At 59.1% G+C, this 130752-nt stretch overlaps 14 protein-coding genes across 25 annotated transcripts; 8 read left to right on the top strand and 6 right to left on the bottom strand.

Annotated features, from left to right (window-relative positions):
* The first annotated feature begins 809 nt into the window (after nucleotides 1–809).
* Nucleotides 810–14059, top strand: PITPNM1 (phosphatidylinositol transfer protein membrane associated 1). 2 transcript variants are annotated; one of them, XM_058526249.1, is made up of 24 exons: nucleotides 810–964; nucleotides 1925–2043; nucleotides 3521–3735; nucleotides 3820–3941; nucleotides 4146–4370; nucleotides 5844–6170; nucleotides 6246–6341; nucleotides 6428–6535; nucleotides 7241–7302; nucleotides 7392–7642; nucleotides 7958–8147; nucleotides 8243–8350; nucleotides 8589–8746; nucleotides 8831–9036; nucleotides 9486–9656; nucleotides 10333–10497; nucleotides 10733–10881; nucleotides 11028–11138; nucleotides 11533–11649; nucleotides 11865–12013; nucleotides 12097–12246; nucleotides 12324–12507; nucleotides 12785–12913; nucleotides 13551–14059. In XM_058526249.1, the coding sequence occupies exons 2-24, from the start codon at nucleotides 1966–1968 to the stop codon at nucleotides 13812–13814; spliced, it is 3735 nt and encodes a 1244-aa protein (XP_058382232.1). In that variant the 5' UTR covers nucleotides 810–964; nucleotides 1925–1965; the 3' UTR covers nucleotides 13815–14059. The 2 variants fall into 2 exon arrangements, with proteins under 2 accessions (XP_058382232.1, XP_058382233.1); XM_058526250.1 differs by lacking the exon at nucleotides 10333–10497.
* Nucleotides 14060–14698: 639 nt separating this feature from the next.
* AIP (aryl hydrocarbon receptor interacting protein) lies at nucleotides 14699–20507 on the bottom strand. Of its 2 annotated transcripts, none has more exons than XM_058526251.1 (6): nucleotides 20293–20506; nucleotides 17630–17809; nucleotides 16197–16385; nucleotides 15597–15773; nucleotides 15354–15495; nucleotides 14699–15011 (listed from the first exon to the last, which is right to left on the bottom strand). In XM_058526251.1, the coding sequence occupies exons 1-6, from the start codon at nucleotides 20389–20391 to the stop codon at nucleotides 14806–14808; spliced, it is 993 nt and encodes a 330-aa protein (XP_058382234.1). In that variant the 5' UTR covers nucleotides 20392–20506; the 3' UTR covers nucleotides 14699–14805. The 2 variants fall into 2 exon arrangements, with proteins under 2 accessions (XP_058382234.1, XP_058382235.1); XM_058526252.1 differs by having other exon boundaries at nucleotides 14939–15011; nucleotides 15362–15495; nucleotides 20293–20507.
* A 5277-nt stretch (nucleotides 20508–25784) lies between these two features.
* On the top strand, nucleotides 25785–30704 carry TMEM134 (transmembrane protein 134). Of its 2 annotated transcripts, XM_058526253.1 has the most exons (7): nucleotides 25785–26008; nucleotides 26964–27028; nucleotides 27497–27586; nucleotides 27692–27768; nucleotides 30197–30241; nucleotides 30453–30506; nucleotides 30616–30704. In XM_058526253.1, exons 1-7 carry the CDS (start codon nucleotides 25835–25837, stop codon nucleotides 30696–30698), a joined length of 588 nt encoding a protein of 195 aa, XP_058382236.1. In that variant the 5' UTR covers nucleotides 25785–25834; the 3' UTR covers nucleotides 30699–30704. The 2 variants fall into 2 exon arrangements, with proteins under 2 accessions (XP_058382236.1, XP_058382237.1); XM_058526254.1 differs by lacking the exon at nucleotides 26964–27028 and having other exon boundaries at nucleotides 25786–26008.
* Nucleotides 30705–36037: 5333 nt separating this feature from the next.
* On the bottom strand, nucleotides 36038–39273 carry LOC131395496 (calcium-binding protein 4-like). The gene is made up of 6 exons (XM_058527358.1): nucleotides 38911–39273; nucleotides 38651–38681; nucleotides 38427–38570; nucleotides 36666–36775; nucleotides 36178–36325; nucleotides 36038–36066 (listed from the first exon to the last, which is right to left on the bottom strand). The coding sequence occupies exons 1-6, from the start codon at nucleotides 39271–39273 to the stop codon at nucleotides 36038–36040; spliced, it is 825 nt and encodes a 274-aa protein (XP_058383341.1).
* Nucleotides 39274–41237: 1964 nt separating this feature from the next.
* Nucleotides 41238–42876, top strand: GPR152 (G protein-coupled receptor 152). The gene has a single exon (XM_058527359.1). The coding sequence runs from the start codon at nucleotides 41274–41276 to the stop codon at nucleotides 42615–42617; it is 1344 nt and encodes a 447-aa protein (XP_058383342.1). The 5' UTR covers nucleotides 41238–41273; the 3' UTR covers nucleotides 42618–42876.
* A 4496-nt stretch (nucleotides 42877–47372) lies between these two features.
* Nucleotides 47373–52897, top strand: CORO1B (coronin 1B). The gene is made up of 11 exons (XM_058526258.1): nucleotides 47373–47471; nucleotides 48259–48461; nucleotides 48906–49028; nucleotides 49134–49263; nucleotides 49412–49593; nucleotides 49681–49800; nucleotides 50440–50544; nucleotides 50622–50767; nucleotides 51083–51140; nucleotides 51979–52257; nucleotides 52428–52897. Exons 2-11 carry the CDS (start codon nucleotides 48261–48263, stop codon nucleotides 52551–52553), a joined length of 1470 nt encoding a protein of 489 aa, XP_058382241.1. The 5' UTR covers nucleotides 47373–47471; nucleotides 48259–48260; the 3' UTR covers nucleotides 52554–52897.
* A 97-nt stretch (nucleotides 52898–52994) lies between these two features.
* On the top strand, nucleotides 52995–55511 carry PTPRCAP (protein tyrosine phosphatase receptor type C associated protein). Its single transcript, XM_058526262.1, has 2 exons — nucleotides 52995–53376; nucleotides 54628–55511. The coding sequence occupies exons 1-2, from the start codon at nucleotides 53374–53376 to the stop codon at nucleotides 55276–55278; spliced, it is 654 nt and encodes a 217-aa protein (XP_058382245.1). The 5' UTR covers nucleotides 52995–53373; the 3' UTR covers nucleotides 55279–55511.
* Nucleotides 55512–55619: 108 nt separating this feature from the next.
* RPS6KB2 (ribosomal protein S6 kinase B2) lies at nucleotides 55620–61193 on the bottom strand. Of its 3 annotated transcripts, none has more exons than XM_058526260.1 (15): nucleotides 61069–61193; nucleotides 60716–60756; nucleotides 60509–60629; nucleotides 60153–60221; nucleotides 59497–59644; nucleotides 58366–58423; nucleotides 58167–58267; nucleotides 57972–58062; nucleotides 57797–57887; nucleotides 57571–57678; nucleotides 56943–57005; nucleotides 56746–56823; nucleotides 56551–56655; nucleotides 56343–56455; nucleotides 55620–56079 (listed from the first exon to the last, which is right to left on the bottom strand). In XM_058526260.1, exons 1-15 carry the CDS (start codon nucleotides 61144–61146, stop codon nucleotides 55890–55892), a joined length of 1455 nt encoding a protein of 484 aa, XP_058382243.1. In that variant the 5' UTR covers nucleotides 61147–61193; the 3' UTR covers nucleotides 55620–55889. The 3 variants fall into 3 exon arrangements, with proteins under 3 accessions (XP_058382243.1, XP_058382242.1, XP_058382244.1); XM_058526259.1 differs by having other exon boundaries at nucleotides 56551–56658; XM_058526261.1 differs by lacking the exon at nucleotides 60716–60756 and having other exon boundaries at nucleotides 56551–56658; nucleotides 61069–61158.
* Nucleotides 61194–63092: 1899 nt separating this feature from the next.
* On the bottom strand, nucleotides 63093–69788 carry CARNS1 (carnosine synthase 1). 2 transcript variants are annotated; one of them, XM_058526256.1, is made up of 8 exons: nucleotides 69437–69788; nucleotides 68577–68666; nucleotides 67841–68328; nucleotides 67451–67625; nucleotides 67274–67359; nucleotides 66325–66556; nucleotides 65948–66228; nucleotides 63093–64604 (listed from the first exon to the last, which is right to left on the bottom strand). In XM_058526256.1, the coding sequence occupies exons 3-8, from the start codon at nucleotides 68321–68323 to the stop codon at nucleotides 63378–63380; spliced, it is 2484 nt and encodes an 827-aa protein (XP_058382239.1). In that variant the 5' UTR covers nucleotides 68324–68328; nucleotides 68577–68666; nucleotides 69437–69788; the 3' UTR covers nucleotides 63093–63377. The 2 variants fall into 2 exon arrangements, with proteins under 2 accessions (XP_058382239.1, XP_058382238.1); XM_058526255.1 differs by lacking the exons at nucleotides 68577–68666; nucleotides 69437–69788 and having other exon boundaries at nucleotides 67841–68426.
* Nucleotides 69789–76587: 6799 nt separating this feature from the next.
* On the bottom strand, nucleotides 76588–83120 carry TBC1D10C (TBC1 domain family member 10C). 3 transcript variants are annotated; one of them, XM_058526265.1, is made up of 10 exons: nucleotides 82848–83120; nucleotides 82405–82577; nucleotides 81544–81643; nucleotides 81211–81318; nucleotides 81016–81122; nucleotides 80708–80822; nucleotides 79939–80004; nucleotides 79628–79817; nucleotides 77552–77706; nucleotides 76588–77250 (listed from the first exon to the last, which is right to left on the bottom strand). In XM_058526265.1, exons 2-10 carry the CDS (start codon nucleotides 82554–82556, stop codon nucleotides 76903–76905), a joined length of 1341 nt encoding a protein of 446 aa, XP_058382248.1. In that variant the 5' UTR covers nucleotides 82557–82577; nucleotides 82848–83120; the 3' UTR covers nucleotides 76588–76902. The 3 variants fall into 3 exon arrangements, with proteins under 3 accessions (XP_058382248.1, XP_058382247.1, XP_058382246.1); XM_058526264.1 differs by having other exon boundaries at nucleotides 82830–83119; XM_058526263.1 differs by lacking the exon at nucleotides 82848–83120 and having other exon boundaries at nucleotides 82405–82794.
* A 1014-nt stretch (nucleotides 83121–84134) lies between these two features.
* On the top strand, nucleotides 84135–87356 carry PPP1CA (protein phosphatase 1 catalytic subunit alpha). The gene is made up of 7 exons (XM_058526268.1): nucleotides 84135–84258; nucleotides 84758–84889; nucleotides 85036–85266; nucleotides 85875–85979; nucleotides 86395–86618; nucleotides 86701–86835; nucleotides 86908–87356. The coding sequence occupies exons 1-7, from the start codon at nucleotides 84204–84206 to the stop codon at nucleotides 87016–87018; spliced, it is 993 nt and encodes a 330-aa protein (XP_058382251.1). The 5' UTR covers nucleotides 84135–84203; the 3' UTR covers nucleotides 87019–87356.
* A 76-nt stretch (nucleotides 87357–87432) lies between these two features.
* On the bottom strand, nucleotides 87433–93362 carry RAD9A (RAD9 checkpoint clamp component A). Its single transcript, XM_058526267.1, has 11 exons — nucleotides 93209–93362; nucleotides 93045–93115; nucleotides 92461–92589; nucleotides 91918–92032; nucleotides 91731–91830; nucleotides 89731–89840; nucleotides 89524–89633; nucleotides 89380–89444; nucleotides 89151–89288; nucleotides 88173–88380; nucleotides 87433–88088 (listed from the first exon to the last, which is right to left on the bottom strand). Exons 1-11 carry the CDS (start codon nucleotides 93240–93242, stop codon nucleotides 87993–87995), a joined length of 1176 nt encoding a protein of 391 aa, XP_058382250.1. The 5' UTR covers nucleotides 93243–93362; the 3' UTR covers nucleotides 87433–87992.
* Nucleotides 93363–106012: 12650 nt separating this feature from the next.
* Nucleotides 106013–115602, top strand: CLCF1 (cardiotrophin like cytokine factor 1). The gene is made up of 3 exons (XM_058526269.1): nucleotides 106013–106134; nucleotides 112191–112357; nucleotides 114170–115602. Exons 1-3 carry the CDS (start codon nucleotides 106119–106121, stop codon nucleotides 114662–114664), a joined length of 678 nt encoding a protein of 225 aa, XP_058382252.1. The 5' UTR covers nucleotides 106013–106118; the 3' UTR covers nucleotides 114665–115602.
* A 7951-nt stretch (nucleotides 115603–123553) lies between these two features.
* On the top strand, nucleotides 123554–127091 carry POLD4 (DNA polymerase delta 4, accessory subunit). 4 transcript variants are annotated; one of them, XM_058526273.1, is made up of 4 exons: nucleotides 123554–123860; nucleotides 124110–124211; nucleotides 124434–124545; nucleotides 124928–127088. In XM_058526273.1, the coding sequence occupies exons 1-4, from the start codon at nucleotides 123764–123766 to the stop codon at nucleotides 124950–124952; spliced, it is 336 nt and encodes a 111-aa protein (XP_058382256.1). In that variant the 5' UTR covers nucleotides 123554–123763; the 3' UTR covers nucleotides 124953–127088. The 4 variants fall into 4 exon arrangements, with proteins under 4 accessions (XP_058382256.1, XP_058382255.1, XP_058382254.1 ...); XM_058526272.1 differs by lacking the exon at nucleotides 124928–127088 and having other exon boundaries at nucleotides 124434–124911; XM_058526271.1 differs by lacking the exon at nucleotides 123554–123860 and having other exon boundaries at nucleotides 123876–124211; nucleotides 124928–127091.
* The last annotated feature ends 3661 nt before the right edge of the window (nucleotides 127092–130752 follow it).

Here is a 130752-nt window from a genome sequence, read left to right on the forward strand (position 1 = left end):
CCTAAATTTGGAATCAGCCCTGGGAGGCTCTGAATACACACGGTCTCTGACTCCTTAGAGAGGGGAGGGGGCGCTGGTGCTGCCCTCCCACCAGCACCTGGGAAGCAGAGCCAAAGGGAGAGGACTGGCTTCCAACATGGGTGAGACCCAGCTGGGTGCTGCCATCCTCTGTCCCAGCGCCTTCTAGCCGACTGGGTGTGGTCGCATGAGCCCAGCCCTCAGGTATCTCAGCCTTTGCCCAGGGTCTGGTGGCTGGTTGGTTAGACTTGTGGACCCGGAAGGTATAGGTGGGGCCCCATACAGGGGGTAGCCCACGGATTCGGAGTGCCTGCAGCCTTCTGCCTGGCTCTGTAGCTGAATGACCCCAGAGGCCTGGGGCGCTGGACCCCCACCCCCTAGGTAGAGGCAAGTCAGAGACCAGCTTCTGGCCAGACTTTGGAGGGTGGGGGTGGGGCACTTCCCCTACCCTGGGTCCCAGGTTGGAGGCTTGGGGCTGGGGAGGATGGGGATGGGAGCCTGCCGTATTTCCACAGCACTCAGGAGGGCTGAGCCAGGGTGGAGATAGGAACCTGGAGGGCTTCGGGGATCCCCAAGAGCACAGGGAGAGTAAAAAGCGCCCGCATTTGGAGAACGGCCTCTTCCCCGCTGCCTTGGGGAAGGAAGGCAGGGGCCGCCCTGCTCCGCCGCGGGCGGGGCTGCCTGGACCCCGCAGGGGTGGGGAGGGCCAGCCGGGCCCAGGAAGGGGGCGGGGCGGCCGCAGTGACGCGCGGGCGGCGGGGAGGGACGGCGGGGGCGCCGGCGGGCGGACTGGGAGGAAGGTCGGGGCCATGGGCCCGCGCTGCGCCTCCAGAGGGTCCGGCTACTGCTGGAACCCGAGGCCGAGGCTGGGGGCGCTCCGGGCTCCGATCCACGGCCCGTGCGCCTTCGCCCGCACCGGGTGAGGGGCGACCGCCCTAAACTAGAGGTGAGCCGGGACGTCGGCAGGCGGGCCAAGAGCACGGGGGGACGGGGACGCTGGGGAGCACAGGGAAGTGGGGACAACGCGGCCTCTCGCCTGCGCGCTGGGCGCGAGGTGGGGGGTGGGTGGGAGGGGTGCCCGCAGCGGAACCGGGGCGCAGGTGGGCGGAGCGGGGCTCCCAGGGCAGGGGCCTGTGGGATACCAAGTGGAGCCACTCTTGCCTCAGCCCGAAGGAGTCAGCCCTCGGGAAGGATGATGGGGTGGCTGCATAGACGAGTGCCGGAGGTCCACGGAGGATGCTGGGGAGGGGGCAGTTGAGGACTAGGCTGCCGGCCGGGAAGAGGAAGGCAGGTCTGGGGGGCGGAGGGATTACTTATCTAGTCCTGGAAGGTCAGTTCGGATGCGGGGGGTGGGGAACACTGACAGAGATGCTAAGAGGAGGGGCGCATGGGGCTGCTTCGCGCAGAGACACCCCGGAGGGACGAGGTTCTAAGTGGACGTCTAGAGTCGGGGACACGGGACCCCACCGACTCGGGTAAAGGAATGCAGGGGATGGCCCCGAGGGGCCGGGTGTGGAAGGCGGGCCCGGAAGGAGGGGCCCCGGGGCTCCTGGGGGCGGGTCCCCGAGGGATGCCGTTTCCAGGAGGCTTAGGACGCGGCCGTGGCCGGAGAGGCGAGGAGGGCCCGCCGGCCCGCGCCCGCCGCTCCGGGGGGCCCGCGTCAGCGCGCGGTTGCCATGGTGACGAGCGGGAGGGGGGCGGGGGCTGCGCGGAAAAGAGGTCAGCGCTCAGCCGCGCTGCGGCTCCCAGCCCCCGGCGGCGCTGGCGGCAGCGCTGGACTCCCTCTGCCTCCCCCTTGGCGGGCTCAGGCATGGGGTCCCGCGGCCCGAGCCCCTCGGCCCGCGCGCAGGGCTCGGGGCCGCGCGCCGCCGCCCCGCACTGACAGCCGCGCGGTGCCCTGCGCCAGGCGGAGCGGAGGCCGCGCGCGGCCGGCCGAGCGCCTTCAGGATGCTCATCAAGGAGTACCACATTCTGCTGCCCATGAGCCTGGACGAGTACCAGGTGGCCCAGCTCTACATGATCCAGGTGAGGGCGGCGGGAAACAGGAGACCAGGGGGGGCGATACTTCATGATGGGGTAACCCCACCTGGGACAAGGGGCCGGGCCCAGCCCAACACCCACCAGCCCTGCTCCGGGGCTTGGAAGGGCTCAGAGGCTAGAGGAGGAGAGAGAGGGCCCCCTTTGGATGCGGGGGGAAGGGTAAATGCTGTGGGGAAAGGGACAGGAGGGCCTGATGGTGCCTCCCTACCCCCAAGTGCCCAGCCGGTGGTGGACGCTCAGCCTACGTCTGATCTCCTTTAATCCTCCTTAGGATCTAATCCCATGGGGGTAAGGAAAGGAGAGCATGAGGAGAAGTGTGAGGAGGGGTCCTAGGTGGTAGAGAAGCCTGGGAGGGAGTCCCCAGAGGGTAGGATCCTGGCAACCCCAGGAGGTCAGAGAGTGGGATGAGGATCAGGCCCCAAAACTGTGACAGAGAGAGGCAGGCAGGGACCCCAGAGGGTGAGGGAGGGGGCTAGGCTAAGAAGGGGCTAGAGTTCTGGGCTTGGGCTGTGAGCAGAATGAGCCAGGGCAGGCTCTCAGGGAGGGGAGAGGGTGGGTGCAGGCCCTCAGGGAGGCCTGTTCCAGATGTGTTCCCCAGAAACATAGGATCAGAGTCTGCGGAGGCAAGAGGGCCATGATCCAGCCTCATGGGGTTGAGTGGGCCGAGTTCAGCTTCCAGGGCTATAAAAGGGCAGGATCTGGTGCTCTCAAACTATGAGAGTTGTGGCAGGAGCTGGTATTGGGGTCCCAGTGAGAGAGGGGACCAGGTCGGGTCCTCAGAGAGGTGGGCGCTCCTTTTACTCTCCTCGATCCTTCCAGCCCACCCACCCTGGCTTCCTCACTGCCCTTGGAGCACATGCAGCATGCTCCCACCTCAGGAGAGCTTGCACTGGCTTCCCCTCTGCCTTGAGTACTTCCCCCGACCCCACATCGGCTTGGCACCCTCCCCTCGCTTTGTCACGTTCAAATCGTGGTCATGTTATCTTCTCGGTGAGGCCTTCCGTGACCATCCCATCAAAATTGCAATCCCCAACTCGATCCCCCTTACCCTATTCTATGCTTTCTTCCATAGCCCTGCGCACCTTCTGATACCAGATAATTTGCCTTTTTCTGTTATCTGTCTCCCTTTACTAGAAGGTATGTTCTGTGAGGGCAGGCAGGGGTCTTTGTTCTGTTCATCAACAGATCCCAATTAATACAATCCAAACAATGCCCGGAATAGAGCAGACACTCAATAAATACTTGAATGACTGAATGAGTGACAGGTTGCTGAACCCTGGGGGCGACTGGACAGTGGCTGTGATCCTGAGCCCAGGAGCTGCGGAGGGCCAGGGTCAGGTTTCAGGGAATTGGAAAGGCTGGGACTAGGGCCCCAGAGCTGTACAGGGGGCCAGGCCGAGCTGGGGACCCCAGGAGCTGAGGTGGAGCTGAGCAGCCTGTTCTGCTCTGCCCTGGGCTACAGAAAAAGAGCCGGGAGGAGTCGAGTGGTGAGGGCAGCGGTGTGGAGATCTTAGCCAACCAACCCTACACGGATGGGCCCGGCGGCAGCGGGCAGTACACACACAAGGTGTACCACGTGGGCTCCCACATCCCAGGCTGGTTCCGGGCGCTGCTGCCCAAGGCCGCCCTGCAGGTGGAGGAGGAATCCTGGAACGCTTATCCCTACACCCGAACCCGGTGAGTGGGTGGGGCAGGCCTGGGGACAAGAGGGGAACAGCCCTGGTGGCACAGTAGTGACCTTCACCCCTGCCCTCTGCCCAGGTACACCTGTCCCTTTGTGGAGAAATTCTCCATTGAAATAGAGACCTATTACCTGCCTGATGGGGGGCAGCAGCCGAACGTCTTCAACCTGAGCGGGGCCGAGAGGAGACAGCGCATCCTGGGTGAGGCCTGGAGCCAGTGGGGGGACCCTGGAGACCCTCTTACGCCACCTCCCGCCTCGACAGGCAGCCTCTGACAAGTCCCAGGCTCTCCCCCTGCCTCGGCTTCCTGCCCGTGAAAGGCAGCCCTCCCAATCCCGAGGTGGGGAAGGGGCGGCAGGGGCTGGAGGGTGCCGGTGTTGCTCAGTGCTGCTGGAACCCCCTCAGACACCATCGACATCGTGCGGGATGCCGTGGCCCCAGGCGAGTACAAAGCAGAAGAGGACCCCCGGCTGTACCACTCGGCCAAGACGGGCCGAGGACCACTGGCTGATGACTGGGCGCGCACGGCGGCACAGACGGGGCCCCTCATGTGCGCCTACAAGCTGTGCAAGGTCGAGTTCCGCTACTGGGGCATGCAGGCCAAGATTGAGCAGTTCATCCACGATGTCGGTGAGCGCCCAGCCTCGGGAGGTTCCGTCTACCCAGCATGCCCCGGGCCCCTGCTTTGAGCCATGGATGAGCCATAGATGTCTACTGGGGACACAGAAGCCTAAAGCCATCATTTCCATTTGATGTGTGAGCGCTGAGGCAGAGGGGAGCAGCAGAGCCTGGCCAGGGTTCGGGGGAGCCTAGCCTTGAAATTCGGGTAAGAGTCCGGAGGCCAAGAATCTGATGACGTGGTCTCTGAGCTCCCTGCCGGCTCTGACGTCCAGAGCTGCTGCTTCTAATCATTAAGATTCTAAGATTCTCCAGTGTTCTGTGAGTTGAGTGAGACTTAGGGACTCTCAGGAGGCAGCATGCTAAGGAGCACAGGCTAAGGCTGTGACTCTGATGTCATTCTCTTGAGGTCCCTCCCACCCTCAGCTCCCAGAGTCCCATCCTCTGGCCCTGGTCTCCAGGAGCCCCTGTTTGACACTCCTCTAAACCTAACCCCTTGGCCCCTGTGGCTCAGCCCTGCCCCACCTGCCAGGTCTGAGGACGGGCCACCTGCAGGTAGGGAGATCCCTGGTTGAGGGCGTCCAGGGGCCTGGGTTCCACTCCACTACATACTTGTATGGGACCTCCAGCAAGCCACTTCCCTCCTCTGCTCCTTAATTTCCCTCCTGTCAACGAGGCGGAGGTTGGGCCAGACATTAAGAGCTAGTATTGACTGAGTGATCACACATGCCAGATCCTCTGCTAATCACTTTTTATGCAAGATCTCCTTTAATACCCACAACACCCCTCAAGGTAAGGACTATTATTATTCCCATTTCACAGATGAGGAAATTTAGCTTGGAGAATAATACAGGCTCCTGGTTCTTACCTTTGGAAAAATACGAAAAAGCACAAATAAGAAAATGAAAATCCTCCACATATAACCACTATTAAGATTCTGATATATTTCCTTCCAGAAGTTTATAATTCAACCATTATTACTTTATTTCCAAGATATGGACGTTTCTAACTTTATTCCTCTGCTTAAGATGAAAATATCCCAGAATGGGTATCATCTTTCACTACACTCTTCATTAAGTGCCAACACTTCCATTAACTGTTAACACCTTCATTAACCATCAACAATTTCATTAACTGTTAACGCCTTAATTGTTAACTCCTCTCAGGAAGTCAGCAGCAAGCCAGCTGAAAGAGAGCAAGAATAAGCATTGGTCCCAGCTTCCTGGGGTGTGGGGGTGGGGTCAGTGCTCAGAGTTGGGGTGTCAGAGGGATAGAAGAGGCAGGGAGGGAGGTGGGGCAGGAAGACAAATGCCCCAGTTCCCACTCCCATCTCGTGGATAGCTCTTGCCCTGCCCGACTTTGTGGCTCTGGGTGGGTGGTGTGCCCAGGGGAGCCATTCTCGGACCTCAAGGGCTGGGTATGCGGCTGCAGCAGCAGAGAAACTGGGAGCAGGGGGGCACAGTTCTGATGCCTGGGCACCTCCAGGTCTGCGTCGGGTGATGCTGCGGGCCCACCGCCAGGCCTGGTGCTGGCAGGATGAGTGGACAGAGCTGAGCATGGCCGACATCCGGGCACTAGAGGAAGAGACTGCTCGCATGCTGGCACAGCGCATGGCCAAGTGCAACATGGGCAGTGAGGGGCCCGAGGCCCAGCCCCCTGGGAAGGCAAGCGCCGAGACCCGGGCTGGGGCCAGCCATGCTGGCACCCCCGATGGGCCCGAGGCCCCCCCTGGCCCCGATGCCTCACCGGATGCCAGCTTCGGCAAGCAGTGGTCCTCATCCTCCCGCTCCTCCTACTCGTCCCAGCATGGAGGTAAGACTGGGGCACAGGGACGGGAGGAAGGGACCCTCAGGCTGGACTCAGGCTGAGGTTGATGTGGCCCGGCAGGGGGCGTGTCTCCCCAGAGCTTGTCCGAGTGGCGCATGCAGAACATCGCCCGAGACTCTGAGAACAGCTCCGAGGAGGAGTTCTTTGATGCCCACGGTCAGCACCGCAGCCCGGTTGGGGGGCAGGGGGGATGTCCCTGAGCAGCTCCTGCCACACCGTGACACAGCCCCTTCTCCCTGCAGAAGGCTTCTCTGACAGTGATGAGGTCTTCCCCAAGGAGATGACCAAGTGGAACTCCAATGACTTCATCGACGCCTTCGCCTCCCCTATGGAGGCTGAGGGGGCACCAGGTAAAGATCTCCCATCAGGTTGCCAGCCATTGGCACCCTGTATGCAGTGGGGACTCGGAGAACAACACGGTCCTAAGTTTAATGGGCTCCTAAGATGAATGTTAGTCCGGAGAGGGGTGTTGTTAATTACACAGGTGAATAAGGAATGGGTAATGGGTGGATGGATGGACACATGGCTGGCGTGTATTCACGGTTCGGACATAGTACAAAGAGGAATTAATCTGCAGTCCAGGAAGGCTTCATGTGGGAGATGACATCTAAGCTGGATTTTGAAGGATTGGACCAGCTCTGTCCAACAGAACTTTCTGTGATGATGGAAATCTTCTAGCCACTAGCCACATGTGGCTATCAAACACTTGAAATGTGGCTAGTGTGACTGAGTTTTGTACTGTATTGTATTTTAATTCATTTCAATTTAACTGGGCACGTGTGACTAGTGGCTACTATATGGGATAGGGCAGGATGAGAAGGAATTTCCCAGGCAAACAAGCATTGTGGGGAGAGGCAGCACTGCCAGCAGCAGGACTGGCATGTGCCAAAGCCCGGGAATGTGAAATGACCTGGGAGAGTCAGGTGAGAGGTCAGAGGAGATGGGGGCTGGGGGGCCACTCAGGCAGACAGCAGAGCAGGGATACCTGAAATGCCAGATGTGGGGATCCCCACAGACCCCTCAGTCTCCTTCAATGGCTTTCCCCCATCCTACAGACCTTGGAGCCGAGACCACCAAGGACATCGGGGAAGGGGCCCGAGCACCCAGGGACTCAGAGGTGAGTGGTCGGCCACCCCACATCACAGTTCTGCCCCCTCTGGCTGGGCCACTACTCTGACACCCCTGGCACCCCACTGTGCCCCGCAGGGCCCAGACGGAGCTGGGGAGCTGGGGGCCGAGGCCTGCGCAGTCCATGCCCTCTTCCTCATCCTGCACAGCGGCAACATCCTGGACTCGGGCCCTGGAGACGCCGACTCCAAGCAGGCGGACGTGCAGACGCTGAGCCTGGCCTTCGAGGCTGTCACCCGCATCCACTTTCCCGAGGCCCTGGGCCACGTGGCGCTGCGCCTGGTGCCCTGCCCACCCATCTGTGCTGCCGCCTATGCGCTTGTCTCCAAGTACTGGTCAGGGATGGAAGGGCGGGGGACACACGGGGTCCCCACGGTGCAGTCAGCCACCCAGGGGCTCTCAGGACAAGAGAAGCCCCATGGTGGGAGGGGGAGGAGGCAGGGAAGCCAGACACCTGGGCCAGACACCCACCAGCTGGACCTCAGTTTCTAGTCAGTGGCTCCATCACAAAGGCCTCTTGGGTGCTGACGCTCCCCACAAAGGCCCACGGTGCTAGGACCTGCCAGCAGGCCAAGGGGACTTGGAGGGGGCAGTGGTGGGGCTAGAAGCCCCCGACCCACCCACCACACTCCCTCCTCCTGCAGCCTGAGCCCCTACAGCCATGACGGCGACAGCCTGTCCCGCTCCCAGGACCACATTCCACTGGCTGCCCTGCCGCTGCTGGCCACCTCGTCCTCCCGCTACCAGGGCGCTGTGGCCACAGTCATCGCTCGCACCAACCAGGCCTATGCTGCCTTCCTGCGCTCGTCGGAGGGCGCCGGCTTCTGCGGGCAGGTCAGGGGCCAGGGATGTTCCCGGGAGCTTACCATCCAAGCCCTCCATCTGCTGGCCTCTGCTGCAGCCCCTGATGGCACCACCTTCTCACCCAGGTGGTGCTGATCGGAGACGGCGTTGGTGGAATCCTTGGCTTTGACGCGCTCTGCCACAGTGCCAGCGTGGGCACAGGGAGCCGGGGCAGCAGCCGCAGAGGGAGCATGGTCAGTGTGGCCCGACCCCATCTCTTCAGGGGATATTCTCTGGCTCCAGGTCTCTGCCCCCTGGAATATGACCTCTCTGCTGGCCGGGTCGCCTGCTGCCTTGTTCTGTCCCCTCTGGGGCTCTGCCCACCTTTCTTTGAGTCCTTGCCCAACCCCCAAGCCTCTCTCCTCACTTCCAAATAAGTAGAAATTGAATCATGTCCAGGCCTAAGGTATTTCTGTCCCCTGTTCCGTCTAGAACAATGAACTGCTCTCCCCAGAGGTTGGCCCAGTGCGGGACCCCCTGGCAGATGGAGCTGAGGGGCTGGGCCGAGCCAGCCCAGAACCATCGGCACTGCCCTCCCAGCGCCCCCCGAGTGACATGGCCAGTCCAGAGCCCGAGGGCTCTCAGAACAGGTGACACTCCCGCCTATCACCCCCGCCCTGGGCTTGCACTGGGCTGCAGAGGCAGCAGCACTGAGCGCCCCTCCTCCCCCATAGCTTGCAGGCGGCCCCCCCAGCTGCCTCCTCCGGGGAGCCCCGGCGGGTAAGCACAGCCTCCTGCCCACTTGCTGCCACCTCTGAGGCTCCCGACGGCCCCACCAGCGCCGCCCGCCTCGACTTCAAGGTCTCTGGCTTCTTCCTCTTTGGCTCCCCACTGGGCCTGGTGCTGGCTCTGCGCAAAACTGTGATGCCTGCCTTGGAGGGTGAGCCCTTGGGGTGGGGGTCACGCCTCATCCTTCATCTGCCCCTCCTCCATCCCCTTCCATCTTTCATCTCACCTGAGATGCTGGCATTCTTGCCATCCCTCACTGTACGAATTAAATGGCCTGGCTAGAGGAGGGGAACCTGAGGCCCAGAAAGAAGGGACTTGCCAAGGCTGAGTTTCCCACAGTACACCGGGAGGAACTCACGCCCACAGATGCTCTGCATGAGAAGGGGTCCAATGGCCATGGGAAACGCTGTATCCTGAACCACATCAGCAAATCGAAGGCTCTGATCCCTTCTAAGCCGAGACCTCTCACTTTAAGCAGGACCCCCGGTGACCTCAGGGAGTGTAGTTTGGGAAGTACTGTCTCGGGGTGCTGCTTCCCACACCCCCTACCTCCCAGAATGCCAGCTGAGCCTCCTCCCCCTGTTATCTTCTGGGTACCAGTGGCCCAGATGCGCCCGGCCTGTGAGCAGATCTACAACCTCTTCCACGCGGCTGACCCCTGTGCCTCCCGCCTTGAGCCCCTACTGGCCCCCAAGTTCCAGGCCATCGCCCCACTGGCCGTCCCCCGCTACCAGAAGTTCCCCCTGGGAGACAGCTCATCCCTGCTGCTGGGTACGCCCCCAACCAAGATAAAGGGAGGAAGAAGGAGGGCACCAACACGGAGGGATGGGGGTGGGAGCCCTCATCTAAGAACACATGAGGTAGTTCCTACATCATTGGCAAACTCTCAAATCACCACTTCCAGGACCAGGAAGCCCTACCCTGGCCCCTTGTGGGATCTGGATCCCCAAGGCCCTCTAACATTCTCTGCCTGGGAGTGGGGGCAGTGGTGATGACTGGGCTAGAGAAAGGAGGCAGGGTGATACTGGTGTGCCAGTGTCTGAGCACAGCCACCAGTGTAGGGGGCTGCTGTGTCTGTGTGTAGGGGTGCATTGTGTCTCTGCATGCACTTGTGTTCATGTTTTGGTGTGGGGCGTGTGCACGTATGCATGCAAGGGGGTGCCCATTTAGTCCCATAAGACAAGCGTGCCTGTGTTGAGGTAGTGGTGGCAGGCATTCTGGCAGGAGTGCAGCTGGCTGTTAGGGTGAGCTAAGAGGAGATAATGCCCCCACCTCTTCACTTTCACCCAGATAGGGGGCAGTTCAGCCTCAGCCAAGACCTGACCAGGGAGGGCCGGCAGGGCAGATGGTAGAGGTGTGGGGGCCGAGCTGTCCTGGAACCCCTGGGTGGGAAGACAGGAGGGCAGCCTGGTGCAGCCTGCTGCTGAGGTTGGCCCTCCTCCCCCAGCCGACACTTTGCAGACCCACTCAGGCCTCTTTCTGGAGGAGCTGGAGATGTTGGTGCCCTCAACACCCACCTCTGCCAGCGGTGCCTTCTGGAAGGGCAGTGAGTTAGGCACCGAGCAGCCCGCCCAGCCAGCTGCCCCCAGCACCACCAGTGAGGTGGTTAAGAGTAAGTCAGCCAGCCACCACACCTGGGGAGGGGACACTTATTCCACCTCCCAAGCCCAGCTGAAACACCCCTGCCCCCAGCATTTGCTCTGGGACCCCCCCTCCCCCAGCACCCAGCCGGGACTCGGCAAAGATCAGGGTTGGCAGAAAGGACAGAGGAAAGAGCACCCAGGGGCCAGACAGGTGGGCATGGGGTGGGAGGCCACCCCTGACCCACTGCCCACGTGGCCATGCAGTCCTGGAGCGCTGGTGGGGGACCAAGCGGATTGACTACTCGCTCTACTGCCCCGAGGCACTCACCGCCTTCCCCACCGTCACGCTGCCCCACCTCTTCCACGCCAGCTACTGGGAGTCGGCCGATGTGGTGGCCTTCATCCTGCGCCAGGTGGGTCCGGGGGTACCGGGCGAGAGATGGGAACCGGACAAGGATGGGAAGCCGCGGGCCAGGGGAGGGGAAGCTCCAGCAGCCCGCCGGCCTCTGCTGGCCCCCGTCACGCCCCAGTTCACGCGGCCTCGCCGGGTTCTGAGCAGGTGATCGAGAAGGAGCGGCCACAGCTGACGGAGTGCGAGGAGCCGTCTATCTACAGCCCAGCCTTCCCCAGGGAGAAGTGGCAGCGCAAACGCACCCAAGTCAAGATCCGCGTACGTACCCTGCCCCTCGCCCCCCAGGAGCGAAGCCCTGCTCGCTCTCCTCGGCATCCCCGCCCCTACGGTCTTCCCGGGTCCCGCCCCGCCCCCTGTGGTCCTGGCCCCACCTCCTCATGCCTCGGCCCCGCCCCTGGGAACCACTGGTTTCCTCCCCTCCCAGAGATGCGCCCTCACCCCACCCCGCCTCGTCCTCTGCATTCCAACGTGTCTCGGCTCCGCCCCCTCGGAACTGCAATCCACACAGGCACTCACGGCCTCGGGTCGGGGTCCGCAAAAGCGCCCACCCCTTGGGCCTCGCCCCTCTCCCGCAGCAGCCGTCTGGGCGCGGGTCCCCCTCAGCAGCCCCGCCATCCCCTGGCTGCGGCCTCACGCTGTCTCCTCCCGCCAGAACGTCACTTCCAACCACCGGGCGAGCGACACGGTGGTGTCTGAGGGCCGCCCCCAGGTGCTGAACGGGCGCTTCATGTACGGGCCCCTGGACGTGGTCACGCTCACTGGAGAGAAGGTCAGGATGCACGGCCTCACCCCGGGAAGACTCGCCCCAATCGGGCCTACCTGGCTGCAACCGGGAGCTCATGTCCAGTCCCGCTTCATATCCCCGGGACAGCTCCCGGTCCTGCCAGGTTCAGCCCCCATCCCCATCCACCCCCGACGACAGGCCCGCCTCGGCCCTCCTCCACTCAGGGTCAGGGGGACCTTCTCGCCCCCTCTCCCCACCAGGTGGACGTCTACATCATGACGCAGCCGCTGTCCGGCAAGTGGATCCACTTCGGCACCGAGGTCACCAACAGCTCGGGCCGCCTCACCTTCCCGGTGCCCGCCGAGCGTGCGCTGGGCATCGGCGTCTACCCGGTGCGCATGGTCGTCAGGTGAGCGCGGGGCGGCCGGGCCTCTGCGGCGCGGGGGTCCCTGGGCCTCGGCCCAACGCCGCTCACGCCGCCTTGGGCCACAGGGGCGACCACACATACGCCGAGTGCTGCCTGACGGTGGTGGCCCGCGGCACTGAGGCCGTGGTCTTCAGCATCGATGGCTCCTTCACCGCCAGCGTCTCCATCATGGGCAGCGACCCCAAGGTGCGCGCCGGTGCCGTGGACGTGGTCAGGTAAGAGGCCGCCGCCCAGTTCGCCGCGGTGACCGGCCCCACCCCAGCGTGGAGCTGACCGCCACGCCACCCCGCAGGCACTGGCAGGACGCGGGCTACCTGATCGTGTATGTAACGGGCCGGCCCGATATGCAGAAGCACCGCGTGGTCGCCTGGCTGTCGCAGCACAACTTCCCCCATGGCGTTGTCTCCTTCTGCGACGGCCTCACCCACGACCCGCTGCGCCAGAAGGCCATGTTTCTGCAGAGCCTGGTGCAGGAGGTGCGCGGCTGGGGAGGGTCCCGCCAGACACCCCCCCCATCGGGCCCGGACCCTAATTGACTGGAGAGACCCTTAGAATTCTGCCTCCTCGGTGTGCGAGGGGCCCCTAGTCCTTGGGGCCTACTAGGGAGATCCTGTTGGTCCCGCCCCCGTGGGGGCCTGGTGACGTAGGACTGTGGGGCCCCGCCCCCGAAAGTCTGACCCGGAAGCCCAACAGACCCCACCCGCAGCCTGACGGCTCCTCCCCCGGGCGGATGACTGGGCTCTGTGGTCACAGGTGGAACTGAACATCGTCGCCGGCTACGGGTCCCCTAAAGACGTGGCCGTATACGCGGCGCTGGGCCTGTCCCCGAGCCAGACCTACATCGTGGGCCGCGCTGTGCGCAAGCTGCAGGCGCAGTGCCAGGTGAGGGCCAAGGGAAGGCGGAGACTGGGAGCCAGCCAGGGAGCAGGGGCCTGGATCTGAGGCCATAAGGACCGCCTGTGTTAAGAAGCAACTGAAGGAGGCGGCTATGAGAAGGCTGGCCAGCCTCAGGGGACCTGGGCTGCTCCTAGGACAGAGGTCATGAGCAGCTGGGAGCTGCGGGGCAGACCAGGATTGGTAATTCAGGCTGGAGCGTGCTCAAGACCTCCAGTGCTGGCTCCACTCTGGCGTGGCCTTGGGCATGGGCCTTGACCTTTCTGAGCCTATTTCTTGTCTGTAAAATGGAAATGATAACATGGCACTGCACTCGACAGCTATTGTGAAGATCACATGATTTACTGCACACCAACGTGCACAGGCCTGGGCACAGAGCAAGTGCCTGCTGAATGTTAGCTGCCGTTATTCCTCCCATGATCCCATTTTACAGTTGAGGAAACTGAGGCCCAGAAAGGGGCAGAGCTAGGAGTAAAGCCAGGGTGCCCCAGCTCCCAGCCTGGGGTTCCTATCTGCCAAGGGAAGACTCTGGCCAGCACTGCCCAGGAGCCGAGGGAGGGCAGGTGAGGGCAGCGTGTGGGCCTGAGACCACCATCCCCTCATCCCTGCCCACCTCTGCCCACAGTTCCTGTCAGATGGCTATGTGGCCCATCTGGGCCAGCTGGAGGCCGGCTCCCATCCTCACGCCCCCACGGCACCCTCGAGGGCCACCCTGGCCAAGAACAGCTATGGTGGCGCTGCCCCTGTGGACTTCCTCCGCAAACAGAGCCAGCTGCTCCGCTCAAGGGGCCCCAGCCAGGCGGAGCGCGAGGGCCCAGGGACGCCGCCCACCACCCTGGCCCGGGGCAAGGCCCGGAGCATCAGCCTCAAGTTAGACAGCGAAGAGTGAGGCCCAAACTCTGGCTGGACCTGGGTTATTTATTCACACCCTCGAGGGGCCCAAGCACACGTGTGGGAGGCTGGGGCCCCAGCCGTGGCCCCCAGCCCCACACCCTGCATCTTTGCCTGCCCCTCAGTGTTATTTCCCTTCCATGTGGGGGGACCCAGCCCCAGGGGGAGGAAGGAGGGAGCAGCAGGGGCCCAGAGGCTTCTTCAGTGTGTAAATCCGTGAAAATAAACACCACCTGCATCCCACCTGATTGTCCACCCATCTGGCATCACAGGGCAGCCGAGCTCCCAGTTTCCAGTGTGATGGGGACACTGAAGAGCAGAGAGAGGCCGGGATGTCCCCAGGGCCCTGCAGCAGGTCAGACGCAGGGCCAGGATGGGGGCCTGGGCCTTGAAGGTCTCGTGGAGGGCTCTGTCCTCCCCTCTACCCATGGCCTCCCCCTGGATAGAGTCAGCCCACCTGCCCGGCCCGCCCCACCTGGGCCAGCCTTTCAGTTCACAGGGGCCCAGACTGGGCTTCTCACTGGACCTTCTGCCTCCAGAAGCTGAGGCCAGGGGCCCATGGGATCCGAGGCTCGGGGGAGAGGTGCGCTAGGAGACCATCTCACTCAGACCAGGCCTCTGGGCTTGTGTCTGCTTGTCTCCCCCTTAAGACTGAAGGCTCCCGGGCACCCCAGCCCTGGCCAGCAAGGGCCACTTCCTTCGTGACAGGGATCAGCCTCCTCATTTCTCTGTCAGGGACACTGAGGCCCAGAGAGGTCTCAGAGCTGGCTATGGGGAGCTGGAATTAGAATCCTGAACCTTTGCCTCCCAAGACCACCCAAGTACCAGGAAATGCCAGGGGGTGACCCCGACTCTCCCGATGCACAGCTCAGCAGACCCGGAGAGAGATAAATAAGGCCTTTATACACAGAGAAGCATGACGGAGCAGGGCGGGTGGGCTGGCAGCGGCAGCAGTGGGCTGGGCAGGGTGGGCGGGGCGGCTGGCCCTGTCAGTGAGAGAAGATGCCCCGGAAGCGGGCCTTGTCCTCCTCGTCCTTCTGCCGGATCCGTGCCTCCAGGGCCCGCAGCTCACGGCTCACAATGGGCGCCAGGGCGGGGTCCAGCTCCAGCACCTTGGCAAAGTCAGCCTGGGCCTCCTGGGCATTCCACACGGCCGCATGCGCCTTGCCCCGCTTGAAGTAGGCCTTGACGTTGTCTGCAGGGGGTACCGGCAGGCAGAGGCACGCGAGGGCATGAGCAGGGACCAGCCAGCTGCCCGGCCTGACTCCTCCTGACACCATGGGCCCTAATGGGACAGAGCCCTCCCAACCTGAGGATGCCAACCCCACCCCCAACCTCCGTGACACCATTTATAGCTCATTGGCACAATGGGGCCCATCCCTGCCCGGGTGGGGGCAGTTGGTTGGGCTCCTGTGGGAGCTCAGAATGGGGGTGATGTCAAAAGCTCGGTCTTGCGCCCCCATGCCCAGTGGTGACAGGGAGAAGGAGGCCGCTGGCCTGTCTGCCCGCCGGCTCGCCCTGGCAGCCCAGCGCTCACCGTCATACTTGTTGAGGATGGAGGAGCAGTGGTCCAGCACTTCGTAATACTCCTCGGCCACCAGCTTGCACTGACAGTAGTTGAGCAGCAGCGGCGTGATCTGCATGTCCAGCTGGATCCAGTCAGGGGACCCAGGCTGTTCCTGGGGGTACGGGGGCAGCGAGAGGGGGAAAGATGCTGAGACCTAGGCCCCATCGCTCCACCTCGCCCCTCCTCCCACCGACCGCAGCCCCCGGGCAGCACCTTCATCTGCAGGTTCTTGAGGCAGGCGATGGCGTCGTAGTACTTGGCGGCAGCCTCCTTCACGTGGCCCTCGCGGTACAAGCGGTTGCCCTCCTGGTGGATGACCGGCACCGCCTTTGCCTTCTCCTCATCTGTCATGGCCCATGGGTCCTGCTGGTACGTGCCAGGGTTCTCTACCTGCCAGGGCACGAGCCAAGTCAGCATGAGGCCCTGGGGGCACCACAGCTCCTCCAGCCGCAGACCTGCCCAGCCTCTGGAATCCAGCCTCTGGACACTGGATTCCAGAAGCAGAATCACTTGCCCATTCACTGACACTCAGCAAATGTTGATGAAGCATCTACGTGCCCAGCACTGTGTCACGTTCTAGGAAGAGAACCCTGAACAAGACAGTGAAAATCCCTGCCCTCGCGGACACCTGGAGGAGGAAGAGGGGACCCCTGGGGACTGCCAGGGGTCCTGCACAGGCGTTCTTGTACCTGCCCTGCCCCAACCCCCAACAGTCCATCCATTGAGCCCACCAACCCTGGGCAGGTAGGCAGGGCTGGCGCCTACTGTGACACTATCAGTGATGGTTTGGCGAGGCGCCTGGGGGCCCCTCACCTTAAGCATCTCGATGTCGAAGATGAGAGGCTGGGGGTTCTGCTGCAGGGCGTCCAGGTCGGCGTGGCCCAGGGAGCTGTGCTCGTGCATCTGGGCGATGCCACAGCAGTGCCGCTGGCCCTCCAGGGGGTCCTTGCCGGCTGCGATGTTGCGTAGACTCTTGGCCACCAGCGGATACAGGACCACATGCTACAGGAGGGCGAGTGGGCACCAGCGGCTCTGTCGGCGTGGGCTGGCTGGTCACCGGGCCCAGCCCCCCACCCCACCATCTGAGGAAAAACACGGAGGCCCAGAGAGGGGCAGGCAGCAACTGGCTCAGGGCCCCACTCTGCCGAAAGGCAGGAGGGCTTTTCCCTTGGGACTCCTCTGGCCTCCCAGCCCTCTCTCCCGGTGAAGCCCCCAGCTCCTGCCACACTATTCGGCCACCAAACCAAGCCAAGCACCTACTCCTCCAAGCCCCACACAAACACACACTCCCACCATCAACCTGTCTCTCCTGTCCTTACAAGCCCAGTGGAATTCTTACCTCCTCCTCCTCCTCCTCTCAGGGGTGCCACCCACAGGCTGGACTTCTTGCCATTACTGGGGTCCCTCCACCTTCTGTTCCCAGCGTCTCTTCCTTCTCTCCTGCCCCATCCCCACCCCATTCAGGGCCTATCTCAGAGCTGGGCCCAGGGCAGCAACTTCAAAACCTTTGGGAGTAGGGGACCTAGCCTTTGACCTTTTACTAGGAACAGCTGCTGGGACGGTGGGAGCCAGACTTCCCCCACCCTAGTCTAACCAGCTCCTCTCACTGCCCCTGTTGTCTGCACGGGGGTGGACTGCTGGGCTAACGTCCATCCAGCCAGCAGACACGTCCTGAATCTTGGCTCTGGGCTGGCGCATGGTGGGCATCTTGAAGCAAGAGGTAAACAGGCCCAATCCCTGCCCTGCAGGAGCTTAGACCCAGGCAGAGGACCAGATCCTGGCCATGCAAGTCACGAGGGGTTGGAGGACTCACAGGTGGGGTTCAAGCTAACCACCAGCAGTCAAGGAGGGCTTCCTGGGGGCGGTAACCCAAGAATTCGCATTGAATGAGGGAGGATCTTGGCCAAGAAGGGGATGGAAAGGCAGGGAGGTGAGTGGGAGGGGGAAACCGGCAGCGCCACACCCTACAGGGCTGTGTGAGCAGCTACAGCTTACACTCAACCCTGACGGCCACCAGGAGCCAGAAAGGTCTGAAGCAAGGAGCTGTACGGGTCATCTGCATTTGAGAAGCAGTCCTCTGGCTGCAGTCTGGCTAATGGAGAGGAGAAGGCGGAACAGAGGCCAGGACAAGAGGCTGGAGGCTGGTGTGGTGCCCTGGATGGAGGTGGTGGTGGCCTAGCCAGGCGGGGACTCTGGGATGGGGAACAGAGCACAGCTGGACAGTCACCGCAGGAGGCGTCAGGTACCTTGACGTCGCAGCAGAACTGGGCGATCTCCCCCTCGCGCATGGTGCACACGATGGTCTCCCACACGGGCAGCTTGAACTTCTTCCCGATGATGAGCTCCATGGGCTTGCCGCGCACCCGGCTGTCATCCAGCACGGCGCCCTCCTTGTCGCTGTGCAGGGTCCGGTAGTGGAACGTGGCCTGCGGGCCACATGCAGATGAGGCAAGGTGCAAACCCTCACCCAGCCCCCGAGGACAAGCCCAGCCCCCAGCCTGCAGACGGCACAAGGGACAGGGGTCACCACCCCACCTTACACCTGCCCTCACTGCACCACCCAGCTGGGGAAACTAAGTCACAGAGAGAGAAGTAAGGCACCCAAGTCACATGGCTACTGGGTGCACAGGCTGGGGTGAGAGGCGAAGCATTCTGGCTCCCATCATTCTTCAACAAATCTTTACTGAGCTCCTACTGTGTGCCTGAGCTCTGGGCTAGACACCAGGACACAGGAGTGAGCAAAGCAGACCAAAGGGCCCCGTGGGGCTCACATGGAACTTCTAGAAGAAAGAGGCCTCAAACAAAACAGTGTGCTAAGTAAGGTGGAGCTAAGTGCTATGGATCGGAAAACAAGATGCAGCGGGTACGGCAGGGCGGGTTTGGGGGGGTGGGCTCTCTGAGGAGGCAGCATTTAAGCAGAGATCTGAAGGGAGTAAGGGAAAAGCAAGCCAGGCAGGGGCTGGGGTGGGAAGGGGGTGGGAACTTTCTAGGCCCAAAAGAACAGCAGGGGCAAAAGCTTCGCAGTGGGACAGTGTGCTGTGTGTTCAAGCAGCAGCAAGGCCACTGCGGCAGAAGCAGAAGGACGAGGGGGCAAGCTGCACCATGGGGTCACTGGGCTCAGCAGGGCCTGTAGGCTGCGGTGAGGAAGTTGGTTTTTCACTCTGAGATGGAAGCCACTGGGTGGTTCCAAGCAGAGTGGGGACAGGACCTGACGTGGGTTCTGCTGCTGCTGGCATAAGAACAGGCTGTAGAGGGGGCGAGGCAGAAGGAGGAGGGCGAGGTAGGAAGGAGGTTACTGCAGGGACCCAGGGGACAGACGATGGCGGCTGGAGGTGCCCCTAATTGAGACTGGGAAGGTTTGGGGGGAGCAAGTTAAGGCTGAGTTGCCAACCAGACATCCAGGTGGAAATGGTGAGTGGGGAGCCGGATATCAAGTTTACGGGAGAGGTCAAGGCTAGGGATGTACATTTGGGAGTAGTCCAGGCATGGAGAGGTTTTTTTTAAAGAGATGAGACTGGATGAGATCATCTGCCAGTGCGTGCAGAGTGAAGACGGCTGAAGACGGAACCCTCGACAGGATATGGTTAGAGGAGCCCACGCTTCACCACCACACGGCGCCGCTTCTCTGAACTCGGTTTCCACATCAGTAAAATGGAATCAACAAGAGTACCTACCCCACGCTGTGGGAACGAAAGGATATAACATGTGAAGCATTTAGCATGGCGCTCACGTAGCGAGCAATCACTCAACACTGGTGATTGGTTATTTAATCTTACCTAGCCCCATTCTTTCAGTACCATTGTTCACCATCTTTACAATGTTCTTTCTTTCTGGTGTCTGTTTCGTCCAGGATCTCCCTTCCAGGACCTTCTTCAATGCCACCGACCCCTCAGCCCATGGGGGCATACACCCACACCCCTTCTCTTGATCCGGAAAGGATCCCTCTTAATATAATGAACACTAGAGCCATGCAGTTGCCCTCTGCTCTCAGAGCACTCACACAGGGCCAGGCTAGGATCTCTACCTGCCCCACCTGGGCACAGGGCTGGTAGGGGAGCATGCGCTCATTCACAGCAGCTCTTACTTCTGGGGTCCCTAGTATCGGCCAGGATCTTTATACATTTGTTCAATATGCATGTTCTGCATGACTGCTCTGTTGGGCACAGCGGCTGCCCCTGGGAAGTTCCTTACTCTACAGACAAGTGGCATCTGGGAAAGGTTCCAGGAGGAGGGAACTGCATGAGCAGAAACAGGGAAGCCTGGAGATGTAGGTTGTGGGGGTTGGAGAGGCTGGAGCTGGGGGCCTGGATGTACAAAGCAAGAAGATGAGAGGCTCTTTACTTCTCAGCTCTTATCTGTCCCGAGCGAAGCCATCTAGAGCCGTCGGTAAGCTGACAAAGGTCACAGTCTGGCAGATTTGACCTCTGGGCCCGTTCTCGGGGGTTGCGCGTCCCGGGGCCTCAGTTTTCCCACTTAAACAATGAGGGCTGATCTAAGTTTTCAGAAGGCCCCTTCCACCTATAAAAGGTCTTAAACCTTGCAACCCAGAGGTCCCAGGGTCCCTCCCTAGTCCGGGGACCCCTCCCAGGCGCCAGGTTTCGGGCTCCAGGTCTTCTCCAGCGGCGGGTCTGCGCCAGCACTCAGGTCTAACACCCCCGGAACCCGCTAGAGATGACTGACGGCCTCCCCGACCAATGCGGCCACATGGCCAAGCCAGAGGGCGGGGCGGACGCATTGGAATTCACCCCTTACTTAAATTCAGACTAATCAGCGTCGAGCTCCGCGTGTGAGTGGTAGGGTCACCGGCCGCTGCTATCTGGGCATGCGCAACCTCTCGCCTAAGGCCTCCTCCCGCCTCGCATGCGCACCGCGCTGCAGAGAGGTGAAGGGGAGGGGGTTAGACACGAACCTTGGTTCCATCCTTAAAGTCGGGGAGCTCTCCTCGGCCTTCCTGTATGACCCGCTTTTGGATCCCGTCCTCCCGGAGCCTTGCGATGATATCCGCCATCCTCCTTCCCCGCTGCTCTCTTTCGGTAACTTCCGGACCCGCTCGGCAGCTTCCGGACCTGCTTCGGCAGCTTCTAGAGCTTCGGCAACTTCCGAAATGGCGCCATTTTGACTGAGGGCAGACGCCAAAAAGGGACGCAACGTGGAAACGGACGGTGATTGGTTCTCTGCGCTGCGGCTGAGCGCGGGGTCCCCGGGGCGGGGCCTGAGACTGTCTAGGGGAGGGACCGGGGTCTGTCAGGGGGCGGGGCGGGGCGGGGCGGGGCGTCGCGCCCCTAGCGGTTGCGTCGTGGAATTGGTTGCCCCCGCGGCCCGCCCACGTGGCCGTGTGCCACTCCATTTAAAGTTGTGGAAGTAGTGTAACGGCGTTCCAGGGCTAGAAGGGGGCAGCCCGCGTTACGCCGCCCTCTAAAACTATTTTTGTGTATCCCTTCTGGCCTTTTCTTTTTGCTGTATCTAGCACCGTAGTTGTGACTTTTGCATCCTGGAGTTTTGTCTTTCAAAAAAATAAAACCAGGAGTTAGAGAGAGGGGGGAGGAGGAGTCAGCATCCCTGTGGGAACCGTGAGCTCCCCAAGAGACTGAGAGAGCCCCTTGTAGGGGCGAGGGTGGGTGTGTCGTCACCACTGAATCCACAGTGTCCCGCAGACAGTGGTGCCCAGTAACTATTAGAGAATACATGAATGATAGAAGAGAGGTACTTTGGGGGCTAAAGCAACGTTTCTCTCCGCCCCTGGAAGTAGCTGTGAACAATCGCTGTAAGAGTCTTCTGCTCCCGCTTCCGAGGTCTAGGTACCGAGTAAGGGGAGTGTCGTGGGGCCTGTGCACTGTCTTTATCCCGTACTCATACTTCGAAGGACTTTCGTCCGTCTCCTGTGACCCAGGTGCGAAGAGCATCAGATGTTCACACTGGTTCATTTCCCACAAGAAGTCCCCTGGGAGGGGCGCGACCTCCAAGGTGAAAGGGGAACATGGTTTGTTTGCTTGTTTTTCGCTTTTGTTTTTCACCAACACAGGAAGTTTTACAGGCAGGTTCTGCCAAATTTTGAAGTAACAGGTAGTCTGTATTTTACACAGACTGTTCCAGAAAATGGGAAAGACGACCAACATATTTTATGAGGCTAGTTTAATCTTGATTCCTGAACCAGATAAGTGTACCATAAGGCAAGAAAAGGAAACACCCATTTTATTAATATAGATATGAAAAATCCTAAATGAAATATTAAGCTAATATTAAGCTAGTCCACTAGTGTATATAAAAATGCATCAATATGCTAATAAGTGTCATTCACAAAAAGCCAAATACTAAATGATTCCATTTATATATATGAGGTCCCTAGAGTAGTCAGGTTCATAGAGACAAAGTTGAATGGTGCTTGGCTGGGGAGAAGGAGAAATGAAGAGTTGTTGTTTAATGAGTATAGAGTTTCAGTATTGCAAGATAAGTCCTGGAGATTGGTTGTACAACAATGTAAATATACTTAACACTACTGAACTGTGCACCTAAATATGTTTAAGATGGTAAGTTTTATGTTTTGTGTATTTTACCACAATTAAAAATTTTTCAAAAAAAAAAAGCATCAAGATCAAATAGGGCTCATTCCAAGAATGTAAGGATGGTTTAACATTAGAAACATCTATTACGGTAATTCGTCACATCAGTGAACTAAAGGAGACATCTCATAAGGTTATCTCAAAATGTGCAGAAAAACATTTGATGACATTCTATGACTATTTTTGGTAAAGACTCACAGTTAGGGGAAAAAAGGAACTTTCTCAGGTTGATAAAAGCCATATGTAATTAAGTATGATGGAATAAGTATTCACATTCCCTTCAAGACCAGGAACAAGGCCAGGAATGCTCTCTATCAATGATGCTGTTTAGCTTTGTATTAGAAGTCCTGGCCAAAGCAATAAACCAAGAAAAAGAAATGAGAGTGAGTCTGTCTACATAGACAAATCCAACAGAATCTACAGACAGACAATTTTAACAAATTAGAGAGTTCAGCAATGTTACAGGGATATAAAATAAGCTACTAAAAATTAACAACACTCTTCACACCATCAATAACCCATTCAGAAATATAATAGAAAATAAGGTACCAATCACAACAGCAATAAAACCCAGAATGTATTTAGGAAATAAAAACACAGCCCTGAACTTTTTGGAGAAAAAAAATTTTAAGGAAGAAGATGTGAATAGCTGAAGTGACACACCTAGTTAATGAACAGAACAGCTTAACATTTAAAGCTGTGATTTCTCCTGAAATTAATCTAGAAATTCAATGAAATTCCAGTGAAAATTGGGAGGATTTTTGAAGAACTTGGAAAACATTTTTGTAATATTTCTATAGAAGAATAAAGATCCACGAAAAGCGAGGTCAAGTTTAAAAAAGATGACCAAAGGGGGGCGACTTGCCCTGCCATATTAAAGCACACTGCAAACCATAGTCATGAAACGCATATGGAATATGGCTGAGAATTAGTCAAGCAGACCAAAGGAACCAAAAAGAGATCTTAAAACAGATGTATATGTTAACACCTGTGTACTTGATATATGATACAAGCAGCACCAGAGTTCAGAGGGGAGAGAACTGATTGCTTGGCAGGTGGTACGGAGGAAACTGGCTCACTCTACATTGAAATAAATCTGGATCCCTCCTCGCACCTCATTCAAAGGTAGAGTCCTATCCTTGTAATAACACCTAACATTGGTGGAGTGTTTATATGTGCCAGGCACTGTGCACTGCTCCTTACTGTGTATTAACTCACTGAATCCTAAACTAATGCTATGAAGGAAACACTATTATTACCTCCATCTAACAAATGACAAAGGAGGAAACTGAGGCACAGAGAGGTTATGTAACTTGCTCGAGGCAAGGCCGGAACTAGGGCAAGTGACGGGAGTCATGCAAGATCGAATCCTGTCTTTACTTAAAATTTTGATATTTTGTTCATCATGGATTTTTGCTTTGAATTTGATTTTTTAAAATAACACATTAAAATATTATTTATCTTACCTACTGAGTTTTTTTGGTGTCCCCTTACATTTTTCACCCAAGCGGAGTCCCAGAGCTGGTAAGAAGAGGGGAGAGTCCAGTGCAGGTAGCTTGGCTTCAGAGGCAGTGAACTATCTTGTTGCAACACTTTTCTAGAAAGTAAAGTATCAGGTCAATAGAATGTTGGAGAATATCTTTGTGACCTTGAGGTGAGGAAACACTTCCAGCAAGATTCAGAGCACAAATCTGTTGGATCTGACTGTAGAAAAATGAGGATTGTTCTTTAACTAAGGGCACCTTAGACAAAGTAAGGAGACAAAGACAGACAGAGAGGAGATATGGGCAACATCAAAAACCAGCAAGGGATGAATACTTAGATACGTACAGACATGCAAATCAGCAGAAAAAGGACTAGAAACCCAAGAGAAAAAGTGGACAAAGGATATGAACAGACAATTCCCAGAAGGGGGAACCGTCCTGACTGACAAGTGCATGAAGAGCTGCTCAAAGTCTCCAGTGGTCAGAGAACCTGGATAAAAGTGAGGCAGCACTTTAGATTAATCAGATCGACAAAGCATTAGAAATCTGGAATACCAAGTGCTCAGAGAAAACCGGAGCCTTTGTGGTGCATGTATAAATTCATTCAGCCACTCAGGAGAGCATCTGTGGTACTTTGTGAAGTCAAGGGTGCATGTACCCTATGGCCTGGAAGTCTCGCTCCAAGAATTCTCCCACAGTCCATAAGGCGACAGTGTGAAGATGTTCACGGCCATGATGTATGCGATGGGGCACAGAGGCCGAGGTAAGTGTGCATCACTGAGGGAGGGTGGTGGATAGTAAAAATGCTGGATGCTCAACATGGTACAGTGCATACAGCTGGTAGAAGCAACAAATGAAATGCATGTGGAAAACATTAGTGTTGAGTAGAAAGATGTAAAAATATAAACAACAGAGTTTTATACATGACACCATGTTTGTAAATTGCAAACATCCACATTGAGCCAATGCCACGTGCAGTGGAGGGCCAGGCAGGATTCGAGTACGCCGACTGAGCACACCAATGAGAGGTCCTATAGAAGAGAAGGGAGAGCGGGGCAGATGGGGAGAGAGGGAGGGAAAAGCAATGAATATAACTCGAGAGGGGTCTTGTTCATTGTGTTACAAACTGAGAGGTAGGATTGACTCAAATCTGTACACGAGGTCATACAATGAAGTGGGGGCGGGTGGGTGGAGGAGGATGAGCACCCAGGGAGCTAGGCGCACCTGGGCTCACATCCCATTTCTACCACTGTCACGCATTTGGGATTTTGGCAAAGCACTCGTTCACTTCTTCCACAAATTTATCGAGCGTGTACTTAATGCCAAACACTGTTCTGGGCCCTGTAGAAGAGACCGGGGTGAATAAAACGGTGTAAAATAAGATAGTTTCAGGTGAAGTGCTATGTGATGTGAAACTGACTTTAGATTGCATAGTCAGGGCCGGCTTCTCTAAGAGGTGACATGCGAGCAGGGACTCGGATGATGAAAGGATCCAGCCGTGAAAGAACAAGGTTAAGTGCTTTCCAGGCATAGGGAAAGGCCTTTCCAGCACATGCAAAGGCCCCGAAGTGGGAATGAACTTGGCCCGCGTGGCTGAATGGAGTGAAACAGGGGCAGAGGGGGCTTGAGATTAGGAGAGATGGGCAGGGACCAGAGCATTCAGAGCTTTGTGGGCCTTAGTCAAGAGTTCAGATTTTATTCTAACCACAATGGAAAACCAAGGGATAGTTTTAAGCAGAAGAGTGACTTAGTAGGGTACTGAAAGAAAAAAGTTTTATTTAAGAATAACACACAAAGGATCAGACATGTTTTTAAAGATCACTTTGGCTGCTGCGTGGAGACCGGATGGGGTGGAGTGGAAGCCACCCATAAGCTCTCTGAACCTCAGTTTCCACATCTGCAAGGTGGCGAGAATATCCCTCACGTGCAGGGCAGCGGTGAGTAAGGGTGGGGAACAGTCAGTTCCCTGGAGTCTACTTGGTACTCGAGGAGCGAGCTGGGACGCAGAAGCCCATGCCGGGTCTGGGAGGCTGGCGCGGGCAGCCCCTCCAAGCCCGCGGTACAGACCTAGGAATTGCGTCCGAACGTGGCACTCGTTGTTGTTTGGAGAAGCGGCCGCTAGGCGGCGCCGCGGGCCCGGCGCGGTCCGGAAGAGGAGGCCCCGCCCACAAATCCGCTCGGCGCTCGGCAGCTCTGGCCTGCTGAGGGAGGGGGCGTGGCCGCTGTGTGTGGGCGGGGCCTCGGCCGGGACGCCGGACCGTCGAGATCCCTAGACGACGGCGCGGGGCGGGGCTTGCGCGCGGGGGCGGGGCCGCGGCGACGCGGGGGCCGGCGGGCGAGAGGCCGGAGGCGCGGATGGCGGTGGCGCGGACGGCGGCCGCGCAGGGCGCCTGAGCGGGCCCGGGCCATGAGCGCCGCCCGGCCCCAGTTCAGCATCGATGACGCCTTCGAGCTGTCCCTGGAGGACGCGGGCCCTGTGCCCGAGTCCAACGGCATCACCCGCTTCGGGCCGCTGCACTTCGAGCGCCGGGCCCGGTTCGAGGTGGCCGACGAGGACAAGCAGTCCCGGCTGCGCTACCAGGTGAACGGCCCGGCCCACTTCACCCCCTGGGCGGGACCCCAGGCGGGCCCTGGAGAGCCCCAACTCGGAGACCGCCTCGAGACCCCAGCCGGAGCGGGAGACCGCCCCGCGGACGTGGTCCCTGATCCAGAGCCCTGCCCAGACCCTCAGCTCTGATTTCGGTCCCCAGCCACCATTGGAGAGCCCAGAGCCCGGATTGGGAACTTGTCCCCCACCCCCAGCTGGAGATCCCACCTGGAGTCTCCAACTAGAGTCCCCGCCCATCCTGGGTACTGACCCTCCCCCGTTCCCACCGCTGGGTTGCGGAGCTCTTCTATACCTGAACCAGACCTTGCCCACACTCAGGGGCAGCCCCCTGAACCCCGGGCCAGATGATCTAATGGGAACCCGCACCCCTCTTCTGTTCTGAAAGTCCTCACCCTACCCTTTCCCCCAAAGCTGGAGGCCCCCACTGACATGAAACCTTGCCTACCCTTGACTCCCACTAAACTGGAAACCCCCATTTCCCCAGAGGACCACCACCAGCTCTAGGATCACTTTCTTGGAGACCTAGACCAGATTTCTGTGCTCCAAACCTGGAAATCCTGGGCCTGCCCTTCCCTGGCACCCCAAATCCAGAGCCTCCACACTGGGCCCCTGAAATACTATGCTGAGAGCTCTACCCAGACTCTCAAACTTGAGAGATCTCCTGGCTCTGTGACCCAAGCTGGGAGCCCCAACCAGCCCCTGCTGGCCCCTGCCCCCCAGAGCCCCCAGCACCCAACTCCTACCTGGGTTTCGGTTTCTGTGAATCATCAAACCCGTTCTGCGGGGAGGGCGGAGGGCCAGGTGAGCAGCTGTCAAGAGGCCAGGCCAACAGCTGTGTGGGCCTACCTTCCTCCTCCCTCCTGGCCCAAGAGAGGAGTGAGGAAGGGCCTGAGCCCACGACCCCTCTGAGCCCTGTGTTCTGAAACAGAACCTGGAGAATGATGAGGATGGAGCCCAGCCCTCTCCGGAGCCAGATGGGGGAGTCAGCACCAGGTCAGGGCCAGGTGGGGACCCGCCCAGTACCCCAGCCCCATGCCTCTGGCTCCTGTCCCCAGGCCCTGCCCAGTCCTCCACCTCACCTCACTCAGCTTTCTCACATGCTGTCCTACAAGGATTCCTAACCTGACCCCTCAGTGTCCTCATGGGGTCCCTTGCCCTGCAGGGTCACCCCACTCTAGTGCCAGCCTCACCCACCCATCCCCACCAGGCTCTTTATCCTGCAGAAACCCCCAGCCTGGCCCCTACCTTCCCACAGGTTGCCTGTGTTGCAGGAATCCCTAGCTTGAATCCCCAGCCTTCCTCCACCCTCAGTCCTGCAGAAACCCCCAGCCCTTGAATTCATCTTCACCCCTGTCCCTTCAGTGTCCCCTATCCTACAGGAACACCCAACCCTAGTCCCTGCAGCAACCCCTGCCACATTGTCATGACTCCTGCCCCCTCACTGGGCCCTCTGTCCTGCAGGGATTCTGGCCAGACATCCGTCCGCAGCTCCCAGTGGTCCTTTAGCACCATCAGCAACAGTACCCAGCGCTCCTACAATGCCTGCTGCAGGTGAGACCCTGCCCCAGTGCAGGCGGCCCTGGCTGTTCCCCCTCAGCCCTCCTCCACCCCCTCCCGTCACCTCCTTCACACCCATCCTGCTCTCCCGCCACCCAGCTGGACTCAACACCCTTTGATCCAGAAGAACCGCCGGGTGGTGTTGGCCTCCTTCCTGCTCCTGCTGCTGGGGCTGGGTGAGTGCCCCTGAGGGCCCCTGCCTCCCCCTGTGAGGGGGTCCACCCTCCCATCCCCCTGGGCACACCAAGCGTCCTGAGGGGACAGCTGCCTGCCATCACTCCGCCCCCATTTTACAGGTGAGGAAACTGAGGCCTTGAGATGGGCAGGCCCAGCCTCCTGGTCATACAGCCAGGAAATCACACATGGTTGAAAATGGAACTGGGTTCAGTGCTCCAAACTTTTCCTATTTTTTTTTTTTTTAACTTAGCCTGTTTAATCCATCAAGGAACAGAAGAGTAACAGCTACCATTTATTCTAGTTCTACTTCGAGCCAGGTGCAGGGCAGGCTTATGTTCCCCGCCTTACAGAGGTCACACACCAAGTGAGAGGTGGCACCCTGACCCAGAACCTGTGTGTAGGGGCAGCTGCTCAGAGATAGGCCCTGCCAGCCTGATCCCCAGGGCACCTGTCACTTCCCCTTCTCTGGAGTCTGAGAGCTGACGGGGACCTCTCTCCCATCCCCATTGTTCAAATGGGGAAACTGAGGCCCAGAGCAAGCAGCTCTCACAGCCAGGTGTTTTCTGACTTCCGCACTCCTCATTCCATGGGGCTGAGGAGTCAGGGTCCCCAGAAGGGATCTAGAGTTGAGATCAAGAGGGGCCCATAGGGAGGGTCCAGCTGTGGCCACTGCCCTCCCTCCTCCAGGAAGGTCAAAGTTCCCTGGCCAGAGAGCTGAGCAGGGTCCTCACCTGAGCTCTGGGTGTCTGTGTGCAGGGGAGGGAGTTACCACTTCCCCCCGACCCACTGCGCACTGGCCATCTGCCTTGTCTCATTTTATCCTCTCTCCCAACACCCAGCAGAGCAAGCATCATTACCATCCCAGTTTCAGAAATCAGGACACAGACTCAGCCAGGTGAAGGGACTTGCTCAGGGCACAGCTGGGAAGTAGATAAGCTGGGATTTAAACCCACATTAGAGGGCCGGCCCCGTGGCTTAGCGGTTAAGTGTGCGCGCTCCACTGCTGGCGGCCCGGGTTCGGATCCCGGGCGCGCACCAACACACCACTTCTCCGGCCATGCTGGGGCCGCGACCCACATACAGCAACTGGAAGGATGTGCAGCTATGACACACAACTATCTACTGGGGCTTTGGGGGGAAAAATAAATAAATAAAATTATAAAATGGTTAATTTAAAAAAATAAAAAAATAAACCCACATTAGAGACATCGCCAGGCCTGGGGACCACCATAGGCCCATAAAGCGCCTTTGTAAGAATTAGAAAAAGATGCCACCTGAGAGTGGGCCCAGCTCACAGCCCTAAGCCAGGCAGGCGCAGGGAGTGAGTTTCAGCCCCCATCGTACCCTTTTTGGAGTGCTCTCTGCAGGGCACAAACCACACAGCTGTACCACCCCCCTCACTGCAGAGCCCAGCTCCCACCTCCCCATCCCATCCTCTAACTGGGGACCCAGAACTCTCTCTGCGTCTGAAAAGTTGATCCCGCCATGACCTCCCCACCTTTCCCAAGGCCCCCTGTCCTCAGCCAAAGTCAGCATCCCTCCCTGGGGCCTACAGTCCTTGCCAGATTCCTCAAGCCTGGGCTCTTGCCTCTCCAGACTTGCCAAAAGCTGGAGGCTCCTAGAAAGCCCTAGGTTCCCTCCAGATTCTGGGCCTTTGCCAGGCTGTTCCCTCTGTCTGGAATACTCCTGTGCCTCTTTGCCTGTGCGATGCCCATGGCAAAGCCTTTGGAGTTGCCTCCACCTTCCAAATGCAGCCCTGGGCAAGTTACTTCCCCTCCGTGCCTCACTTTCATCTGTGAAATGGGGATGTTAATACTTGTCTCATTCGATCAAGGTGACAGTTAAATAAAGCAATGCATGTAACATGCTTAGCCCAGGCCTGGCAGCACCTGGTAAGTGGTCACTAAATGTCAACCGCTCTTGCTGCTGCTGCCCCTGCTCAGCTTAGATGCCACAGCCTCCAAGAAGCCCCTCCCTGACCCCCCAGGCTCCCACACTGCCTGATCTTCCCCCACCATGCCCTGATCCCCCGGGGTTGTAGCTGGGAGGTTCTTGTTGGTTGCTCCACCAGGGAAGGGCCATGAGGGCAGGGACCTCATCTGCCTTTCCCCGCGGGATTCCCAGGACCAGGCACACAGCAGGCGCTCCATAAATGTTTGTTGACTGACTGAAAAGCCACACCAAAGAGCAGACGCAAATCTCTCCCTTCACAGACATTTCCCAGGGCCTGCCAGGTACCCCGCTCTAAAACACAGAGCTTGGTGAGCTCCCCGGGGAGGGTCTCCATCCAGGGGACTTTCAGCTCAGGTGGGGGACCCATTCCTCAGGCCTAAGTCATGCTGGGGGTTCGGGTAGAGGGCCCCGCCCTTGCCCCCAGCTCCGGCCCCCTGCTCTCGCCCTTACCCTCGCGGCTCCATCTGTGTGCAGTGCTCATCCTGATCGGCGTGGGACTGGAGGTGGCTCCTTCGCCAGGTGAGCGCCCCTTCCTACCTCGGCAGTCAGCGCTCACTCCCCTCTGTGCCCAGGGGTCCTTGGCAAATCCTTCCACTTCCCAGCGCGCACACCCTCACGGCAGCACCCGGCCCCTTCCACAGCGGAGAGAGAGGCTTGCGAGGGCTGTGACCCCCTCAGCCCCGCCCCGATGTCTCCCTGCCCTGACTCGGCCCCTCCTCTCCTCCCGCAGGTGTCTCCAGCGCCATCTTCTTCGTGCCTGGCTTCCTGTTGTTGGTGCCGGGAGGTGCGAGCGGGCAGCGGGCGGGGGCGGGGCTGGGGCGGTCCGCAGGCGGGGTTGGGGCGGGGCCGGCCCAGGGGGCGGGGCCTCGGCGCTGACAGGCCCCGCCCCGCAGTCTACCACGTGGTCTTCATCTACTGCGCCGTCAAGGGCCACAGGGGCTTCCAGTTCTTCTACCTGCCCTACTTCGAGAAGTGAGCCGCCGGCCTCGATCTGGATCCAGCATCGTCTCCAGGGGGAGCTCCTCGGGCCGTGCCCGGCTCCGTTTCCCTCATCTCAAGGGAAAAGCCCCTCCAGGACCCTCGAGCCCCCAGCCCCCGTCGAAGTTTGCTCAGGAAGTTTGGGGCGCGTGGGCCTGGGAAAGTCGCCCCTTGCCTGCTGTGTGCCTTAACTTATTCTCGGGCTTTGGGGCTGCTGGGTTGGTGGTGTTTTGTGCTAATAAAAGGGGTACTTAATTCCAGCAGAGACAATTGCTCTTTCTTTCCCACCAGCCCTGCCCAGTCCACCAGCCTGGCCACAGCCCCCTCCCACAAAGGCTGAGAAAAGGACTGACCCTAGGGCTGAAGGGCCTCCAGGACCACCCGTCTCGCCACTGTACATGTGACAGTCCTGCTGCACCGCAACTTGCCTGGTGTCACACGGCAGGCAGGCTGTGGGTAGAGCTGAGCCTGGAACTCTTCTGCCTTTCCATCTTGGAGGAGGCTCTTCCAGCCCTGAGCAGTCAGCCCTGTCCCTCTCTCCACCTGGAGGGGCAGCGTTGGCGCCTGCTCTGGTGGCCCTGGCCAAGGGCACTCAGAGATGACGCAGGGCTGGGGCCTGGAGGCTGGTATTTTGGTTCCAGCCTGGCTCTGGGGCCCTGGGCTGCCACAGCCGGCTCCGAATGTGGGCCATGACAAGGGAGCAGCCCAGCCTCCTCCTCCCACTGCCCTACTTCCGAGGCCCAGGGTGGGGAGAGGGAGGGGCAAAGGACATGGGTGGCAGGCCCATATGACAGAGAACCTCAGCGATCAAAGACTCAGAACCACGGAACACTGGAAACAGATCATCTCAGAATTTTGGAAAATCTGAGCATCTCAGAATCTTAGGAATCCGGAAACAGAATCTTTGAGAACCCTGAAATCCAAGCTCATGATAGCTACCATTTATCAGACTCTTAGAAGGCACCAGGCCCTGTGCTAAGCACTTAACACAGGTTATTTTTGGTAATGCTCACCACCTCCACCCCATTTCACAGATAAGAAAGTGGAGGCCCCGAGAGACTGACTCACCCAAGGTCAGAGTTAGGAACATAACCCAGGGCTCCAGCTTCCTGGCTCCTGGTCACTTCCGGCCAACTGAGGGGCTGGCTGAAGGAGTGGGGGCTGACAAGACCCTGTTCACATACTTCCGTGTTTATGTCTGTCTTCCCCGGTAGAACCTGAGTGCCATTAAGAAGGGACTTGGCCTGGCCTGGCCTCCACTGTGTCTGCAGCAGCCAGGACCGTGCCTTTAGGTTTCTGTGACTTCGTTGAAGGACTGAACACCCAGACTTCCTACCCTCAGCCTCCAGTCATGGCATTTTTGGGGGCACCAGTTGCGAGCAGGAACTCCTAAATCAGTGGTTCTCAAACCAGCTGTGGTAAAGGACCAGTTTTCATTTCTAACCCGTCATGGACCAGTACTTTTGTAAGATAAATAAAATCTAGAAAAGTGAAATAAAAAAGACATACAGAATAAAGCCCACAGTTTGTCTTACCAGATTAATTCGACATAAAATTACATTTGAATAAATATAGTCAGAACCAACATAGAAAAAAAAATACAAAACCATTCATTGAAAGTGAGCAAATAGACTGTTCATACAGGGAGTTGCTACTATGCTCATAACTTTTTATCATTCCACAATCTTAACTAAACAGAAAGGTATTCCAGAAGTGGTCATTCTCCACATTCTGAGACTATATCAGGAGTCAGCAAGCTAGAGCCCACAGGCCCAAAACAGCCCCTAAGCTAAGAAGAGATTTTACATTTTAGTAATGGTTGGGAAAAAGTCAAAGAATAATAAGATAATAAGACTTCGTGACACATAAAAGCGTATAAAATTCAAATTTTAGTGTCAACAAGTCAAATTTAATTAGTTACTATTTATTAAATTTCCAGCACAGCCACACCCACTCATTGGTATATTGACTTTGGTTGCTTGGTGACAGAAATTACAACAGCCGAGTTGAGCACTTGCAACAGAAACCACATGGTCCTCGAAGCCTAAAATCTTTACTATCTGGCCCTTTCCAGAAAAGCCTGCCAACTCTTGGTCTATATGAACACTTTGGCAGAACACTGTGAATCACGACGTCTAAAGTTTTAAGGTGACCAGCATGCTTGCTTTTTGCTGGTTAATTTCTGTCATCTAAGTTGAATTGACAGCAACACTATCCTCAGAGAGTAATGACTATATAAACTCTAAATAGGCTTTCTTTTTAGTTGGAAAACACATTAATGGTTGCATCCAGATTAGGAACATATAGATTTCCTTAGTGAATTGAGACTCAATTTGTGCCTAATGCTCTTTGCCAAGTAGCCCACCTTTGTCTGATATGCTTCTGGTTCTACTAGCTTTCTTCTGGTTAATTTCCTCCTAGCAAATCTTTTTTCAAGCTATCACTTCCAGCTTTTCAGTCCTCATTATGTTTTGAGTGTGTCTCTTAGATCCTGCACTCAGCCGAGGGAAGACCCTGAGAGCTGCCCTTTGGTATCTACTCCCTGCCCTTGTAGAAGAAGAACCCCTGGTTTCTAGCTGGGCACATGGCCACCCAAAATAAAGACTGCATTTCCCAGCATCCTTTGCAGCTAGGTGTACCAGGTGAAGAGCCTGCCTAAGGGGGTGTAAGTGGTTCATGTTCTTTGCCCCCTTTCTTCTTTGTTCCTGCCCCTGTCCTGCCACTTGGAAAGCAAACTAACATGGGCACACCCTAGGTATGGCAGAACAGCTAGCAGAAGGAGCCGGGGTCCCTGAAGACCACACAGCTGGATTTCACCTGAGGTCTTTCCTGTGGGGGAAATAAACTTCTATCTAGTTTAAAGCATTGTTATTTTGAGTCTCTGTCACTCCCAGGGAACCCAGTCCAATACTGACACTTTCTTCTGAGACTGAGACTCTCTGACTTCTAACTGAAAAACTTAATCTGCTTATATTTATTGTAATTTTTGACTTTTTAAGGATTATTTCTACCTTCTGTTTTAATGTTTTCTATGTATCATGGTTTTCTTTGCTTTTTTCTCCCTCTTTCCCAGGCTTCTATTGGCTTAATCAAGATTTCTTCACTTCCTCGTTTTCCTCCTCTATTGATTTGACTATGGAATGGAACTTCTGTCTCTATTTCTGTTATGTTAATGGTTACCCTTAATTTTTTTTTAATTTTTTTTTTTTGTTTATTTATTTTTCCCCCAAAGCCTCAGTAGATAGTTGTAGGTCATAGCTGCACATCCTTCTAGTTGCTGTATGTGGGACGCGGCCCCAGCACGGCTGGAGAAGCGGTGCGTCGGTGAGAGCCTGGGATCCGAACCTGGGCTGCCAGCAGCGGAGCGTGCACACCCAACCGCTAAGCCACAGGGCCGGCCCAATGGTTACCCTTAAATCATTAACAAAGTCTAAAGTTAATCAATAAATCTATTCTTCTCTAGGAAAAAAAGAAAATGATGTCAGCATGTCTAAAGCATCTCCTCCCATCTTCCATTTTATTTTCCCTCCTTGTTTTTAAAATCCCCCAAATTAATTTTTTTACAGCTAATGCTGCTTTAGATCTACCAATATGTTTACTGATTTTTTTTCCTGGCTGTTATTTAGTACATATTCTGCCTTCATTCGGGATTGAATTTCCTTCTTACTGAAGCCATCCCTTCAACAAGAGTATGTGGGCGGGAAACCCTTTCAGCCTTTCTTTGTTGAAAAAGTTTATATTTCACCTTCATTCTTGACTAATGATTGAGCTAGGTATAGGCTTCTTGGCTGGCAATCATTTTTCCTCTGCACATTGAATGATTTATTCCATTATGTTCCGGCATCTGCTGTTGCCAATGAAAAGTCTTTGGAGAGTCTAATTACTGTTCCTCGGTAAGTAATCTGAGTTTTCTCTCGAGTTCTTTATACGATTTTCCTTTAGTATTCTGCAGTTTCACTGGGATGCATCTAGATATACATGTGTTTTCTTTATCCTTCTCTCGCTCCCATGTGCTCCTGGGCACATTTTCAGCCATCATCTCTTTGCATATTGCCTCATGCCCATTCTCTGTATTTTCTCCTCCTGAGACTCCGAATGACAAATTTTAACTACCCTTTAATATTTTCCATCTTTTCATCCCTCAATGCTACCTTATGAGTGATTTCTCAGATATAGCTTCCAGTTCAATCTTCTCTTAAATTATGTCTCATCTGCTGTTGAACTTATCCATTGGTTTTTTTAATTCCAATGGCTATATCCTTTATTTTTAGAAGTTCCACTGGGTTATTTTTTTTAAATCTTCCTGTTCTACTTTCATATTATCCTGTAACTGCATCTTGGTCTCTCTTCCTCCTTTTATCTCGATTTTTTTGCATTTACTTTATGGTCTCTTTTGGATTCTTCTATTATTGACACATTTGGGTGCCAATTTTCCCATTTGTCACATCTGCCTAGTCTCCCTCATGGTGATTTGTAATTTTCATCTTCAGAAGTGACAGGGTGGTTTTTTTTTAAGTCCCATGTGCCTTGGGTTGAAGGAATGCCCTTCTCAGAGGTTTTTTCCTGTTTCTTCAGCTTTTCATACCATGGAGACAGACCACACTCCTGCTCGATGTGCAGACCTGAGTTTCAGGTTCTCTAGGGTAACTTTTTCCACTCAAGGCCTTGAACATCTGTACCCTTGCCACCTCCTCAGGCTGGGAGGTCGAGGTATATTTTGGTCCCTTTTCAAGAACAAGGTAGCCCCCTGAGACCCTAGAATGTACTCAGGGTCGTGTCTTGCTCCCCAGCCTCTTACATGTCTCTCATCTCTCCTGGGTGTCAGAGCCCAGGCTCCCGAGCCTCTTTCCATGTCTGAAGCCCCCACGGTATCTTTCCCTCCTTCCACCCAGCTTTGGTCCCCGGGGTCATCCCTTTCTTTCTTTCAAGTTCACTTTGGGTTTTTTTTTTAACATTTCTATGCATAAGTATTGGGAAGCCTCCAGCCACCCTCTCAGTTCACTATGTTACCAGAATTCCCTCCCAACGCTGCCCCGTCTTTGAATGCTCCCAGTGCCAGGGAGCGCCCTACCTCCCAAGGGGCTGGAGAGATCCAAATCTTGCTCACACTGGGGAATGATGGGCACTTGGGGGCAGGTTTCCTCCAGGCACCTTGCGTGAGGATACGGGTGGGTTGGTGACATCACAAGCCAACTCTCGGCCAGGTGTTGTCAGGGGCAGAAGAAGCCTGGGGGCTGCTGGGTCTCTTCCATCCTGGAGCCTCGTGGGGAGGGTGTGCGGCTTGAACCCTGCTGGTGTCTGGGGCCAGAGGGGTGACGCAGTCTCCCTCCTGGAGCCTCAGTGGGTGGAAAGCATCATCACAAACTCTGTGGAAGAGAAGGGGTGGGGCTTGGACTGATCCAGGTCAGGGATCCCAGGAGGCGGTGGGCTCAGCCTCGGAGCTGGAGGGATAGGGGTTGTCTGGAACGGAGCCTCACCATCAAAGTCTACGGTGCCGTCTCCATTGAGATCCACATCTCGGAGCATCTCATCCAGCTCAGGACCCAGCAGTGGCTCCCCCAGCAGAGCCGGTGCTGCCTGCCGCAGCTCCGCCACCGTGATTCGTCCATCCCTGTCCCTGTCAAACTAAGATCCCAGCAGGGCTCAGCCCCTCCCACCCAAAGCTGCCTCTGCCTGCGCCCATAACCTTGCCACATCCTGTGCCTGATGCCCTCATCTTCTCCCGTCCAACCTCCTCCTCCTCCAGGCCAAGACAGGGGCCCCCTCTCCAAGACGTTGCCTTGGGTGAATTCCCCAGTGCGGAGTGAGCCAAACCCTTTCTGACCCCTCCCTGATCCTAGTCCCACCACCTGCAGGGCTCTGGGCCTCCAGAGGCTGAGGCCTCCATCTTCCCCGGCCTGGGTGGGAGGCCAGCAAGGATGCCACCCAGCCAGCCACCACCACCCGCCCCAACCATGCTCCACACCTCTCGGAAGGCGATGCGCAGCTCCCGCACCCCCAACATGTGCGCCGTCTCCTCCCTCAGCTTTGGGCCCATCATTTCCACAAATTCCTCAAAGTCCACGCGGCCACCCACTGCAAACCCAGACAGCGTGTCACAACGGTGAGGGCTGGGGCCCAAGGAGGGCCATCACGAGGGCCAGCCCTTCCCCAGTTCTGCTTCCAGGAAGGAGCACGGTGTCCACGCCCTCAAGGGTGTAGGAGGCTGGACCCCTGCTCTCTGCTGGGGGGTGAAGAGCTTGGTTGCACTCAGCGAAGCACCCAAGTGTGGGGGAAAGAACCAGGCTCTGGAACCAAACAGCCCCGGTTCAAACCCTGGCTCTGCTGCCAGTCGTGCATGGCCTTGGGTGACTTACTAAACCTCTGTCCTCATCCTGGGACGGGATAAGAGAAGCTACTCCGTGGGTTCCTATTGGGGTTGGGGTTCATGTTATAAAGTGCTGGAACACCACAGGCAGCAATAAACGCCCCTTAAGAAGCATACCCAGGGGACCAGCTCGGTGGCGCAAGTGGGTAAGTGCGCGCACTCCGCTGCGGCGGCCCGAGGTTCGCAGATTCAGATCCCGGGCGCGCACCGACACACTGCTTGTCAAGCCATGCTATGGCGGCGTGCCATATAAAGTGGAGGAAGATGAGCATGGAAGATGAGCACGGATGTTAGCCCAGGGCCAGTCTTCCTCAGCAAAAAGAGGAGGATTGGCAGATGTTAGCTCAGGGCTGATCTTCCTCACAGAAAAAAAAAAAAAAAAAGAAGCATACCCAGGGGCCGGCCCTGTGGCATAGCGGTTAAGTGCACGCACTCCGCTGCTGGCGGCCCTGGTTCGGATCCCGGGCGAGCACGGATGCACCACTTGTCAAGCCATGCTGTGGCAGCGTCCCATATAAAATAGAGGAAGATGGGCACGGATGTTAGCCCAAGGCCAGTCTTCCTCAGCAAAAAAGAGGACGATTGGCATGGATGTTAGCTCAGGGCTGATCTTCCTCAGAAAAAAAAAAAAAAAAGAAGAAGCATACCCATTTGGTCCCTCGGTTCTAAGACACCATCAATTATAAAAAACTCCGATGGTCAATTAACAGCTTGGGGGAAAGAAAAGAAGGATGACACTAAAGGTTCACATCGATTGTAAATCACATCCCACTTTGGAAACTGTCAAGAATAAAATAATGCAGGTGTCCTGGAACGAAGGGAATCTGATATCGGTCTGAGGACAAATCAGCTAATGATAATCACACAAGTACCGCCCATCTGACATATAATCGCAAGGAATGGCCAGACTTCTGTCACACCAGGCCTCACAGAACCCCTCAAGGCTCTTGTCAGGGGAGAGAGAGAGAGAGAGGGAGAGGGAGGGAGGGAGGGAGGGAGGGAGAGAGAGGGGAGAGAGAAAGAGAGAGAAAGATGGCTAGTACCAGCAGGGAACATTTTATCACAGAGGTGGGGACACCCTCGGAGCCTGTCTTGGATGGTCAGGTGACTTCCTCAATCCGTGGTGTCCCTGCATCTGACAGGGTCAACGTCAAACCGTTAAATTGCCCTGGAAACTGCCACCCCCTCACTCTCACCATCCCCCCTGCCAGACACTCTCAGAGCCACCTCCCACCACGCCCTCATCGTCCCCATGAACCATGAGGCTCAGAGAGGACTGAGCTGCCCAGCCTCCAGGAAAAGCCAGGCAGCTCCGGCCCGGCCCTGCCCCACCCTAGGCCGGCGGGGTCGGGTACCGACTTCGCATCTTGACGTGCTGCGAGACCTCGATGAGTTCCATCTCAGTGGGCATGTAGCCCAGTGTCCGCATGCAGGCGCCCAGCTCCCGGTAGCCAACGTAGCCATCATGGTCAGTGTCAAACTCCTCGAAGGCGGCCTGAAGTTCTGCAGGGGAGGGAGGTCAGGCCCAGGCAGCCAGGCTCAGGGAGACCTGCCACCCACCGTCGCCAGCAAAGGCCACTCACCATCCAGCTCCTCGGGGCCCAGCTCGCGGTCCTGTAGGGGCATAGTCCAGCGTGTTCCCCGGGCCAGCCAGGGCTCTGGCCAGCCCAAGACCTACCCTTCCCCAAACTGCAGAAACCCTGCCCCACCGCCCAGGCTCCCCAAGTCTGGAGCAGAAGCAACAGGAGGCCTGAGCACTAGGGGCAAGGCGGGCTGAGCCTGCGGAGGACTGAGTCCCCACCCCCACCCCCAAACCCCCAACCCTGCCCAGGCCCCACCTGACCTTCCCAAAGATGCGGTTGAGCAGGGGCCCGTATGTCCTCTGAGCAGCATCGTGCTGCGGGGCAGAACGGTGCCGGTGGGACTGCCGACGAGAGCCCGACACAGGGGCTGCAGGGGTTGGCCCCTCCCGCCCTTCTCCCGTCCTAGAGGGGTTCTTGATGCTCCCTGGGGCCTCACGGCCCTGGATGGGGGTCTGCTCCCCAGAGCTGCCCTTCTGGGACCCTCGAAGCCCCCTTTTGCTCTTCCTCCTAGTCAAAGGATGCCCCTCAGCACCATTCTTGGGAGCCATGACCCCCTCAGGGGGCTTCTGAGGGCTGAGGGCCAGGTCTGGGCCCTGCTGCCCCCTTGCCTGCCCTGTGGCCATGTGGAGAGCAGCACCACGGGGCACCCTTGGCTCTTGGGACCCACAAAGCTGCTTATGCACCCCCACTCTGAGAGCTGCTGGCCTGGGATCAGGTCCTGAGAGGGATTAGGGTAAGTGAGGCAGGCAGCCCAGGCCCTAATCCTGGCCCGTGGCTCGGGCGGTGGCCAGACAGAGCCAGATGGGTCAAGAGAACTGTCCTCAGCAAGAAGGGGTGCCAAGACATGGTGGCTGCAAAGAGCTTCGACTCCAGCTTTGCCACCGATGAGCTGGGAGACCCAGCAAATTCACCTCTCTGAGCCTCAGCTGCCTCATCTATAAAATGGGGGCAATATTGCTGCAGAGTCAAGGCCTCAGCCCGGTCGTGTGACATGGGCAGGACTTGGCTGAGATAGGACACGGGAAGGCATCTCAGGCAGGAGAGAGAGTGTGGGCAAAGGCTGGGAGGTGGGGAAACATAGGACAAGCTGCCCACTGCAGTCCCCCCATGGGAGACATCCTGGCTGGAGCAGAGGGTGTGTGAAATTGAGGAAGAGAGGCCAGATCACAGAGGCTTTGAATGCCAACTGAGGGGCATGGGGGTGACGTCAGAGGAGGTGGACCCCGGGGGGAAACAGGGCCTGCCCTGAGCTGGAAGGACCCAGGGTGAGGGAGTTTCAGCCATCTGGCCCTGCAGGGGGTGGGGGGACCTGGCTGGTCACTTGGCCCTTCTGGGCGGGGTGGGGGTTAGGGTTTCCCTGCGAGCAGCCCCATGAATGATTGATATCCTCCCAGCTTGGGTTTCACGCTGGCGGTCTCAGCACCGCCAGGCGCCATGCAGCAGGCCAGCGTGGGGCCATGCGGACAACTGACCGCTGAGCAGGCAGGCACGCCCTGCTCCTCCCAGCCAGCAGCCTGCGCCTCACAGGTAAGCCGGGCCTCACCAGTCGGGGCGGGGGGAACCCAGGGCTCTGATCCAGCAGCAGCTGGACCTTGCAGAGTGGGGTCTGCTGAGGAAGAGCCCTGGCGGAAGGCCACAGCAAGATCCAGTCTTTCTGGGGCATCTGCTTTCTCCCCTGACTCTGTGCTGCCACCAGGGCCTTTTCCACCCTCGGAGGGAAACTCTCTTGGCCAGCGAGGGAAGGGGGTGGGGACAGCAGGCCTCTTGGGTGCCAGCCACCCTCATCCTGATCACACAGCTGAGCCGCCTCCTCTGTTGAGTTGTTCCAGGGGACAAATGGGGGCCACCTTCTGCCTGAGCTGTGAGAAGAGGGAGAGGGTCCCAAGTGGGGCAGAGGATGATAAAGAGGCTCCAGCTCCTCCCAGGATAGCCCTCCTGGCCCCAGGCTGCCTGGGCCCTGAGCCTCAGACCTCCCCTGAGTGCACTGGCTGGGGGGAGGGGCCTCTTCTGCCCCAGATTCCCTTCTGCCCTCAGACTCCTATGGGCCCACGGGACCCTGGCCCCTCCCTTCTTGGAATCTTAAACACTTGAACCCCAGGATACCAGACAAAAAGGAGCCTGTGGTGATCTGACCAAGTGGTTTTCAAACTGTGTTCCCTGGATCCCTGGGGGCACTCTTGCCTCCTTTAATCTGAGCACCCCCTTTTAGTTCATATAGGAGTTCCGCTATAATATTTCATTTAAAGAAAATATTCACCAGCTTAAGAAATATCTTTGAAAGCCTCTGATCTAGTCTACTTGGACACGGGCATTCTGTGGGGCAGAATGGTTAGGTCTGCGTTTGAGTCCTGGGCCCTCCCTGCCTACCTCTGACCTCAGGCAAGTCTCTGATCCTCTGAACCTTCCTGTACTCACCTGTAAAATGGGTTGTATGAGGACTAGGTGAGGTAATCTATTTAAAGTCCCTAGCACAGAATAACTACCCGAAAGGTGATTATGATGGCCCAGAGGGGGACAGTGACTTTCCTGGAGATGCACAATACCCTCTCTGTCATAATCATTCGTGCCTTCATTGATTCACCAGGCGCCCACTCCATGTCCAGCGGTACACCGGGGACCTCAGATGGATGTTGCTATGGAAGCCAATGTGGGTGCTGCTGGCCGCAGGCCCCGCACAGAGCTGGACAACGAGGACTACTACCCCCAGGGTGGCTGGGACACAGTCTTCCTGGTGGTCCTGCTGCTCCTGGGGCTGCCAGCCAATGGGCTCATGGCGTGGCTGGCCGGCTCGCAGGCCCGGCAAGGAGCAGGCACACGGCTGGCTCTGCTTCTGCTCAGCCTGGCCCTCTCTGACTTTTTGTTCTTGGCGGCAGCGGCCTTCCAGATCCTGGAGATCCAGCACGGAGGGCGCTGGCCACTGGGGACGGCTGCCTGCCGCTTCTACTACTTCCTGTGGGGTGTGTCCTACTCCTCCGGCCTCTTCTTGCTGGCAGCCCTCAGCCTGGACCGATGCCTGTTGGCACTGAGCCCACGCTGGTACCCTGCGCGTCGCCCAGCCCGCCTGCCCCTCTGGGTCTGTGCCGGGGTCTGGGTGCTGGCCACACTCTTCAGTGTGCCTTGGCTGGTCTTCCCCGAGGCTGCCGTCTGGTGGTATGACCTGGTCATCTGCCTGGACTTCTGGGACAGCGAGGAGCTGCCGCTGAGGATGCTCGAGATCCTGGGGGGCTCCCTGCCTTTCTTCCTGCTGCTCATCTGCCACGTGCTCACCCAGGCCGCCGCCTGCAAGACCTGCCGCCGCCACCAGCCTAGGCCCACGACCTGCCGTGGCTTTGCCCGTGTGGCCAAGACCATTTTGTCAGCCTACGTGGTCCTGCGGCTGCCCTACCAGCTGGCTCAGCTGCTGTACCTGGCCTTCTTGTGGGACATCTACCCCGGCTACCTGCTTTGGGAGGCCCTGGTCTACTCCGACTACTTGATCCTGCTCAACAGCTGCCTCAGTCCCCTCCTCTGCTTCCTGGCCAGCGCTGACCTCCGGGCCCTGCTGCACTCGATGATCTCCTCCTTCGCGGCAGCTCTCCGCGAGGAACGCCCAGGCAGCTTCGCACCCGCTGAGCCACAGACCCACATGGACTCTGAGGGTCACACTCTGCCAGGGCCAACAGCTGAGGCCCAGCCACAGGCGAACCCCACGGCCCAGCCACAGGCAGATCCCACGGCCCAACCGCAGTCAGATTCTGTGGTCCAGTCTCAGCTGAACTCCACGGCCCAGCCCCAGGTGAACTGCGAGGCCCAGACCCCCAGAACTGCTGCCAGCTCAGCCTCCAGCCCCTGCGATGAAGCCTCCTCTGCCCCACCCACAGATCCCACCCCAGAGGCCCCTGAGAACCTGACCACACCTGCTGCCTCCGAGGGAGAAAGCCCTGGCATTGCCCCCCGAGAGGAGGCCCCCAGCACAGGCCCAACGTGAGGGTCCAGGAGAGCCTAGGCCCGCCAGGGCAGAGGAAGAGCCAGAGGGAGATGGAGGACCCAGGCAGTCAGAGAGGAGGGGAGCCGTGGAGGAAATCACTGTGGAAAACCCCACCAAGACCCCTGGGCCTGGCAGGAGGACTTGGGGGAAGTGAAAATGAAGCAGACAAAAGTCCCACATGGTTTGTTGTGAGCATCGCGTCCTTGCCTGAGTCCCACCAAGCTCTTCCTTGCTTGTCCCCCCACACGGCGGCCCAACAGCCCCCTGAGCAGTCACAGCTAATGGTGTCCTGCTGGCCTCTGCCCCCAACACCCCAGACCCCACTGACAGTTTCCTCCTTAGCCTTGGTCCTGCAGGAGAAGACGGCAGAGAGGACTTCTCCAGGCTTGATCTGACCTCTCTTGATCCTTCCCTCCCTCCCCTCCTCCCTGTCCCATCCTCTAACCTGGGCACTGGGAGGCCAATGGAGGAAGTCCTTGCAGAGGAGGGAGGCATTCAGGGGCCAGCAGAAGCCAGCAGGAGCCCGGGGCCCTAGGAGCCCCCAAGCTGGCCTGGCATGGCCAAGACCTCTCCACCAGCCCCCCCCCAGCCTCCAGCAGGCAGTGAGGCTGGGGCAGGACCCCCATCAGCAAGACAGCTGGAGCCGGGCGAGAGCTAACAAGCCTGGATTCAAGTCTGGCTCTGGGTGACTCTGGACAAGCAGCTTCACCCTCTGAGCTCCTGTTCCATCTGCCATTGTGAGGATTAAATGAGAAAGTGTGTGAGGGGCCCAGCAAGAGCCTGGCACACAGTAGGGGCTCAGGGAACAGATGCCCTTCCCTCACTGGCATCCAGGGATGTCCCTCCAGGGGCTGGGGATGGAGAGGAGGAGGCACCTAGCTGAGCATCTGGGATCCTGTGAGCTTCGGGGCAGATCAGCTGTGCCCATGACCAGTTCTGGGCTGCAGACACCCAGGTGGCCTGGAAGAGTATGGGGCCACCTCTGTGCCTTGGGTGGCTCCAGGGGACTCCAAGTTCTGCTCCATTGAAGCGTTCAACTAGTGTCCACCTGCCCCCCCTCACTGCCCACCACGGTGGGGGCAGCAGGTACAGAGTGCCCTGGTCCCTTCTCCATCTGAGCCCCTTCTGTGCCCTCAGCCCAGGGGCAGGGATGGGAATATGTCCAAGCAGAGAGCCCTGGGGACCAGTGGCCCCAGAAAAGGCACAGGGCCCCCAGAGGTCACCCAGCGTCTCTTCCCTCTCGAGCTGCAGACACTGCAAGAAATACTAGGAAGTGCTGAAGGTCTGTTTTCCCACCCCCATCCCACTTCCCATTTATACCCATCTGTCTCATCTGGCACCCATCCCACCCAGCTTTTTCTCAGCCCCTGGTGTTCCAAAATCATGAACCTTTTCCCCTTCCCCTCCCCCAATCCTTTCCCACCAGCTCAGCGCGTGACCTTTAGCAGCTAAGAGATGCCCTTACCGGAAGGTGTAAATGGCAATGACATTTTATGTGCTACCCCTCCCAGGGGTGCTTGCACTTTAAAAGGGCAGCAGGCTGTGCAGGCAGATCTGGGTTCTGGTTTCTCACTCTCTCTTTGCCTCAGTTTTCTCCCCTGCAAGGTTGGCTGTTGTGCTCATTAACTGAGCCCAGGGATAGAGGCACTCTGGGGAGGAGGTGGGGGTAAGGTGTAGCAGCATTTCCTGGTGATGGAATTGTGGGCACTGAGGCCAGTGGGAGAGAGATTTCTAGACAGGCACGAATTTGTTGAATTCATTCCTTCAACAAATATTTATGGAGCACTTGCTAGGTGCCTTTCCAGCCGACCTTCTGTTTTGGAGACACACAGGTGGGGTTAGGGGCGTGGCCTCTGGTGCTCCTCAGGGTTGTGTGAATCCTGGCTCCACTACTCACCAGCTGTGTGACCTTCAGCAAGGCTCTTGGCCTCTTTGGGCCTCAGTTTCCTCATCTGTAAAATGGGGATCATAATAATGGCTCCCACTTCCTAGGAGTGTTACTCCCTGTGACATGCTTGGATCCTTGCCTGGCACAGAGTAAGTGCTTAATAACTGACAGCCATTAATTTGATTATACCAGTGGGCACCCCCAGGCCACACGCAGGCCTGGGACCAGCACTGACCCAGCCCCTGCGGCAGCATCCTGCCCACCAGGCATTGTCCCCTCCCCCACACCACCTCCTCCTCCACAGAAACACTTTCACACCTCCCACTCCGTTGGAGCGCCCACGCCCTGAGGGCAGGGTCTGGACTCTGCAGTGTCCCTCTCCCTCCTCCCAGGTCGGGGTCCCAAAACCTTGTCAACAAGGCAAGCAGATCACAAACTAAAACCTCAGTGCCAGGGACCTGCCTTCAACTCGGGTCCACACTCCAAACTCCGCCTCTTGGAGAACCGGCCAGCCCCACTTCCAGGGTCCCCCAGGGGAGTCCCACTCGTAATGGGTAATTGCTTGTCCAGGAGAAAGAGTGGTGCCATGAAGGGTTTTGTGGGATAAAGAGGAGTCCTCCTGGTGGTCCACAGAGGTGGGTTTTGTGTCGGAGGAAGCAGGCACACCCAAGGCCAAAGGGGATGAAAGGAGGGCTCACCCCCGACATTCCACAGCCCCTCCACCCCAGCCCTAACACAGCCCATGGGGCTGGGCTCCTGCTGCCCTAGGGAGACTCACCCCTTCTCCAGGTGAGAGACACCACCCCCTCCCCGACAGGGACCAGACATTGATTCTGAGAGTTGTGAATATGAACACTTTTCAATTCTACATTCAGGGCCGCTGTTCATTCATTTATTCATCCGACGTCCATGAACTGAACACAGGCTGTGTGTGAGGTCTTCTTCCAGGTGCTGCGGACACAGTGGGAACGAGACCAAGTGCTGCCCTCAATTTGCTGACCGCCTAGCGGGCCAGGCAGACCAAGACCAAGAGCAAACAGACATGTCATATAACATCAGGTCGTGATTAAGAACCATACAGGGGTGGGCCGGCCCCCTGGCGTAGTGGCTAAGTGCGCGCTCTCTGCTGCTGGCGGCCCGGGTTCGGATCCCGGGCGCACACTGACACACCGCTTGTCAGGCCATGCTGTGGCGGCGGCCCATATCAAGTGGAGGAAGGTGGGCAAGGATGGTAGCCCAGGGCCGGTCTTCCTCAGCAAAGAGGAAGATTGGCATCAGATGTTAGCTCAAGGCTGATCTTCCTCACACACAAAAAAACAAGAACCATACAGGGGGACAAGTAAAGGCAAGAGAGTGACCGGCCAGGGGCATCGTGGGGGAGGGCCCTCAGGGGAGGAGGAGGAGGTGATGTCTGAGCAGAAACCTGGAGGGAGGGAGGGATGGAGACTTTTCAACATCTGGAGGAAGAGTTTCCAGATGGAGGGAACAGGATGTGCCAAGGCCCTGGGGTGGGAAAGGAGGTGGTGGTATGTTTCATGGACAGGAGGGGCAGCGTCATTGGGCCACATGCAAGGAGAGGACCGTGGTAGTCAATGAGGGGCAGGTGGGGGTGCACAGTGACGGTGGATGTTATTTCAGGTGTGGCGATGACCAGCAAAGGGAGGGTTTAGGGTAGGGGATCTGGTTTGGGCTCTAGACAGACCCCTGCTGTTTTCGGGGGACACAATGGAGAGGCAGGCTTTGTGGCTGCGTTCCCTCTTCTAAGCACCCACATTCCTGTCCCAGGCTGGAAGGATCAGCCTGCCCCAGGGTCGTGGAGCAATGGGAAAAGCAAGGACTTTGGAGCCAAACAGACGGGGATTGAACCCCGGTGGGGTGACCTGAGGCAAGCACCTCTCCTCTCTCAGCTGTTCCCTCAGCACCATGTGGCGAGGGGAATGAGATGGGTACAAGCCCCAGCTAACGGGGACACACAGTAGGATACGCAATGGGGCCTCATGCAGCCCAAGACCAGATTCCTTTTGACTTCTGCTCTTCCCCGCTTCCCCTCCACTCCTCTCTTTCTGGGAAAGGGACCCTGCCCATCACCCCTTTGTCACCCGGGGCAGTAGATGCTCAAGGAAGGGACGAGGGAGGTGGCTAGCTCCAGGGACATCAGCCCCAGGCAGAGGGGGCAGATTCTGCCTGTGGGACCTACAGGGACACCTAAGTCCCCAAGGGTGGGACAGGCAGGTGGATCTGGGGAGGCCAGTCTGGGCTCCTGTCACAGGAGCGAGCTAGAAGGAGGGAAAGGTCTGTGACCTAACCTCCAGACCTCCATGGGAGATGGGCGAGGAAATAAAGGAAGGTGCGAGGGATCTGGGGGGCCATAGCCCCATTTCTCTTTTTAGGGAGGACCCAGGGGTGTTCCTGGGGAGAAATGGAATGGTCGGGGCTTTCCACCCGCCTCTTAAAACACCTGTTTTATTTACACTGTTAACCGGGAGCGTGTACTTTTGTAACTTAAAGAGAGGCACGTGAATATCTCGACTGTCTGAGTAGAAATATTTTGGAGTGAGGGGTGCACTGGGGAACCCTGGAGCTTTGCACCGGGGTCGGGAATTGGGAGGACGGGGCTCTACCCAATCCTGGCGACTTCGGAGGACGCCGCTACGAGGAGAAGGACGGGGAACGGGCCGAGTTTGCGGCCAGGATGCACCCCGCACCTGCAGCCCCTGCAGCCCCAACCCCACCCCTGTCCCTGCTCCTTTGACCTGGAGCCCCCGCGCTCCGGGCCTCCAGGCTCCGCCCGCAGCCTCCCGTCCTCCCCGCCGCACGTGACCTCGGCCCCGCCCCCGCCAGCCCCCGCCCCGCCCCCCTCCCCGCGCCCCCGGCTCCTCTGTCACTTCCTGATTCCCGCTTCCTGCTTCCCAGAGGCCGGGATCCGGAGCCGCCCGAGGCCGGTGCCGCAGCCCCTGGTGACCCCGGTGAGCACGGGGGGCCGGGGCTGGGGGCGCTGGCGGGGGCGGGGCGGCGCTGCGGGGGCGGGGCCGCGGGGGGCTGGCGTGGGGGGTCCCAGGAGCCCTTCCACTCCGCGGCGCCCCACCTTCAGTCCCCGCTCCCCTTGGCCGCCCAGCCTGCCACCTCCTGTGCCGGGGTCCCTGGAAATCGGGCTCCTAGTTCCTTTTGGACGCGGCTCCGAGGCTGCTCTGGGATGCTCTGCGGGTGGGAGCGCTGTCCCGACCCCCGCCCAGTCCTGCCAGGCCTCCTGGGCCGGCCTGGGGCTCCCTGCAGCTCCCCGCGCATTCCTGCAGGCGCTGCACATTCCCTGGGACTCAGAACTGGGGCCTAGCACGGCCTGCCTTCTCTGTCCGTCCTCCCCATCACCCAGCCTCCAAATCCTGGGCAGGAAGGAGTCTGCTCGGCACTGACCAGGACCCACAGAGGAGCTAAGCTTGCTCTGGTTTTGGCGCCTCCTTCCTCCCCCACACATACCAGAGGCAGGGAGGGGCCTGGAGTAGTGTCTGCAAAGCCCCTCAGGACTCAGCAATGTGGGCGGGGGGTCAGTGCATTTCCCCCTTCAGATCCGGCCCGGGGGGAGGCAGCCAGCGTTTGCACCTGTGACCCCTTTGTGTAACTGGGGAAGCTGAGAGCCAGGTGGGCTGTGATGACCAGGCCTCCAGTTGCATCCTCCCCACCTCCCTTCATGCAGCCCTGGGAGAGCTGGGGGCTGTTGGGATGGGCAGGGCTGACCCGGGCTTCTGCGCCCTGCAGACATGTCCTTCCGCAAAGTGGTTCGGCAGAGCAAATTCCGGCATGTGTTCGGGCAGCCGGTCAAGAATGACCAGTGCTATGAGGACATTCGAGTATCCCGTGTCACCTGGGACAGCACCTTCTGCGCAGTCAACCCCAAGTTCCTCGCAGTGATTGTGGAGGCCAGCGGTGGGGGCGCCTTCCTGGTGCTCCCCCTAAGCAAGGTGGGCCCCATCAGGGCTGGGGACTGACCAGGACCCACAGAGGAGCTAAGCTTGCTCTGGTCTTGCTGTGGTGCTGGGGCCGGTCTGAGGCAGCTGGGCCACACCTGCCAGGCCTTTCTGCTCACTTCACATCCCATATCTTGCCCAGCCCAGCTGGGTAGGTGTCATAATCCAGATTTACTGCCCAAGAGGTGTTAGCACAGATGGAGAAAGTCTTTTATTGCCGCTCAGTCAGGGTCAAAGGCAACAGGTGTTTCCTGCTCACCTGGGGATGCCCGTGAGGAAGAGGTGGGCCGGGAAGAGGCAGTGAGAGTCACATCTGGGCCACCTGTGGGCCAGGCCAAGCGCACCCTTCTCCCTCTAGGGAGGGGAAGGCTCAAGCTCTGGGAGGGATGGAGCCTGGGGTCCTTGGGTTCCCCTTGACTGCTTCCCTCGTGCCTGCAGACGGGCCGCATTGACAAGGCCTACCCGACAGTGTGTGGACACACGGGGCCTGTCCTGGACATTGACTGGTGTCCCCACAATGACGAAGTCATCGCTAGCGGCTCGGAGGACTGCACAGTCATGGTGAGGCATGGGGCTGTGGTTGGGTCTGGGTCGTGGTGGTGGCTCGAGGCTGCCAGCAGCAGGGCCAAGCAGGGGTCTCAGCCCGCATGCCTACCCCTTCCGCAGGTATGGCAGATCCCGGAGAACGGGCTGGCCGCCCCGCTGACAGAGCCGGTGGTGGTGCTGGAGGGGCACACCAAGCGAGTGGGCATCATCACCTGGCATCCGACGGCCCGCAACGTGCTGCTCAGCGCAGGTCTACGCCGCTCCCCCCCCCCCCGCCCCCTCCACGTGTAGCTCTGGAACACCCCACATCCTCTCCCGGGAACGCTGAGGCCCACGGGGTCTGGGCCCAGGAGGGTGGTCAGAGCTGGCCTGCTGGGCTGATGCCCCCCACCCGGCAGGCTGCGACAACGTGGTGCTCATCTGGAACGTGGGCACGGCGGAAGAGCTGTACCGCCTGGACAGCCTGCACCCCGACCTCATCTACAACGTCAGCTGGAACCGCAGTGGCAGCCTCTTCTGCTCCGCGTGCAAGGACAAGAGCGTGCGCATCATCGACCCCCGCCGGGGCACCCTGGTGGCGGTGCGTGGCCCTGGAGGGTGAGGATGCCAGTGGACAGGCCGAGGGGCTCTCCTGGGGCACTGTGCTGACCGCTCTGTCCCCCCACAGGAGCGGGAGAAGGCTCACGAGGGGGCCCGGCCCATGCGCGCCATCTTCCTGGCAGATGGCAAGGTGTTCACCACAGGCTTCAGTCGCATGAGCGAGCGGCAGCTGGCACTCTGGGACCCAGTGAGTGGCCGTGGCCAGCCAGAGGGGACAGGCTTGAGACTTGGGCTCCACCCTGGAGGGACCTGTGGTTCCCGGGTTCTCAGCCTGGCACCTGAGGCTCTCCGGCCCCAGAACCCCGCCAGCCTCTCCTCTCCCAGCTACTTCTGTGTCTTTGCCCACATTGTTCTTGCCAACTGAAAGGCCCTTCTTTCCTTTGCTTGCCTGTTTGCACTCAGCTGCAGAGGCCCCCTCCTCTAGGAAGCCTGCCAGTGCTTTCTCTGAAGTGCTGTGTCCCACAGCCCTATGATTCTGTATAGTGACCTCCGGGGGTCCCTCTGAGTTGGGCTGCTGCTGCCTGGCACCCCTGGTTCCTGCATGGTGGGGACTTTCTCTGCACTTGCTCGGTGGCCTGGGAGTTGGTTAAAGACCTGGAAGAGGCTGGGAAAGTGGGGCCCTGGGAGTTGAGGGGAGCCAGCAGGCCTGGTGGGGCACACTGTGTGGGCAGAGGCTTAGAGGTGGGAGAGAACCCACCCGGCATCGTAGGGGCAGCACTGGCTGGCGTGGGAGGCTGGCTGGGGCCCAGTCCTGATGGGGGGTTGGGACGGTGACAGGAGAGGGGAGGTTCTGGCTGACCTGACTGTCCCCCACCCCACGTGCCAGGAAAACCTCAAGGAGCCCATGGCCCTGCAGGAGCTGGACTCGAGCAACGGGGCCCTGCTGCCCTTCTATGACCCTGACACCAGCGTGGTCTACGTCTGCGGCAAGGTAAGGCTGGGCAGGGCTGGTGGGGGCGGGGAAGAAGGATGCCTGAGGGCTGACCCCTGCCCCCTCCCGCCCCGCAGGGTGATTCCAGCATCCGGTACTTTGAGATCACAGACGAGCCCCCCTACATCCACTTCCTGAACACATTTACCAGCAAAGAGCCCCAGAGGGGCATGGGCAGCATGCCCAAGAGGGGCCTGGAGGTCAGCAAGTGCGAGATCGCCCGGTAAGAAGGGCCACCAAGGCAGCCGGCTGTAGGCGGGTGGGTCAGCCTGGGGGGCAGGAGCCAGGCTGTGGGCATCCAGGGTGAGAGGCGGGTGGGTCAGCCTGGGGGGCAGGAGCCAGGCTGTGGGCATCCAGGGTGAGAGGTCAGATCATAGGAGGCTGCACAGGAGCAGGAACTAGCCCACAGCGGGGCCCAGAGTCAGGGGTCAGTCTGTGGGAGGAGCTGAGGTGAGGCCCGGAAGTGGAGAGTGCAGGGAGCCCGGAGAGCTGGTGACGGGGCATTCCACCCATGGCTCCCCCTCCCTCCCTTTCCCAGGTTCTACAAACTGCACGAGCGCAAGTGTGAGCCCATTGTCATGACTGTGCCAAGAAAGGTGAGGCCGCCTGGTTCCCCTGCCCACCCGCTGCTCTTTTCTCGGGCAGACAGGCCACGCAGGGGGTACCTGAGTGAGGCCTGTGAATGGGCCATGCCAAGTGAGGAGGTGGTCAGTGGGCTGGACAGACGCCAGCATGGCCCTGTACCCAGCCAGGTGTGGGGCTGTGCTGGGCAGGGGGTGAGCAGGATGAGATGCAGTGTGAGCTGAGGCCCTGCCCTGGACGAGCCACAGGAGACAGACAGACACCTGCTGGCCACGGAGGTCTCCCTGTAGGAGGCAGGACGGACAGCACGGCTGGGGCGGGGCCCTCCAATGGGGGGCAGTAGGCCAAGCAAAGGGTGTGGAGGTGGGACTGGAGCATGGCTGCAGTGGAGGCTCCCATGAGGAGGGGAGCAGGCCACGTGTGGCTTGGCCCCAGATGCCCAGCCAAGAGCCTTGAACACACGTTTTTCTCCAGCCAGCGTGTACTGAGTGTGCCATTCGGCGTGTCAGGCATGACCCAGGAAGCAGAGCTGTGAACGAGGCTGACAGGGCCTGCTCCCAGTCCATCAGGCGCAGAGGGGGCTCCCAGAATCCCACACAGCCACTAGCTGGCCCCTGCTTAGGAAGGTTGGGGAAGGCTTCAGAGGGAGCTGTTGGCAGTGTCTGAAGAGAAGTGAAAGGACAGATTGAGCTTTAGAAAGGTCACTTGGGGCCAGGCCATGGGAAGATGGGTTGACAGGGTGCAAGCCTGGAGGCCAGGAGAGTGAAGAGGAGGTGGCCACCCAGGGTCCAGACAAGAGGACCCTGATGGTGGGCTCCCAGCTGACCTGGACCTCCCCAACCCGCTTCCCAGTCGGACCTCTTCCAGGACGACCTGTACCCCGACACGGCCGGGCCCGAGGCGGCCCTGGAGGCAGAGGAGTGGGTGAGCGGGCGGGACGCCGACCCAATCCTCATCTCCCTGCGGGAGGCCTACGTGCCCAGCAAACAGCGGGACCTGAAGGTCAGCCGGCGCAACGTGTTATCTGACAGCCGGCCCACTGTGGCTCCTGGCTCCGCCCGCCCGGGGGCCTCCACATCTGCAGCCTCCACCATCACTACCACCCCCAGCAGCAGCCTCGCAGGAGCCAGGGTATGTGCCCCGCAGTCAGGGGTGGAGTTGGGAAGCCCCGCCTGTTGTCCCAGTCTGCTGTGTGTGCCTGAACCATTCTCTGTACCTCTCTGGGCCTCGGCCCTTGCCTGGTAGTAGATTTAGGGAGCCTTGCAGCTCTGTGACCCCTGACCCCCGTGATGTCCCTGCAGGATGCTGGGAAGCTGGAGGAGGTGATGCAGGAGCTGCAGACCCTGAGAACGCTGGTCAAGGAACAGGGGGAGCGCATTGGGCGCCTGGAGGAGCAGCTCAGCCGCATGGAGAACGGGGATGCATAGGACCACAGGCCCGGTGGATGCCACTCCCCCTCACCTTCATCCCCCCATTCACTCAGCCTCTGCTGGCAGGTCACTCCTCGGGCTGGCCGCCCCCTGCCCCCACCGAGGGCCTCTGGGGCAGGCTCAGGGGCCAGTCCACACCCTGACCCATCCTGTGGGCCCAGGCTGGAGCTGCTGCCCGGCTTTTGTCATTGTTACTGTGGAGGAGTTTTGTACCGAGGCAAGCTTATACTCTGAGGGACCATCTCCCCCACCCCACCCAGCCCCCGCCTCCCTCCCTGGAGGAAGCCGGAGGGATGGGCTCTATATTTTCATTCCAAATAAAATTCTCTTTCTAAAAGCCAGGTTTGCCCTTCTGCTGCAAGGGTGGGGCTGGGAAAGGAAGTCTGGAAATCTGGGGGGAAATGAGCCCCGAAGGGCTCACAGAAGAAAGGTCTGGGGGCCACGAGCATCCCCATAGTCATCGGTTCCCTGAATTCTGCCAGGTAGAGAAACTGAGGCGGAAGACCTGTGGACACCTCCAGGGTGTGTCCTGCCTTGAGCTGGGTGCCCAGTCCCTCCTCTTGGAGGCCTGGTTACAGGCCTCATAGCCCCAGCCTCACCCAGTGAGACCTGTGAGCACCCGGTGTGGACCAGGGTGGGCCTGAGAGGCCCAAGGCCCCCACCAGGGTCCCGTGTCAGGAGGGCTGGGGGGGGTGCTGTGGGCAGGAAGCGGAAGCGTCAAGTAACCCTTGGCTGCAGTTGAGAGCGCGAGAGCTCACTTCTCACTCAGCTCAGCCAGAGCTGGAGGTGGGCGTCCCGCGCTGAGGCCGGCGGACAAATGGTGAGCGTGGAGGCCCCCTGGGTCCTTGGGGTGGGGGCGACAGGAGGTCAGGGCTGGAACGTCCAGGCCCCGGGAGCTAAGGAAGGATCCCCCGGGTTGGAGGGGGCAGGCAGGGACGGAAGCAACCGGTCAGGGGCAGAGGTGAGACCCAGGACGGGCATGGGGCAGAAGCTGGGCCTCTCACCCCTCCTCAGAGCTGGGCCTTCCTGGGAGTCAGGGTGTGGCCCCAGTGCCCCACTCCAGGCCCAGCCCCCCTTGAAGACCCCCAGATAGACCCTCTCACCTGCTCCTCTGGCGAGCTGGGACTCTGACACAGCCCCTACCTGCATCCCTGGGAGCTTGGGCGGACAGAGGCCAGGGTACGGGGAGGCTTGCTTGCACCTCGGCACCTCTACCCCTCCCCCCATACCCCCCACCTGCTTGTTCCGACCGCAGGCTTCCTCTGGCAGCTGCACCCGCCTCCCCCAGCCCCCGGCAGGCCCCCAGGGACGGGGAGTTGAACGGAAACACTGCAGCTGGGGCAGTCCCATGGCTGGGAGGGAGGAAGAGGGGTCTCAGAAACCCCCATCCTGAGACCTGGCCAAGTGGAGGGTGAACAGTTGCCTGGGAGTTGGTCCCGCCATCCCAGGCCTCAGGGAGAGCAGCCCCAGCACCAGGCATGCAGGCTCCCTCCCTCCCTTTGATCCCACCCATCCCTGCCCGGTCAGCCAGGATGTACTGAGTGCCTTCTGTGAGCCAGGAAGTGTTGAGGTGCCTGAGCCAAAAAGATCCCTGTCTTCCTGCAGCTTATTCTGGTGGGGGAGCTAAGACAACAAACCTAATGAGCAAGCAGAGTTATCGAGGGTGTTAGGAGTTGGGGCGTGGCGGGGGGCAGGGCGGGGAAGTACAGCAGGTAAGGGGCACTGAGAGGGCTGGGCTGGGCTGCGGGATGAACGGGGATGAACGTCAGGGGAGAAATCCAGGTCAGGTTAGGTGCACAGGCGAGCCATGTGGCTCTCGGGGGGAGAGAGCATTTGGAGCAGAGGGACAGCCAGGCCCAGACCCAGGGCAGAGGCCGGCTTACACGGTGCAGTGGGAGGGAGGAGGTCAGAGCATCTGGATCTCACAGGGCTTTGTTGACCAAGTAAGGACTTGGGCTTTTCTGCTTGACTGTCCCCGTTTCGCCTGAGAGGCAACCAAGGACCCCGTCACCCCGCCTCCCACCACGGCCTGCCCCAGCCCCGGTGACGAGCCCTGCCTGTCTCCCCGCAGGACCTGTCCTGCGCCCTAGGGCTCGGGACACTGCTGGCCCTGCCAGGGGTCCTGGGCTCGGGTGGCGATGCCGAGCGGAGCGCAGGCTCCAACTCTGTCACCGTCGTCCTGCTGCTGCTGCTGCTCCTGCTGCTGGCCACTGGCCTGGCGCTGGCCTGGCGCCGCCTCAGCCGCGACTCCGGAGGCTACTACCACCCGGTCCGCCTGGGCGCCGCGCTGTGGGGCCGCACCCAACGCCTGTTCTGGGCCAGCCCGCCAGGCCGCTGGCTCCGGGCCCGCATTGAGCTGGGGTCGCCAGATGAGGACCTAGAGCGGCAGGACGACGAACAGGACGTGGAAGACGACTACTACGACATGGAAGGTGGCCAGGAGGAGGCTGAATCCCGGGAAGAGGGGCAGCCAGGTGGAGAGGAGCCCAGCCCACAGCAGGTCCCAGGGCCGGCGGAGGAAGCACGTGACGGTGACGCCGGTGATGACAGTGACGCCGGTGATGCCGAAGGGGGCCTGGGTCTCAGCTCCCAGGGGCCAGCAGGCTCAGGGGGCAGTGCCGAGGCCTTGCTGAGCGACCTGCACGCCTTTGCTGGCAGCGCGGCCTGGGATGACAGCGCCAGGGCAGCTGGGGGCCAGGACCTCCATGTCACTGCACTGTAGGGGCCAGCCCTGGGGACGCATCCCTGTCACTGTGCATCTGCTTCCCAGGCTGCCGTGGCTGGACAAAGCCTGCCCTGGACCCATCATCACCCACACCCCCACATGGAAAGCCTCAGACTGTCACTCCCCCAACTAGTTCTGTCCCCAAGTCTGTGCATCCCCGCGCCCTCCAGAAGGCCACCCAGCCCCAGGGCCATTGGGCAGCCATCTGAAATAAAACCCCTCCAGCCCTGCGGCTCTGTGGTCCTGTAGTGAACCCTCCCATCCCCAAGGAGGGGCTCCTCCTGGCACGACCCCCCCCGATTCCTGCCTCCAGAGGTCCAAAGGAAGAGCCAGGTCAGTGCCATGATTCAATCCTTTATTTCTCCAAGGGCACAGCTCGACTGCGGGAGGCCAGGTGGGCGAGGCCCCTCCACCAGCAGCCGTAGCCTGCACTCTTCATATTCATGATTCAGGGGTACGGCCACACCCAACAGAGACACGCACTCACACACACTTACTCCCGTGCCCCTAGGGACACCCCCAGGTCTCTGGAACGGGCCCAGGGTCCCGCTGCCCTCACAGCCTATGGGGAGGGGCCTCAGTAGCTGCCCTCATCCCCACCCGTCCCCCTAGCGCCCAGGGCGCCCACGGCCTCTCTTGGACTTCTTGGTCCCTGAGGGGGGTCGGATGGGGAGGGGGGCAGTGCTCGAGGGTGGCGGTGGCGGTGGTGGCGGCAAGAGAGGAGGTAGAGGGGGCTCCATGGGCTCTGGTGTGCTGGGGCTGGGCCGGAATCCCTCGAAGGGCAAGAACTTCAGGGGGCTGCAGGGGAAACCAAGCGGAGTCAGCACCTACTGGCCCTGGGGCAGGAGGGCCGCCTTCCTCACGTGCCTAGGTGCCCAGGCTGTGAGGTCGAGTGCCCATCCAGGCAGCCCCTGCTGGGGTCCCGCGGTAGATGGGGAAATGGAGGTTACCACTGGTTAAGAGACTAGGCCAAGGCAGCCCCGGGGTTGACGGCAGAATCGAAGCTAGGACCACTGGAGCCCCCTGCCCCCAGCTCTAGGCTCCCCTCTGCCCTGCGGTACCTGATGGGGGTCCGGGGGCTGCTGTTGAGGCGTCTGGGGGAGCGCAGCTTAGGCTGGAAGGAGAAGCCCTCCTTGATGCTGTCCAGGACGGAGGGCGCCACGTACGTGAAGCCCTGAGGGGCAGAGGCAGGGCCAGGCGACGCTCAGTGTCCACCACTCTTTAGCCACCATCCCCGCCTCTGTCCCCATAACTCTCAGGCCACCTCACCAGGAAGGCCTGGTTGGCGCTCTCACTGAGGGCCGTGTCGTCTGGACTGTCCACTGGCGTCTGCCGCGTGAAGTGGGTATCAAACTGGCTCACGTCCTCCTCTGACTGCTGTGGGCAGCCCCGAGAGGGGAGGGGTTAGGGGCGTCCAAGCAGGAGTCCTCCACCCGCCATGGGGCCCATGGGACCTCCACTCACCAGACAGGGCCTGAAAGGGGGGTCCACGCGGCGGGCCAGGAGGTCGTCCCAATTAATGTGCCGGAAGAAGGGGTGCCTCTGTGGGTAGGGTGCCCCCAAATGTGCCAACACTTCACCCTCCTTGGCTCCCTCAGTGGCTCCCTCAGTAACTCCCTCTGCCCTAAGGCCCTGCCCCCTCATGGTGGTCCCAGACCCACCTGCACATCGGCAGCGTCTCCTGGGCCACCCCCCATCCGCTGGCTGGGATTCCGCTTCAGAAACTGCAGGACAAGGGCAGAGGGTGAGGGTCTGGGGAGAGGTCCTGCTCGTGTGTCCCCCTGTTCCCAGGGGCTGCTTGGGTGGGGAGAGGTGAGATGGGGTGTGGGGGAGAAGGCCTCTGGAGCGTGGTCTCCACCTACCAACACCCTCAGGACTTCCAAGGTTTGGTCCAGTGGCCCCTTCTTCAGGATGCCTAGCTGCTGGCATCATCCTGGGGCACTTTAGTAGGGATCCATCTCCAAATCTGGGTCCAGGGGCACCTACCCCCCCATGTTTACCCCTAATGATTGCCTCTTCACTGGGAGAGTGGCGAGCTCATCCTGAACGTTTTGCTGATCAGGACTTGGACTAGGGACCTGTCCAGGGCCAGGAGCTGGTCTGCGTCAGAGTTAAGGCCCAAGCTCAGTGTCTTGGACCCCAAAGCCAGGGTTCCTGCATCCCAAAGGCCCAGCGTACAGGCAGGGATGGCTCCGGCCCCCCATGGCCCAGGGAGATTCAGGAACCCGTGCAGGGCCTGGGAGAAGCAATGGGGGGCCAGACTAGGGGCAGGAGGGAGAGGGAGCCCACCTTTTTGACAAGGTCCCGGGCATCTGGGGTGAGGTAGGGGGGCAGTGCCAGCTTCCCTTTGATGATCTTGTCCATGGTTTTCTTCCGGTTCTCTGCGGTGAAGGGTGGCTGGAGAAGGCAGAGGGTGAGAGGAGACTTGTGGGCCTCCCACCGGGCCCAGCCCCTGCCCCAGGAGGGGGCCCTCCTCCCGCACCCACTCCCGTCCTCCCAAGGAGGCTGGACTTGCCGATCCAGTGAGCATGTCGTACATCAGGGCCCCCAGGCTCCACCAGTCCACCGCCCGGTTGTGGCCACTGCGCACCAGAATCTCAGGGGCCCTGGGGGCCAGGTGGAACCGTCAGTCCAGCCAGGCCCTTCCTGGCTGTGCTTCTGACCCCTGGGCCTAGCCGGCTGCCACTTACATGTACTCAATGGTGCCACAGAAGGTGTGGGTGACGGCGCCCTCATGGATTGACTCCTTGCAGAGTCCGAAATCCGTGAGTTTGATGTGGCCTGAGGAAGAATGTTGGAGGGAGGTGCTCAGGGCCCCAGCCCCCGCCACGGGGCTCCCCAGCCCTCCCTGCAGACTCCGACCCGCATGTGGGGTGTACGCGCACCCTGGCTATTGAGCATGATGTTCTCCGGTTTGAGGTCCCGGTAGATGATGCCTTGGGCATGGAGATGGCCCAGGGCCAGCGTGATCTCAGCCAGGTAGAAACTGCAGGGACATGACAGGGTGATGGTAAAGACGGGGGAGCCAGGCCCAGGGGAGGAGACCCCGGGAGCCCCTCAGGAGAGAAACGAAGGAACACCCACCAGGCCGTGTCTTCCAGGAAGATGCCCTCCCGCTCCAGATGTGTGAAGAGCTCGCCGCCTGCGACACAAACACGTCAGCAGCTGTGTGCCGGGACCAAGCTCCTTTGCTCTCTGAGTCTTGGTTTCTTCTCGGGGAGAGTGGGGCTCAACATTCCCGCCCTACCTGCCTCACAGAGCTGCCGTGGGGATTCAATTCAATCAGCAAACATCTACCGACGCCTACTCGGTGCCTGGCCCTGTGCTGGGCGAAGCTGGGGACACAGAGATGAAGAGACCCAGCCATCGCCCTCGGGACGCTCAGTCTAGTGGGGAGACAGACATGCACACAGCTGCTCTAATACGCCAGACGGAGGCAACGGCTCCGAGAGCTTAACCCAAAACATCTCACAGAGGAGATGGAGGGGGACAAAATTAATCCCGATGTGAGGGGCGAGAAAGTCCGTGGTAGACTTAAAGGGGATGCTGAGATGGCACACAGGGAATGAAGGTCACAGGGCTCGTCAGGTACAGATGGGGTAGTTGGGAAAGGCAGGCCCGGACCGCTTTGTGGTGAACCGGGGACACCAGGCCAAGGGGGCCAGGCTTTCTCCGGGCAGTTACAGGGAGCCAGGGAATTCTGAGCAGGAGTGCTGGGGACAATCCGTGCTCTGAGGCGATGACCCTGGGAGTTAGTGGAGGAGACACTAGGAAGAGGGTGAGCTGGAGGCCTCAAGTCCAGGTAAGAAACAACTGTGCCTCCCCACACCCCGACCCCCGCAAGAGGAGAGGATGGAAGACACTGTAGAGAATGAACCAACTGGATTTGGGACCTGAGTGGAGGCAGGCACATGGCAGAGCGGAACAGGACATGAAGGAGTAGTGGAAATGGACGAAATAACCCTCTGGACTTCTATACAAATTCCCACCACTCCCATCCACCCCCAACACAGGTGAGGGACACAATAGGCACTGGACAGATGTTTGCTGAATGAATGAATGAATGAAGGGACGGACAGATGGTTGGATGGACGCGTGTGGGGGCCCCCTAGCCATTCTATACACCACGTCTCTCCGAGCTTCCCCCAGACCCCCAGGGCTTCCTGCGCTGGTTCCCTGACCCTGCCCACGCCCCTGCTGGGCCCGCACTCATACCACTGAGGCACTCGAGTATGAGGTAGAGTTTGCCACCAGTCTGGAAGGCATAGGCCAATTCCACAATGAAGGGGTGCTTCACTGACTCTAGAATGTTCCGCTCAGCCCGCGTGTGTGCCGTGTCCTTGGCGTTGCGCACAATTTTGGCCTGGAGAGACAGGGATTGGTTAGAAGTTGGGTACCCAGGGCTCCTTCAGTCCCTCCAGCCATTACTCTTCTGCAACCCTCTATCACTGCATGTTGCCCCATAACTCTGCTGCGATCAACAATCCTCCTGGTTTATCCTCCAGCATAGTGTTTTCAACCTTAGCACTATGACATTTCAGGCAGATAATTCTTTGTTGTGGGGGCTGTCCTGTGCACTGTAGGATATTTAGCAGCATCCCTGGCCTCTACCCACTGGATGCCAGTAGCATCCCCTTTCTAGTTGTGACTCAGAAATGTCTGCAGACATTGTCGAATGTCCCTTGGCCAAACTGCCCATGGTTGAAAATTACTGCAAAACAGTATAATCACAATTGACAATAAACCAGCAAATGCAAAGACAGGGACGGTGTCCTCCATCAACGTTCACTGCTGTCTTCCCAAAGCCGGGTGTAGTGCATTGGGAATGGCAGCCACTCAGTAAGGATCTGTCGGCTGAAGAAATGACTCACCTTCCGCAGGACTTTCATGGCATATATTTTGCCCAAGTTGGTGCCCTGCACCTTTCGCACCTGGAACACCTGTGGGGCAGGGCAGACAGGATCAACTTCCCTCTCTACATTCTATCCTCAAAAAACTCCACCCTGAAGCTTTGGCATTGGGACCAAGAGGCCCAAGTCCACCCAAGAGTGAGGCAGTAAAGATCTCAGGTCTGAATCTGAGAGAGTTTGCCCTTCCCTCCTTTATGTTTTTGTGTCTGAGCTCTATCAGAGGCTCAGGTGATTTACAATCAAATTTGTTTTGAGAACCCTTTGCAGCAGGAAGACTGAGGCTGTCACGCCAGTGAGGAAGGAGGGAGGGCCGGTACCTTGCCATAGCCCCCCTTGCCCAGCACACGCAGCAGCTCAAAGCAGTGGGGCCCGATGCGCTCGGGGCCCAGGTTCACACTGGTCTCAGTCAGCTCCACCTCCTCATAATGTCCTACGGGCCTATGGACACAAGAAGTTAATGGGGGCAAGGCCCGGGTCCCCTTCCCCAGCCCATCCCCTCCTCTCCCAACAAGACCCTCACTCACTCCAGGCCAGCCGCCCTCGACTCGGCAAGGGGACACACGTCCTGTGAGAAACCGAGGGGTAAGAGCCAAGAGAGGTGCCAGGATCCCTCCCCCCGAAAACTGGCCCAGGAGAAGAGAGAGTCAGGAATGGCAGCTGGCAGGTGATGGGCGGGGACTGAGGAGGAGAGGCCGAGAGAATCAGGGGAAGACCTGGGTCCTGGCAGACAGGTCGGGGCTTAATAGGGGCCGGGATCTGAGAAAGATCGGGGTCTGCAGGAGCGGAGCGGACTCTGGGTTGGGGGAGCGGGGCGATCCCACCGCCTGGGCGATGAGATCGGCCCCGGGATCGAGCCGCGCCCGGGCAGACCACTCACCGCGGGGCTCAACTCTGGCTCGCCCTCGCCCTCGCTGCCTTCCTCCGTCTCCAGGTCCAGGTCAAACACCGCCGCCATGGCGGCGCCGGCCCCGCGGGCCCCTCGGCCCGCACCTGGCCGCGCTCTGACTGACAGCCCCGGGCCCGACCCTGTACGTTATCATTCCGCGACGGCGGCCGCGCGCGCCGATGACGCAAAAGGCTTGCCCTCGCTCGAGTAGGCTGCTTAGCCTGGCGGGGAGAAAAGATGGCGTCCGCCTCAAGGCCTCTCGGGAATTGTAGTTCCAGAGTGCCGGGGCGCTAAAACCTCCCGAACCCTCTTCTGCAGGATCCTCAGTCTTCCGCGCACAGCTCCCCAGGGGCGGCACCGGACAGCTGTTGGCCTGGAAGGCGCCTATCTTGGCTCCGGGGAGAGTTTCAGTTTGGATGGGGCAGAGTCGGAAGCGCATGCAGATGTGAGTGTAAATGCAATTCCCAGCCCTGGTCTAGCTGTGTGCTGCCAGGCTGGCTGGGTGGCGAGAGGCAGGTCGTCTCCTCTCTGTTCGCTCCTGAAAGGGAGGCGGCTGCTTCAAGGTCTCCCTAACATGCCTCCAGGCTGCAGGACCCTGCAGGTCAGAGCATTTAGTGGGTGACTGCCTTGTGCCTAGCTTACTGCCGGGGTTTGTTGCCAGGTTCCTCCAGAAAGGGTTTGGATCTCATTGATCCATCTGTAAATATGGGCTTGTGCTGGAGTTTTCTCCGTTGCCAATTTGAGCACATTTAGTAATTCGGCTATCTGATACAGGACAGTCGCTTAATAAAACTTCGTTGAAAGAATGAATGAATGAGCACACCAAACCTGGTGTGTGACTTTAGATTTGGGCGTGGATTCTTGTTGGACGGGGCTCCGTGGTGGTGAATTTGGACCACACCAGGCTTTGAATGAGTCTTGATTGCCGCAGGCTGTCTGGATGTGATTCCAGTTGGACAGGGGAGGCTAGATATGAACTCAGATGGACAGAACTCAGGGGTCTCCAGGCTGGAGGAGGGTTATCCAGTTGGATGTGGCCCTCTGATTGTAATCGCACCCACAGGAGACCCTCAGGTTTGGGTCCTGGTGTGGGTGCCCCTGGCCGGCCCCTGCCGAAGGTCAACCTCAACGCCTGGCCACTGTGGCAGTTTATCTTTAGCTCCTGATGCCACAGGGATGCCCTAGCCACCCCTCCCTCCTCCCTTCCCCACCTCCCACCTAGATGAGCCTGAGAAGTGTGGTCCAAGTCACAAGAACCTATCCCAGACTCAGGACATTTCACTAGTCCATAAGCCTTTATTGGAGAGAGATGCTTGTGGAGCCGTCCACGGCTCCTGTGCTGCACAGACACAGTTCTTAAAGCAGCCTCCCCTGAATTAGGAAGGGAGTGTAGACTCTCCTCTGCCGATGCTAGTTAGGCGTGCCAGAGGCCAAGGCACAGAAGCTTGGAGGAGAAGATGCATGATGCATGGGAGGGGGGTGTTCACGCGCCTCAGGGTCACACAGGAATGAGGGCAGGGAGGTGAGCGGGGCCTAGAAGCTGAGTGGGCATGTAAGACTCAGTAAAAGCAGAAACCTGGACCTTGCAGCTTGTCCCTTGACCCTCCATCTGCTGTGGTACAACCTCGAGGCAATGGTTGTTCTGCTTTGAGCCCGCTTCCTCATCTGTAGGATGGCATGATAGTGTCTGCCTGGAGGGGAGATGATTACTGCTGACCCCAGGTCACCTGCTTCTACTGCTCAGGGCAAATGAGGCAGGTGGGGCACTGCCAGAAGTTGTCAGCAGGCTCTAGGAGTATCCTGGAATTTGTTAAATGAGGGAATGAGTAAGAGGACAGGGGGCTTAGTCTCAGGTTCTCCTGGGATCTGTCCAAGGCCAGGGGCCAGCCGGGTTCTCTCCTCCCTGAGACAGCAGGAAGAGAGAGACCTAGAGGGATGGGGAGTATGGGCTGGGTTTGGGCCCACTCCACCTCCCTGGGTACAGGTAGGGGTGTGTGTGTGTGTGTGTGTGTGTGTGTGCGTGCAGCTGTTGTCACTTCTCCACAGCTAGAGTCCTGGGGCAGCTGTGGGCTGGACTGGGGCCTTTGGGAGGGCAAGAGGGCCCAGCGACCCCCCAGATACTTTCTTTTGCAGCCTTGAAGCCCAGGAGGCCTTGGTGTCAAAACCGCCCTGGCCCTCTGGAACAGACCTGAGGCCTTGGAGTGGGCCAGGGCTCTGGAAGAGAGGCAGGGAGAGCACTGTGGAGCAGAGGGCAGCACAGTGCCCCACCAGCACTTCGCCCCTGCCCCCTGGCCCCAGCGCTATTTGAAGTGGGACAGGAAGTGGGCGACAGGATAGTGGGGCCCGTCGATGCCCAGGCCCTGGCAGAGGCCCAGCAGGCGGACGCGGGCCTCGGCCGGGGTGGGCCCAGCACAGGCCACACTGCAGTAGGGCTCCTCGTACTCCCCGGGTACCAGGGCCTCCTCCAGCTGATTGAAGCGCAGCAAGCCCCGCTCGTGAAGAGCCTGTAGGGTCTCTCGGCTTGCAGTGGAACTCAGCGCCTGCAGGTGCTGGGACACCAGGCACATGACACCCACCAGGTGGCCACGGGCGCGTGGGTGGGTGGGCAAGGCGGGCCGAAGGCCACAGGCCACCATAGCAGCAGCCAGGAGCAGGTCCACACCATAGAGCTCCAGGATCCAGTCTCGCAGGTAGAAGCCGCCCATGCGGGGGTTGATCTCGATGAGCCGCGGCCCAGCCCTGGTCATCTTGAGCTCCACGTTGAAGACCCCATCCAGCAGCCCACAGCCCAGGCAACAGCGGAAGGCTGCCTGCACCAGCTGCGCCTCCTGCTCCGGTGCCAGCCCAGTGGGCATGCAGGCTGCCGTCTCAGTGAAGCCAGGCAGCCTCGTGGGGCCATTGTCAGAGACAAAGGCACCCAGCAGTCGCCCACCAAACAACACCAGGTCCACATCGTGCTCGGTGCCCTCGACGAACTCCATCAGCAGCATGGCATTGCCCCAGCCCAGCCCAATGCCGGGGTGGTCGGCCTCACCCTGCAAGTCACGGGCGATCCTGGAAAAGTGCTCGTGGCACTGCGGGGCATCCTCCACCAGCCGCACGCCCACTGCGCCTGCCCCAAACTCCAGCTTCATGACACCCGGCAGGGGCACCTGGCGGATGGCCCTCTCCACATCGGCCTCACTCTCCAGGGGGCAGCAGGGCACAGCATGGAGGGAGGGTGCAGGCCAGGGCGGGCCGTGGCGGCGCAACAGGTGCAGCTGGGTGCGGCTCTTCTGCTTGGCCAGGCGCATGGTGGCCGGGGGGTTGCAGGGCAGACCCAGCTCCTGGCAGAGCAAGGCTGTGAGCACCAGGCAATCGTCCCAATAGGAGAAGCAGCCATCTAGCTGCAGGCCGCGTGCCCGCACCAGCTCCGCCAGCAACCGTGCATTCTCCTCGTCCCTCTGGTGCTCTGTCACATCAAAGTGGATGAAGGTCTGCACCAGCTGGGACGCAAAGTGGTTGGGGTCTGACTCCACCAGGTGCAGCTGTAGAGACCACAGGAGGGCAACACATCCAGATCAGCCCACACTGGGCACTGGGGAGAGAGCCGGGGTCTAGAATGTGGTCCTGGCCTTCAGGAGAGATGGGCTCACCAACATTAAGGTGCTCAAAAAATATTTGTTGATGGTTGAATAAATGGAAGGTGCAGAGGTGAAACACCTAACCCAGTCTGGAGGGGAGGGAAGGCATCCTAGGGGAGGCAGTGCTTAAGGTGGGAGCTGAATAAGAGTCAGCCAAAGGAAAGATGGCTGCAGGAGGGAGAAGGCAGAGGGGAGGGGTAAGGAGGGTGGAGGGCAGAGGGCAAGGGAGAGGAGGGCAGGTGGGCTCATTCCCACAGGCAGCCTCGCTCTGGCCAGGGCTTGTAGGGAAACCGCCAGGGTTGGGGCTCAGGACAGGTGGTCTGGTGTCTTTGGGTGTCACGCTCTTGGTCATTGTTCACCCGATGTGTTCGGACACTGGGAGGTGCCCACAGAGGAATCCCGTGGGGCCCCACGCCCCCAAAGCTCACTGCCCAGAGCGGGAACACAGGCACGAAGCAGCTGGTACCCAAGGCAGAGGCAGCCCCTGAAGAGGGAGGGGAGAGTGGATGTCTGCACTGAGGCAGTTGGCAGCCTAAGGAGTGGAGAGACATTCCAAGTGGAGAACACAATGTACCAGGCAGGGAGTGAAGAGGCTTAGGAATGGCTGAAGGAGAAGTACCCAAGGGGCTGCTGTACTGTGGGAGAGGGGAGAGGAGGCCACTGTGGTAGATTGGAGCCAGGAAGAGCCTAGACATTCCACCTCGGTTTTCTTATCTGTTCAATGGGGATAATGTCTACTCAGCCTGCATGGCTCCAGATTCTGTAATGTGAGGCCACTACTGTGAACTTGATTTGAGATCTGTAAACTGCTCCCCAGCACCCTTCTCTTGCCCTCAGGAATTCAACCTCCAAGGGCCTGCCCTCTGCAGGATAGGGCCGGGCTCTTTAGCCGGCATTCAAGGCCCTCGTTCTGGCACTAACCCTGAACGCCACCCCCGCCCCTCCAGCCCATCAACCCTGGGCTCCTCTTTTCCTGGAGGGTTCTGTGCCCTCCCTGAGGTGCCTCTTACACCTGGCGAGGTCAGAATACGGCTAGGGGCAAAACGGAGTTTAGACTCCTAACCTGGGCCGGGCGGTGGACCCGCCTGTACAGCTGGGCTCCGCGCCCCCAGCGAGAGCGCCCCGCGCAGGCCCCGCCCCCAGAGGTGCTGGCCCCGCCCCAAAGCCCGCACCAGCCCTCGCCCGGGCCCCGCCCCCACCACTCAGGCCGGGACTTGGCGCCAGGCCCCGCCCCTCTCCCCGCCCACCTTGAGCCCGTAGTCGCGCGCCGCCTCCCACACGAACTTCTTGCTGACGCCGCCCGCGCCGATCAGCAGCAGCTGCTTTCCCTCCATGAGGCAGCGCGCCGAACGCCGCAGCATGGTCTCCACGAGCGGCGCGGCCGCCGCCGCCTCGGCCGCCGGCCCCCGGCGCGGCGCGGCCCACAGTCCTTCGAGCGCGCCGCACGCCTCCAGACACAAGCAGCCGTTCAGCTCCAGGGCCACGGGGGTCAGCGCGCCACTGGCCACCGTCAGCGCGAAGTCCACGCCTGGGCCGGGCGGGGGGCGCGGGCTCAGCGCGGGCCGCCCTTGGGCTCCGCCTCCCCCGCCAGCCCTGGCCCCCAGCCCGGGCCGCACGCACTCACCGAGGAAGTCAGTGCGGACCCGGCGCCCGCCGCGCTGCTCGGCGCTCAGGCCGGTCTCCAGGGCCAGCACGGCGGCCAGCGCGGCCTCGGCCGCCGCCTTGACGCGCCGCCGCACGACCGCCACCTGCGCCGCCTCGCCCAGGCCGCACTGGGCCAGCGCCACCTCCAGCGTCAGCGGCAAGGAGCTCTGGTGCCGCAGAGGCCGGTCCCCACGGCCCACGCCGCACACCACCTGGGCAGGGGGCGGCTCAGGGGGCTGGCCCAGGAGGAGTCCTCCCGGGACTACGCCCCCCTTCGCCCCATGCACACAGCCCCCTGTGCCAAGATCCAGGCTGGACCCCTTACTGGACATTCAAGAAGCTCCACCCTCCAATGTGACTTAAACTGCACGAACCACCCTCCCCTGCCACTGCCCATCTGGTCCCTAGACCCCTGGGTCTACCCAGGCTTCCAGGCCCAGCTGGGGTATCTGCTCCCGGAGGGCTCCAAGCATGCTTGCTCCTGGCTCCTGGAGCCCAGGAGGCCTGTGCCACCCTGGTGTGCCCCAACCCTAGAGCTCCCTGAGGGCAGGGTTGAGTCTCCCTTTCAGCTTGGCCCAGAGCTGTGTACCCAGGATGGTCCCCAAGCCTCCCTGAGCTCCCCAGCTTGGAGGCCCCTCCTAAAGGGATCCAGGCACTGGAGGTTTATCAGGGACCCTGGGTCAGCCTCTTCTATAGGCAAGAGCGCCCTGGGAAGAGGATTCAGCCCTGGGCCCTGGTACCCAGCATGGGGTACCAGGCAAGGCTTCTGATGTGGGAGGGGTGCAGGAAGGGTTGGAGGGGAGGGAAAAAGTGTCAGACCCAAGAGTCCTCCCAGAGGCAACCAAGATCCCCTCAAAGATTTTGTCCTCTCTCTCCCCAGGGCCCCACATCAGCTCAGTGGGGCTGGGCTGGGGTGTGGCAACAATCACCTTGCTCAGCAGGGGCCTGTCGCCCTGTGTCCGACACACCACAGCACACATACGCACAGCCAGCTCAGGGCCGGGTGGGGGACTACCTGGGGGAAGACGGTGAGGCCTGAGCCCAGCACAGAGCAGCCAGGAGGCTGAGCTGAGCTCCCATCCCTGACTGGTCCAGGTGGCTCTCACCTAGGAAGGGCAGCCGGGCAGGTGGGCACACAGCCTCCACCAGGACACTCTCCTCCTCCTCCAGTTTCTCCAGCAACGCCAGCACCGTGTCCACTACTGTACCTAGCTCTGCTCGTGGGTACAAACGCAATGCCTGCCGCCCCCGCCAGCGCCAGCCGCTGAGCTTCACGGCCACCTGCAACGGGGAGGGGAAGAGGCCTCCTCACCACCCCATGCACCTGCAGGCTGGGATGCTCATACCATAGGGGCCAACAAGTAAACTGAGGTAAGACGGCCCGGGACTGCCACAGGGCTCAAAGTGGGGGACAACTTTCCAGCAGGACTTGGTAGCCATCCTTGGGTCCCATCCTACTGGCATCTGCACAGCCTGCGGGAGCAGGAGCCTGTTACCTTCAGAGCATCACCCAGGGCCTCGGAGAGCAGAAAGGCCCCTACTTCCTCCTTCACCAGCATCTCCTGGCCCTCTTTGCCACTCAGCTCCACCAGCCGTAGTCCTGGGCTGGCATCCCCTCCCCGTAGCAGTACCGGTGGCTTGTAGGTGAAAGCCAGGGTAGCTGGCACGACCACACCACCCTGCTGAGCCAGCAATCGCCTCGTCAGCAGCCGGTCCTCCAGCAGCCGGGCCAGCTCAGCAGAGGCTCCCGTGGGGCAGGTCAGGTCGCGAGCAAGCTCTGCCGCCTCTCGATCCCGGCAGGACCCCAGCCCCAGGCCCGCCAGGAAGTAGGTGGCACGGCGTGGGGGGACAAAGTCATCCAGGAATGTCAGGCCCCCCGGGTGGAAGCTCACGGCTTTGGACACCAGCAGGGCCGCCTCGCCTGGCTGCTCTGGTGCTGGCACCTTCGTCAGCCAAGCAGGGGACAGGCAAAGGAGCATGTTTCCTGTGGGCAGAGGGAGGAGGGTTGCTGGCCAGGGAAGGCTTAATGCCCCCATGCCCTCCAACTCCAGCCTGGGCCCCTGGGTAGCGGGGGGCAGCTGCTCCCAGAACCCACCCCCACTCAGAGCATGGCAGCTGGTCCAGTGGAATGCTGGCAGTTGCCAGAGTCGGCGGGTATTTTGGGATGTGGCCGGGCCAGGGCAGGACTGCCCTTTCTGTAGGAGGGGGTGGGGAACTTGGGCACACACTCACCCGGGCTCTGGACCCCACCCTCCAACAGCACGGACAGGAAGGTGCTGGGGGATCCTAGAATGCACAAGGTCACCTCGGCCCCAGGGCAGCCTCGGGGGAAGAGAACATTGCCAAGCTCACCAGGGGCTCCTCTGGCTGGCTCTCTGTCCACCTTTCCCCACCCCCACAGCCCTGCCCTCACCCTTGGGCCCCCAGGTCATTCCCAGTATGTTCCCTAACAGGACAGAGAGGAAGCTGGGGAGGGAAAGGGAAGCTGCCTGCCCATCTCTGCCCCAGGAGGCTGGCTCCCTTCTCTCTGAAGCTGGTCCAGAAGGCACTGGAGGCAGGGTGACTGGAGACCTGGGTTCTAGCCGGAGCTCTGCCACATTCCATGTGACCCTTGGCCCCTGTGCAGTGGTGGTGGGGGGAGTCTCTGTGCCTTGGTTTCCTCGTCTGTACAATGGGGCCCAGTCTGTGATTTAGGTATTCTAGCTGTGAAACCTCTGTCCACATGAAATCTTGTGTGGTCCCCTGATATATAAGACAGGTAAAGCGGGGGAGGAGGCTTGGGTCCCAACTGCTAGCTGTCTCCACGGCAGCTCCTAAGACACTTCTAAAGAAGCTTTGGCTCCAAGAACATGGATGGCAAATCCCAGGGCTGGATCTTCTGGGGCTGGGAGGGAAGTCTCCATTTCTACTGGTGCCAGATGCCCTTGGGAACAATGTTTGCCTGCCTGAGGTTCACTAGCCTTGCCTCCCTGGCTTCAGACCGAGCCAGAGCCTGGGGGAAGGGGCCGATCTTGATAGGGATGGGAAGCAGGCTGGGCTGAGGGTTCCTTCCTCCCCCCAGGGGTGCCGCCCTCCGTGGAGCCCTCAGGCACCTGTGCGGGGCACCTGGCTGCGGTCCTGGGTCTCCGGTAGGCCAGCTTGCTGCAGACAGCTCTGCAGGAGGCTGTAGTAGTAGACAGTCCAGGCCTGGGCCTCCGCCACCTCGGGGGAGCCCTTGCAGTCCAGGCCCACGTCATGGCGCCAGGAGCCAGGGAAGCAGCCTGGGGGCGGCAGGCCAGAGCCCCCTCCCCATGGGCCCTCCTCTTCCTCCAGGTCCTTGGAGCCCAGGGGGCAGTCCCACTCGGGACCCAGTGGATCCAGGGAGAGCTGAGGGGGGCAGAAGTGGTGGGTCTTGGGCAGGGTGGGCAAGGGGCACGTTAAGTCACCCAAGGGTGTAAGCCCCCCACTCTCCTAACCTTGGGTTATGTTCAGGGCAGATACTGTCCCAGGAACCAGGAGAGGATGGGGTTGGGTCGTGGGGTGAAGGCCTGTTACCAAGAACTTGTAGGTGGGAGTGCTTTGTAAACTGTGTGCAGTGCCCCAGAGGGTGGGGGCAGAAGGCAACGTGCTGCTGGCTGGACCACTGCCCCCCATCCCATGCCAGGGTCTGCCCGAGCTTGGTTCACAGGGGCAGAGGTTTTTATGAGTTTTGTTCATGGAGGCAGCCCCGGAACCTGAAACAGTGCATGCACACTGTAGCTGGTCAATCAGTCAATGTCTGTGGACTGAAGAATAAATGAACCAAGCAATCATTCTCAGGCCACCCATTTCTCTCTGGCCTCGGTGACCCATCTGCCATCATGGAGTTCTGCTGAGACCTGATGCGTCTGTTCCGCTGTCACCTCCAAGTAGGCCCTGAGGACCTACTGTGCACCCAGCCCTGTGCCAAGCACTGGTAGGCAAAAAGCTGGAGCCCTTCTTTTCAGATGTTCTGAGTCAGGGAAATGCTTTCTTGGGATGAAATCTTACACCGCTGCCCCTCTCTGAGACTGGCTTGCTCCCATATGGGGCTGCTCAGAGGCTCAGTGTGAACACACATGGGGACACAGGTGGGCCTGTCCTCCAGGGCACAGGCTGGGCCACCTTGGGCAAGTCATGGGACACCTGCTCTGTCCCACCCCAGGGTGCTGATGAGGCTTGGACCAAGAGAATCACCTTGGTCATCGGGAGACCGTGGGCTGTGGCCAGGAGGGCAGTGGTCTGGGCCTCAGACCTGGGCTCGAATCCCAGCTCACCAGTGCCAAACTCTGAGCTTCGGTGCCCTCTCTTAGAAGGTGAGTTCCCTGAGAGCCCAGGCTGTGGGTTCACTGCTGTGTCCCCAATCCCAGAATAGTGCCGTGCGCACAGTAGCTGCTCAGTAAATGTTGCAGAAGGAATGAATGCCAAAGGGTCCAACAGCGCCCACCTCCCAGGGCTGAAGGGGGAGAGATGGAGTGCGTGGCACACAATAGCTGCCTGTCCCATGGCACAAAGTGGGGAGTCAGGGGTGTGCGTGTTATGGGTCTGAGCTTCTGCACAGAGCAGCCCCCCAGGGTTCCGCTTCTGGGTGCTGAGCCTGCCCCTGGGCCCTCCCTCGGACCAGGGGCTTGGGCCTTTTGGGGGAGGGACCAGAGGAGACTCACCATCTTACAGGTGGAGAGGCTGAGACACTGATGGCAGAGACAGAGGGAGAGAGACAAAGGAGGGAGTCAGGGCAGCCGGGGCTCTACCCCACCGCCCAGCCCCTAAGACTTTGGGGGCCAAGAGGTGGCCGCCTTGGTGCCTCTGTCCTGTCCCTGCCAGGAGGTGTCCAAGGCTGCCCCACCCCCACCCCGAGGAGCGGGAGGAATTTCTGCATCCCGGACCCCAAGGGTCTTGCACCCCGAGGTCACACATCCCGGGGTGCGCCGGGCAGCGCCGGGGGTCCTGGCACTCAGCCCTTCCAGCGGGGGGCGCGCCGGGTCCCCGCCCGCATGTGGCAGGGAGCGGGTACTGTCGCGGGTCCCGCTGGGGGGCGCGGGCGCTCAAGGTCCCCGTCCCCGCGGCCCCTGCCCCCGCAGCCCCCCTCCCTGGCTCCCCCAGGGGCGAGGGCAGGAGCCGGGGTACCTGGCGGGCGGCAGCGGCTCGGCGGGGCGCGGCTGGCGGCGGGCAGCGGAAAGGCTTGGACAGGGCAGCGGCGGCGGCACAGCGCGGGGCTGAGGCGGCGCCGCTTTATATAGAAGCGGCCGGGGCATGCCCAGTGCCGGGCGGGGGCGGCGCGGGGCCGCGGTGGGGGGTGGGGCGTGGGACGGGACCAGGCTCCTTGTGCCAGGGGACTGCCCCGCCCCTCCCGCCAAAACATCCGCACCCCATCCAGGGATCCGCGGTACTGCGGGCGGGGGACATCCGGCCGGCAAGGGGCAGGGCGCTGGGCGGGCCAGGCAGAGCCAGCCAGAGGGACACATGGGTATCTTCAGAGACACAGACACCGGGAAACAGAGGGCCAGGTACCAATGGTCAGGCGTCGTCAGAGAGAGTCACAGACATAGGGCAGTTGTGGTAAAGAGAAGACAGACGGGGACAGGGACAGAGAGAGAGAAAGTCCCATAATGGAAGAGAGATGGAAAGAGGAGAGAGGGGGAGAGGAGGGGAAGGGCGGGACAGCTGGAGCCAGCAGAGACTGGTACTAGGGCCCGCCCTGGGGGGGTGGAGTGGCCAGGAGAGCACTGGGGCACACAGCCAGCCCGGAGCCCTGCCTTTGGATAGAGCCCTGGGCTTCCTAGCCCTCCCAGCCGGACAGCTGTCCTAGACACAAGCTCTCTGCCCTATGGCAGACTCTCCCAGGAAGGCCCTCTTGGGCAGGGGTCCCTGTACATGTGTGGGTCCCCTCCTGACCTCTCCTGGCCCCTACTAGAGTAGTGACCACTCAGTAAGAGCCCCACAAGGGCAGTCCCAGTTGCCTGGGATACCCTCTGCCTGCAGGGGGCCAAGAGGGAAGGGGGTGGCCACCCTGGGGGGTTCTAGTGGGTCTGAGCACGAGAAAGGGCATGTCTACAGGATCTGCCCTGCCCATCAACAGCCAGGTCAGTTGGACACCCGCAGCGACACCCACAGTCTCCTCAGGACACATCCTTACACCCAGGTGCACCCACCCCAGCACCCACAGAAGCACACACCGCAAGAGACCTGGCTCACAGCCACACATTCAACCCAAAAAACACACGCAGACTCACACCCTCTCCTCGAGTGTGTCACACCAGGCGGGTTCCAATCTTAGCTCCAGCTATGGCTCCTTTTGGGTCTGAACCTCGCTTTTCTCCTGCCTAAAATGGGGGATTTCCCATCTCACAGGCCTGTGCTGAGCATTAACCCCAGGGTCCTGCACCCAGCATGTGTAGGCTGTTGTTACATTTCCTCCACCTCACACCCCCCAACTCAGACCCTCCCCCTAGAGACTCCCGAGAGCCTCCTGGGCTGGGGAGAGTACTGAGGGGCCCGTGGCACTTGTGGGGGCAGAGGTGGCAGCTCTGGGCCCTGCTGCAACTGTATACAGAGCAGCCTATGAGGAACCATCCCTGTCTACCAATGGAGGGGCTCAGAGGGAAGAAGTGACTGACCCAGGGTCCCCGAGCCCCGCCCACAGTCCCACACAGCCGCTCTGGGCTCTCCGGGCCCAGGTGCACTCGCGGCCCTCCCTGCTGGCAGGCCCAGGTCCTGGAACGAGGTACGGTCACCGGAGAAGATCCATTCTCTTGCTGCAAGGGTAGCCTGAGCTTTGGTGTGAGCCCGCTGGTGGGAGCAGAGGCGGGGCAGGGGTGTCATCAAAGAGCAGGAGCTTTGACACTTACGTGTTAAAAAACAAAATTCAACTGAGTAAATTTTAAAGATCTTATTGGCTTCATTATTCATGAATCGGGCAGCATCCCGTCTAGCAGATAGAAAGGAACTCCAAGGAGCTGTATAAAGTGAAAGACTTTTATAGGCAGAAAGGAGCAGGAACAAGGAAGTTATACTGGTGAAACAGTGGGTTGGTTACTGCAAGGTCACCTTCTTTTAGGGGCTGGCAGGGTCTGTCAGGCAGATGACCTAACCAGTGCTGATCAGGGGATCCCTGACTTACTGGATTGGCTCCATTTCTGGGAGATCCCAAACTATAATTAAGTCTTGCTTGGGTGACTTGGGGCTTAGCATAAGCGACTCCATTTTGGGCCTGTTGTCTTGTTTTAACACAAGTTATGCAGCCTGTGTGGACTCAGTTTTCTTGTCCTCAGAAGGAGATTATAATGCATACTTTAGCCCAGGCTTGGCTGGGCAGGGGGCACCGGGCAGGAGGTAAGTACTCCAAGGCAGTGTCAGCAAGTGTGTCGTGACCTTGTTTCAGGTGCTGGGTGCAGGGCTTTTACGTGCTGTATCTCACTTAACTCTGTGAGGTAGCAGTTATGATTCTCTGCTTTTCATAGATGAGGAAAGTGAGGCTCAGAAAGGTGATGTGATTTGCCCAAGGTCACACAGCTGGTGAGAGGCAGAGCTGGGCTCTTCCCTTTGCCAGAGTGCCTGTGTACATGCACGGAGAGTGGAATGGTCCTGTGCTCAGTCCCAGATCACCCCGGCCAGGCCCCAGCTGTGATGGCGTTTGCCTTGTGGATGCAGGGAGGAAAATCAGGGTCAGGCAACTATGGCTCAGGCCCAGGGCCCGGGGACTTGGGGCAAGCAGGCTGGCAGGGCGGTTCTGCTATCCCTGCCAGGAGGTCACTGGAGGCTGAGCTGAGCCAGGTAGGGGTGGGGTGAGGAGAGGCGATGCCTTGGCTGCTGCCCAGCTGGACTGAACAATAATCATCATGATAATGAGACTGGTGAGAGCGCTCTTCGGCTGGGGTGGAAGCAATTATTATCCCGTTCTCTGTAGGAGAAAACTGAAGCTCAGAGAGAGTGACAGGGCCTTTCTCATGCAGGAACTTTGCAAGAAGCCACGTCTGGCCTCTGGACAGTGTGGGGATGGGGGGACCTCTGGGGTGGGTGGCAGTGCAAGATGGAAACCATGCGACCTCCCCCTTGCCCCGACCAAGGTGGGAATCATTTGCCCTTCCACTTCTTTGCTTGCCCCCCACTCCTGTCCCCTGGGCTGACCCAGGCCGACAGATATCGCTGGGGGCCATCCCAGCTTCAGTCTCTGCAGGCTGAGTGCTCTCAGGTGTGTGGCTTGCCTTCTCTAAGCCCCGTTTCCAGGCAGGTTCAGAGGGAGCTGGGGTTGCCGGGTTCACTGAGGATGGTTGTGCAGGTTGCTCCCTGCACAAAGGTACCTGGCTGAGTGGTCACTTTCCTCTGCCACGCAGGGCTGCACGTGTCTGGAGGGGCTAGCGCAGCCCTGTGGGGACAGCGTGTGTAGAAAAGTGTTCGTAGCAGGGGGGAGCTCTCCTTCCCGTCTGACCCCTCGGCTCGGGCTCCGCAGGTGGGTGGTTGATAATGGGACCTGCAGAAGGACTCCCAGAAAATGCTTCCCTGAGTAGAAACGGCAGTGATGCATCCCCAGCTGGAGGGGCCCTGCTGGAGACCACCTGCCCCTAGGGTCTATATCCAGGGCAACCCACTGCCACTGAGACCACTGCTTCTCCCAGACGCATGATGGATTCTCAGTCCTGGGGCCGGGGCTGCCGCTTTCCTGCTCCCTTCCCCTCCTGGCAGAAGAGCTGAGCCCACGAGGGCAGAGAGCTATGGGCTGAGTTCCTTCAGCTCCCTGCAGGTCCCCCCACCTGCTCCAGTGCCTGAGGTTCCCTTAGATGCCCCTTGGAGCCTAAGGCATCATCAGAAAGCACCTCGGCGCCTCACTGTGATCTTGGGCCGGTATGACCTCACCTGTTCCCCTCGCTCTAGGAAGCTGTCAGTGCCACCTGCAGGGAGGGCGGTGTGGGATGGGGAGGCGGTCTGAGAAAGGGGTCTGTGAACTGCAGGGGAGTGGGTCATTATTAAGCTGCAGTTACCCCAGTGGGGAGGGGAGGGGGGAGGGGAAGGGACAGGGAGGGCTCGTCAAGCACTGTAACTCACAGGGGCCCAGCAGCTGCCCCACACTCAGAGGGGCTGGGACCCAGGCTGGGGCAGGGCTGGGGGAGTGGGTGGAAGCAGGAAAGAGAGCACTCCCAGGAGGACAGACCAAGGTGGGTGCCCAGTGGTGGGGGGCATGTTCATGGCTGCTGATGGGGGGTAGGGGTAAAGCTTGGGTCTGCCATTGGCAGCTAGACCTCAGCCAAGTTCCCTCCCCTCCTGAGCCTCAGTTTCGCCCAGGGAGACTGCAGATCTGGGTCTGGACCCCTGTGATTCCCTCCTCCAGGCTTCTTGGGAGTGGGATGGTCTGCCCTGGACCCAGGGCCTGGCCAATCACATAGTAAGCACTACAAGAACATATGTAGAGTGAGTGTATTCATCTGCAGCCCGTGGCCCTGTCACTAGACCATTCTGAATCGGGGGTCTGACGGGTGGCCATGCCAATGTTCCAGCACAGCCACTGGGACGGGCGGATAGAACACTCCACCATTTAAGTGGGACTCCAGACACTTTCTCCTGGTCCCCTCAAATCCTGCCATGCCCCCGCCCCTCCACCCTCCAATCTTTGGGGGAGGATGCTCAGGGAGGCAGGGCACCAGGAATGGGCGCTGCAGGGACACAAGCCTGCATGGAACCAGCCCTGTTGTCCTGGCGATGGCTCATGTCCCAGGCACCCCAGGCACCCACGGGGGCAATTAGCGAGTGTGGGAGGGGGTTTCCATGGTGGCAGTCCCAAGGGGGTGCAGCCGGGGCTTAGGGTGGGGGCGAGGGCCGGCGGGACCTTTCTCCTTTGTCCTGGCACACTGGGCCTTTGTTCTCGCCTGGCTCTCTCTAGACGGGACCAGGACCATGGGTCGGGGGCGGACTCGGGTTAGCGTCCCCCGACCCCTGGGTGTTCTGAATTAGTGGCAGGGGGGTACAGAATAGGGGATAGGGCCCCACTTCTAGGCCCAGCATCCACCTGGGGGGGCCCTCCTCCCACAGGTGCGGGAGCCTTACCTGGCCCCAAGAGGTTGGGCAAGGCGGCTTACCATTGGCTCCTGTTGCTGGTAAACACCTGCCAGCAGCCAACGGGTAGCCTTGTGTGTCCCGCGGGAACCAGGGCTGGACCAGGAGAGGTGGGGCTTTGGGGGGTGAAGGCAGGAGGGGAAGGGGCAGCTGGGCTAGGGTTGCGGGTGGAGGGCATTCGATCCAACCCCATCCAGGCTTCTGCTCAGTCAGACTTTATTCCAGACCTTTCAGGAGCCTTTGGGTTCCCCTAGCCCAGCCAACTGCCCTTACCCCCACGTTCCTTCTTGCAAGGGCCCAGGCCCCAGGACAGCTCCATGGGCGGATGGCCGGCCTGGGTCCCCCAAATCCCACTCCTTCCTTCATCCTTGTGCCTGACACAGTCCGTGCGAAGGGAGTTGAGTCACCACATCCCAGCCTTAAAGTGCAGTGCCCATTTGTGAGGCTGGCATCAGCCCTTCAGGCAATTGGGGTTAGGGGCCACTGAGTCCACGCCCCTTCAGAAGCAGGACCTTCAGAATCGGGTGTCCAAGAAGGAGGTGGAGCCTCGATGGGACCTGGGGGGACCCTCGATAGGAGGACCCCTGGACCGAGTCAGGAGCCCATGGAAAGTCTTGCCTCGGGTCTGGGGTTTGCGCCGGGGCGGCCTGGGCTCCTCCGGGGGCTGCACCACGATCCGGGGCACCTCAGGCCTGGTGCTTCCCCGCGCCCCTGCCAGCTGCTGGGCCTCAAAGATGGCTTGGGCCCCGGGCAGGCGGGCCTGCGGCCGTGGGGGTGGCCCGGACGCCGACTCAGGCAGCTGGGCCAGCTGGGCTCTGATCTGCCGCTGCAGGTCGTGCTCGGACAGGGCCACACTGTGCACCTGTGGGGAGTGGTTGGTATTGAGTCTGTCTGGACTGGGGGAGGGCAGGAAACCGTGAGGTCCCGAGGGGGCGGGCAGTACACAGCCCCAGGAAGTGGCTGAGAGCTGAGGAGCTGACAGACAGCCTCGCGAAGGGAGCCATAGAAAGCCACTTGAGGCCTGGGGTTTTCACGTTCTCTGATGCTCAGAGGACAGGGAACTGAGCCCCAGTTCTCACTCTGACTTCCTGCTGTGGGACTCAGTTTCCCCAACTGTGCAGCAGGGGCTGGATCACTGCAGAGGGTGGGCAAGGGGCACCCACCTGGGACATGAAGACCTCCTCCTGCAGCTGGGCCGGGGAGATGGTTCGAAGGGCACCAAGCGTCTCCAGTAGGCCCGGGCAGGCCAGGCGCTGCTCTGTGGTGCCCAGGGCCAGGCGCACCAGCGTCAGTCCCACACGGAACAGCACCTTCACGCCTGCAGGGGGTGGGGGGGCTCACTCAGTCGGGGGCCAGCCCTGCCCTCCTCAGTCCTGCACCTGAACCTGCCCGCAGCCAGACTCCTTCTACCCTCCTGCAGCTCTGCAGCCTTGACTCAGGCCACGAGCAATGACTGGGAGTGGAATGCAATCTGGGGGCACCGGCGAGTAAGTCTCAGCAGCTGCAGACACCCCCAGGCAGAGCAGCCTGCAGGAGCCAAACCTTCTCCCTGGGCTTCCGCTCCTAGTTCCTACAAGGAAGAGCCAGGGATGCCCGTGCTCAGATCTGTGACAGTCTGATTCTAGAGAGATTCTCGGCAGAGCTCCTCACCCCTAAGCCAAGAGCATAGTGCACACATGCACACACACATGCACGCACGTGCTTGTCAGTGTGACCTTGGGCCATTCCTGGAGCCTCAGAATCCCTTCCTGGCAGCCTTGGGTCGGCTGAGAAGAGCAGTCAGGGGACCAGCGAGGCCTGGTGACAACTGTGATTTGTAACTGGCTGATAGTGACTACGAATGTCGCCATCATTATGAATGGGAGCCTGGGGCAAAGCTGTCCTCGGTGGAGAGGGCAAAAATGGCTCAGCCACACTGATTGGGCCCTGCCCTGGCCCGCCCTCGAGGTCTGAGGCTGGAAGGAAGACAATGCGTAGATGGCGACTTGGACACTCGTGGTCAGAGTTCTAAGCCCGCTGGTGGTCCTTTCCCATAGGCTGGGCCTGGAGCCAGCTAGGCACACACATGTACTGATTGATTTCCACCATTTTTTAGGTGCAAGTGCCAGACATCCCATGTAGACCAGAATGCAGGTGGGGTACCGAGGCAAAGCTCCAAAGACCCACAGTCCAGCTCAGCTCTGCCCCGTCTCTTCGCCTACTCTTGGCCTGGCCCCGGGGTCCACCTCTCTGGCTTCGCCTCTCTCCACGCACCCCCCACCCCATGTCATCTGTAGTCTGGATCCTGTGAACAGTGTCTCTCCCGGCCTCCCGCCCTCCACACTGCCCCTGCAAGTTTGCCTCCTCATGGAGCAGCCAAAAGCATCTTTAAAAACAGAGCATCTCCGGGGCCGGCCCGGTGGCGCAAGCGGTTAAGTGCGTGCGCTCCGCCGCGGCGGCCCAGGGTTCGCTGGTTCGGATCCCGGGCGCGCACCGACGCACTGCTTGGTAAGCCATGCTGTGGCGGCGTCCCATATAAAGTGGAGGAAGATGGGCACCGATGTTAGCCCAGGGCCGTCTTCCTCAGCGAAAAAAGAGGAGGATTGGCGGATGTTAGCTCAGGGCTGATCTCCTCACAAAAAAAAAAAAAAAAAAAGCATCTCCTCCTGTGGCTCCACTAACACTCTGTCATGTCCCTTGTTTTATTTTCTTCATGGCACTTATGACAATCTATAAATATCTTGTTAATTTGGTTACCTCCCATCCCCCCCCACCAGAATGTAGGTCTCACCCACTCAGGTGACCCACAGTGTCCAGAGCAGTGCCTGGCACAGTGAGGGCTCACCAAGAGCCTGTGGGCTCCAGGGATGAGTGTTCCTACTGTCAGCCATGCCCCCGCCGTGCCCAGTCCCTGAGCCCCTCCACTGCTGTGATCTCCCAGCTCCTGCCCCATCTGCCTCGGAGGGAGACTCCCTGGCCCCAGCCCAGCCCCAGGCAGAGTCTGCCCTCCCTATGGTGTCTCATCACAGGGGCAGAGGCCACCATCACTACCCTGGTGATGTGCGGCCAGGGGCTGGGCTGTCTCCCCAGAGCGGGGCATGGTGCCATCACCCTCAGCACACCCTGGCACACAGACTCAGACCCAGGATTGGCAGTAGCAGGCAAGGCAGAGCAGAGCTGGCGTGCTTTCTTTGCAGACACCGCGCACCCCAAGGCTCCCAGCCCTGGGCACCCTCCCACCCGCCCGGCCGCCCACTCACCCTCGCTGAGGAAGGCGTCCCAGACACGCAGAACGGTGGGGAAGGGCAGGGAGCGGGCGAAGAGGCACAGGAACCACTCGGGCAGGTAGAGCAGGGGCCCGACGCCCACCTGCTGCAGGTGCTTGTGCACACGTGGGAGCAGCCGCCGCAACAGGGCCGTGAACACCTCAGCGTCCAGCTGCACGGCCTCCTGCGGCCAGTCCGTCAGCACCTCCACTCCCAAACCTCAGGCTCTGTCCCCTCTGTCCCGGGCCCCCACCCGCCTTCCCAGCCCCTCCTCCTGTACCCTTGGTCCCATCCCAGCCTCTCACCATGTGAGGCCCATAGTAGCCGGGGAGGTAGACCTCGCAGATCTGTACCAGGCACCAGAAGGCCTCCTGGGGGCAGGGCACAGGCTGTGAGTGCCCACACGAGGGGACTGCAGGGCAAGGGAAAGGGGCAGAGGGGAGGGCCTAGACACCATCTGGGGTGACTCTGGAGCCAGGAGCATGGACTTACTGCAGGGGGGGCTCTTACCAAATGCCTCCCCCGTGCCCAGACAGAGGCCTACCGATGGGTTTAAGGGGTTGGAAATCACAGGGCTCAGGGTGTTGAATTTGAGGGTCACAGGGTTGGGGTTCACTGGTCAAGGGTTGGGAGGGTCTCAAAGTTCAAATCCTGGCTCCTGGGGTTATTAGGGTCAGGGATCACAGGGTTCAGAATCGGGAGTCACGAGGTGAAGGTGATAATGCCAGACTCCTAGATCACTGGGGTAAGGGTAGGGGTCAAGGGTCCCAGGTTCCTGGAGTCAAGGTGGTTGGGCTTGAAGAACACTGAGGTTGGTGGTCATGAGGCCCCAGGTCACTGGGACAGGATCTGGGAGTCAAGGATCCCAGGTCCCTGAGGCCAGAGTTCCTGGGGTTGGAGGTCATGGGCCCAGGGCACAGGATTACAGGGTCCCCAGGTCCCTAGGATTGGGGATCAAGGGTCTTAGCTCCCTGAAGTCAGAGTCCCTGGGGTTGGGGGTCATGGATCACTGGGTCCCACTGGGGCTGAGGGTTCAGTGTCTCAGGTCTCTGGAGCAGGGTCAAGGGCACTCACCTCCGGGGGCAGATGCATGAGCAGCACAGCCGCCACAGGGCCCTGGGCCTGGCAGTAGCCCTGTTCAGGCCGATACAGGGTGTAGGCCTTGAGCACTTGCAGGAGCCCCTGCTGCCTGTGCCAGAAGACCCATTTGGGGCCAGTCCTCTGGGCAGCCCTTCCCACCCTCTGGCGGCCTCTGCCCAGGCCTCAGCCCCCTGCGCCTTGCTGGGTCCCCTGAGATGCAAGGCTATAAAGGGGTGGGGGACTAGGCCGACGTGCCTGGGGGTTGTGGGGCTGGGGGTCCCTGAGCATCACTGGCTTCGTACCCGTGACCCTGGGGTGACACAAACATCTCGTGCAGAGGGAACTGGCGGTGCAAGTCCCTGCCTATGGTCTCCATCCACTGTGGGTCTCCAGGGGCCTCAGCCAGTTCCTGTGGGTGGGCAGGAAGATGAGTGTGAGGGCTCAGAGCGGCGAGGGGCTCTGGGAAGGGGAGGCAGGACCCCTGCCACCCCCCTTACCTGATAGGTGCCAGGGCTGTTCTTCTGACACACATGGGCCCCACACAACAGGGGCCAGCAGCGGGCCCGCAGGGCTGAGGGGATGCCTTTCCGGCACTGCATCTTTACCTGTGGGTGAGGCCAAGGGGCCCCATTAGGCCAGCCAGGCCAGCCTCACCGGGCCGTGTTGGCAGGCCCCAAGCACAACTTGTCATTGGGCAGGGGCCCACTTTGGGTGGTAGGGAGAAAAGGCAGGAGGTGCTGGGACACAGGATGGGTAAATTTTGCTGGGGCAGGGGCCGAGGCAAAGGGGAATGAGCCGAGGAGGCCTGCGTGGGGCCACTCTCCCCTCACCTTCTTGTATCGCCGAGACATGGTTTTCTCCCAGTGTGAGGTCATCTCCACCCACTTCATTTCCCGCTGGCGGATAAGGTCTGCAGGAGGGTGACTTGGTCTGGGGGCACATGGTACAGGCATCCAGGTGCTGGGTAGCTGTTACCTAGAGCCCATATCTGCCACCCTCTATGGTACTTGGGTTAGCCCAGGTCCTGGCCCTGGAGATCTCTGGGGACCCCTGCAGGGTGATCTGTCACCCAAGAGTTGCCAGTAGTTGTCATGGGGACAGGAAAGAAAGTGGCTCCCATGTGGGCAGAAACAGGAAAGACTGAAGGGGGTGTGTAGGTGTGTGTTGGGGGAGGGGCTGGTTGGCTGTCCCGCATGATAGGGACACAGACAACTCACAGGGGAAGCTGGGTGGACAGAGCCCCGGACTAGAAGCCAGAAGCCCCGAGTTTGAGTCTGGTTCTGGCTCTGATCTGCTGTGTGACCTTGGGCAAGTTCCTGTCTGTCTCTGGACTTGTTTTCCTGTCTGTATATTGGGAAAGGGTGAGGGTGGGAGAAGAGGTTCTATGATTTGGATCTGGGATTCCTGGGCCAGAGATTAAAAGGGGAAGGGTCAGCCCTAAGGGTGGGTGCACACCCTCAGAGGCTGGCGGTAAAAGAGATATACAGGGACACCCTACCCACAGTATACAGGGACACCCTACCCACAGTCCTGCCACCCTTGGGATTCCACCTGGAGCCTGAGGAGGGGTGGCACTGGCTAAGTTCCTAGATCCTTCCAGGACCCTTGAGGTTGGGCCTCACTCTAGAATTCAGCCCTCAGCCCTCATCCTCAATCCCAGCACCCCAGCACCCCATTCCTGCCCCACTTACCCTGGCTCTGCCGAGCTGCCCCCGATGAAGCCATAGCGGTCAGCCTGGCGGTATGGGCCGGGCCCACTCAGCTCTGAGTCAGACCCCAAAGAACTGGAGTCATCCTGCAGCTCGCAAGGCTGCACCAGGTCCTCCCCCAGGGCCTGGGCCATGGTGCCCCCGGATGCCACAGGCTGCAAGACGTGGGGAGAGCCAGTGTGAGAGGTAGCTCCCAGCCAGCCTGGGGCCTGGGCTCCCATCCAGCCAGGTCCCAGCCCCAGGGCCTGGCTGCAGCATCAGAGGGGGGAGATTTCAGGGTATTTCACCAAGCCCCCTCTGTCCCCTCTTCTGTTGCGGGGGGCTGGGCCCTAAAGTGGCAGAAAGTCCAGGCCTCTGTACAGGAAATAGCCCCAGGCCCAGCCCCTGTCCTCACCAGCCCAGCTTACCTCCCGGTAGCACCTCACCTCCTCCTCTCACTTCCTCCTCAGCCACAGCTTCAGCAACCCACTGGGGGGCCCCTCCCAAGGGTGTAGAGGGGGTGTCACCCCTTCCTCTCCGAGGCTCTTCCGGCCTGCCCCAGTGCCCCTGGGCCATGGGCTCCTCCCACCCTCCCCATGGGCTGGGTGGCTGCAGGCTTGGGTTTCTGTGCTGCGTGTGATGGGGCCAAGGCCTGCAAGAGGCAGAGAGACCAGGCCACCTCCACTTTTGAGGTTACTGCCATGTAAAACACTCAAATCAGGGTTCCAATAAGAATTATGGTTTTGGGGCCGGTCCTGTGGCGTAGCGGTTAAGTCCGCGCACTCCACTCCGGCGGCCGGGGTTCGCAGGTTAGGATCAGGGCGTGCACCCACACACTGCTTGTCAAGCCATGCTGTGGTGGCGTCCCATATAAAGTAGAGAAAGATGGGCACGGATGTTAGTGTTAGCCCAGGGCCAATCTTCCTCAGCAAAAACAGGAGGATTGGTATTGGATGTTAGCTCAGGGCTGATCTTCCTCACACAAAAAAAGAATTATGGTTTCTTTAATGTTTATTCTTTACGAAGTAATACTTTTAACACACACACAATGCAGCATCATTATGCTACTCAGAAGGCAATGATGGGACTTATAAAAAGTAATAATTAGTGTGCACCACAGGCAGTGTGGACCAAAATGGGCTCGCAGTGCTGCGGCAGCTGCCTGGGTCTGCTCAGCGCCTGGGGGCCAAAGAGACTCACGAGGTAGAGGTCCTCGGTGAATGCGAGGCCCCGGTCTTGGACCAGCCCCTCGCTATATCTGAAGCTGTTTCCTTTTCTGCACTTCGAGGACTTAATCTGCAGCGTTCGGGGAGACCGTTATCATTGTGCTCACACCGCCCCCTCGCCCAGAGTAGGGGTGGGAAGGACTGTTTAGCTTTTGAAAGATAAAAACAACTTCCACAGTACTTCCGGCCCCATATCCTCTCTAGGGGCCTGGGTGATCCTCAGGGGCGGAGCCAGACTCCACCCTGCCCCACAAGGCCCCGCCCACCTACCAGGCCCCGCCCCAGAGACGCCGAGCCCGGCCCAAGCCCCGCCCACAGCCGAGGCCCCGCCTCCCGGGCTGCTGCGCTTGGCGTCCTGCGGAGGCGCTAGAGCGCTGGGGCAGCGGGCGGGGCGGGGCGGGGCGGGGCGGGGCGGGGCCTCGGTCATAGGACGGGCGGGGCGGGCGGCCGAGGAGGCGGGGCGGCGGGCCGGGGCGGGCCGGGATGGCGGAAGGAGCTCCAGGCCGGAAGGAGGCAGCGGGAGGGCGGGAGGCAGGAGCTGGCCCGGAGCTGCTGGGCCGGAGCGGCGGCGCCGCCATGTCCGACAGCGAGAAGCTCAACCTGGACTCTATCATCGGGCGCCTGCTGGAAGGTTGGCCGGGGCGGGGGAGGTCGGCGCCCGCCGCGCCCTGGCCCCCTGCCCGGCCCGGAAGTGGCGCGCGGGCGGGCCTGCCGCTCCCAGGGCCAGCTTAGACTGGGCGGGGACGGGCCGCGAGGGCCGCGGCCGCCCCCCCACTGGCGACGCGCCTAGGAGGTCTGGGGCCGCTCCGGCACGGGGAGCAGCCCCCTCTTCTGGGCCAGGGGCGCACGGGGTGGCTGGGGCTCTTGGGGCGAGGGTGAAACGTGAGAAGCCCAGCCCCCCAGGGAGGGGTCCTGCGCTATGGGGTTTGGGTGGCAGGCCCCTGCGCACAGCAGCCCCCTCGAGTGACTTGAGGGTAGTTGGGGTCCCGTCCCGGGAGGCTCAGCAGCAACAGCTGCCCCTGGGCAAGGAGGGGCCTGGGAGCCTCCAGAAGTGCTCCTGGGGCCACCCGTGTCGCCCACCCTCCTCCTGCCTGAGGGGCCAGGGTCCTGACGCCCCATTCCGCCCCCAGTGCAGGGCTCACGACCTGGAAAGAATGTACAGCTGACGGAGAACGAGATCCGTGGTCTGTGCCTCAAATCCCGGGAGATTTTCCTGAGCCAGCCAATTCTTCTGGAGCTGGAGGCGCCCCTCAAGATCTGTGGTGAGCCCCGTGCCCAGGCTCCTTTGCTTCCTGCAAGTGGCATTGGCCCCTAGAGTCCCTGGATCCCTTTTCTTGAGCCCAACCCTGGCCCTGGATTCAAGTCTCTACCCTGCACCTAGTGCTGACCCCGGTTCCCTGGGTCACAGGTGACATCCACGGCCAGTACTACGACCTTCTGCGGCTGTTCGAGTATGGTGGCTTCCCTCCAGAGAGCAACTACCTCTTCCTGGGGGACTATGTGGACCGGGGCAAGCAGTCTTTGGAGACCATCTGCCTGCTGCTGGCCTATAAGATCAAGTACCCCGAGAACTTCTTCCTGCTCCGTGGGAACCACGAGTGTGCCAGCATCAACCGCATCTATGGCTTCTATGATGAGTGTGAGTGGGCTGGGTGTCTGGGGCTGCCCAAGTCCTGAAGAGCTCTCCCCGCTATCCAGTGGGGCCCTCACATTGTCCTGGTGGTAGGGATATCAGTGTCTGACAGACACCTGCTGGACTGCGAGCTCCGTGAAGGCAGGGCCCTGCCCTCCTGGCCTGGGGCCTGGCACTCGGGAGGGGTCTGGTGAATGGTTGCTGACTGAAGAGCTGACCATATTTTCATGCAGGGCCCTGCCTGCTAACACTCCCTCCGGCACATCCGTTACTTAAGCACATAGGATGCCTATCTGGACTGGACTCTGTGGGCCAGAAGCTGAGATAAACCAGACCTGGTCTTGGCCTGGCCCTGCTCCTGCTCACGGGGTGGGTGCCAAACCTGAGGTTGTTCCAGATTGGAACTCTAGGTTCCTGTGCACTCAGCTGCTTTAGAATTCCTCTTAGAAGGCTGGTAGGCAGTGGGGTGGGGTTGGAGGTTTCCCTTCTTGCCTTCCACTCTCTTCTCCCAGCTGTGTCTGAACAGCCCACGAAGTGCCTGGGAGGGCCCAGAGACCCAGGCTGAGGGTCAGGCAGACAGGCCTCCTCATGAGCCATCTCCTTACTCTGGGCAGGCAAGAGGCGCTACAACATTAAACTGTGGAAAACCTTCACCGACTGCTTCAACTGCCTGCCCATCGCTGCCATTGTGGATGAGAAGATCTTCTGCTGCCATGGAGGTGAGGGCGGCTCTGGGGTACCTGCTGAGGGAATGCTTGGGGAGGAGGAGCCTGGCCACATCCCTGGGGGCCTTGGGATGAAGAGAGTGCCTGGAACAGGTCTCCCTGGCGTCTGGGCTCGCATATCCCTTCTTCCAGGAAGTCCCCCTGCACCCCAGTGTTAGGCCGCACTCGCTCCCCTGTTGTGGCCTCAGCATCCAGCATGGAATTCACTTGTCTCCTTTCTCCAGGGAGCTGTGTGCTCCCTGAGGGCAGGGACTTGAAGAGGCAGGTGATGAGTTCTGCCTGCCTGGGCTCCCAGGAGACAGCCAGGTGGTACGGGGGAGGCAGAGGCTGACTGCACATGCTGTCTGGAGGAGGGGGTCCTTGTTTTGAGGCTTATTTGAGGAAGCGTCCTATGCTCTGCACCCCCCAGGCCTGTCCCCCGACCTGCAGTCGATGGAGCAGATCCGGCGTATCATGCGGCCCACGGATGTGCCTGACCAGGGGCTGCTCTGTGACCTGCTGTGGTCCGACCCTGACAAGGACGTGCAAGGCTGGGGCGAGAACGACCGTGGTGTCTCCTTTACATTCGGGGCTGAGGTGGTGGCCAAGTTCCTGCACAAGCACGATCTGGACCTCATCTGCCGGGCGCATCAGGTGGGCTGGCAGCTCTGGGCCGGTGGGAACGGGGCCTGGGCAGCCAGCACCTGCTGAACTAACCGCCCCCATCCTCCTCCAGGTGGTAGAAGATGGCTATGAGTTCTTTGCCAAGCGGCAGCTGGTGACACTTTTCTCAGCTCCCAACTACTGTGGCGAGTTTGACAACGCAGGCGCCATGATGAGTGTGGACGAGACGCTCATGTGCTCCTTCCAGGTGGGGCTGGGGAGGAAGGGGCTGGTGGTCCCTGGCGTGGCCCCGTGAGCTGACCAGCTTTGTCTCTCTTAGATCCTCAAGCCCGCCGACAAGAACAAGGGGAAATACGGGCAGTTCAGTAGCCTGAACCCTGGAGGCCGGCCCATCACCCCACCCCGCAACTCCGCCAAAGCCAAGAAATAGCCTCGGTGTGCCCGCCCTCTGCCCCAGATGGTGGATTGTACAGAAATCACACAGCCGTGGGGCGTCACACTGGCTCCCCAGGCCTACCCATTATGGGGAACGCGGAGCCTTGGTGTATTTTTCTTTTTTTTAATGAATCAATAGCAGCGTCCAATCCCCCAGGGCTCCCTCTGCCTGTGCCTGCAGTGGCTGCAAGCAGGATCCTGGGGCTGAGGCTGCAGCTCAGGGCAAAGCAGGGCCAGATCGTGGGTCTCCAGCCCTGCTTGGCCTCATGGCTGGCAGCTGGATCCTGGGGCAACCCATCTGGTCTCTTGAATAAAGGTCAAAGCTGGATTCTCGCCCTGGCCTCTGTCTCCCTTGTCCCAAACACTGGGCCTGGCAGCGCTTCCACCCAGAGCTACTTGGGAGGGCAGGCTTACTGGGCAAGAGGCCCTAGCCAGGGCAATCCCAGCCACAAATTCAGGTCCACAGGGGCTCTCAGAATTCCAAGCCAGGGCCAAAGAATATCAGGAAAAAAACAAGTCTGTGCCAGCCACAGCAGATCACAGAGGTGTGCCCAGAATTGAAAGGAGGGACAGGTCATGATTGGCAGAGAAAGTGGATCAGCAGGGGCCAGCAGCCCCACTGTGATTTTTTTCTTAGGGAGGTAGGCTTGAGGAACGCAGGGGTCCTAGCCCGGGCCACATGGTTGGAGTAAGAAGCAAGGGACTTCCCATCGGATGGCAGCTCAGCGCCAAGCCTGGGAACACACATGATTGGTTGGGGGTTGGAGGGCGATGACAGGACCCAGGCCAGTCGCTGATAGCCGGGTGGGGCCTGAGGAGACGGCAGGGCCAGCCAGCGGAGCTCCAGCACAGCCCACCTTTACCACCCACTAAGGTGGCAACCCCACCCTGCCCCTGGCCGGTGCTGCGGGAAGGGGGAGGCTGGCTGCATCTAGTCCAGGGCCTCGACACAGACTTGAGGAGGTCAGTTCAGCCTTCGCCCTCACTGTCTTCCGCCAGCACAGGGCTGGGGCCCTGGGGGGAGTATGCAGGGGCAAGGATGGAGCCAAAGAACAGGGAGCGGAACTGGAGAGAGAGCAGACGAAGTTGAGTGAGTTCTGGAGGCTGCTCCCTCCCCTCCCATCCCAGGCCTCCACCTTCAGCCCCTACCTTCTTGGGTGGGGGAGTCCCAGGCACTGTACTGGGCTCAGCTTCATCTTCCTCCTCTGAGTGGGGGCCAAGGCTACAGGGGGGCTGGAGGCCAGGTGAAAGTGAGATGGAGGGCAGTGCCCGTGAGCCCTCACTGCCCACAGTGGTTTCCATGGCGATCATATAAGAGTCAATGTCGTCATTGGCAAAGTCGTCCAGGTGGGGTGTGCTGCAAGTAGAGATGGTGTCATCGATGAACAAGGAGAGAAGAGGGGGTACCAATGCAGAACCCCACCTTGGAAGGCTCAGAGGGGGCTGCAGGGGCCTCGTGACCGCTGGTGATCTCTCTGTTTTATTCTTGATTTAGTTGGAGGGGAGGGGATGCAGGGGTTAAGTGGCGGCTTCCTGGAGGGGGTGGGCTTCCTGGAGGGAGTGGGCCTGGAATCTGTTTGATCAGAGTTCAGGTAGGGGCCTGAGGGAGGCATCCTGGGGTCAGGTTTAGCTCAGCTCGGGGAGGGGAGCAGCAAGTCCTGTGAGCTGGGCCACCTGGGGCCCAAGCCCCCACCTTCCCAGGGGACAGGAGCTGGAGAGCACTGGGGCCCAGGGACATGCTGGGCGGGGGGCCAGACCAAACTTCCTCTGCTTAAACTACACTGGGCCCATCCTCCCCAACCCACCTGCCCTTCCAGCCACCTGTTTCCCGCACCCCAAGCAGCCCCCTGCCTCCAGGCAGCCCTTTCCCTCCTTGGCCTTGGGGGAGGCTCGAAGGGGAGGCCTCAGCCAGAGAAGGAAGCCAGTCCCACCTTGGGGACACTTCCCTGGGTGGGAGGGTTCTCCGAACACAGCTGACCCGGAAGGCTGGGCCTGCGGGCTGGAAGCTCTGGAAGCTGTGAGCACTGGAGGGGCTGGGGCCTGACAGGAAGTGTGGGGGGTGGGGAGGTGCAGACACTGGAAGCAGCAGGCTCAGGCCAGGGTGCCCAGAGGTCGAGGCGCCCTCACCTGTGGGCCTGGAGCTGAGGCGCTGGCCGGCAGGGCTCTGGGGAGCGCAGGTCCTGGGAGTGCGGGTATGGCTCCGAGAGGGTGGCCAGGACAAAGTGGCCGTTCAGCAGAGAGTCCTCAACGGCAAAGATGGCTGGCCTGGGCAGGTGATGGGTCCCTGCGAGGTCAGGGCCCTTCGGCTCCTGGCACCCGAGGGTCCTCCCCTCCCTGTCCCAAGGCTGGGAATTACCTGCCGGGAGCATCGAAGTGAATGCTAAGAGACAAGTTTGCTGGCTCTGCGAAGCTCAGGAGCCCCTGGGGGAGCAGAGGCAGAGAGTGAGGCCCTGGGCAGGACAGGGAGGACAGGGTGGTAAGTGGGTGTGGGGATCCTCACCCGGAATTCCTTGAGACAGAAAGTGATGGCCACGCCTTCTTGGGCCTGCAGCTGCTGGAAATCCTCCTCCCCAATGCTCATCTCAGTCACCATGGCTTTGACGGTGCTGTCTGTGGGGGCAGGAACAGAAGGAACCTGGGCCTCTGGGCCTCACCCCCTCCCACCCCAGCTCTGCTCCCTGTCCCAGGCTGTGTCCCGCTCCCTTACCTGCCTCCTCCTCCTGGTAGCTACGCAGGATGACCCTGCGGCCACGGCCAATGCCCAGCGTCACTTCAGCCAGTGCAGGGGGGAAGGGCAGAACAGCCTCCCCTAGGACCCTGTGAGGAGGGCACAGCATTACAGTCATGCACTGCACAGTGACATCTTAGTCAGTCATGATGGACCGCATATATGATGGTGGTCCCATAAGATTAGTACCATACAGCCCAGGTGCGTAGTAGGCTCTACCATCTAGGTTTGTGTAAGCACACTCTATGATGTTTACACAATGACAAACCCGCCTAAGGACGCATGTCTCAGAATATATCCCCGTCATTAAGCGATGCATGACTGTACACCCAAGGCTCAGCCCCCCTCAGTGGGTTTGCTCTCAGAGGATCTAAGGCAGGGCAGCGAACACACACCAGCATCCCAGGAGAACCTCTGCGGGCCAGGCCTAGCATGCCCCCAGGGAGGAGGACCAGGTGAGCAGGACAGGGTCCCTGCCCCATCAAAAGCTCCCGGGCTGTCTTGGGAGAGAAGTCCACTGCAAGGGATGGGGCAGACAAGAGTGGAGCCCAGAGAAGGCAGCAGCAAGGATGGGCTGTTTGCACCCAACCAAACCAGGCAGGCAGCACCTGCCCATCCAAGGGTGGGAAACCACAGTCACGCTGTCCCTATAAACTGGGCCTTCAGAAAGAGCCCTGAAATCCTCGTCTTTTAGGGAAATAAATTGACAAATATTAACAGATGAAGTAACATCTGGAATTTGCCTCAAAGTAATTGGAACAGGAGCTGGCATCTGCTTTTATATGTATTTGAAATTGTCCATAAGAAAAAGAGGAACAGGGGCCAGCCCCATGACATAGTGGTTAAGTTCAGCACGTTCTGCTTCAGTGGCCCAGGTTCACGGGTTCAGATCCTGGGCGTGGGCCTACAACACTTGTCAGCCATGCGGCGACAGCATCCCATATATAAAGCAGAGGAAGACTGGCACAGATGTTAGCTCAGGGCCGATCTCTCTCAAGCGAAAAACGAGGAAGACTGGCAATAGATGTTAGCTCAGGGCTAATCCTCCTCAGCAAAAAAAAAAAAAAAAAAAAAAAAAGAGAGAGAGAGAAACAATTGCTCATTAAAAAAAAGAGAGAAAAAAAAGCCTCAAAATCCAGACTAGAGGTAAGAGCCTTCCCTCTTTCTTTACCCAAAGGAATCTTGAGCAGTGCCATCTCAATAGAACTCAGAAAAACAGACTGTCAGGACCCAAAGGGACCTTCAGGTTATCATGTCCTACGGCTACCAAAAGAAACAAACAAGACTTGGGGCTACTTAAATGCAAGCAGCGTCCAGCATGGGGCAGGAGGGGAGCCATTCCTCCCTGTGCTGGTCTTCATCAGGGACCTTTGTCTCCATTGAAGGCCCCACCTCCTGGGCCTCTAGGTGCTCGGACTGCCCAGAACGCGTCCACCCTACTTGTGGCTGCTTGTTCAGGCGGCCCTCCTGGACGACAACCTCCCCACCCAGCCTCCTGCCTTGGCCTGGGGACTTCTCAAGGCTAGAGCCCGGGCAGGTAGGAAGAGAGGCTGCCCTTGAATGGGGAACATTCCCAGAAGGATGACCAGGCCAGAGAAGAGTTTTGAGCCCCTGAGCCACAAAGATTAATTAGGGACTTTCAAGGCTGCTCAGGCCAGAGACCTCCTGTCTAAAAGAGAAGTCAGAATGGGTCTGAGCGACCAGAAAGCCAAGCTGGACCTCTGAGGTAGAGAATACAGGCTCCTAAAGACAGTGAGGAACGTGGAGCAAGGGAGCATCCTGCCCCTCCTCCACTCTAGCCTCTGCCCTTAAAGAGCCAGACAAGGACCTGAGAGCCAACTGAGCTGGATGAACTCTTTGAGGTTCACAGACACCCTGTAGGGAAAATGGAAGAGGTGCTTTCTTAAATGGGCCCTTGAGGCCCCAAAGAAGGAAAAGAGAGACCCAGGGCTGAGCTTGCGGCCAGGGGGCGTGCTCACCTGGCTGGGGCACGGAGCACATGGGGGCACAAGGCTGGGTCGAAGACAGCCTGCAGGGACTCGCAGTCCTGGAAGGACAGGTTGTGAGTCTTCCTCACCCCTGGATGGGCAGAGAGGGTCTCAGTGGGCCTTGCCAACCTCCACCCCCACAGCTAGGGACTCCCTGGCCAGCCAGCTGCCTACTCACCATATTTGCAGTGCAGCTGGACCACCAGGCGGCTGCTCCTGCTATTCAGGGAGATGCAGCATTTCTCCACGGTCTTCTCCAGCATTGTCAGAGAGCGAAAGACGGACAGGAACGACTGAGTGGGGGAAACATATTAGCCCAGCGCTGCACCTGCACCAACCAGCTCTCATGTCCCCTGCAGGCCCTGGCCCACCACGGCTCAGCACTGTCACACCAGGAAAGGAGCTCCCACAACATGCAGAATGTTTACACGCTTCCAGGCCCTTGCTCATGCTGTTCCCCCTGTCTGGAATGCCTTGAAAGACATGCTTGAATGTTACCACTCTCTCCAGGTCCCTGGCAGGATCAATCCCCTCCTCCATATCTCCCATTACCCTCTGTTGGTGTCTTCATCATGCCCTTCACTGCATTTTGCACTGGATGGCTTCTGCATAGTCTCTCTCCCCAGTCAGCAATTACTCAGTGCCCCAGAGCAGACATACTGCTGGTGGAGGTTCGATGGGACGGTGGGGGGGCATTGTGCAGGTGAGGGAAGGGCCTCACCTTCATCAGGATCTTACAGCGCAGGGGGTCCTGACCAGGGGTGGCCGCCTGGTATTGCTGGAAGAAGAGCGGGGCAAAGAGGAAGCAGGCATATGCGGAGCGGGAGGAGTTGACAGTCCGAAGGGAGAGCTGGGCCAGGAGAAGCAGGGAGAGGGATGCAGTCAGTGGGCAGCGACAGGCCCAGCCCTCTGGCCCACTTTTGCTCACACACTTGCCCTAATGTCCTCCACCTCCACCATCACCTGTAGAAATCCTCCCTCTCCTTCCAGTCAGTGAGTACCTTCTCCACGAAGTCTTCCCTGAGTCCGCCTGAGCACTGCTCCCACAGCCAAGGGCCCTACCCAGCCGTCAGCACACTCACTTTTTCCCCAAGTCACCCCACCCGCCACTGGGCATTGCAGGGAGGGCAACCGCTCTCAATTCACACACTGGCCTGGGAAGATGACAGGACCCAAACTGAAGCCCCAGTGACGGCGGGGAGGAAACTGAAACTCAGCAGACAAATCTGCCCACGGGAGGCGAGACTCGCCCAGGTTAGGGCTCCCCGTCGTAATCTCACCCCTCCCCATACCCCAGCCTCTCACCCCGTCCTCCAGGGGCTCCAGGTAGAGCTCGTCCCCGATACGGGACAGGGAGTGGACGGCCTTGCCGAGCACTGCGGGGAGGAGAGGAGAAACAGGGGTTAGGCTGGCGCCTCGGGCCGTCCCACGTGCCCCCGCCCCCCCCCCCCCCGTCAGCCCCGACTCACCCTTTACGTTACCGCCCGTGACCAGACACTTCATGCCGCCCCAGCCCGAGCCCGGGCCTGGCCCGCCAGCGGCTAGACTGGCGGCTGGCCCCCAAACGGGCTCTGACTCGCTGCCTGCCTCCGGGTCTCCCGGCCGCCAGCCGCTGATGCCAGGGTTCCCTTCGCGCGCACCGCCCCCGACGGGCCCGCCCCCGCATCCTCATTGGTCCACACACCCGCGCCTCCGTCACGTGAGAAAACGCTCGCCGGCTCCGCAGTCACGTGACGGAGTCGGTGCCGGGGCGGGCTTTGGTCACGTGAGCGAGGAGCGCCCGGCGGTGGCGGTGCCTGCTGCTTCCTGCAGTCCAGGCGCACCCCCGGCCTCCCGCGCCCCTGGGGACCGGGTCGTTTGGCCGCGCCCGCGGCTGCGCACCCGAACGCGAGGAGCATGGAGGACGCGGCCCCAGGACACGAGGTGCCCGGTGCGGGGGAGCGAGCCCCGGGCTCGGAGGCCTGAGATGTGCGGGCCAGCACACCTAGGTCACTGATTTAGTACGGATTTCCTGGGCGTTGTCGGGGATACCGGGTCGAAGCCAGATCGTCCGCACCGAGACCGGGCCGGGGACTCGGACACAAGCAGCACCCACCAGCGCTAAAAAGAGATTAAAGCAACGGGCTACCGGATCCCGGGGTGGGACGTGGTTCTTCATTCTGGCTTCCAGGATCCTTCATCGATCCTTGAAGAACAAAATATTCTCTGTGTGGAAGAGGATGGAAGCGGGTACCTAGCAGAGGAAGAGCGAGAGTAAAGGCTCAGCGGTGGTGGGGCTTTGCCCGGAGGACGGAGAAGTGGGTCTTAGAGCCTCGCAGAGGTGTGGGGGCTGCCAAATGTTGAGGGGCAGTACTGGGGAGCGCTGGAAACTTTTTTTTACGAGGGTAGTGTCGTGCTTATGGGGCCATTTAAAAAAGACTCCTGGATTGTGCAAAAGGAAGGGTTCATCAGCAGGGAGGTCTTCCCTTTGCCCAGGGCCTCGGTCCCCACGTGTGTAAGGTGGGAGAGAATGCCCTGCAGGGACTCTCTGACCTCTAGTTGCCCGCAGCACCAAGGTTCTGTGAAGGGCCCTGGGCATCCCTGCGTTCCTTTAGGGCTGGCCTGGTCTTGCTCCTGGGGGGCCCTCTGGGGGGAGTAGGCCATATTTGTGGGTCCCTGGCTCTCCTGCTCCTGGCCTGCAATTTGTGTGTGTGTGTGTGTGTGTGTGTGTGTGTGTGTGTGTGTGTGAGGAAAATCAGCCCTGAGCTAACATCCGATGCCAATCCTCCTCTTTTTTGTTGAGAAAGATGGGCCCTGGGCTAACGTCCGTGCCCATCTTCCTCTACTTTATACGGGATGCTGCCACAGCATGGGCTGACAAGCAGTGCGTGGGTGCGCACCTGGGATACGAACCCTGGGCCGCGGGAGTGGAATGTGTGTGAGCACTTAACTGCTGCACTGCGGGGCCAGCCCCCTGGCCTGCAATTCTGAACCCTACTTTGTTACTCCTTCTTGCCCTCAGCTCCCCTCGCTCTCCAGCCTGGCCCTTCTCTAGAGCACTGGGGTGGGGGCCGGGGGGGGGGGTGAGGAGGGAGGTTATTGTTCCCTTCCCCCTTCCGGGGAGGAAGATCAGTGCAAATGACACCACCTCTGCCCAGCATTTAGATCAGTAAACTGGGAGTCATCCTTGACACCACCCTCTCCCTCACCCCACATACTACAATCCTTCCTCAAGTCTTGACTGCTCCCCTTCCAAACAGAGGGCAACTTTGCCCTCCTCTTCCATCTCCACAACTGACACCCTGGCTCAGGCCACCGTCATCTCTCACATGGACGACTGTAAGAGCTCTCTGAGGGGTCTCCTGCCTGCAGCCTGTCCCCTCCAGTCCCCTCTCTATACAGCACCAAAGTGACCTTCCTAAAACATCAATCGTGTCACGCCTCTCCCTTGTTTAGATCTTCCAGTGGTTGCCACATACTACACTTGCCATAAAATCCAGACTCCTTACCCTGAACCTTCAGGAGCCGGCCCACCCATCTCTCCACCTGTCTCTGGCCTTCCTCTGCAGCCAGCTGGCCCTGTCAGTTTCCTGAACCCACCACATCCTTTTCCACTCTTGGGATCTCTGTGCTGTTCCCACCACTTGGAATGCTCTTCACGCCGCCCTCCCACCCCCAGCCTCGCCACTTGCTGGCTCCTTCTCTTCCTCAGGGCTCAGCTTCAGCTGCCCATCCTCAGATGGGCCTTGTCTGCCCCCCATCCCCCCTCCTCCGACTCTCCAGCTGAGCCCTTGCTATGTTAACACAACACTTATCACAACTCAATGTTATTTCATACATGTGTCTACTTATTTAATGTCTGTCTTCCTCACTGGTATGTCAGCAACGTGAGGGCAGGGACCGTGTCTTTTGTTGCTGTACCCCTGTGCCTCGCACAGGGCCTGGCCCCACACAGGGCCTGGCCCTCGGTAGATGATCAATAAGTATGTGTTCAGTGAACAAGTGTGCGATCCAAATGAAGCTGAGTTGCCTCTAAGTCACTCTTAGCATGGTGTGGTGATGAAAGAAACAAATCTAACTTCCGGCCTCTGCCCACAGTGCCACCCTTCCCTGGACAATAGCTGTCCCCCCCAAGTCTGTCAAAAAAACAAAGGAACCTAGCATGAGCTGTTCTCGTCCTTACCTTTCCTCCTCCTCTCCGGATCTCTCTCCCTGTCTTTTTCTGCCGGTGTAAATCAGCATAGCCTTCCCAGCTTCTCCACCTCTGCCCCACGCCATTACCTGAGCAACTGGAACGGGAGATAAGACACCAAAGCTCCCTGGAAGGCACGAGGGGAAGCCGTGAATAACCACACAGTCACGCCTCTGCCCTGACCCCTGTGGGGCTGTAGGGTCCTGTGGCCCTGAGGTCTTTGGAACAAGGCCCTGGGGAGAGGGAGAGGGAGACATGACTCTGTAGGACTTTTTTTTTTTTTTGTAAGGAAGATCAGCCCTGAGCTAACATCCATGCTAATGCTCCTTTTTTTGCTGAGGAAGACTGGCTCTGAGCTAACATCTATTGCCAATCCTCCTCCTTTTTTTCCCCCAAAGCCCCAGTAGATAGTTGTATGTCATAGTGGCACATCCTTCTAGTTGCTGTATGTGGGACGCGGCCTCAGCATGGCCGGAGAAGCGCTGCGTCGGTGCGTGCCCGGGATCCGAACCTGGGCCGCCAGCAGCGGAGCTCATGCACTTAACTGATAAGCTATGGGGCCGGCCCTCTGTAGGACTTTTTTTTTTTTTTTTAAAGATTTTATTTATTTTATTTTTTCCCCCCAAAGCCCCAGTAGATAGTTGTATGTCATAGCTGCACATCCTTCTAGTTGCTGTATGTGGGACTCAGCCTCAGGATGGACGGAGAAGTGGTGCCTCGATGCGCACCCGGGATCCGAACCCGGGCCACCAGCATCGCAGCGCGCGCACTTAACCACCAAGCCACAGGGCCGGCCCTCTGTAGGACTTTTAACGTCTTTCTTCAGTCACACACCCACACCTGCCAAAAGTGGGGAATCACCTGACCCTTCGGAAGGCCTCGGACACTGGAAGGGAGTCTAAAGCTGGGAATCAGGAGTCCTGGGTTTCCAGCCTGTGCTTCAACACTGACTCGCTGTGTGACTTTGTGCAAGTCCCTCCCTGTCTCTGCAGTTGTTTCCTTGTCTGTATAATGTGGTTGGTGGCATGAGATGCACATTGAGGTCCCTTCCACCCTTGACACGCTGTGATCCCAAAGGGGCCTTCCGGTTTCCCTGTGCCCCTCATCTGGCCACAGCTCTGGAGAGGAGCTGTAATTGGCCGTCCTGCTTCCCCCAGGCTGTGGGCTGGAAGGGAGCTCTCCAATCAGGGCAAGTAGCCTCCCCAGGCTTGCAGCTGGCACAGCCAATAACACCTTTCAGGGCCAGAAGGGAGGACACGCAGTGGGGGAAGGGGGCCTCTCAACTGTCAGGAACGCTGTGTTAGGTGAGGGATAGGTATAGGGACCCAAAGACGATATGGGGTCTGTGCCAGAAGTCAGGAGACCTGGGTGTGGCTCTAGCCCTACTCACAGTAAGCCTCAAGCAAGTCCAGGCCCTTCTCTGAGCTTCAGTTTCCTCCTTGACAAAATGAGGGGGTTGGATGAGAGGCTCCTTCAGGTTCTTACCCCAAGTTCTTACAGTCTGCGCCACACCCACATTAGAGGTGGCCTCCTACAAGCGCATGAGGATGTAAGCATGTGGGAATGTGTGAATGTGTGCAGGGGGCAGATAGGGAACAGAAGAAGGGGGTTACCATTTCAAACTCTTAACATAATTATCTGCCAGGAAATTTCTTCCTTTCAGCCATTATTTCTCACCCAACTGGTTAGTTTTGAAGTCACAGGAATCCCTAGAGCTCAGTAATTCATTCATTCAACACATATTAGACACACTTTTCTAAGTTCGGGAAAGAGAGTACAAGACAAAAATCTCTGTTCTCGTGGCTTCCACTAGGGGAGAGAGACAGACCAGAGGGAGTGGCCTGTGCCAAGGCTCCAATGGGAGTCTGCTGTGCTGTGCACACACAGAGAATGGTGTTTGTGGGTTACTCTGGGGTAACCAAGCAGGTGAGGTTACCTACTTGCCCACCTGTAATGCATTTGTGGCACACCAGGTGCCACCAGCCCACACAGGCAAGCCCCGCCCAGGGCTCTCCCGTTCCCCGGCATTTCTCCCAGCAACCAGAAGAAGCTTGGCACATAGCAGTGGTTTCATAGGCATATGTGGAAAGACTGAGGAGTATAAGATTCAGAGAGGTTCCAAGACTTGAACTCAGGTTGTCTGTTGAGGTGGACAGTGGGGTTCTGGGCACCAGCCTGCCCAGGTCTGAATCCTGGCTCCATCACTTCCAGGTTCTGTGCAAGTGGACACGCTGCTTGTATTCCCTGAGCCTCAGTTTCCTCATCTGTAAACTGGGGGAGCGGTAATAACGGTCCCTACCTCACAGGGCTGTTGTGAGGATTAACTCAGGTGATGTCTGTAAAGCTCTTGTACACACTGTCAGTGTTGTTCTTGTTATTGCTGTCCTACCACCTCCGTCCTCCATCTCTGGAGAGAACCCTCACAGTATTCTAAGGTCAGGACCGGGGTCAAAATAAATCATCAGTGTGGACGAAGCCAGGGTGAATCCACATCAGGAACCCGGGAGGAAAATCCCCCCAGAGAAACATTACCGAGAAAAGGGCTGAAGCCAGGGACTGGAAAGTACTCCGAGGACTCAGGTGGGGGCAGAAGTCAGCCCCCAGAAGAGGTGTGGGGGAAGCTGCGGCTGCTGCCGCGAGCCCGTGCCTCAATTCTGGGCCCTCAGTGCCCTCTGCCTCGTGAGGAGAAGGTGAGTCCTTGCCGTCCTCGCAAGCTGCCGGAGGCTGGCATGAGGTAATGGCTGTGCCTGCGCTGCCAGGCTCCGTGCACAGATGAGACCAGGTCTCTTCAATCTCAGGGTTGGAGGTGGAGGGGAAATGGGATGGAATTTTTTAAACCCACAGCAGGGATGGGAAGGGGGAAGCTCAGGCTTGTTCGCCACAACCTGGCATGCTGGAGTGACAGGGCCCCCTTGGAGCGTGAGTGAGGTAAGTTTAGGGCAAATCAAAGGCAGCGTGCTTCACCCAGCGGGGGGGACACCGATGGAACTCATTACCCCAAGATGTGGTCTCAGCTGGAAATATAAATAGCTTCACAAAAGGTTTAGATAAATCCGTGGATGACAGCTCCATTCATGGGTTAGGGGAAGGGGGCTGTTGGGGCCTGCTGGCCTGTGGGGAAGGCAGCAGGGAGGTGACCTGGCCTCCCTAAGACCACCCCTCGAGGTCCCTGTTGGAGGCAGGCGTTGGGCTGCAGGGACGCAGGAGGCAGTGTCGTGTTCCTCCAGGCTGGGGCCCTGCCTGAGTCCCCGGGCCCTTTCCTCAACCCCCCAACTCTCGCCATCCACTGTTTGGGGAGACAGGGACACCATCAGCTCTGGGGAAAGTGTCCTGGTCGGGCTGTCCCCTAAGGGACCAGCAGAGGGAGACAGACACCATGTCCAGTCCCAGCTCCCAGAACAGACACCAGGCTGCTCTGCCTTGGATGGGGCAAGCAAGCGACTGTGGGTCCCAGCTAGGTGCCCAACACTGTGCTAGGCACCCAAGGAGAGAGGCCCGAGAAGGCAACCTCCTTGGCCGAGATGGGCTTACTACAGTGGAGGGGGCCAGGGGGAGACTGCAGGGAACTGGGGGCAGGGCAGGGAGGAGGCCACTAGGTAAGAGCAGGGTGGCTCTAGAGCCATCTTGCCCTCTGTCCCAGGAGGGCAGGGCGTGGTTCTCTGTAGGTCCACACTGTTCTGCAGGGCAGTCTGCACATATAGGAGGTGCTTCAGAAAGCTTTGAGAGGTGAGTGAACCCCACAGGTCTGAGTATCAGTTCCTCCCTTGCCTCGGTACTGGTTCCATGCCAGACATGGCTTTTCTCTTTCTGCCACTCACATTCTCCCCAGCTTCTCAAGAAGTCTTCCCTGACAGCTCGTCCCTCCTCTGACCTCTCCTTTCTCTGCATCACAGCCCTTTGAACACCTTTTTGAGTTCTAGAGTCCCTATTTCATTTATCACATTTTGCAGTGGTCAGCGGCTGACGCTGACGTGTGCTCAGAGTGCTGTATTGAGGTGGAAGTTGTCTGTGGGGGCCGGGGATGGGTGGGCTCTGCACAGACGCAAACCACCCACGTCATGCAGACAGATGGGGCTGGCACCTGCACACCAGCATCAGTTGGCCCTTCTCATTCCTTCAGAGCTCACTGTGGCCTGAGTGTCTGCCCTTCCCCTTCAGCACACTGAGCCCCTAGGAGGAGGCCGTCTGGGATGCGAGGTCACATCCTCAGGAGTGGTTCATTGTTGGAGGAGAGATGAGCAACGGCCCCTAGAGAGTTCTGTGTCTGTGCCCCGTGTGGGGAGTCAGAGTCGGGGTGATGAGATTCAGGAAGAAGGCAGAATGAAAAGAATAGAGAAGGTGCAGACATGTAGACATGGGGGGCTTGCAAGGGGAAGGTGGCAGTCTAGAGAGGGGACATCATTAGCAGAGACAGGAGGATAGGGCATGAGGGGCAGACGACAATAATATTTACCATTATTGAGTGCTAACAGCCAGAGATTTGACTTGTATTAACTCAGTCATCCCTTATTCTAAGGAAGGTACCGTTATCATCATCCCTGTTTTATGCAAGAGAAAACTAAGGTGTAGGGGGGTCAAGTGACTTGCCCAAGGTCACTTGCCCAGTGATCCCAGGGAAGGTGCTGTCCATCCTCTGACCCCTGGGCGAGTCTCCTGAGGAAGCCAGACAGTCTGGAGAAAGCCCAGGGAAGCCTGAAGGAGGGAGGCCCGTGGGGAGGGAGGGGACAGAGCGGGAGGAGCCGGCAGTGACTCAGCAGGGCAGGATAAGGATCTTCCAGCCCAGGGAGAGGTAACCCCACTCCTCTGCCAGGGGAGACGGAGTCACGGAGCCCGCGGCATGGGTTGGCCAGGGCAGTGGAACATCCTGCGAGGATGGCGGGGAAAGCTCCTGGCGGGCGAGGGAGGAGTTGAACACCTGGGGGTAACCCTTCTGCCCCAGCCCTCCTCACACACCCATCACCCAGACATCCTTGCAGACGGGGAGCCAGAGCCCAGGTAGGGCAGGGGAGAGGCAGCAGCAGGACAGGACCTGGTTCCTCTCAGCTTCACGGGGAAAGCAGGGGGTGGGTGGGTGCAGTGTCCTCCAGGAGGCCTGAGCTGGTCCAGGTGTGGGTGGGGGATGCAGGGCAGGGTAGGGCTGAGGGTTGCTGAGGCCCTGGGGTTTCTGCTGACATCACGGCCAGCTCAGGGTGAGGCAGGGCCCTCTGGGCTCCGGCCCACTGGAGGGAAAGGGAAAGTGCACACTCCTGCTGCCTTTCCTCCCGTCCTTCCCTCGATGGCTCTGGCGCCTGTGTACTCACGCTGGAGAGAGCGCTCGTGGTGGTGCAGAGGATGCCCTCCTCCTAGGGATGCGGATCCCAGGGGGCCTGTTAGGCCCTGGCAGCTCAGGTGGGGCTCTGAGCCTACCTAGTGCCTCCCTTTGCAGGCCATACAGTCGAGCCCTCAGGAAGCACAGGGAAGCCCTTGCCCTGGTTCTGTGGGCGGGTGGCCCTCTAATTCCCAGTTCAATGCTCATTCCATGATTCAAAATCCCCAGCTCTTGGAAGCTACTGTTCTAGCTGAGGGGACTTGAGCACTCTCGGGGTGGTGCCTCTCACCAACCAGGAGGCGATGTAGGGTGCCTGGCCTAGCATTACACAGTCAGTTCATGTCAGTAGTGGGCAGTGGGTGGTGGGCAGGAGAGTCCAGGCACATGAGGACTATCTTTCTGTCCCAAGGAATGTCTTAGGGTCCTGAAGAGACCAGGCATGCCCCAGGTTAGATACCTCATAGCCAGGGGGCCCTCAGCAAGTCTCGCTATCACTGGGGCTGCTCTCAGCACCCAGCCTCTTCTTTCAAGAGTCCCCTGCCTTGGTGCCCCTCTCCCTGCCTCCACCCCAAGGTTTGCACCTGCACGATATAAAAGGGCGTGGCGCTGCAGGCAGACATTCCTGGGTTCCAGTCCTGGTTCTACCACTTGTGTGACTTAGACAAATGACTTCATCTTACCGAGCCTCAGTTTCCTCATGTATAGAATAGGGAAATAACAGTTCCTAGTTTATAGGGCTATTGTAAGAAAGAAATGAAATCGTCCATGTAAAGCCTGGTAAGAGCTCAGGACATTTAAACTAGAGGCCCAAAGGAGTAATGTGTCACCGAGAAACGCCAGGCCTTGCGGCAGGCTGGCAGAGTCGCTGTGGAGCCACCGTGGAGGGCCCCTGCCTCTCCTGCCCTCAACCGCATGGGCCCTCAGGGCTCCTCTCTGTGTCCCTGGGACCTGGCACGGAGTGTGTATTCAGGGAATGTCTGGTGAAAAGATGAATGAATGAGTGAATTTCTTACCTCTGTAGGCTTCTCCAACACCACACCCCTGCCCACCCCTCAGAGGTGACCGGACTACAGGCTTTCCTAGTGTGACAATCCAGGACACCCCCGGGGCCAGGGCCCTTTCAATGCCAATTCTGCAACTGCACCTGGAGAGCCTTCCCTGGGGATGCTGGTTAGGGGAAGAGGGACGGGAGATGGGGCGGGCTAGCCTGTCCCTGAGACAACATTGACTCACCCCCACACCCTTGGAGGGCAGCTCAGTCATCACCTGGTGCCAGCTCTGCCACCCCCCCACCCCCACGTGGATGGTGAGGCCTGGAGTCTGGAAGGCCAGAGAAGGCAGCAAAGCAGTAGCCTCCTCATCAGCTCACTGATACTCCCACCATCCTGTGGGGAGGAGGGCAGAGGTGGTCATGTCCCATTCCATGGAGAGGTGATGGCCATGTCCCAAGGCTGTGCTGGCCCATTGGAAGCCGGGCATCTTAACTTCCAGCCTAGCCCTCTGCCTGCTGCAGGGAGCCGTGTGTCTATGCCCAGCGCTACCTCAGCACCTCTGCCTGTGGTTGCCACTGCCCCTCCTGCCATTCAGCCACATTTCCACCCTGAAGCTCCACCTCCTCCCAGAGCTCTCCTTCTCTCACCACCCTTAATCTCAGATGGTTTAATGAATGTCCCTTGTCACAAGATTGTGAAATTCTTGAAGGCAGGGTAGGTTTTCCTTGTCCCTCTGTCCTTTACAGGGCCTGGCACCCAGCAGGGGCTCAGGAAATCTTGCACACCGCAGCCTGGGACAGATGGATCTGGAGCTCAGGATCCAGAGTGGGTGTCTCCTCTGACCTCCGCCCTGCCCCCACCAGCACGCCCAGATTGTCAGAGCTGGAAGGGCCCCCCAATAAGAATCCTGAGAGCCACAGGGGAGCAGGAACTTTCCTGAGGTCCCCAGCTAGAAATCAGAGGGCAGCCACCTGGGCCTGGCCACCCCTCAGAAACCCAGGGGGGGCTACTCCTGCTCTGCCTCTGCTTTCTTCCTTCTCCCCCCAACTCCAACAGCCCACCCCCATTTGGGATTTGGCAGAATAAAGGCACAGTCTTTCTTCCAGCCCCCACCCCAACACAACTGGCAGCTCCTAGCCTGCTGCCTTTGCCCAGACATGGCAGAGGGGCACTGGCAGCTTGGAGATGGAGCTGATTTTCCTTTTGGCAGTGGCGAAGATGGCAGTGGGGGAGGGGAGAGGCTTCGCCCCCTGGGTGAGGAGAGAGGGCAGGGATGCAAGTCCAGACAGGAGGCAGAGGGAGAAAAGGACTTCTCGTTTGTGGGGTTCCGGTATCAAGCCCTGGGACTGTGTGGAAGCCAATTGTCCTTATACCCACCTGGCCTGGGTCCCCATTTCAGAGCTGCAGCCCTCAGTTCCTCCTCTAGAAACCAATGCTTTCCAGACTCCAAGGTGAACATTTGCTGGAGCCGGGGGGCAACATGGTAAGCTCCCTCCCCTTCCACTGCGGTCTGCTCCTCTTCCTCCTTGGCTCCTGCCTCCTCCCTCCTTCCCACTCCCACCATTTATTTCCTCTTTGTGTCTCCTCTGTCCTGCCCGTGCCTTCTCTGTCCTCCCTCCTCTTCCCTCAGCCCCCACCCGCCTCCTTCAGCTCCCCTCTCTCCCTTTCCCCTTTCTCTCCTGGCCCCCTCCTCCTCTCCCGCGTTGGGGCTGCTTTCTCCCTGACTCAGCAAGGTGCTTTATAAGGTGCTGAGGGGGCTCAGCCAAATCCAAACCACATTGTCTGTGCAGACACTCCACAGGGGCAGGCTGCAAACCCGAGGAGAAGAACTGGAGCTGCTCCCCTCTCCCTCCCCCTTCCGCTCCCCTTCGTGGCTCCCTCTCTCTGAAAAGGTGGCTGCTAGGGGACCTCCTGGCCAGCCTCAGTGCCAGTCACCCATTGGGCATCTGCCTCCTTGACCTTGACTTGGGCATCAAAAGATTGTCGGGCTCACCCGCCAAGGATGTCATTGAAACTCCAGCGTTCTGGCTGGGGGAGGGTGAGGAGGAAGAGGGAGCCCCCCCCAGCACCTTTCAGAAGGGCCCCTCCAAGGCAGGTTTTATCAGAGCTGCTGCTGATGTCCCAGAAAGTCCCCTACCCCCAACCCCAGGCCAGCTCCCCTTTCCCAGCTCTTTTTCTCCTTGTTTAGGGGAAAAAAAAAAAAAAAAAAACGAAAGAAAGAAGAGAAAAAAAACCCAACAACAAAGTCTGTCCCCCTCCAGTGAGGTAATTGAAAACAAACTTCTTCCCTACCCCCCCAACCCCCCCCCCCCCCACTGTGCAGAAAAGGGAAGAGCTGTCCTGGGAGTCCAGCACTGGTCATGACCATGACGCCCGCTCTGACCTGCAGGCTGGAGGGGCTGTGGCAGGGCTGGTGGGGCGCCCTCCTTTCTCTGGGGGCAGCGGGACAGGAGTGGGGAGCCAAGGCTCTGATGATATTCCAGAGAGAGGGATCACCTTCCAGGTCTGCCCCACCACTGCCTCTCCCCCTTTGAAACAACAAATAACAACAAAGGCAATTTATTACCAAATGATTTAATTGCTGGTCTGGTTCTAGAGCATTCAAGCTTTGGAGACCAAATGACTGTCCCGCAGGAAGAGTCACGGAGTGGGGATGTCGGCACGCCCCAGAGGAGAGCTGTTTCCTCTGCGATCGCCCTGGCAGCCGTCTGTAGAGAGAGGGAAGCAGACCCTCCAGGGAGGGTCTAGGCTTATGGGTCCCCCAGGTATCCCACCCAGCAAGTCCCAACCCAGGCCTGAGGGAAGAAGGAGGGAGAGCACTCCACAGCCAAACCACCCCTACCCCACCACCGGAAAAAACCAACAACCCAAAACCCCAAAGGCAGGAGAAAGCCAAATGTCTTTACGGGGAAGCATTTCACAAATGGGGACTCTTGGGCTGTCCATCGCCTTGAATGGGAGCATTCCCGCTGAGTCACCCGGGAAGCCTCTGGTGTTGAAACTGGTCCGGTGCCTCGTGCTGATTAATGAATTACAAATCCCCCACCCATGTGCGCTCTCCTGGCCACTGGGAGGAAGAATGAAGAACCTTGTGAACTTGAGGGAAAAGCTTTGGGCCAAGCGCTCTCTTCTTTCTCTCGAGCTGGGCAGTGGGCCTGTGGTGCCCTCTTCCTCCCCCCAAGGGGGCATTGTGAGCCGGTTAGTCACCTGCCCCAGCCCCGGCGCCTTAGTCCCAGCTTTTGGAAATGGGACGGGCGGCGGGACAATAGGCAAGGGGGGCGGTCAGCTCAGACAAAGGGCAGCAGGAAAAACACCATCACTTGCTTCGAGGCCAGCTCGCTGGCATTTGGGAGAATGTGTCATTGCATTTACTCAGGGGGAGGGGGAAAGGGGGAAGGTTAGTGATGAGGAGACAGAGGTAGGGTGAGAGAAGGGACCCTGCACTGGGCAGGGGGCAGGCGCCCCAGGCCGACACCGAGGGAGAAGAAGAGCGGGCGGCTCACTGCCCGAGCCCTCGGAGTTTGCAGACGGACTGATGCCCTCCCCGCCCCCTCCCCGAGGAGGCTCGGGGTGGTACCGCCGCAGCCTCGCCTCACCTCACCCCCCCTCGGTGTTGTGGGAGGGAGAGGAGCCCCAGAAGCCCTCCCTTCCCTCCTCCTCCCGCCTCCCCCCACCCCGGGGAGGGCCGCTACAATTTGTGGTTACAGCTTTACACGTCAGGAAAAAAAAAAAAAGTTTGCAGAATGTCCCACACCGAAAAAAAAAAAAGATCCGAAACCGAGCGAAAAAAACCTGCGAGTGGGCCTGGCGGATGGGATTATTAAAGCTTCGCCGGAGCCGCGGCTCGCCCTCCCACTCCGCCAGCCTCCGGGAGAGGAGCCGCGCCCGCCGGCCCGGCCCCCAGCCCCATGGACCTCCGAGCAGGTAGGAGCCAGGCGTCCGAGGCCCCGGCCCCCGCCCCCGCCCGGGAGCCCGAGATCCGGTTCCGTCGTGCCCCCGGCGAGCCCGAGCCTGGCCGGGCGCCGGGGCTGCCCCCGCCAGCAGGGCTCGGGCCGGGGAGGCACGGCCGGCGCCCTCGAGAGGGGCCGGGCGGGGACGCGGCATTCCTGGAGTCCGCTCGGCCGGGAGCCCGGGCGACCCGCAGATCTGGGGAGGCAGCCACCTGGAGCCCCAGCGAGGCGGGGTCCCGGGAGCACGGCGGACAGAGCCCCGCGCAAAAGTCGGGGCGAGCGAGTCCGAGGCGGGGAGCGGGGCTGCGGGGGAGGGGGCCGGGATAGGAAGAGGGCGGGAGGGCGGGAGGCGGGGGAGCCCGAGGCCGGGCCGGCGGGAGGCGAGGGGAGGCCGACACCTCGGGCCGCGCCGCTCTCCCTCCCTGGCGGCCGGGAGGGCAGGGCGGGAAGGAGGGCGGGCGAGAGGAGAGAGGAGGGCGGAGGGCAGAGCCGGGCCGGGCCGGGCCGGGCCGCGGGACTCGCGGCTTCCTCGCTGCGCGCCGCGCGGCCGGAGCCCACCATGCTGCCCGCGGCCGCGGAGCCGGCGGCAGGTAGGGGCGGGCGGCGGGGCGGGCGGCGGCAGCGAGCCCCCCGGGCCGGCCCGCCGTGGCCTGGGAGTCGTTAGTGCGGGGGGCGGGGTGGGGGGCAGGCGCAGCCCGGCCGGACCCGGCAGGAAAAAGTCCGTCACCGGCCGGGGAGCGGCGGCAGCGGCACTCGGCCCCGCGGGAGGGCGGGCGGGCAGGGAGTGGACGCGCGGGAAAGGGCAGTGGCCGGGCCGAGCCCCGAGCCCGGCGCCCCGGACCCCGCCCCCGCCCCCGCCGCCGGGAAGGGAAGGGAGCGACCGGGCGGGAGCGGGCCGGGGGCGGGGCCCGGGGCGCCGGGGCCACACAGGGGGAAGGCGCCGCCGCAACGGGAGGGGACCGGGCGCGAGAGGTCACCGCCGAGCGGGGAGGGCCGGCGAGCGGCCGCCGCCGCACAGTTCCCCAGCCGGGCGCTCGAGGGAAACCCCAAGTCCCCCGGGCCTCGCCTGAGTCCCCTCATGTCTGCTCTCCCCGCCTTCCTTCGCAGCAACTCCACACTGTGCTCCAGAAGCCCTCCCCACACACCCCTCTCCCAGTGGACCAGTCCCTGTTTCCTTCTGCGTCCAGCCTGGCCTCCCCCCTGGGGTAGGAGGGGGCTGCCAGGAGGGGACGGAGGCGGGAGGTCTGGCATGGCAGGCGCAGTCCGAGCCTCGGAGAGGGGCTGTGAGTGGGGGGCACTGGACACACTCCTCTGTCAGGTGCGCTCTGACCCTGACCCAGACGCCTGACATCTCCCTGCTTTCACTGCCCCCGACAGACCCCCGCCCTGCTCCTGAGCACACAGTGCCCCTCCCGGGGGAAACAGGGACACATTCCTCTGCCAGACCAGACCCGCTCCCCCCACTGGCTCAGACTCCCTCACTGCCTGGAGCCACGCACTCAACCAGGGAGGAAACAGGCACCAGGCAGAGATGGCAACAACTGTCACCCAGCAATCCAGAAGTCTCCTCCTGACTGGTGTAATGGCTCCCCCTTCCCGCCTCACAGAGCCCCACACTTCTGCCCTGTTCACACTTCTGCACACCACCCCTCCACACCAGCTACTAATTAGTGACACTTCACATTCCTCCCCACAATCCCACCTGCCTATTCACACCCTGGCTCCTGCTCCCTCAGAGCCCCTCCCACACCTCTGGATAACAACAGCCTTTCAAACTCACCCACACACTTGTCGGACTGTTTTTCCTTCACTTGGTCCCCCTGTGAAGGAAGGTCCCCCCTGCCTGGCTTTCTGCTGGCTTCCCAGCTGTCCCCTGCTTCACCCTACTCTCCTTGAGCACACCCAGGGTCATCCTGTGGCATGATCTGGAACACTCTCACTCCAACCAAAGCCCAACTCCTGTGTCCCTATTGAGTTCACAAGGCAAGGCGGCTGGCCCGCCTGTCTGCTTCTTTCCCTGGGCCTCAGATTCTTCTGTCATTTAGACTGGAAGAGAAGGGCAGGGAGGGGGCTGCTGAAGAGGACAGCAGAGATGGAGCCCCACGTGGTTTGGCTGAGAGGAACTTGAGTGTGCACAGTACAACCCCCTCATGCAACCCAGTCGCCTGATGGGTTGGTGGCAAAGCTACTCTCCTGACTTCTGGGCCCATGCCTACGCACTCACTAAGCCACTTCTCAGCGGACTGGGGGATCGGGAACCAGGGAGAGGACAGAAGGGAGAGGAGGAGGAGAGAGGAGGGCAGCCAGCCCAGAGGACAAGGAAAGACAGGCTGTTTCTGTGGGCTTTTCCCTGGGAAGGCAGGTGGGGGGGGCACCCCCAAGGGCCATTTCCTACAGTCTCTCAATGCCTGGGTCTCACACCACAGTGGATACACCACCCCCTAAACCGCTTCATTCCCCCAGTTTCCCTCAACAGACCCTCCAGGGTCACCAGGATGCTGGTCCTGGTTTGGCCTGAGAGCAGGGCCTTTCCTTCTGGCTCCCACATTTAGCCCAACACCCCTGGAGCTCTGCAATTCCTCCCTGGCTCCTATGTTTTCAGCTGATAGCTCTTAGCCACCAATCCCAGGTGCAGAGTCTTCTGGCTAACTTGTCCTACGCACCCTGACCACCCTGGCACATCACACCACTGAGCCCCCCACCCTCACTGAGTGAGGTCAGCTTGCAGGGTACAGGCCCGGGGCTGAGGGGCAGCTGGCTAAAGACATGCATACAAAGGTATGCCTGCCTGTGCAGCCGTGTCAGGGTGGCCATGCGCTTGCGTGGGCTGAGGATATGTGTGTGTTCATCAGGGGGGCCTCGGTTCCCAGGGCCCAGGGATCTGGATGGAATTAGGGGCTGGCCCGCCGGGCAGGGGCCAGGATGGGGGGTGGGGGTGCAGCAGGAAACGTGAGCTGCACTCATTAGCTCCTCACGTGCTCAGCCAGATTTATAAACACAGGGGAAGACGGGATGTAAACAATCAGTGGGCAGCAGCCAGAGGCAGAGCTGGGGCGGGGGGCTGGGCGGGGGGCCAGGACTGGGGGAGGGGGCCCAGGACACAGCCCCCAGTGGCCGGGTCCACCTGCACGCCATGAGCCTGGAGAGGAGGATGGATGAGGGCTCCAGGATGCCCACCGCACCCCCTCCTAGGGACACAGGCCAAGCTGCAAGCTGCGCCGAGCTCCAGTGCTTGCAACGAAACCACAGGTGTTCTCTGCCCCAGACCGCCTTCAGTTTCGCTGCCTGAGACATGCGGACATCTTGTCCAGAGTGGAAGCTGTCGGAATAGAGGGTAGAGCCCTGTGCCCTTTCTCCTCTCCTAGCCTTTCTCCTTCTGGATTTCTGAGACTTCTTCCCTCTTTCTGGTTCTCTCCATGGGCAGGTCAGTCGGATCCTTCTGCTTTCTCCCCTGCCCCCCCTCCCCAGCCTGCAGTGACACAGTTACCTCAGAACTGAAATATTCCTGGAAACACCGGCCTCGTCTGGTTAATTTCATGAGCCGTTTTTCTGCCCAGATGATTTAGCTCTTGTTTATCTGAAGGCTTCTCCCCCTGCTGTCCCTGTGTAGGGAGCCCAGTCCTCCAGGGGGCTGTCCCACAGGGCCCAGAAGGGGAGGGGGAGAACGAGGCCTGGCGCTGGGTTCCTGACCAGCTCCCCCATGGGATGGGCAGAGCCCAGTCCCAGAACTCTGGCCAGCAGCGCTGCCCAAAGCAGGGCGGGTAAGAGGCGAGCCCAGCTCCCAGTTCCTGCTTCGGCTGGGACCCTCGGCATTGCCACTAACTGTGAGCGAGGCCAGACTTGTCCTGAAGGCTACCTCAAAGCCAGAAGGGCTGTTGCCCACCTCAGCAGGTCTCCAAACTCCAAAACTAACCCCACATTGTACCCATAGGATCCTGAAGGTGACTCAGCCAGATGTCCAGGCTGAGGGTAGCCCAAGGCTTTGTGCAGAGGAGAACGGCTTGGAGTTGTTTTGGGATGTGAAGAACAGCGAATAGAAGGAACTCAGAGAGTCAGCAAGAGCTAGGGATGGAAAGGAAGAATGAGGAGTGGAGCATTCAGGAGGGAAGCCACAGGCTGCAGATGGGGAAGAGAAGAGGGGAGCCTGTCTCCTGAGGGGGCAGTTATGTGCCTGACCCTGCTCTCTATCCTAAAACACACATGCGTGCGGGGCACACGCACGCACACACACACACCCTCAAACCAAGAACCCTAAACTACAAGGGCAGGGTCCCTGAGACTAGTGGCACCCCTACTCCCACGCTCCATCAGTAAAGCCAGCCAGTCAAGCATCTGGAAGAAACAAGACTGACCAGTTGGGCCACAGCAAAAGTCCCCACCTGACATCTTCACTCTTTTCTTTTTTTCTATTCATGAGGAAGATCAGCCCTGAGCTAACATCCGATGGCAATCCTCCTCTTTTTTTTTTTGCTGAGGAAGCTTGGCCCTGGGCTAACATCCATGCCCATCTTCCTCTACCTTATATGGTGCGTCGGTGCGCGCCCAGGATCCGAACCTGCGAACCCCGAATGGGCGGCCGAAGCGGAGCGTGTGCACTTAACCGCTGTGCCACTGGGCTGGCCCTTTTTTTTTTTGTCTTAATTGTTTCTTAACTCCAAACCTATCCTAACTCAAAGTACAAATTGTTAAACCCATATCCAACTAATTTCTAACCATGAAAGCAATGTCACTGTAGAAAATTTGAAAATATAAAATATAACCTAGAAGAAAGAAACCACTCATGATCTCACACCTAGCCAAGCTTAAAACCCAAACTAGCCATACTCTTAGTGACACGCCATCCATCACCCCATCTGACATCTAAATCAACAAAGTCACAAAGCTTAGCCCCAGCAAGCCCTCTGCCTGCCCAACCTAACCACATCCTCCAGCTGGACTCAAACCTGAACCACACTCAGTCAGCCAGATCCCAATAAACTAACCTGAAACTTCAAAAGTAACCCAGCCCTTAAACCTAACCTAGCTCAGTGCCAAGTACAGCCTTAGCCTTTCCTAACCCTAACTGCCTGTACCCAGTCCCGAAGCCCACTGAATCCTGGCCTAATGCTCTTGACTTTGGACCTCACCTAAAAGCCTGGAAAATCGCTTCCTAACTGCTTATGTCCGTCCTCACAGCATGACCCCTGGCCTCTGGCATCCCGGGATACCAACCTCTCCAGCACCATCAGCTGACAAGCCCAACTCATCAAATTCTCTCTCTCTCTCCATTGCAGGCTGATCAAAAGGCCTCCTTCAGGTCAAACTTTTCCCCATCCAACACCCTAGATAAGAATGGGGCAAACCTCCATGCCGCAGCCAATCCTTGGAGTGAATGCTAAATCTTCAATCTAACCCCATCCTACACTTTCCGCACCCAGGAATCATATCCCATCACTGACTACACAAGCCAGCCCTGTGCCCTTCAGCCTGACCTCAGGGGTCTAACCCTACACCCTGCCTCCTATGGCTCGACTCAGACTGGTTCTCGGGCAGCCTGTCTCTTGCGCCCCTCCCCGGGCTGACTGCTCTCAGCTGGCAGCTCTGACATGTGCTGTTTCCTACCCCTTGCCCCGCCCCCCCAAACTGCAGTGGGACTGGGAAGCTGGGAGAGGAGGCTGAGGTACACCTGGACCCTGGGAATGCTGATTTGCAGTCCCTAGGCCTGGCCTCGTCCCTCTGTGCACACACACATACGTGTTGGCACACATACAGTGACTCTTTCTTAGCTGACACACAAATATACTCTCCAGTGTCTACTGGTAGACACACACTCACACAGCCCAAGTCCTCATCCTCAAACACGTACATGCCTCCACTCACACACATACTTTCTCAGGCCAGGAATACTTCCCGCCTCCATTCCCCCTGCCTCCCATCTGGCGTCCCACCCTCACTCCCCCTCCCAGCCCAAGGTGGGGACAGACACCTGAGGGGCTGCCAGCTGCTTCCTTAACGGGCCGCCCTCATGCTTCTTGCCCATCCTGTCCACAGGGGACTCGTGGGGGATGCTAGCGTGCCTGTGCACCGTGCTCTGGCACCTCCCTGCAGTGCCAGCCCTCAATCGCACAGGGGACCCAGGGCCTGGCCCCTCCATCCAGAAAACCTATGACCTCACCCGCTACCTGGAGCACCAACTCCGCAGCTTGGCTGGGACCTACGTGAGTATCCAAGGCAGCTTAGGGGTCTGGGAGTTGGGGGAAGAGAGACAGAATGGTGGAGGGGTTGTGGTGAATGATGGGGTGATGAGGAAGGGCCGTTTTGCTCCAAGCAGGCTCCGGGTCTGGCCTATCTCCTGCCCTTCCCTCTTAGGTACACCCCTCCTCCCCATCCCTGGCCCCAGGACTAGGCATGTGGGCAGGCCTCGCACCCGCCTTGGCCCATCGCCCCACTGGCTGTGGGCCCAGCCACCCGCCTCCCCCTGGGGGCCGGGGAAGTCTCCTCTGTTTACACCGTGTTGTGGTGTCTCTTGCACAGGCGGGGCTGGGTGGGGATGGAGGGGCCCCACCTCCCATGCCTGTGTTCCAGCTCGCCTCTGCCCCAGACCTGGGGCCCTGCTGCTCTGGACCCTTGGGCCTCCCTTCTGTCTGCCTCTCCCATCCTAGCTGGGCCTCCTAGGGGGGGGACTTGGGGGATGGGGGCTGCAGGGAACCCAGGCCAGTAGTGGCAGAGGGTTCAGGGTGTGGATGGAAGTTAGGCCATAAGGAGTTGGGGGCTGTCCAGAGGTGTTCAGAGAGCCCAAGAGAGAAGGAAGGAGGGTCAGAGTTGTCGAGGACCATGGGGAACCGGCCCCCTCTTCCCGTGTTCCTCTTCCACATCCCAGACCCTACTCTGGAGCCAGGGAAAGAGAGGGGAGGAGGGTGGCGGGGGAGCTGGCTCCAGCCCCAGGATACACCGAGGAAATTAGTTTGTCTCTGTGCTTGTCAGCGTGTGAACCTCCCCCTGGGCCCTTGCCTATCCCAGGCCTCGCCCCTATCTTCTCCCTTTCCCTCCCGCCTGAAACGTCTCCCTCAGCCCTTTCCCTGGGCCCCAGGCCTCTCCCCGGAGGGTTGGCAAGACTCTGTCCTCTTCCCTAGACTGTCTTCCATACCCTTCCTCCTGCCCAACTCTTGAGACTGCCTCAGTTTCTTCATTCTGCAGCCCTGCTCCTACGAGCCCTTCCTTGGGGGGTTAGTGAGTACCTTCTGTCCCCCACCCTTCAGCTTCAAGAGGGAAATGGAGCTCTGATGCCCACAGGCCCTCTGCCTTTCCACCCCTTTTCCCTCTCTGGTTTTCCCGTCCAGAAAACCTTTGCTTGACTCTGCTACCCCCTCTAGCTCCCGACCCTTTTTCTCTCCTGGCTTTCCCTGCCAAATTTCTCGAAGGAGTGGTCTACACCCTCTGCCTCCACTTCCTCTCCACCCACTCACTCCTTAACCCCCTGCAGTCTGGCTCCCAGGCCACTGAATCAGTTCTCTCCAAGGTCGTCAGGCACCTCTTCTTGCCAAGCCCTGTGGTACTTTCTCAGGCTCATTCTCCCTGCTCTCTGTTTTACAGCCGCGCTGTTGAGCACTGCTGCCTTCTTGAACTCCTCTTCTTGGCTCTGCATTCTTCTCGTCCACCTTCTACCTCTGCAGCCTGGCCTCCTGGGTCCTCGTGGCTCCTCTTCCTCTCTGCCCGGCCCCCAGTGGGCACTCTCCCAAGGCTTGCACACACAGCCAATCAGCGCATCCTTCCTAAGTATCTCCCGAGTGTTTTTCTCTTTCTACACCTCTCCATAGGAGAGCTCGTCACCTCATTGCTGCAACTGTCACCTCCATGCAAATGACATCCCTGGAGAAACTTAGGGGAGGCCTGTGAACAGAGAGGCCTAGCGTGGAGATGGGGCCAGTGTCAGGGGACATAGGAAATAGAAGCTTTGGGGGCAGGTATCTCCTGGCAGTGAGCTGGCTGCTCCGCCCTCCTCCTTCCCCATCGCCCTCTCCTTTTCACAGCTTAACTACCTGGGCCCCCCTTTCAACGAGCCTGATTTCAACCCACCTCGTCTGGGGGCAGAGACTCTGCCCAGGGCCACTGTCAACTTGGAAGTGTGGCGAAGCCTCAATGACAAACTTCGGCTGACCCAGAACTACGAGGCCTACAGCCACCTTCTGTGCTACTTGCGTGGCCTCAACCGCCAGGCCGCCACGGCCGAGCTGCGCCGCAGCCTGGCACACTTCTGCACCAGCCTCCAGGGCCTGCTGGGCAGCATTGCGGGTGTCATGGCAGCTCTGGGCTACCCACTGCCCCAGCCTCTGCCTGGGACTGAGCCCACCTGGTCTCCTGACCCTGCCCACAGCGACTTCCTCCAGAAGATGGACGACTTCTGGCTGCTGAAGGAGCTGCAGACCTGGCTGTGGCGCTCAGCTAAGGACTTCAACCGGCTCAAGAAGAAGATGCAGCCGCCAGCAGCTGCGGTCACCCTGCACCTGGAGGCCCATGGCTTCTGATCTCTGACCTTGACCACCTTCTCTTTCCCCTCCCCGTTCAAGCCCTGCTCCCACTCTGGGAGGGAGAAACCTGTATGCCAACACTTGTTGAGCCAGGAGACAGAAGCCATGAGCCTCTGGCCCTTCCAGGACTTGGAGGAGGGTGTGATGCAATAAGGCCTGTCCCCTCCCTGCTTCCCAAAGTCCTACAGGTCAGGGGAAGAGGTGCAATAGGCCCCATCCCATTTCCACAGGAAGTAATGCTCAAGGGAGCCCGAAGTGGTTCAAGTTGGTGCAAAGGCTCTCATGGCTTCCTGCTTCCTGCCCACCACTTGCCAGTGCCCACCTAGCCCCTCAAGTGGCACTTCTAGGAAGCAAGCAGGGAGGGGGGCCACCACAGCACATGTCTTTCTGGGGTGAAGCCCTTTGGCTGCCCCACTCTCTGTAGATGGGTGTTGCTCCCCTACCCCCAAATAACTCAATACATCCAATTCAGGAAACAAACATGGTGGCAAGTCCAAACAGGAGGGGATTGGATTGAAAATGGAAGAGGTGGGGTCTGCATTGGAGGTAATACTGACAGCAGAGGCGCAGGGACAGACTGGAACCAGGGGTCACCAAGGCAATCGGCCCAGGGCGGCAACCCAAAGAAGCTTGCCTCGAATTTAGTGCCGGCATCATGGTGCCTCCTCTTTGCCCCCTTCCCAGGGTATCTGTGGGTTGCCCAGGCTGGGGAGGGCAACCATAGCCACAGCCACAGGATTTCCTGAAAGTTTACATTGCAGTAGCATTTTGGGGTGCACGGGGCAGCTCCCCCAGGCCCTGCCCCCCAGCCCCACCCACTCATGACTCTAAGTTTGTTGTATTAATATTTATTTATTTGGAGATGTTATTTATTAGATGATATTTATTGCAGAATTTCTATTCTTGTATTAACAAATAAAATGCTTGCCCCAGAACTGCATCTCTTTGCTTGGCCTTGCCCCTCTTCCTGACTCTCATCACTTGTCCTCATGGCCCTTCACCTCCCTGGCTTCCTTCACTGCTGGTGGAGAGCCTGGAAGCCCAAGGGTTAGCTCAGGAGAGGCAAAGAGCTTGGGGAAGAGGCTCTCTCCCCTCAGTCCACCAAGAAGACGTGCACACAGCAGACTTCTCTCCTGCTCCCTCCACCAATGCCAGGTTCCTTTAGTCCTCCCAAATATCTTCTTGTCTGTGCCTTTGCTCAGTCCGCCTCACCTGTCTGGATTGCTTTAATGGTCTTATAGGTCTGTCTCCCTGCAAAGCTGTCTATCTGCCCCTCCAGCGCTCTCTCCAAGCAGTCAGCCCCGCACATTCAGCCCTCAGCTTCCCCAGGACCTCCACCTCTGGTGGCCCACTGGGGCCCCCAGCAATGACCCTTGCCTTCTCAATACTCTTCATCTCCTAGGGAGGGCGATAGACTGTGGCCAAGTCACAAGTCTCAGCTGTGATGGTACTCCTTTATCTCCGATGTAAGACGGGAGATTAGGGTGCAAGAGAACAATTCCTATTGGACTACAAGCGAATGGGATAGATGCTATTCAACGGATGACCTAAGTTCAAATCCCAGGTTCATAACCTACTAGCTGAGTGACCTTGGACAAATGACTTAAAGCTCTCTATTCTCCAGTTTCCCTGCCTGTAAAATGGGGATAATTAAATACCTTATAAGATTGTTGGAAAGGATAAGAGAAATAATAAAGGTAAGACGCTTGGCTGCAGCAGCAGCGATTGCTAATTACAGGTTACTTGGGACATATCAGTCTGCATGTCATGACGCTCTAGTGAAGAGCCACTGGGTAAATTAGTGGGCTAATTGCTCCCAGGTAATACATGGATATTTCACAAGGGCCTCCTGACACAGTGCCGTAAGCGAAGGAAGTAACAAATGATGGTGATGTCAATCAGTTGACAAGTGTTTTAAAGACCTAATTACCTGCTCATCACTGTGCTGACTGGAGTAGGAAAGCCAAGAGAAGTCCAAGACCTACCTTGGCTCCTGCGCTTACCGAGCCTGTGGATCCATCCAGGAAGAGAAGACCAACATACATGAAACAATCAGGACAAAAGCAGACATGTGCCATAGGCACTGGGAGCTTCCAACAGCGCGTGAGCTGTGGGAAAGGGAAAGGTCGGAGGACAGCTACAGGAGCTATTGGATTGGCTTGTGGGCAGGGCGAGCCAGGCTCTGCTGAATGTCCCTGAGTCACCTGGCCCAAGTTGGAGGAAATGTGCCCACCCTGAGGGGTCCAGGCTCTTCAGGCAGAGACATCTGCCCTGTCATGGCCAGGGACATCTCAGGCCCTCCCTCCTGCCTAACAAGATAGAAAGGAGAGGGCATCGGGGCTGTCCCCATGGGCAAAATGAGTAACAGCCTGTAATGTAAGGCACCAAGCAAAGGGCGATATGGAACACGGAGAAGGAAGGTATGTCCCACACTATTGTACTGTGAGCTTCTTGGGGGCAGATTCTGAGTCTTCCCCATCTCTCAATTCCAGCATCCAGCTCAGGCTTCATGCCCAAAGGAGGTGTTCAATTAGTGTGTTGAATAAAACAATCTGGAAAGGGACTAGGAGCTCCCCTCCCCCCAAATGCTAGAATCCAGGGCAGAATGCGGAAAGACCGAAGCAAAATGCCATGGAAGTCGAGGAAGGAGTGATGGCATCCAGTTGGGGGAGGGCACTGCTAGTCTGTGAGCCCTACAGGAGGCAATGGTGTCTGAAGTCACCGCTGTATTTCCAGGGCCTAGCACACAGTAGGTGCTTTTGCATAAACAGGAGAGGTGGGATTTGACACCTATCTTAGAGGATGGGCAGGACAAGGGTTAGTTAAGCGTGTCTTTCTCTCTTTTAAGCAGGTAGCATCTTGAGGGCAGGCTCCACAATTTATTCATCTTTGCATCTCTACAGCATTTTAGCACAATGCCGGGCACAGACTAAAGTTCTCAATAATTTGACTTAATCTGACTTAAAGAGTGTCAAGAGGGGCCAGCCGGTGGCACAAGCGGTTAAGTGCGTGCGCTCCGCTGCAGCGGCCCGGGGTTCACGGGTTCGGATCCCGAGCGTGCACCGATGCACTGCTTGTCAAGCCATGCTGTGGTGGCGTCCCATATAAAGTGGAGGAAGATGGGCACAGATGTTAGCACAGGGCCAGTCTTCCTCAGCAAAAAAAGAGGAGGATTGGTAGATGTTAGCACAGGGCTGATCTTCCTCAAAAAAAAAAAAAAGAGTGTCAAGACAATAGTGTATTAGAAATCAAGAGAACCGAGTTTTAAAGAGGCAGCTGATCAACAGTGTCAGATACCCAAGAAGAACTGAGAGAATAATACGGGGAAAATCCACTGGCTTTGGTAATCAGGAAGTCACAGGTGACCTTTGCGCGAGCTTTGGAGAGGCAGACACCAAATTGTGGGATTCAAGAAGGAAATGATGAGAAGGAGGTAGAAGGGGTAAATATACTCCCTCGGGAGTTTGGTGGCAGAGGGAATATGCAGAGGTAACAGGATCACGGAAAGGTTTTTTTTGGTTGGTTGGTTTGCTGTTGCTGTTTTTAAACAGAAGAGATCAAACATGTCATTGCCGCGTGAGGGGTGGCGGCTGGAGAAGAAGAGACAGACTTGGGGAATGGAGTCAGGGACAAGCAGAGGAGAGCCAAGATCGTTGCTGGGCAGCCATGTGGAACCAGGGGACATCAGCACACACATCTCTGTCGTGGACCCATTCAGCATGGATTGTGACATTCTCTAACAAGCCAGAGATGGCCAGAGGTGGGGAGAGAGCGAAGAGAGGGCCTTTCCCAAGGCTGAGGACTGATGAGGGAGGAAAGGCAGAGAATCAAGCGGCAAGAACCTCTGGAGGACTGGAAATTGCACTGTGGAGTGGCTGTCAGCCCCGCAGGGTGCGGAGCAGAGGGAACGTGTGGGGGAGTGCTGGAGTTCACTCCCGGTGAGGATGCAGAGCGCATCCTAAGGAGCGAGGGGGGAGGGGTGCAGGGACATGGACGCAGAGGGCAGCCCAGTCAGAAAGGGCGTTTCAGAGTCTGAGTCCCTGAACTCTCCACCAAATAGCTCCCTACTGATGGGGTCAGGAGTGTGAGTCGCTCCTCTGGATTTGGCGCTGTGGACCACGGAGCAGGTGCCTGCTCCTGGTAAATGACAGGTCATCAGGCTTTTCAGTGAATGAGTTTGTCATTGGTTCTCCATCCGCAGCTGCTTCAGGAGAGGTGGTGAGTTTTCGTTGGTTCTCTTAGGTTCCACCTCATAAGTATGGCCTTATAGTCAGAGGCTCAGGTATGCAGAGGTCAACCTAAGACCCTGGAATACCTGAGCCCTACAGTGTCATGAGGGGAGGGAGTTATCTCTAGAAGTCCTTCTGTTCCCAGGAAGCCTAGGGAAAGTGGGAGAGAGGGAGAGAAGGCCCTCTTCCCTCTCATCTCGAGACAGCAGGGAGTGGATTAGAAATCTCCTCGTCAGGCCTGCCCGGTGGCGCACCGGTTAAGTGTGCGCGCTCCGCTTTGGTGGCCTGGGGTTTGCAGGTTCGGACCCCAGGCGCACACCAACGCACCGCTTGTCAAACCATGCTGTGGCGGCGTCCCATATAAAGTAGAGGAAGGTGGGCACAGATGTTAGCCCAGGGCCAATCTTCCTCAGCAAAAAAAAGGAGGATTGGCATCGGATGTTAGCTCAGGGCTGATTTTCCTCAAAAAAAACAACAAAAAAAAGAAATCTCCTTGTCATCCTGGGTGCCAGGAAACGCCCCTGTGTTGGACAGGATGCACACAAGATGGAGAACTGTCACTTGGGAGAGGCAACTTACAGGAGTGAGGCTCTGATGCGGGGTGGCAAAAGGTAGTCACGCTTTGCTAGCTTCCTGCTTTTTCGAAGACTGACCCAATATCCAGGACCTAGGGCTCCCTCGATGTGAGGAGACTCATTCAAGCACTCATCTCTCTCCCCCTTCTCTCTCTCTCTCTTTCTCTCTCTTTCTCTCTCTCTCTCTCTCACACACACACACACACACACACACACACACACTCACCCGCTCGCTACAGTCACCCCAAATAGGGAAGGGCCAAGGGAGGCCCTTGTTCCCATTAACCTAGAGGGCAAGGGCCAGTGATCTAGGCCTGGCTGAACGCTGATAGGTGGCTCCCTCTCAGCTCCCCCTTCTCTTCTGGAGCCACAACTGTCCCTGCCTTTGTCCCTTCAATTCTTGAGCTCCCTGACTCAGCCTGGTTCCCCAATTTCCCAGCAGTGGACAAAGCCCTTGTCAGTGGGGTAGGGATGGGGGGGGTAGGGCGTGAGGGAGTAACTGTGAGCTTTAAGAATCAGAGTTCCAGCTCTTTCCTTGTCTCAACTTTCAGGGTCCCTCAGCCTCCCTATTTCAGAGGTCACCCCTAAGCCCCTCCCCAACTTGCCCTGATCTCCAAGGCCTGGCTGATAGGGTGGAAACTAACTAGGACCTTCCTACCAGCTGGACAAAGTCTGACCCCTGGTGGCCAAGGTGAAGAATGGCCAGAAGGGCCCCTTGCTGAATTTCCCCAGAACTTCTCTCTAGTCAGGATGGTCAAAGTGAAAGGGGAGGTGATGGGAAGAGGTTTGGAGGGGTGGTTGGGACCGGGCAAAAGAGACACCCAGTGGCAGAAGAGCCCAGACCCAGGGGAACCTGCGCCTTCCACCAGGCTCCTGCTCCTTCAGCCCACTAGGCCACAGAACTTGGAGCAGGAAGAGGTGGGATGTCTGGGAGGGTCGTGACGGACTAGGAGGAGCTGCCTGAAAGAATTCTGGCCCACGGGGTGGGGAATGGGGCCCAGGGTGTGTGAGTATGTGGGGGCTGGGGTGTGAGTCTGGCTGCCCAGAATCTCCAGCTCAGGGTGGGTGGCAAGGCCTGAGGGCTGAGGAAGGGGGGTGCTAGGGAGGGGAAGGAGAGCGTGCTACACCTCATAGTCCGCAGGGCCCCTGGCAGCTGCTTCCCTCCCTTCACCTGCCCCCACCTTCCTATCTCTAGCTGGCTCTCCCTCAAGCCTCATCATGAGCTGGGGGAGGGGAAGGGGCTCTTAGGGCTCATGCGCAGTGCTGAGAACCCCCACCCCGCCATCCTGCCACATTGTCTGAGCTAAGCCAGGCCTAATCCCCCTTCCCCTTGGAGCAGTCTGCGGTGGGCCTCAGCCCTCAGGAAGGTGCTGGGCTTCTGTTCCAGTTCTTTTCTCTCCTTGTCTCTTGGCTTCCCCCAAGACTTTGGCCTTGGCTGTGAAGCAAGGGACTTGAGTGTTCCCAGGCCAAGGTGCAAAGGTCACTCCTGCTAGTCCCATCACCTGCCTCTAGGGGTCAGAGCTGACACAGGAACCTACACCTGGGTCTCAGGAGATTCCCTGAAGGAGAGAGAACTTAGCCCCCAACTCAGACCTCAGGCCTGGCCCTTCAGCCTGAAGCCTCAACTGTGACAGGCCCCAGGACAGCAGCTGTGGGGATAGGCCAGGAGGCTACCTGAGAAGGGGCAGGGATCCCGGGAAGGAAGGTGATAGGGGACAAACAGGGTTGGGGGAGTAAAGAAGGGAAAGACCTGAGGATGGGCAGGCCAAGGTCCGGTCCAGTTGTCAGTACACCTGAGGGATCCAGATACCAAGTCAGGGAAGGATGTGAATTGGACAGGGATGGTTCCAAAACCCCTGGTGACAACTCCTTCGAGCCTTGGGGCTCGATCCACTGCTGTCTGACCAGGAGAGGAGGGCAACGCTGCCTGCGGAGAGTCCCCTCAACTCCAGGCTGGAAAGCCAGTCCAGGGTGCCTGCACTGAGCTCGCCACCCTGATTCTCCTTCTCCGGGCTGGGGGAAGCTAAAGCCCAAGGGAGACATCTTCCAGGCTGGGTGGGAGAGGCTACCAGGGCCTGAGCCAGGCAGAGCTGGGGGGAGCTGGCAGGGACGGCCCAGACAGCGCCCACAAAGCAGGTCAGGGTGCCAGAGGGGAGAGGGAATGGGCTCAGGCAGCAGCAGGAGCCGCTGTGGCCGCCCAGCGGCACACCCTATTTCACGCTCCCTGGGCGGTGGCAGGGCCCCACGGCTATCAGCTTTCAGGGGTGGGAGGGCCCAGGAATGAGGAGGGGTCTGCCTCACCCATGGCTCCCTACTCCCTCAGGGCATTGTGGGCTCAGGAGTTGGGCGCCACACACCTCTGGGAACACCCTCTGGGGAGGAGGTAGTCAGTTCCGCAGAGACTGGGCACCATCCCTCCAGAGTGCCCGGTGCCCGACTGGACCCCGCATCTAAGCCATTGCCAGGTCTGGCAGACAGGGCCTCCCTGCTTCCCTCCCCCGTGCAGCGGGGCCCCTGTCTCCCTCAGTGTGGGCCCCACTTAGTCCACGAGGCAGATGAGGGGATTAGGCCAGGCCCAGCCCAAACAATAAAGCATGGACGGGCCCTCCAGTTCCATGCAGCACACCCACAAGCTCTCATTCCTCCACTCAGCCCTCCTCAAGGAAGCAGATGGGAGAGCCAGGTGGGAGGAGGCCCCTAAAGACATGGCCGGCTCCTGCTCCTCCCCTCTGGTGGTCCACACTCCAGAGCATGGTCCTCCCCGGGCCCACCCAGACCCCAGAGCAGTGGGACAGGGGGAAGGCCGAAGTCTCTGAGCAGACCCTTGCACCTTGGAAGGAAGAACTGGATGGGATCTCTAGAGGTCCATTAGAGCTGGGCCAGTCCCTCTGCTGATTCCCAGACTCCCACTGGCCAGCACTTTCGCCTGCTGCCAGGAAGTTGCTGAGGGGGAGGCGGGTGTAGGGGTGAGTCAGCGATGACAGGAGCCCAAGGGACAAAGGTCATGGGTGGAGAATTGAGAGACACTGTTTACAGCAGCCTGCCTCCTCCAGGAGGTCTTCCAGTGCTAAGCCAGCCCTGTGGTCCAACCCATCTCTGACCTACACTTCCCTATCTCCTGTTATGAATTTTATCCTCGCACTGACAACTTGTGTGTTCCGTCTGCCTGCCCAGTTAGCCTGTGAGCTCCTGGGAGGCATGGAGGAGCTGTGATTTATAACTGGGGCCTCACAGTGCCTATCAGCACTTCCTACTGTCAAGAACCATTTTACACTATTTTAGTTGAGTATGTGGGAAAGCGCCTGGAGCAGTCCTCAGCACACTGTGAGTGCCATGTGAGTGTTCGCTTTACTGTTGATACTTGCTGCTCATATCTCACATTAGTGTAAGACAGACAGGGCAGATTTTACTGATGAATACTGATGATGAAAACACACTCTGGCCTCCTGCTCGGTGTGGGATCCTCCTGACTAACAGGGCAGGCAGGGGCAGGCTGTGGGACCCCAGCAGAGCCGACAAGGCAAACATTGCCTGGACTAGGAGTGGGCAGTGTCTTTGGGCACAGACTGTGAGAAAGGAGCTTTCCGAACCCATGGGTTCTCCAGTCAGGTCTCTCAGGGTCGGTGGGGGTAGGGTGGGAGTAGGGAAGGGGGCTGGATTAGCCCAAACCCTCTTCGGACCTCCAGACCTGTCCCCACAACACTCTGCCGGCCAAGGGGCGTTAGTAGAAGGCTCCAGCTGGGCTCTGGGGAGTTATAAACTGGCCACGGGGATTAGTGAGGCTGAAAAGCACATTTGCCTAGGAAGGGAAAACGGGAAGTGAGAGCTTGAGGATAACGCTCTGTAAGTCCCCCGAGACCCACTGGAGACCAATGGGGGGCGGGGGAGGGCAGGAGGAGGTGGTGCAGTCTGGGGCATCTTGACAGGTTCCCCACCCCAGCCTCACCCCTCCCCCAGAACACAGCTGCAGCAGCTGCTCCGCCCCCTCTGCCTGCGCCGCTTGCCATTGGCTGGAGTAAGGCCACGCCCCACAGAGGCGGCCTGCCATTGGCTTAGTCTTTGATGTTTGAGTGCTTGTGGGGGTGGAGGAGACGCGTCATTCCCAGGAACCGGTGGACTTCCTTTCTCTGCTTGTCTGGGTCATCCTGTCTGCCCTCCGCTGGCCCCAGGCTCGCTCTCCGGCCCCAGCCCTCTCTCACTCTCTCTCTCAGCAGCTGTCTCTCTGGTGCCCGCTGGCCTGTCTCTCTCCTTCCCCGCAGTCGCCTCCTTCTCCGCCTGCCTGGGTGGCCGCCATGGGCCGGAAGCGGCTCATCACTGACTCCTACCCTGTAGTGAAGAGGAGGGAGGGCCCCGCTGCGCACTGCAAGGGGGAGCTGGCACCAGAGCTAGGTCTCTGAGGTGTGGGGGGGGCGGGAGGAGTGGACATGGAGGGACATGAGAGGACGTGGGCGGACATGGGCAATAGAGGAGGAAGTGAAGGATGTCCTCTACTTCCGACACCAGGCCTGGCAGCGGACGGCAGAGGCAGAGGGGTGGTGAGGGCTGGGGAGCAGTGGGACAGCTGGGAGGCGAGGGTCAGGGGACCAGTCCCGCAGGGCACAGGCCTGGGCAGGCCTGAGAAGCAGTGTGTCATTGCAGGGGAGGAGGCCCAGCCCCTGAGCGTGGATGTGAGCGTGGATGAAGCGGAGCTGGAGCTGCTGAGGCAGTTTGACCTGGCCTGGCAGTATGGGCCCTGCACAGGTGAGGACCCCCTCAGGCCCCAGGAGCGCATCCCGGAGCCAGTCCTGTCACCCACATGTCTGAAGCAACCCAAGCCCCTGCTTGACCCTCTCAGGCACTGCCTCCTGAGACTGGGGGGTGTGGAGGTCCCAACACACCCCTCCACACACATTCTCTAGCCTGGACTCTTCCCTGCCCCCCATGAGGTCCCAGTGACTTCTCTCCCCCCCTCCACCTGGGCAGGGATCACACGGCTGCAGCGTTGGCATCGGGCAAAGCAGATGGGCTTGGAGCCTCCCCCAGAAGTGCGTCAGGTGCTGCAGACCCACCCCGGAGATCCCCGCGTCCAATGCAGGTCAGAGACTGGCCAGGGAGGGCTTTCAGAGGAGCCAGGGCCTTCTCCAGACACACCAGCCTGCTGGCCCCAGGTGGGAGCTGCGCTGACATGAGGGAGAAATGGATGCAGGTTTGGGGGTCATTGCTGAGCAGGCAGGAATGTTCTACAAGGTGCCTGGCAGGAGTGCCACCTCAGGAGGGCAGAAGGTTGCTTTAATAATTCTTAGCTCTGAGCAAATGGTGAGGGAAGGGTGCACCCAGGGCCCACAGGACTGTCTATTTAGTACTGAGGAGTTGGCTAAGGACTATAGGCCATAGCCAAGAACTGGGGCTGGTGAAATCAGATCAAGGGACTTAACTGACTCTCTCTGGTTTCTCCCTCCCACCCTCCCCTTGCATAGCCTCTGGCATCTCTATCCCCTTTGAGCCACCACCTAACACCTCCTGCCCGCTCCCCGAGAACCTCAGGACACAAATGAGAGCCAGTTGCTGCCCCTCAGCTCAGCTCTGCTGTGGAGAATGTTTGGCAGCAAAGAGTCTCACAGGGAATGAAAGAGGCTGAATCTGGAGGTCTCCACGGCTCAGCCCTCCATCTGACCAGCAGGCTCCCAGAGCCACGTCTGAGAGCTGATGCAGCTGAAGCTGAGCACCTCCTACATGGAGAGTGGTCTGTGAGGACAAAGACTGGGCCATGACCCTTCCGATGCCAGCCACTGTGGTCCTGGGGATGGTGTGGCAAATAAGGCACAGCCTTGGGCAGAGCCAGACTCAGGCAGCTGATCTAAGAGGGAAAGATGCACTCCCCACCTGAGACTGGGAATCTGAGGGCAGAACTGGCTGAGCTCACAGGGCAAGGGGTTCACTGATGCTTATGAATAAAGAACACTGAGCCTGGAAGCCTGACCTCCAGTCCCTTAATGTGGCCCTGCCTGGCCTGGTAGCACCCAGCAAGTTGCTAGATGGGATAGAGTCAGCACCAAACTTTCCTGCAAGGTGCAAGTGCCTCTTCCGCTGCCTAACCCTAGACCTGAGAGGGAGGACAGACTTTAAAAGACCAACGGTCGAGGCCTCACAGGAGCTGAGCAACCTCTGGCACCCCCTGGTGGTGCAGAGGGAAACGACTCTTTAGTCACCTTCACTGACCAGCCAGGGAAAACCTACCAAACTAGTCTGCCCAGTGTTGCCCACCTCACAAAAATAGGTCCTTTGTCAGAGGAGGATCCATGGGGCCATTGCTCATAAAGCCCAGACAAACCTACACATTCCCAGCAAGTATCTCTGCTTCCCACACGGGGGGCCACGTGGATGCAAAGCAGGGTTGGGGGAAGGTTTCAACCTGCAGGATCTGCTCAGAGAGGGCCATCATCTGAGGGGCTTTGGCAGGGAACTGGGTGGTGCTGGGGATGGAGGAGAACTGGCTGGAGCCAGAAACAATGCTTAGGGGACCTGGGACCGTATGACATGGAGAATGGAATCCATACTCCTTATGTGGTGTTACCTTCATTTGACGGACCAGCCCTCTATCCTGGGGCAGATAGAGACAGCACTCTTAACTCCTTGAAAACAGACCTAGAGAGTGGCCAAGTGGCCTTTTTAGCCCCCATTTTATTGACCACTGATCATGATTCGAGTACTTTAAATGTATTATCTCTAAACTTCCTAAAAAGCCTGCGAGGCAGACTTCACAGAGAGGGAGGCTGAAGCCTGGAAAGGCTGTGCAGAGTTGCCCAGACGCACCAGTGGGGAGGCGGTGGCACAGAGACCAGGGCTCTTTCCATCTATACCATGCCCCTGCCCGCCTGCCGAGCAGCCGCTGTGTGCCGGGCTCTGGAGGCCCTCCTGGGTGGTGTTAGTGGTGACGAGATGGACAAAAACAAACACGCAAATGTTACATCAGGTGGCGGTCAGTGGTAGGCAACACCTCTAGGTGGTTAGAGGCAGAGAATGCCAAGGGTGCTAGAGAAGCTGCTCAGGGAAGGCCCTCTGACGGCGGCGTTTGAGCAGAAGCCTGAAGGAAGCACGCGAGCGAAACTTGGACGTCCATGAGTGCTCCAGACAGAAGGAACAGAAAGCACACTCCCCAAGCCGGAGTGTTTCCAGCCTTATCAAGGAACAGCCTGGAGGACAGTGCGGCCGGGGCAGAGGGAGTGAGGGGAGCGTGGCGGGAAATGAGTCCAAAGAGGAGGCAGGTCAGGCCCACGTGGCCTTGTAGGCCAGGATAAGGAATCTGGATTTTATGCTGAGAGAGAGGAAGACACTGGTGGTGCCAATAAATGACATAATCAAACTTGTGTTTTGAAAACATTACTCTGACTGTTGGTGGAGACCAGATTGTGGGGTTGGGGGAAGAAGAGGCAGCAAAACCACTCAGGAGGCTACTGGGGTCGGTCTCGGGAGAGGTGATGGTGATTTGGACCAGGGTGGGGAGATGGACGTGGTAAGAAGTGGCCAGATTCTTTCTAGTCTTTCTTTGAAGGGAGAACTGACAGGACTTGCTGATCAGCTGGCTGTGGGGTTTAAGAGAGAGGAAGAGGCTAAGGATAACTCCCAAGGTTTTAGCTTGAGCAACTGGAAGGACAGAGCTCCCATTACTAAGATGGGAAAGACTGTGGGAAGGGTAGGGTGGGGTGGGGAATGGAGAGCTCAGTTTTAGACATGTCAGGTTTGAAGCCTGTGACATATCCAAGCGGAGATGTGGAGTAGGCAGTGGATATGCAAGTCTGGAATTCTGAGGAAAGCTCTGGATTTGAGATATAAATTTGTGCGTCCTCTAGATGGCATTTAAAGCCGTGAGTGTGGATGAGATTACCTGAGGGAGTAGAGTTAGAGACAAGAAGTGGTCCAAGGACAACACTGGGGCCTTCTACACTTAGAGGCAAGGGAGAAGAGAAGAGGCATGCAGCAAAGGAGACTGAGGAGTGGCCAGTAAGACTTGAGGAAAGTCAGGAGAGGGGAGGGTCTGGGAGGCCTGGGCAGAAGGTGTTTCAAGGTCTCAGATGCTTCTGAGAAGCTGGTAAAATGAAACCTGAGAAGAGCACGATGGACTTGGCAATGCACGGGTCACTGGAGACCTTGATAAGAGCAGTTTCCATGGAGTGTGGGGATGAGTGTGCCTGGAGTGGGACCAGAGGGAATGGCAGTTGAAGTGGACACAGGGAACATGGCAGTTCTTTCAGGGACTGTTTACTGTAAAGGGAGCAGAGAAAAAGAGCGGTAACCAGAAGGGATGTGGGATCAAGGGAGGGTTTTTATTTGTGGTTTTGTTTCAGGTAGAGTGACATTACAGCATAATTACACTGTGAGGAGAGTGGCCCAATAGCGAGGGGCACTGGTGCTGCAGGAGACAGAGGGGCAATGGCATGAGTGAGGCCTCTGTGAAGGCGAGAAGGGCCAGGGCTACTGCATGAGGAGGAGGGTGGCCTTAGAGAGGAGCATCCACCGTGACAGGAAGGGAGGCAGAGGATGTGGGAGTAGAGGCAGGTAGGGGGTACATTTGGGGGTGGGAACGTTGGAGAATCAGATGTTTGCTGAGAGCCTGGAACTGCTGGGAGGGATCTGAGGTTTGCTAAGAGCTATCCGTGCCCTCTGCAGTGCTGAATGTTGCACTTAACGTTATCTGATTGACTCCTCAGAACAATCTCATTAGATAAGTACTATCCATGTTTCACAGATAAGGAAACCGAGGCTGAGAGGACAAGACTCGCTCAATCAGGGCCTGAATTCACACCAGGTCTGTCTTCCCACTGATCGCCCTGCACCTGCACTCCCACTGGCCCCTGCGCTCCAGGTGCCTAGGATGGTGTGAAGAGATAAGACCTACCCTTGTGGGAAGTTAAAGAACAATGTAATACAAGTGCTCCCTTGGGCAACTAGGAGTGGTAGAGACACTGAGTTCTCAGGAAGAAGAGAGCACCACATGCTAAAGGAACCCTCATTGCGGGGGCCCCGGGCACAGGGACAGCCACCTCCCACAGCTTTGGCACTACCCCTGCCTTACCTCATCTGCACCAAGCCCCTTCTGCTCACAAAGTCCCTGCTTCTCACACCTTTCCCCTGCGGAATGAGTGCAGACTCCCCGCTGGGGCTGGGGGGTGGCCCAAGACACTGCCACTCTGAATGTTCTTAGTAGTTTTGTGTTTTAGCTTAAAAACCTTTGGCCAGTTTTGCATTCTGCTCCACGACATGTCTGGAGTAGTTGCTGTAACATTAAAACCGATGAACTTATCAAGGGAAATGAACTCTCCAGGAAGATGTGCCACGTGCGGCCTATGGCTGGCTTCACATATCCGACACGCCCACCCCACCCAGCTGGGTTGCGCAGCACTGCAGAAAGCACCCAACAAGCATTTATGGGAAGGAAATGCAAGGTCAGTGGGCCTTGGAGGGTAAGAGCCGGCGGGCAGAGAAGAGCATTCTAGACTGAGGGACTGGGCTGAGCAACGGCAACAAGGAGAGGTGGACATGTGTGCCCAGGGGAGAAGCGTGCAGACTGCAGACTCACTCTATGAAAATCAGCGCAATAAAAAGCTAGCGTTTCAGCGCTTACCACATATCCAACACTGTTCTAAGTGCCTTTTATCCTCACAGCAACCCTAGACATGATTATAAAACTTTTTATAAAGCAATTCTAAAGAGGAAATTCAGGCACAGAGAGGTTAAGTACTTGCCCAGAGTCACAGAGCATCTAAGTGTTGGGAATAGGATTTGATCTCAGGGTCTGGCTCCAGAGCCTGCACTCATATCATGTGGGATAATGCCAGTGAGGTTGGCTGGGACCAAACACTGGGTCTTGAGCCTGAGGCAAAGGAGTTTGGACTTATCTACGGTGATGAGAGCCCCTGAAGGTTTCTGAGTGGCAGACAGAAAGGATAAAAATAATCATTCTAGAGAATTTGTCTGGCCAGGTATGAAAGAAAGACTAGAGAGGGAAGAAACTGCAGGGAAGAAGACCAAGTGGGAAGCTATCAAATATTCAACACATGGGCGTTGAGACCTGGATTAGCAGACAGAACAGAAAGGGCAAAGAGCTCTAAGAGACGTTGCAAAGGAAGATGGCAAGACTTGTGTTTGGGAAGGGAAGAAGGGAAGCACAGGGGGAGGCGTCAAACATGACTCAGGTTTTGAGCTTAAGTGAGTGAGAGAATGCTGATGCCATGGGCAGAAAAATGGAAGCTGGGCGGGGAAGACAGGCTCAATTTCATGCATGTTTAGTTTGAGATGATGACAGGACACCCAAATGGAAACATCTAGCAGGCAATGGAAACCTGGAGGTCAAGTCCAGCAGCGAGGTCAGGGGAGAGTGTGGTGTCCGTGGGACAGAGGGGAATCACCTGCATAGAACTGACACTTGAGCCCACGAGCGTGGATGAGTTCTCCGAGAGTGAAGAGGGACAGGAAGAGGGTGCGAAGACAGGACCAAAGATAGCACTTGGGAAAATTCTCTCTGGAAGAAGGTGGAAGACTAGCAAACGAGAGGAGAGAGTGTCAGAGGTACAGGAGAGTCGAGGTAGAGCAGTGGCCGGGAGGCTCTGAAGAACGTCACAAGCGGTGGTGGCTGGTGTGCCGCTGCCGAGATGTCAAGGAAGACACCATTAGGAGGAGACGGGAAGGCTACAGGGTGGCTCGCCCTAATTCTGTCCCATGTTTCCTGCTTCCCTCTGTCCCCGTTCCGTAGTTCTCTCTGGCATCCCCAGCTGTCATAGTAACTACCAGTGCCACACCCATCCATGAGGGCCACACTGGTTCACTCTGTATTGACTCAGGTGTGGCAACATTTATCCACCCTCCCACTCAGACAAATTCACTAGTAGCATGAAGGCTTAAGGAGCTAATGTACCAAGAAACTAAGTAAACAAGGGAAAAGAACAGGTTTCTGAATTAGTCTAGAAGTAGAGCGAAGCCACAGCAGTGCCAGCTTGAAGTGGATTTGGCTTAACACCACCCCTAGGACCTATGGGATCCTCAACACAATCACCAGTTTTCTCTGCAGGTAGGTCTCCAGTTCATCCACCGAGTCCTAAACTAGAAAACAACAGCTTCGTGCCAGTCATGGCAGATGCAAATGATCTAGACCCCAGTGCCTACGCTCCAAGAGCTTACTATAGTGGGAGAGAGGGAGAGCAAAGACGTGCAGGTGAATTTCAAACCCTGCCACAAGACAGGTGTGAAGCTGACACTGTGGGAACTCAGACTTCCTGAAGATGGCCCTTTAGCTGAGTATTTAAGG

Source organism: Diceros bicornis, chromosome 31 (genome assembly GCF_020826845.1).
Source record: "Diceros bicornis minor isolate mBicDic1 chromosome 31, mDicBic1.mat.cur, whole genome shotgun sequence".
Classification (NCBI taxonomy): Eukaryota; Metazoa; Chordata; class Mammalia; order Perissodactyla; family Rhinocerotidae; genus Diceros; species Diceros bicornis.

What these genes read in the sequence shown, in the direction of transcription:
- PITPNM1 (XM_058526249.1), top strand. Translation starts at nt 1,966, where the DNA reads ATGCTCATCAAGGAGTACCACATTCTGCTGCCCATGAGCCTGGACGAG. An exon ending in CCCGAGGGCTCTCAGAACAG is followed by an intron (nt 8,747 to 8,830) that starts GTGACACTCCCG and finishes CCTCCCCCATAG; the next exon opens with CTTGCAGGCGGCCCCCCCAG. An exon ending in CAGCTCATCCCTGCTGCTGG is followed by an intron (nt 9,657 to 10,332) that starts GTACGCCCCCAA and finishes CTCCTCCCCCAG; the next exon opens with CCGACACTTTGCAGACCCAC.
- AIP (XM_058526251.1), bottom strand. Translation starts at nt 20,391, where the DNA reads ATGGCGGATATCATCGCAAGGCTCCGGGAGGACGGGATCCAAAAGCGG. An exon ending in AGTTCTGCTGCGACGTCAAG is followed by an intron (nt 16,386 to 17,629) that starts GTACCTGACGCC and finishes GCCCTCCTGTAG; the next exon opens with CATGTGGTCCTGTATCCGCT. An exon ending in TCAAGAACCTGCAGATGAAG is followed by an intron (nt 15,496 to 15,596) that starts GTGCTGCCCGGG and finishes CCGTACCCCCAG; the next exon opens with GAACAGCCTGGGTCCCCTGA.
- TMEM134 (XM_058526253.1), top strand. Translation starts at nt 25,835, where the DNA reads ATGAGCGCCGCCCGGCCCCAGTTCAGCATCGATGACGCCTTCGAGCTG. An exon ending in GCTCCTGCTGCTGGGGCTGG is followed by an intron (nt 27,769 to 30,196) that starts GTGAGTGCCCCT and finishes ATCTGTGTGCAG; the next exon opens with TGCTCATCCTGATCGGCGTG. An exon ending in CCTGTTGTTGGTGCCGGGAG is followed by an intron (nt 30,507 to 30,615) that starts GTGCGAGCGGGC and finishes CCCGCCCCGCAG; the next exon opens with TCTACCACGTGGTCTTCATC.
- LOC131395496 (XM_058527358.1), bottom strand. Translation starts at nt 39,273, where the DNA reads ATGGCCACAGGGCAGGCAAGGGGGCAGCAGGGCCCAGACCTGGCCCTC. An exon ending in GGGCCCCGAGGAGCTGGATG is followed by an intron (nt 38,571 to 38,650) that starts GTGAGTGGCCTT and finishes CCTCCCCTGCAG; the next exon opens with AACTTCAGGCCGCCTTCGAG. An exon ending in TGCGCATCGCCTTCCGAGAG is followed by an intron (nt 36,326 to 36,665) that starts GTGTGGAGCATG and finishes CTGGGATCTTAG; the next exon opens with TTTGACAGGGACAGGGATGG.
- GPR152 (XM_058527359.1), top strand. Translation starts at nt 41,274, where the DNA reads ATGGATGTTGCTATGGAAGCCAATGTGGGTGCTGCTGGCCGCAGGCCC.
- CORO1B (XM_058526258.1), top strand. Translation starts at nt 48,261, where the DNA reads ATGTCCTTCCGCAAAGTGGTTCGGCAGAGCAAATTCCGGCATGTGTTC. An exon ending in CAACGTGCTGCTCAGCGCAG is followed by an intron (nt 49,264 to 49,411) that starts GTCTACGCCGCT and finishes CCCACCCGGCAG; the next exon opens with GCTGCGACAACGTGGTGCTC. An exon ending in TGGTCTACGTCTGCGGCAAG is followed by an intron (nt 50,545 to 50,621) that starts GTAAGGCTGGGC and finishes CCCGCCCCGCAG; the next exon opens with GGTGATTCCAGCATCCGGTA.
- RPS6KB2 (XM_058526259.1), bottom strand. Translation starts at nt 61,146, where the DNA reads ATGGCGGCGGTGTTTGACCTGGACCTGGAGACGGAGGAAGGCAGCGAG. An exon ending in TTCCTGGAAGACACGGCCTG is followed by an intron (nt 58,268 to 58,365) that starts GTGGGTGTTCCT and finishes ATGTCCCTGCAG; the next exon opens with TTTCTACCTGGCTGAGATCA. An exon ending in ACGACATGCTCACTGGATCG is followed by an intron (nt 57,679 to 57,796) that starts GCAAGTCCAGCC and finishes TGCCTTCTCCAG; the next exon opens with CCACCCTTCACCGCAGAGAA.
- CARNS1 (XM_058526255.1), bottom strand. Translation starts at nt 68,380, where the DNA reads ATGGGGGCATTAAGCCTTCCCTGGCCAGCAACCCTCCTCCCTCTGCCC. An exon ending in ACAGGCCCCTGCTGAGCAAG is followed by an intron (nt 66,557 to 67,273) that starts GTGATTGTTGCC and finishes CCCCCTGCCCAG; the next exon opens with GTGGTGTGCGGCGTGGGCCG. An exon ending in GGTCCGCACTGACTTCCTCG is followed by an intron (nt 66,229 to 66,324) that starts GTGAGTGCGTGC and finishes CGCCCGGCCCAG; the next exon opens with GCGTGGACTTCGCGCTGACG.
- TBC1D10C (XM_058526263.1), bottom strand. Translation starts at nt 82,643, where the DNA reads ATGGGAGCCCAGGCCCCAGGCTGGCTGGGAGCTACCTCTCACACTGGC. An exon ending in GGCAGCTCGGCAGAGCCAGG is followed by an intron (nt 81,644 to 82,404) that starts GTAAGTGGGGCA and finishes ATGTGCCCCCAG; the next exon opens with ACCAAGTCACCCTCCTGCAG. An exon ending in AGGAGGTCTTCATGTCCCAG is followed by an intron (nt 77,251 to 77,551) that starts GTGGGTGCCCCT and finishes CACTCCCCACAG; the next exon opens with GTGCACAGTGTGGCCCTGTC.
- PPP1CA (XM_058526268.1), top strand. Translation starts at nt 84,204, where the DNA reads ATGTCCGACAGCGAGAAGCTCAACCTGGACTCTATCATCGGGCGCCTG. An exon ending in GATCTTCTGCTGCCATGGAG is followed by an intron (nt 85,980 to 86,394) that starts GTGAGGGCGGCT and finishes TGCACCCCCCAG; the next exon opens with GCCTGTCCCCCGACCTGCAG. An exon ending in TCATCTGCCGGGCGCATCAG is followed by an intron (nt 86,619 to 86,700) that starts GTGGGCTGGCAG and finishes ATCCTCCTCCAG; the next exon opens with GTGGTAGAAGATGGCTATGA.
- RAD9A (XM_058526267.1), bottom strand. Translation starts at nt 93,242, where the DNA reads ATGAAGTGTCTGGTCACGGGCGGTAACGTAAAGG. An exon ending in TGGAGCCCCTGGAGGACGGG is followed by an intron (nt 92,590 to 93,044) that starts GTGAGAGGCTGG and finishes CTCCTGGCCCAG; the next exon opens with CTCTCCCTTCGGACTGTCAA. An exon ending in TCTGTCTCAAGGAATTCCGG is followed by an intron (nt 89,445 to 89,523) that starts GTGAGGATCCCC and finishes CTGCTCCCCCAG; the next exon opens with GGGCTCCTGAGCTTCGCAGA.
- CLCF1 (XM_058526269.1), top strand. An exon ending in GCAGCTTGGCTGGGACCTAC is followed by an intron (nt 112,358 to 114,169) that starts GTGAGTATCCAA and finishes TCCTTTTCACAG; the next exon opens with CTTAACTACCTGGGCCCCCC.
- POLD4 (XM_058526270.1), top strand. Translation starts at nt 123,896, where the DNA reads ATGGAGGGACATGAGAGGACGTGGGCGGACATGGGCAATAGAGGAGGA. An exon ending in GCAGTATGGGCCCTGCACAG is followed by an intron (nt 124,212 to 124,433) that starts GTGAGGACCCCC and finishes CCACCTGGGCAG; the next exon opens with GGATCACACGGCTGCAGCGT.